At 32.8% G+C, this 143,710-nt stretch overlaps 16 protein-coding genes across 20 annotated transcripts in view; 7 read left to right on the top strand and 9 right to left on the bottom strand.

Moving 5' to 3' along the window:
* LOC122581700 (tropinone reductase-like 3) overlaps positions 1–2,679 on the top strand; it is a 5,838-nt gene extending 3,159 nt beyond the window's left edge. Inside the window, exons 3-6 of the mRNA XM_043753955.1 lie at positions 1–98; positions 530–655; positions 886–987; positions 2,371–2,679. The exon at positions 1–98 is cut by the window's left edge and continues 37 nt beyond it. Coding sequence (XP_043609890.1) covers positions 1–98; positions 530–655; positions 886–987; positions 2,371–2,520 — 476 coding nt within the window. The 3' untranslated portion in view covers positions 2,521–2,679. The remainder of the gene's footprint in view (positions 99–529; positions 656–885; positions 988–2,370) is intronic.
* Positions 2,680–6,946: 4,267 nt separating this feature from the next.
* On the top strand, positions 6,947–8,418 carry LOC122583198. Its single transcript, XM_043755622.1, has 6 exons — positions 6,947–7,017; positions 7,129–7,288; positions 7,615–7,695; positions 7,796–7,864; positions 8,041–8,187; positions 8,236–8,418. The coding sequence occupies exons 2-6, from the start codon at positions 7,151–7,153 to the stop codon at positions 8,416–8,418; spliced, it is 618 nt and encodes a 205-aa protein (XP_043611557.1). The 5' UTR covers positions 6,947–7,017; positions 7,129–7,150.
* Positions 8,419–9,374: 956 nt separating this feature from the next.
* LOC122582845 lies at positions 9,375–21,457 on the bottom strand. The gene is made up of 7 exons (XM_043755279.1): positions 21,293–21,457; positions 20,657–21,169; positions 20,089–20,238; positions 19,701–19,814; positions 17,958–18,005; positions 10,265–10,701; positions 9,375–10,168 (listed from the first exon to the last, which is right to left on the bottom strand). Exons 1-7 carry the CDS (start codon positions 21,372–21,374, stop codon positions 9,527–9,529), a joined length of 1,986 nt encoding a protein of 661 aa, XP_043611214.1. The 5' UTR covers positions 21,375–21,457; the 3' UTR covers positions 9,375–9,526.
* Positions 21,458–29,787: 8,330 nt separating this feature from the next.
* Positions 29,788–31,442, bottom strand: LOC122582849 (cytochrome P450 71AV8-like). The gene is made up of 2 exons (XM_043755284.1): positions 30,543–31,442; positions 29,788–30,445 (listed from the first exon to the last, which is right to left on the bottom strand). The coding sequence occupies exons 1-2, from the start codon at positions 31,440–31,442 to the stop codon at positions 29,825–29,827; spliced, it is 1,521 nt and encodes a 506-aa protein (XP_043611219.1). The 3' UTR covers positions 29,788–29,824.
* A 1,580-nt stretch (positions 31,443–33,022) lies between these two features.
* LOC122581324 (premnaspirodiene oxygenase-like) lies at positions 33,023–34,785 on the bottom strand. Its single transcript, XM_043753538.1, has 2 exons — positions 33,875–34,785; positions 33,023–33,732 (listed from the first exon to the last, which is right to left on the bottom strand). The coding sequence occupies exons 1-2, from the start codon at positions 34,760–34,762 to the stop codon at positions 33,112–33,114; spliced, it is 1,509 nt and encodes a 502-aa protein (XP_043609473.1). The 5' UTR covers positions 34,763–34,785; the 3' UTR covers positions 33,023–33,111.
* A 10,317-nt stretch (positions 34,786–45,102) lies between these two features.
* LOC122582575 (probable carboxylesterase SOBER1-like) lies at positions 45,103–57,349 on the bottom strand. The gene is made up of 7 exons (XM_043754987.1): positions 57,039–57,349; positions 55,214–55,266; positions 52,109–52,232; positions 51,895–52,019; positions 51,008–51,115; positions 50,779–50,870; positions 45,103–45,257 (listed from the first exon to the last, which is right to left on the bottom strand). Exons 1-6 carry the CDS (start codon positions 57,325–57,327, stop codon positions 50,781–50,783), a joined length of 789 nt encoding a protein of 262 aa, XP_043610922.1. The 5' UTR covers positions 57,328–57,349; the 3' UTR covers positions 45,103–45,257; positions 50,779–50,780.
* Positions 45,521–47,335, bottom strand: LOC122582574 (germacrene A hydroxylase-like). The gene is made up of 2 exons (XM_043754986.1): positions 46,340–47,335; positions 45,521–46,198 (listed from the first exon to the last, which is right to left on the bottom strand). The coding sequence occupies exons 1-2, from the start codon at positions 47,249–47,251 to the stop codon at positions 45,575–45,577; spliced, it is 1,536 nt and encodes a 511-aa protein (XP_043610921.1). The 5' UTR covers positions 47,252–47,335; the 3' UTR covers positions 45,521–45,574.
* A 13,889-nt stretch (positions 57,350–71,238) lies between the features above and the next one.
* Positions 71,239–75,093, top strand: LOC122581752 (phosphoribosylformylglycinamidine cyclo-ligase, chloroplastic-like). The gene is made up of 9 exons (XM_043754024.1): positions 71,239–71,326; positions 71,891–72,262; positions 72,450–72,544; positions 72,617–72,718; positions 72,811–72,870; positions 73,220–73,392; positions 73,835–73,937; positions 74,170–74,328; positions 74,728–75,093. The coding sequence occupies exons 2-9, from the start codon at positions 71,959–71,961 to the stop codon at positions 74,887–74,889; spliced, it is 1,158 nt and encodes a 385-aa protein (XP_043609959.1). The 5' UTR covers positions 71,239–71,326; positions 71,891–71,958; the 3' UTR covers positions 74,890–75,093.
* Positions 75,094–75,776: 683 nt separating this feature from the next.
* On the bottom strand, positions 75,777–81,073 carry LOC122582066 (thymidine kinase a-like). Of its 2 annotated transcripts, XM_043754416.1 has the most exons (5): positions 80,674–81,073; positions 78,592–79,209; positions 76,944–77,033; positions 76,680–76,801; positions 75,777–76,217 (listed from the first exon to the last, which is right to left on the bottom strand). In XM_043754416.1, exons 1-5 carry the CDS (start codon positions 80,977–80,979, stop codon positions 75,965–75,967), a joined length of 1,389 nt encoding a protein of 462 aa, XP_043610351.1. In that variant the 5' UTR covers positions 80,980–81,073; the 3' UTR covers positions 75,777–75,964. The 2 variants fall into 2 exon arrangements, with proteins under 2 accessions (XP_043610351.1, XP_043610350.1); XM_043754415.1 differs by lacking the exon at positions 78,592–79,209 and having other exon boundaries at positions 76,944–77,088; positions 80,678–81,060.
* A 1,898-nt stretch (positions 81,074–82,971) lies between these two features.
* Positions 82,972–83,689, top strand: LOC122583806 (protein DMP4-like). Its single transcript, XM_043756181.1, has one exon. The coding sequence runs from the start codon at positions 82,985–82,987 to the stop codon at positions 83,624–83,626; it is 642 nt and encodes a 213-aa protein (XP_043612116.1). The 5' UTR covers positions 82,972–82,984; the 3' UTR covers positions 83,627–83,689.
* A 14,936-nt stretch (positions 83,690–98,625) lies between these two features.
* On the top strand, positions 98,626–103,607 carry LOC122581725 (heterogeneous nuclear ribonucleoprotein 1-like). 2 transcript variants are annotated; one of them, XM_043753991.1, is made up of 5 exons: positions 98,626–98,702; positions 99,110–99,217; positions 99,422–99,645; positions 100,381–101,569; positions 103,123–103,607. In XM_043753991.1, the coding sequence occupies exons 3-5, from the start codon at positions 99,424–99,426 to the stop codon at positions 103,134–103,136; spliced, it is 1,425 nt and encodes a 474-aa protein (XP_043609926.1). In that variant the 5' UTR covers positions 98,626–98,702; positions 99,110–99,217; positions 99,422–99,423; the 3' UTR covers positions 103,137–103,607. The 2 variants fall into 2 exon arrangements, with proteins under 2 accessions (XP_043609926.1, XP_043609925.1); XM_043753990.1 differs by lacking the exon at positions 98,626–98,702 and adding an exon at positions 98,847–99,001.
* Positions 103,608–107,301: 3,694 nt separating this feature from the next.
* On the bottom strand, positions 107,302–111,328 carry LOC122582462 (ras-related protein RABA5a). 2 transcript variants are annotated; one of them, XM_043754852.1, is made up of 4 exons: positions 111,107–111,328; positions 109,677–109,769; positions 108,707–109,147; positions 107,302–107,893 (listed from the first exon to the last, which is right to left on the bottom strand). In XM_043754852.1, exons 3-4 carry the CDS (start codon positions 109,044–109,046, stop codon positions 107,547–107,549), a joined length of 687 nt encoding a protein of 228 aa, XP_043610787.1. In that variant the 5' UTR covers positions 109,047–109,147; positions 109,677–109,769; positions 111,107–111,328; the 3' UTR covers positions 107,302–107,546. The 2 variants fall into 2 exon arrangements, with proteins under 2 accessions (XP_043610787.1, XP_043610788.1); XM_043754853.1 differs by lacking the exon at positions 111,107–111,328 and adding an exon at positions 110,931–110,993.
* Positions 111,329–112,695: 1,367 nt separating this feature from the next.
* On the bottom strand, positions 112,696–114,340 carry LOC122582924 (salutaridinol 7-O-acetyltransferase-like). Of its 2 annotated transcripts, XM_043755355.1 has the most exons (3): positions 113,880–114,340; positions 113,574–113,769; positions 112,696–113,366 (listed from the first exon to the last, which is right to left on the bottom strand). In XM_043755355.1, exons 1-3 carry the CDS (start codon positions 114,321–114,323, stop codon positions 112,876–112,878), a joined length of 1,131 nt encoding a protein of 376 aa, XP_043611290.1. In that variant the 5' UTR covers positions 114,324–114,340; the 3' UTR covers positions 112,696–112,875. The 2 variants fall into 2 exon arrangements, with proteins under 2 accessions (XP_043611290.1, XP_043611289.1); XM_043755354.1 differs by having other exon boundaries at positions 112,696–113,769.
* Positions 114,341–114,739: 399 nt separating this feature from the next.
* On the bottom strand, positions 114,740–124,708 carry LOC122582407 (DNA mismatch repair protein MSH4). The gene is made up of 26 exons (XM_043754797.1): positions 124,578–124,708; positions 124,126–124,210; positions 123,533–123,736; positions 123,421–123,456; positions 123,216–123,328; positions 122,540–122,585; positions 122,291–122,337; positions 122,054–122,161; positions 121,721–121,796; positions 121,250–121,322; positions 121,021–121,166; positions 120,843–120,928; positions 120,590–120,729; positions 120,371–120,510; positions 120,236–120,286; positions 119,078–119,141; positions 118,449–118,592; positions 118,280–118,347; positions 118,101–118,159; positions 117,755–117,911; positions 116,734–116,786; positions 116,556–116,654; positions 116,285–116,399; positions 116,080–116,202; positions 115,509–115,662; positions 114,740–114,942 (listed from the first exon to the last, which is right to left on the bottom strand). The coding sequence occupies exons 2-26, from the start codon at positions 124,192–124,194 to the stop codon at positions 114,935–114,937; spliced, it is 2,379 nt and encodes a 792-aa protein (XP_043610732.1). The 5' UTR covers positions 124,195–124,210; positions 124,578–124,708; the 3' UTR covers positions 114,740–114,934.
* Positions 124,709–133,534: 8,826 nt separating this feature from the next.
* On the top strand, positions 133,535–137,556 carry LOC122583050 (inositol transporter 4-like). The gene is made up of 7 exons (XM_043755491.1): positions 133,535–133,577; positions 134,163–134,311; positions 134,392–134,462; positions 135,004–135,339; positions 135,416–135,523; positions 136,255–136,866; positions 136,973–137,556. The coding sequence occupies exons 2-7, from the start codon at positions 134,179–134,181 to the stop codon at positions 137,444–137,446; spliced, it is 1,734 nt and encodes a 577-aa protein (XP_043611426.1). The 5' UTR covers positions 133,535–133,577; positions 134,163–134,178; the 3' UTR covers positions 137,447–137,556.
* A 3,709-nt stretch (positions 137,557–141,265) lies between these two features.
* On the top strand, positions 141,266–143,347 carry LOC122582976 (cytochrome b561 and DOMON domain-containing protein At4g17280-like). Its single transcript, XM_043755410.1, has 3 exons — positions 141,266–141,886; positions 142,067–142,321; positions 142,846–143,347. The coding sequence occupies exons 1-3, from the start codon at positions 141,266–141,268 to the stop codon at positions 143,143–143,145; spliced, it is 1,176 nt and encodes a 391-aa protein (XP_043611345.1). The 3' UTR covers positions 143,146–143,347.
* Positions 143,348–143,710: the final 363 nt, after the last annotated feature.

Below are 143,710 nucleotides of genomic sequence, written 5' to 3'. Positions count from 1 at the left end.
CTGCTAATCCCTCAGTTGATGCCATTCTCGAAACTAAGGAATCAGCCCTTGACAAGCTTTGGGAAATTAATGTTAAAACCTCTATACTGCTTCTTCAGGTAAATTATGTACATAGAAATGTTTGTCTAGGAAGTAGGGTCAAAAAGGGAATCTCTATTCTTTTACTATGAACAACCAGTGCACATACTCTTTGGCTTTCTATATCTCATCCATAGGTACCTTTTCAATTCTGAATTTGGAAAACAACATTTTTGATCTTATAAGTCAAACATTTTGGATATCTGTAATGTTTGTAAAATATCATACATTAAGTTGATAAGATAACAAGAATACTCTTGTGGAGAACTAAACATTTGGCGGTTTTGTAGAAATTAAGAGTGCTTTACCATTTTTACCTTTTGATGGCTAATGCTGGAAATTTGAGCAACAACTGTTGACCATCTCTTTTCACAACCTTAGGAAAGCATCTAATCAGTAAATATACTTTATAGTCTCAGCAGTCTTTCTTTTCTTCTCGTTTTTTGAACAGGATGCATCCCCTCACTTGTCGAAAGGTTCATCCATTGTTTTCATTTCCTCCATCAGTGCTTTCCAGCCGCCATCTGGCTTGGCTATGTACGGTGTCACAAAAACGGCTCTTCTTGGTCTTACAAAGGTAATAGTATTTATCCACTTAGTACTCTTCTGTAAAATCTTTTTTACTATCTGCCATTATTTAATGGGTACAACTAATATAGTAGTTACAGAATAAAATTAGCGGTACAAGTAACGAAATGCGCATAGTGCAACCAGACAATGCATATCTTAAAAAATCATGTAGGTGACTCAGATCAAACGTATTTCTATCACTAGTTGTTGCTAATTTGTTTTCTATTTTGTATGCAGGCTCTTGCAAATGAGTTGGCCCCACATACTCGTGTCAACTGTGTTGCTCCAGGGTTCGTACCTACACACTTTGCTGAATTCATTACCACCAATGCAGCCATGGTAAGTATCCTTATTTCGAATCTATAATGAGACATTAACTTTTTAAACCTCATATATCGCTTGTTGGCTACACACAATCCTCTGGCTTTACCAACAAGGAGTTAGCCTAGTGGTAAGGAAAACACTTAATGACCTTAAGGTCCCAGGTTCGATCCCCGCTTGGAACAAAAAGTAATTCCTTTAAGGTACCCGTTACCAATGAAGCCTAGACTCACATGTGAAGTTTAAATACGCGGGTTTGATCCTTTGGGTTGCCCAGATCATGTGGGGATTAGGATGGACTGATGGAGGTATTGTACCGGCATCATATGGCTCATACAGGGTGAGTCGATGGGTGTCCAATTGTGGTACCGGGGCTAGGGTTCCCTCCATTACCCTTTATTTTTCAATCCTCTGGCTTTGTAAAAAATATGAAAGAAAAACATGTGTGCTTTGCGCAAGTAAAGAATGTTGGATGTTAAAATGTCAAGTATGATGGCATTTTTTATGCACGTTTGATCATCTAGCAGATGTGCGAAGTATGTTTTAGTAATGACAAATTAGAATAATATCATCTGCTAAAAGCGCTAGCACGAGTAGTTTGCACTGATCAAAACATGGACATATGTTATTCTAAATAGGGTAAACGGGTAAATGAATGAGTTTTTTCAGTTGAGGTTACCCGAGAAGAGCGAGTCTGTTGACTCGGATGTATGCGCACCCTGGTAAGAAGAAGGGGGTGGGGGGTTCTTTTCACTTAAATGCACAGTGCCTAACTGGGGTATCCTTGTGGCCATTTTCGAAGTTACCCAGTCTGTTGACACCACGTTTCCTGACTTCAAGGTTACCCGGGTGGTGGTTATGTTATTCTAAGTAGGGTTCTTTCTATTTTAAATAACAACATAGACAGCTTACATTTTTATGTCTTAGTTGACCGTTGCATTTTTAAAAATTGTCCCCTTTTAACCATTTTGCACTATATGGGAAATGCTGTCGAGTTTTGTTATTATGTCGCTATTTACCTTGTAACCCCGGATACTGATATGAAGATTATCTCAACCTTAGCTGCATGGTGTTTTGAACAATCCAAACGAAAGTCAAACATCAGTCAATAGCAAACTCAAATTGTGTCACATCACCCAGGTGAGCTTAATAATGTCACGTCCTACCCAGTTCGACAACCCTTTCTGGTTATCTGGTTACAAAATGGTTAAAGGGGACAAACTTTTAAAGTACGTAGTTAACTAAGACAAAACTAAGTTGCATCATAGTAGAAAAATTGAAAACTAGGCTCTTAGTTTAGATTTTAAAAATCCATATTAGTAATGAGTTCAAAGAAGGATTATGCTTTGCAGAGAAATTGCAACTCTTTATTCATTGATATCTGACATATTTGATGAACAGAAAAAGGCCATTGAAGATCAGACACCACTAAAGAGGCTTGGAACGACAGAAGACATGGCTGCAGCCACTGCTTTCTTGGCTTCTGATGACGCGTCATATATAACAGGCGAGACTATCGTAGTTGCTGGAGGAGCGCCATCTAGGCTATAAATTCCTTAATCTTCCTGGTGTGCAGTTTACAATTCGAGAATCCTATGATTATAATCTTTATGAATATTGGCGACTTCAAAGTTTGGAAAATAAGCTTACGTGTAGTCAATGGGATGTTAATCTATATACTGATTTTATATTAATAATTCATTTCTGCTACCCAGAATTCGATGCATCCAATATATGCCAAGCCTCTTTGGTGGAGCTCATGTTTTTGTTGAAGTCTAGAGTTCAATCCTTGTCATTAACGACACTCAAAGAGAGACCCCATTGTTTAAATTAACAAACTACAGGAACCAATCTTGTAGTTAAATCTAACAATAAAAATTTATAAAAATTAGAGACCACATGTTGAAAAAATATACTTTTGGGATATGAAAGATGACCAATATACCCTTCACATATTCATGACGTTTATCCATTAATTTTTTAAATACATTCATTAACACATTTACATTAATTATTTATACCACTACTATCGTTAAGTATTGTGCGGTTACTACGCTAGTCAATATTTAAAGAAGTAATTATACAGTAGATAGATCTATAAGGACTGTAGTTGTGGTTTAGAACATACAAACAAGAGGGGTCTATTTATGTAATATAGTACATAATATATGTGTGTGGCGGGAAGCAAAATCGGAAACATACTATTCCAATTTCATTTTGTCTTCTAGTGAAATAAGACCCCAAAACTTATGACCTTGCAATTGAGATTTACGACTTCGCAATTTCAATTTTGCCTCTTTTTTAGCCTCTCAATTTCATTTTGTCTTTTAGTGAAATACTACCCCAGTTACTAGCATCTTATCCTTTAGTAAATTACTACCTCAAATCTCAATTAAGACCATAAATTGCAAAATAAGACCTCTACTTCAATTTAAGACCCTGAATTCAATTTAAGACCTCAACTTTCAATTGAGACCTCGGATTTCGATTAGTACCTCGATTTAGTCAACTTTGGTCAACTTAGTCAAACTCGTAAGTTGGTTAACTTTGGTCAAACTTGTAAAATGCTGTCAAAGTCAAACTAGTACGCTTTTGGACAACTTAGTCAGCACTTGGCGACACGTTATGAGCACGTTTACCTATATTGAATGAGTACTTAATTGTGATAACTTGTAACAGATTGATTGCGTACCGGTTACTAGTTTTCTGATATCTTGTGTAGCTTGATCTTGTTGCTAACAGTCAGGTGAGTTTTGTATCCTCTCTTTTTATATGTTATGGGGTGGAAGGATACTCGTGCCTTTGTGTCTATCATCATTTTATGGCTATTTGACTGTATGTATGATGTGCACTGTGATACTTGATACTTGATACTTGTGGTGGAGTTGGAGATGCTTGATGCTTGATACTTGATATTTATGGTGGAGTTGGAGGCACCAGATACTTGATACTTAATACTTGCACCCTAGGCCTGGTATACCGTAAGTGCTGGTGGCATAGAGATACTTGATTCTTTGCTATCATAAGTAAGTTGATAGCCATATTGCTGTGTGGATCTTGATGATATTTCGACCTGGAACCATAACTTGATACTTGTTTACAAAACCTACGAACTCAAGTGTATGTTGAAGTCTTTTTTCCTCGAGTTGAAATCAACTAGACGTCTGATTATGTTTCAAGACAAAGTTTTCTTTGCTTGTTAATGAATAAACTCATATGTGAATTCCATTTTGCACAGTTGGAGATATTTTTCATAGTCAAATATCCAAGTTATAGCGAATATTCTATAATCTGCACAAGTAACTCACGTGGAAATAATAATAAAAAGTATATTATAACGTTAGTAACAAATTAAGTTAGATACAAGAATATTGTCAATGTCATGATCTTAACCCATAAGGATGTTGATATTTCAAGATATTGATACATAAAACTTCACCCATAACAGAGGTCGGCAAGCAAAGTGTGGAATTGAACGAGCAAAGTTGTCTGATTTTCAGAAACAAGAGTTTGAGACGAAACGACAAAATCAATTTAATCCATACTAGTATATCTATAAACCCTAAAGGGTATTGGAATTAAGAAATTAAGCACTTTTTTTATTCCTAAAATACCCCTATAACCCCTTATCGTGCGCACGTTGCTCCACTCTAGCTTCTCCTTCCCACAACCTAAACATTCAACAAACCAACCCCAACCCTTTCTTCCCCAAACCGTCTCCAATCACCACCGCCTACAATCACCACCAACCACCGCCCTTTAACATCTGGTAAGTATAATTTTTTATAATAGATTCAATTAGTTTAGATTTAATTAAAACACCCTCATTTTTATGATTATTGGATTTTTTTTTATTTTTATTGATCAAAATCCGACCAAGGTGATTCTTTTTATGATATTCGAATTCTTTTCTAATAGCAGAAATAGATACCGGAAAAAGAGAGGGTGCCTGGAGAAGGGTACTACCGCGCCACCACCATCCGTAGTTGCCGACGACCACTTGAATAATGAGGTAATTATTTTTTCCATTTTCTAATCTTGGTTTTTTTTATATATATCTATGTGACTATGTTGACCATTTGGTTATTTTTTTATATATTTTATTTTGTATATTTATGTTGTGTTTGCTTGTGATGAGGTACACTTTGGTTTGTGACGGAAACTTTGTCAAACACGGGATGGAATATGAACTGGTTGAGATAGTTGAAGCATGAACATACTATGTTGTCATGATTAAATTCAGGGTTTATGTATATATGTTTTTGAATGCTTAACATGATATGAGTTCGGTTTTGGAAGTGATGGATTGCTATTAGTTGATCAAAGGTGGAAACTATAACTTATTATGTAATCTAATTATGTAAGTATTCAGGTTGTAGATTTTTATATGTTTGGCTCTTTTAGAATTACTATCGATAGAATATGCAATTGTTCATTTGTAGTGAATACTAATGATTTCAACATGGATTTACTCTATTTTTTTTTCAAATGACATATAGAATTGAAAAGTTCACTATCTTACCACAGTTGCTTAAACAGTTGCCAAAGAAGTTTCATAACAGAAGATTAAGCAATGGATGATTATAATTGGATCCCGAACGAGTTCTAAGATGTTTTTATGACAACAATTTTAGGTACTTATAACTTAGCCGTTCCTTACTATTTGGGTTCTGTATTTTTATTTAGAATTTGAAGAGTGAATGTTTTCATAAATATTTACTGAAATGCAGAATGGATACAGTTGACCACGTTATATGCATCGCCCTTTTTTACAGCTTACATCAAATACTACTTAGGTCGTTTATGAGTTAAAATAGTATTCATTCTGGAAGATGGTGGCGACTCGAGATTTTGTTAGATGTTATAGGTTGTGTGATGTTGTATATGGGAAGCAAATTTTATGAACTCTTAGATGGTTAGACGTCGTCTGCAAGGCCTGGAAACATATATCAGTTACCTCGGCTTAATACATAGTGAGTGGATGTTGCCAAAAATGTAATATGTCAAGGCATTTATTTGTTTGACTTAAAGAATTATGTGTATATCATGTTTCAATATAGTTATTGATTTTACTGATACCTTGATGAATGAGTTAACAGCAATATAATACAACATGACACAAGCTTTCAGCCTTATGTATTGTGAAAGTTTTGTTAGCTTAGTGTTCAACAATCATAGTGTTTGAGGAAGAAAGAAAATATCAAAAGAGAAGCTACATAGATATTGGTTTGGGCTCTCTATGGACTAAACTTTCAAAAAGGAATCCTGTATACGTTTCTTAACCATATGTCATGGTATAATATAGTTATATATAACTGCTTTTTTTATGACATTGTGTCTTTTGTTATGTTTGTTATCCAAAGTAATTGATTACAAGTAGCCACCATATCCACCGCCGCCACTACCATCCGACGTCGCCACCACCACACTAGCCGTCATTACAACCATCGTCGCTGCATAGCGTGGGCACACACTCGAAATAAAGCTGACTAATCGTAATACACACCCGAACTTTCCACCACCTGCTTCCATCGCCACCCTAAGACCACTGCCTGCACCACCGCCTTGCATCTCCACCGTCGCCCTCCATCTCTACTGCCAAATTATCACCATCAGCACCGTTCATCATCGTAACAACGCGCGGGCACTTGGCTAGTAATAATTAAAAAAACCCATAAAAGTTAGAGACCACAGGTTGAAAACTTATATTTAAATACATTCACCAACAGCTTTACATTAATTATTATATCTAAGAAGATTTATAAGTATAAGGGGGAAAGTTGTGGTTTAGAACATACAAGAGGGGCTATATATGTAATATACATAACCCATGTTTATTACTTTGATACGAGTATATAATTAAATTGAATTAGGGTTTACGGGTTATGAGATATTGAAATTTAAGTCGGATTTATTTGTATTATATAATTTGATTCATATGTTTTTCAGCCAACTTTATATGTATTCTGTCCTTATGTTACAGGTGACAAGCCACCGCAAGGTGCTGTTTTGACACACAAGGAATTTATCATTCGCATCTGCAGTGCTGTACGTGTAACCATGCTTCTTTCTTCCTTTTATGTTTAGCTGACATACATACATTCGTATTCTGCTCATGATATTATCTCTTTTCTTTTTTGTTCTTGTTGGAAATGATAGTATCTTGTTCTCGACTCTGCAAATGATTACGAAAAGTTTAAAAGCTTTCACCGCGACTCTGGGGGGGCAATCATCGGGATATGTTCTGATCCACAAGACAGGAGGTTCTGTTGATCAGGTCGATGCTGCCGAAAAGCTCATTAGAGCTTTTATCCGAGAGGTATTAGATAGCTGTTTGACTTATGTTGCGATGCAAAACCTTTTCTATTTCTTTAAACAATTCTTTAAGGGTGTTTCGAATATTGCTTTCAAAACAACAAATCATTTCCCGACCTGCCTTTTCACAACTGTCTTTTCTCTCTACGGGAACGCAGACAATGACTCTCTGTCTCTCGCTGTTTTGTTACACACCTTCTGATTATTTGAGTTCTGCAGACGCGTTAGTAAGATAGTCTCCCTAGAACGCGGTCCCAAACACCCTCAATGTATAATGGTAGACTTGATTGATTCCACTTTTAATTTATTTTTTGTTTGTTCTTTGTGCAGAGATATGCTGACAACCCATGCCCACCACTTTTGATGGAACCAGGATTATATCGGACTAGTATACCCTTGTCTGAAGAGAAGGTAGTGGAAAAACCCATATTAGAACAGAAACACCTCACAATGTTGTTTTTTCTTTCTTCTGTCTAATGTCTTTTTTTTTTTTTTTGCTGTCTATATCTAGATCTTTGGTTTGATGCGCAGCTATGACAATCAGGTCATAATGGAAGCACAAACTGGTACTTGGCTGGAGGTTTGTTGCTACTACTCATCTCATAATTTTTAATGTGGCGCTGCAAAATGAGCAACTTGAACCAATTACTCTCTATTCTAAGTGTTGCCCATTTGGGTCAACCATATATAGGCCAACTCATCACAAGTATAGCTCAACTCGTTTCTAATGTATCTAACATCGTGTCACTTATCCAGATAGAATTAGACGATGTGACGTCAAACCCGACTGGCATAGTCATATATGGGAGTTATGAATCTCAGGTCCACAAAGCGGTTGATCTAATTACCAAAATTATCTCCGCGGTAAGTTTTAGCTTTGTCACAAGTCCAGTAAATTTTTCTGCATAACAAACATTTGTTAGTTGATACTATTTTCTGTTTGAGCTTCAGTTTGAGCTTCAGTATGAACCTATCCCTAAAGAAGCCATATGGTTTCTTTGTCAAGAATACCCTGCTTCTAGAAAGCATGACCGTGGAGAAGCTGAAGAACGACCGCCTTCAAAGAAGCAGGGGACAATGAATCTGGGAGTCGGAAATGAAACCATGGACATGGAATGTGGTATGGTAACCTAATCAAATTATTTAAATTACATTTTTACCTTGTGAAGCCAGTTTCTTCTGAGACCTTCACGATGCCTTACCACTAAGCAACCTTGGAGATGGGTTAAGTTAAATAACTGTTAGGACGAATATCCTATTGTTGAGCGTATTCAATTTTTGGTTGGTTAATATACAAGTTTTATTATGTACTACTGATTACGATCTAAACTGTTAAGTGTTAACAATAGAAATCGGCCAACAAGACATTGTCGATGTTACATCAAAACATAATGCCAGAACAAGCTATAGTAGTGTTAAACTAGGAACAAAATAAAGCTTCTCCCTTATTAAACCCGTGAGATGGAGAGAGTCCAGATGCGAAGTTCCATGTTCCCTGTGAAATCTAAACACTTTAGTTCATCAAAACTTTTCAGTTACTTGTGAAGTTCCTCATGTTTTAATTGAGCAACCAATCGTCTACATAACTTGAATAGCTTATGATCTATTAGACTGTTACTCCAAGTCTGCAATCCATCTTTTTATCAGCAAATATTTAAAGACGACTTCTCTTAAAACAAACAATCTCCTATATGAACTATAAACCCTGCATCCACCTATCTGGTTGGTTCTGATCATTGAAGTTACAATATCACTTTTTCTTTGGAGCTTATGAAGTGTTCAAAAATATGATTGGCATTACCCAAATCTCATTAATCTCCAAATTTTTAGGTGACAGAGAAGTTGCAGATGATCATAATAAATGTAGGTTGTTTGGGCTAATACAAGATGTAGGCTATTTACATATTACTAATATTTATTTGTTATAAAATTCTTATTTAATTAATAATTTTACAATTTTAAAAATTAAGTAAAATAAAAAATAACTTTAAGCTTCATATTTTCACATATCCTTCAAGGTTGAAAATTATTACTTTGATACATTTAATAAGAAAGTTCAAATATGGAAGCATACACTGATGTTTACATGAATACTTTACAGACAATTAACCCTAACATTATTTTTCAATGTTCAGTATGTAAGGATTAGAAGATGTATGTAGGTACAACTACTCCATGATATATGTAACACGCATTGCCTTATTACGATAGTATAATGTAACACACGCTGCTGGCAGAAACTTTAGCGATCAATGTCCAATTTACGCAAGATTCCATGACCATATGTTGAGAGAATGAGATCAGAAAGCAATGGGAGTTGTAATGTAACGAATGAAGCAATTGGTAGACATGCCAGTGCAGCTACAGGAATCACGACCCAAGCCTTTCCATGTCCAAACATTATATAAAATGTAGCACTGAAGGCTACCATCATTGAGGTTACCGACAAGAACAACATGATGAGGCCAAGTATTAATCTCTTAGGTAACTTGTAGAGAAAATCTTCCTCTCGATAACGTGCTGTGAGAATGGATAGGAACAGCAACAATGAAGTGGTTGATGTGAAAAAAGAGATGGCATTCGAGACAGCAAATATGATGAAACTTGGTCTCAAAGTATAAATTGGTTTCCCTGTGTCACCATCAGTTCCACCTGGTACAGTAATGGCAGCCGCGAAAACAATTGTAATAATTAATGCTGCTGTGATTGTGTATGAATTCGCTGTAGTTTTCATCCACTCTTCACCTTCTTTTCTCAAATCCTCGTGTTCTCTTCTAAATATCATAATTGGTGTCTCCTTATCATTCTTATGATTTTTTTCACTCTTATCCTTCTTATCGTCCTTTTTTTCCCTTAGCACAAGTGGGACAAAGTTCTCAACGGCCTGTAAAATCAAACAATATCATCATAATTATTTAATAAGATTAGGAAACTTAATATTACCATGAAGAGCAAAAAATTAAGGATTTAACGTACGTACCCGAAACCATTGTAACTCCCTCTGCATTTGTAGAGCGGCACCAGAAATAATACTGAGTTTATGTATGGGTGGCAATTTTGCAGCCAAGTGTAATAGATTGGAGTCCTGCTTATCCGTCGTACATCTACTTTCATATACATTATGAGACACCCCATTAACTAAAAAGTTGAAAACTTTTGCACTACGATGCAATATTGCAAGTTGAGAAAGGTTATAATCGTCGCTTGTTACAGTAAATGCTCGAGGAAAATAAGCGGTGATTTCTTCTATTGCTTCATGAGTATCGTTTTTCACTGCTAAAATCGCTGCGGATAGGTAGTGTCCTTGAATCTCGCTTAAAGTGTTTAATTTACTAACTTCTTCGCACACACACTTTAGTAACATTAAAGCTGTTTTATGGTTCACCTTCTCTTCCTGGAGTCGCTTGATGTGCGTCACTGAGGGAACATATATTGTTTAGAATGATATAACCTTGTATTTTTAAATGGGTAACCATGTGCACCGCAGATTTTTTACATAAAATAGTATCTCCCGCTCCCTGGATTTTACAAGATGCACTATGGGTCGTAACCCAAACCCGAGCCCATGGTTAAGGCAACAATTAGAAACTAATTAGAGTTAATTAATTAGTATCCTATTTGTATTAGGTTAGGTAATTATAATAGAGTTGTATTATAATTCCAGACTTGGTATCCCATTAGGAGTCGAATAAGATATTCTGTAAATATTGGCAGAGTATATGGTCAATACACACAAAAAAATTGTAAGGTTTTTGAGTTATTTTTTCTTTCAATTAATAAAGAGTGGAGAGCATATTCCATTCTATACTTTAATTGGTATCTAGAGGAAAGTTTCGATCAAACATCAACAACAAAAGTTTCGATCAACAGCAACCGCTTGTTCGAACCTAACAAGAATAGAAGTCTTCGATTGCCGCAGTTCCAAAACGACAACACTTTTAATTCGCAACCTTATAAATAGTGTTGTTGTTTTCTTATTGGTTCAACTACAATTAAAAGAAAAGTCACGAGCTAGAGGCAGCAGAGTGTTACCTAGCATTAAACAAAACAAAAGTAATTTTTTTTCTTTTGCTTTAGTTTGTTCGCACGAGAGTGCGAGACAACTAAGAAACACAAGAACATTTGTTTTGTTTTTTTTTGTCTTATTCAAATATAAGCAAAACAAAAGTGTCGACTTTTGTTCAAATCTCAGCAACGATGGGTGATAGCCAGACGATTTCAAAAGATCATAGTCCATTCCTTCAGTGCCCGATGTTGAACTCGGTAAATTACAATACGTGGGCTGTTAAGATTAAAGCAATATTCCGAGTACGTGGAATATTAGAAGCAATTGAACGAGCGTACACACCAACTCCTCTTGGAGCTAAGAAAGATCACATGGCCTTTGCTTTATTACTTCAAGCGATTCCAGAAGAACTTGTTCTTCAAGTCTCTCAATTAAAGACGGCAAAAGATATTTGGGATGCTCTAAAGACGAGGTATGTCAGTGAAGAACAAGTTAGGGAAGTAAGGGTTGAAACTCTACAAGCCGAGTTTGAGGCTACGAAGATGAAAGATGGAGAATCAATAGACGATTTCTAAGGAAGACTAAGCCAGTTGGTTTCAAAGTTAGCCTACACCAGGTCAAGTCATAGAAGACAAGAAACAGGTTCGGAAGATGCTTCGATCAGTGCTACCAAAACTTATCTCCCTAGTTGCTACTATCGAGCAATTTGTGGATTTAAAGAAGATGACTTTTCCATGATGCCGTTGGAAGAGTCAAAGCTTTTGAGGAACAGATAAAAGGAGTTGACGCAGCTTTTGAAAACCAAGACCAGGTGTTATTTGGGAAACATGAGCCTTCATCAAAATATTCAAACTATGATAAGAGCAAGGGACGTGATGGTAATGGATCACACGGGAAAGGACAGGGTAAGGAGAAGAGAGGTACCCAAGCAAGCGGGTCAAGAAACTTTTCTCGAAACCGTTCCAACAACCTTGAGAATAGAAAAAGCAAGGAACACCCGGATGTTCAATGTTTTCGGTGTGATAAATATGGTCACTTTGCATTTGTTTGCCCAGAACGAAAGAAAACAAGTCAAGCAAATCTTGTTGATGCAACCGAAGAAGGACCTAACACGTTACTCATGGCTCGGATAGAGGAGGGTCAGATCTGTCTCAATGAAGAACGCGTAATGCCCAAGAAATATCAAGACGATACAAAAAAAGGGTAATTAGATGGAAATTCCTTATCCTATGTACCATTTGGTACCCACTAATCCCCCAGCCAGGCTAGTGTCCAGGTGATTTTCAACCACTTAATAATCCCCTGATTATCTCAAGTTTGTCATTGGCAAGACTCGAACCCAAGACCACCCCTGGAAAGTGGCGGCTAGTGGCCACTAGGTTATTACCCAATGGTTATCAAGACGATACAAAGGAGCAAGGTTTTTGGTATATGGATAACGGGACGAGTAATCACATGTCTGGAGATTATTCCTACTTAAGTGAAACGCAATGCCGATGGATCTTTAAATAAGTATAAAGCACAGTTGGTAGCAAAAGGATATGTATAACAATATGGGACAGATTATGATGAAGTCTTTGTACCAGTTAGCCGTATTGAAACCGTTCAGTTACTCATAGCAATAACAGCTTCCGAAGGATGGGAAGTACATCACTTGGATGTTAAATCTGCGTTTTTGCATGGAGACTTGAAGGGGCAAGTGTATGTTTCTCAACCAGATGGGTTCGAGAAAAGGGGCAAGAACAAAAGGTCTATAAACTCAATAAGGCGTTATACGGGTTAAAACAAGCTCCTAGAGCTTGGATCGCTACGTTAGATGAAACTTTAAAGCAATTAAAGTTTACTCGATGTTTTCATGATCAAGTTGTGTATACAAGAACTACTTCAACTACTCGTCTTATCATTGGAGTATATGTCGACGATCTCATTGTCAACGGTACAAAGAAAGAGGAAAGTGCTGAATTTAAAAGACAAATGTCAAATAAATTCGAGATGAGTGATTTGGGTAAGCTGACATATTACTTAGGAATTGAAGTATGTCAAGATTACACGGGTATAATGATCAAGCAAGGAAGTTCTGCAAGTAAGATTTTGAAAGAAGTCGACATGGATACATGCAATCCATCCATTGTCCTATGGAGTCGGGACTTAAACTCACCTAAGATGAAGATGGTGAAGACGTTGATGCAACAAGTTTCAGACGACAAGTTGGTTGTCTAAGGTATTTGTTACACACAAGACCAGACTTGTGTTTCTATGTTGGGTTGGTTAGTCGCAGACACCTAAGAAATCGCATGAAGCAGCAATTAAGCAATTTCTTAAATATATATATATATATATATATGTGGTACTAAGAACTATGGTATTAAATATACCAAGGGTGGAACCAAGGATCTAATTAATCGGGTTTAGTAATAGCAGTCACATTGTAGATGAAAACGATGGACGAAGCACAACAGGTCACGTGTTCTATTATGGAAATTGCCCCGTTACTTGGTGTTCTCAAACACGGCAAACGGTAGCTCTTTCATCATGTGAAGCCGAGTATATGGCAACTACTTCAGCAGGTTGTCAAGCATTATGGCTTAGTGAATTGTTAAATGAAATAACGGGATGTTCTCAACAAGTGACTTTGAAAGTAGATAATTCATTAGCGATTGCACTCATGAAGAATCCGGTGTTTCATCGAAGGAGCAAGCATATTAAAACCATGTATCACTTTATTAGAGAATGTGTTGAAAGAGGTAAAGTAAAAGTCGACCATGTTAGTGGTAACAAACAACGAGCAGATATTCTGACAAATGCTCTCGCGAGAATCAAGTTCAAGGAAATGTGTGAGTTACTCAGAGTAGACTAACCCCCTCATTGGAGTCGGAAATTAGCGGGTGATTGTTGGATAATTACCGACCCAAGCATATGGGTCGTAACCCAAACCCGAGCCCATGGTTAAGGCAACAATTAGAAACTAATTAAAATTAATTAATTAGTATCATATCTGTATTAGGTTAGGTAATTATAATAGAGTTGTGTTATTATTCCAACATAGACTTGGTATCCTAGTAGGAGTCAAATAGGATACTCTATAAATATTGGCTGAGCATATGGTCAATACACACACGTAAATTGTAAGGTTTTTGAGTTATTTTTTCCTTCCATTAATAAAAAAATGGAGAGCATATATATTCCATAATCATATTTGTGTTCTATACTTTATGCACACCATAAATCCTCCCTATATAGGAGCAAACAACCCCCATGATGGGTATAGTTGGAGTAATTATATAGTTAATAATCTGATATGTTTAGGTAAACTGCCCGCTATCGAATATATGTAGAGTTATCTACCAATAAACTAAAACAAGATTAAGATGTTATTTAAATGACATGTGGCGTAATCTTTGATCGACACGTGTTATTTTTAAAATTTTTAATTTTTATTAAATTAGTTTTTTAATTGCATATAGATACAATTTCTTTATTAGACTTAGAATTAAACTCTAACTCTTGGTTTATTAATACAAAAGACATTATAATTTTATTTGATTGATCATATTCTTATTAATAATTGTCTCTTTTTCTTTCTTTAATTCCTATTACTTATATTACTTAATAATAAGTTATTAAAATGAAGACTTCAAAAATTTGAGTTTACGATCCGAAATCACAAGGCTATTTGTCGTCATCGACTGTGCTTACCTGTTCCGATTTTGATGTGATTCTAAAAATGTAAGGTAAATATAATACTCTAACTAAACATATATTATATTTATCATTACTGTTTATTATAATTTCGCTTCGATCATCGATTTACTTTAATTATAATTTTTTTCATACTAATGAATCATGTATAAGACATATTCCAATTTCTTTATGATACAATCTAATAGCTACCGTACATCGTACGGGTATTAAGACTAGTTACTATATATAAGTTGTTGAGTCTTGGATTCGCTGACCAGACTTGGTCGTTGACGTAGGTCGTCAGCGAGTCCACTGACTCTCTTCAGCGGGTGGTTTGCTTCCCAATTTGTTGGTCAAGGCGGGAAAATTTCAAACTAGAAGAAGACAAGAAGTCACATGGTGGTTATTCCAACTGTATTTTACCTTGTATGGCAAAGGTACAGTTGGGACCAAAACAAAGGTTTTGAAGATGATTTTGCTAGAGAAATGGAAATTGATAGGTCAAGGGAGACTCTTCCAATCTTCTATAAGCACTTCCTTGGAAATGTCGTCATTACTCCAATGACTGAGGCTCAAAAGCAATATCTTTCCAGCATCCAGCATAAGAGACCCTCTTCTTCTTCCTCTCTTTTTGCTAGTCAAATATCCATCCAATCCCCATCAGGTCACATGCATGAAATGATAGATATACTGGCCTTGACTGCTGAGGGAAAGACTCAAGAAGAAGCTATCAAGGAGCTGGACAGAATCAAAGAAAATCAAGAAAATGAAAGGAAAAATCTTGAGTACATCAAGCAGCTGTCTCTCCTTGAAAAGGATCAGCTAGATGGAGAACAAAGAATGATTTTAACCACTGGTGGTGCTTAAGCTCTCTATAGACAAAAGCATGCTGAAGTAGAGGAGCAGCTCAGCGAAAAGAGAGCCAAGTTCGAAGATGAAAAGGCTAAGTGGTTGAAGTATATAGAGGATAGGAAGAGGCCTCAAAGAATAATTTTTGCTGAGGCCTTCAAAGCTGAAATGGGTCTCAAGACCAACCTGAAGATCTTAGTGGAGGGTGCTGACAAGCCAGTCAAATATGAAGGAGTTAAACCAACCACTCTTGGTGCCTTAAAATGGTTTGAAGTCTATATGCTGATGAAAGATAAGAAGGCAGCTAGTTATGACCATCTTCAAAAGGTGCTGAAGGAATATTTTGAGAAGGCCAGGGTGTACGAGACAAAGTTCAAGGTTAACTTGCCAATGCTGAGGCAAGTATTTGGTACTTCTGCAGCTATCACCTCATCAGCAGGCAAGAGGATTCAATGAAAAAGGAAAGAGACGTATCAACCCTTGTCTTCTGACCTTCCTTCTATTTTTGGTGATGCTGCTTTAAATCTCTGATTTTCTCCCAGAAGTTACTTTGAAGAAGGAAGAGTATTAGAGTCACCTGCTGGCATCTTCTTCTTAAACTTTCAAAATAATCAGCTCTTCTTCATACTGGCAGAGATTGAAAAGGCTTCAACTGGGTTTCTCATCAGCATCAGAAAGAGATTCTCCAAATTAACAAGTGTCAGATGGTTCATCAGCAAGATTGATAAAGAGCTGATGAAGCCTCGTAGAAGAGATGATCCAGTGCTGAGGATTGCCAAGCGAGGGGACGCTTGGGAGATTGAAGCTGCTAATATGTAGATGTCTTACTTTGTAATAGTATCAGCTTGTAATGTTCTTTGATGATATAAAAGACATCTTTCTAGCATACTTCATTCTTTTCTAAGTCTAGTCTACTCAACAAGTCTTCTCAGCGAATAGGGGAGATTGTTGAGTCTTGGATTCGCTGACCAGACTTGGTCGCTGACGTAGGTCGTCAGCGAGTCCACTGACTCTCTTCAGCGGGTGGTTTGCTTCCCAATTTGTTGGTCAAGACGGGAAGATTTCAAACTAGAAGAAGACAAGAAGTCACATGGTGGTTCTTCCAACTGTATTTTACCTTGTATGAAAAAGGTACAGTTGGGACCAAAACGAGGGTTTTCTCTTTCATACCCGATTTGGTAAAGAAGATAAAGGCTCCTGCATGCAAGTACTTAGAGCCAATGGGACGTCGACAACCACCATTCTATCACAATTATTGTAAGGCTGTATTGCCCTAATTCCTCCCTTATATAAAGCAACACAGCCGCACCATTTACATCGTGTTTGTCACCATAAAAAGTGTGTGTCACTTTACTTGTAATTGGTCAGGTTTTTAGTGTGTCTAGACTTAGCAATTACTTTATTCATTTGTATTCTTGTAAGTCAAGTTGTAATATCAACCATGTATTCATCGTTTAATCAATGATACATATGATTAGACTTGCCTAGATTCCTTGTATTTGAACTTGTTATTGTTCTTGTTATTTACTTTCTGTTCTTTACTATCAGCCTAGTTAATTTTAATATAAGTTGTATATTCGTGGACTCTTATAAGTTGATGTGGAAAATATTCAAATAACCATTTATATATGATGTCAAGTTACGTGAATGATATGGGTCAATGTAAACCCATACTATTACAAGAATATATCTAATGTAACACTTTAAAATTCAACACTTTTAAGAAAGTATTTTTATCTAAAAAAATATTCTTATGCTTTTAGGTATAAAGATACAGATATATATATACTATGCTTAAATGTTTAATTAACATGCTAATATGTTTATATGTTTTTTGACATATAACTAGATTTGCGTAAAAGTATAGGGTTTAGTATATGTAAATCTAACTAATCATAACGAATGTCTATAGTAGTGTGAAAAAGTCAAAGTTGTTATCGCATAGATGTGAAAAAATATTCTTACCCATTGCAGGGTTCAATTTGGTGGTTATCGTATAAATGAGACAAAACCATGGGTATTAGATGTAGCCTAAGCTTCGCAATACTCTAAATTTTGTGTACCTTTAAAAACCTCTGCGTGTTTTCAATGACTGGTCAGCAGTTAATGTTCAGAAACCTAAAGAAAGTTTACTTACCACGTAGTAGTACAACGTCCCAAACAGTAACATAAATCTTGTGGATGACTACAAAAGAAATGAGATTTGTTTGTATTAAAATCGGAAATGAAGATTATAACATACTTAATTAATTAAATAATTTACATTGCATAAACAAATTACATGCGATGAGAATCTATGGTATCGTACAAAAGGCAATGACTAGCACCATGCCCGCATTGTGGTTGATAGGTTTTTCAAACTTTTTTTGGCAAAGGCACTTGGCAGGGGATGATGACATCTATGCCGACCACCATTTTGACTTGTGGTCAGTTATGGTGGTGCGATGAGAAAAGGCAACTAAGATCTCGTTCTCTTTTTTAGTCATTAAATACTAAATGTATTAAGTGACTGAATTAATGTATAAATAATGTATCTACACATTAAGTAAAAAATAGGTAATTGACGGTTATTATTGTTAAACTTTAATTGAATGCATTAAGTTCTTAATTATTAATTTATTAGGTATAAAAAGAACTGAGTCTGATTATATTATCCAAAAATAGTTCATTTTGGAATTTAAGTCTTGAGTTAATTGTACTTTTGATCCATGAGATTTGTCCTAAATTATAGTTTTCATCCTAGCATGTTGAAATTAGAGCTGACATAACGAGTCCTTAAGACACCACACGATAAGGGCACAAACACGACACGAAAACACGAACACAACACGATAACCCAACCGGTTACACGATAAGATACCTGAACCTCTTAACCAAACAAGGCAGTCATCAACCTTCTGGTCCTCAAAAAATCGACTAAATCATATCAAATTCAACCACAAACTCAACAAATCCAACTTGGATAATGAATCAATCTATCAAATTCAACCAAAAAAAACTAAATCCGAGAAATGTTGTGAAAACAATAGCTCTTCATTGAAAAAGAGAGAGAGAGGGGAAGTGAAAGACTAAAGAGGAAAAAAAAGAGAATGGAGATTCCCTCAATTTTAAAAACAATTTGAGGGCATAAGTTAGAAGAATCGTGGTTTGTATTATAACAAAGGGTCAAGATTTAAATATAATAATTTAATTTTGGCCCTTAATCTTAATCCAAGAGTTAAGATTTTCTTAATTTGACTTAAGTTAAAAAAGTAACTTGAAGGAATCCTCGTCTTTTAATTGTTGGTTTGGCTCAATTTAAGTAGTCAACATTTTTTTCATTCAAAGTTTCAAACACAAAATAATAAATAATAATAATAACATGGAAAATGGTAGTTAAATATAAATTTTAATGTTTTAAATTAGTTTGTACGGTTAAGGCTCTTATTAACAAAACCCCAATAATAAAAACCTTATTGTTAAGACACAAAACCTGTTAAATCAAACAAGAAATCTCGTAAGAACGTGTCGTGTCGTGTTAACAATCTTGTTAGTAATTGTCAGCTCTAGTCGAAATTACGTTTTAATCCCAGCCTTTGCAACTTCATCAAAGTTTTTGCTATTATATATGCCTTTCAGTAACTATTATAAAAGAAATGTACCTGCACAACAATGCGCAGTGGTGGATGAGGACTATGGCTGGTAACCAAAAATTTTAAATTGTTCTGTATATAAAACTTGTAGACAGTGTCCAAAATGCTTTGCAAGAGTGTATATATATTCAGTTAGCAATGATTTGAATCGTGGTAGTGTACCAATTGGACAGGGAGAATGTGTATGGTGACGATATGATGACCCGCTAGCTATGTTAAATATATAACAGAGTAGATTTGATACACACCAGAGTAAAGGCTGTTCCTTATGCATTTCGCTGCAAACTTGTCATCATATGCCTCTTGATTTTCAACATCTTGTTTCTTTTTTGTGTAACCTAAGTTTCTCTTGAGCGGCACATCTGCATTACCATCATAGGGATAAGATAGTTCATCTAAAGTCTTATAATAATAATGATAAAAATAAAGGGAAATAGCAAACCTAAAGGCATTTGATTATTTTTTGGTGAAAAAACATAATGAAATTAATTTGTAAGAATAGAACTTTGAGAAGAAAAGAGACAGTGTACGCAAACCAAGAAACCGTGTGTAGATTTTAAAATCATGATTCCGGTAACCAACTAAATTTGACTACGAGGTAATCAAATGGATTTAAAAGACAATGAAGAAACATACAACGGTACACAAATCGCTGGTAGAAGTTGTAATCCCTTGCACTATAATACACATCCCATTTTCGGGCAATAGCTTCTAATGGGGCAAGTGATCTATCATCTTCTATTCTTGCTATGTGTGGGTAGTCCTTTGCCAGCTCATATGCAACATCTGCAAATTAAATAGGACTAATTACCAGATGAAAAATACATGTAAAAAAGATGTCAATTTTACCCGAACCCTTGGTTCTAGTAGTACGTGCAGTGTGTTTGCTTCTGTTAGTGAATTAACAAATTATATGTCACGTGAATCAACTGATTCAAGGTCACAAGTTTACCAAGTTTAATTACAAGTTGGGGTACTATTTTAAACTATTTATAGTTTAGGGTAGTAGAAGACGACCCGGTTAACTGAATTGATGATACTAACATAGTATCCATATGTGTGACTAGGCATAATCCATTTGAGTTGGATCACATATGGAGCGGATCATGATGATCCAATCCATATACATCCATTGGCGGGTCTTAGTGATCACCCTTGAGTTTTAGTCCAAGTTGATTTAATTTATCTCAACTTCAAAACGTACCTATATACCCTGAAGTAATCGTATTTGTAAGAAGCTTAGCTCCGGTTTTGCCCTGGAAGGGACTCAAATATCCATCTTTTGTGGAGAGCAAAATGTTTGTTTTGGAGGCATCAAGCAGATATAAATAGGTGTTCCGTTGAGCATTGAATAGAGCTCTATGAATAGGCAAGAATCCCTTGTTGTCAGGAATGAATAACAAATCCGGCTTTCTGTCCACCAACATTTTTGCAGCCTCCACATTGCCAACTATCGCAGCACGGTGCAATGGGTTTAAACGTGTTGGTCTAGTCAACAGAGTTGGAAGTGACTCTGAGCCCATTACATTCAGGAGGTTCTTCACAAAATCATTACTTTTACGCGTCCCAACTTGAAACGCGATGGCAACGTGGAGTGCGCTTCTTCCAGGAGCAAGTTCAGCAGTCAACGCATCTTTGTCTTTGCTGATAATTCTTTGGGCTTCGTCCCAGTCGCTCTTCATTATAGCTCTGTGTAATGGGAGGTACTCTGCATAATCTATATATATATAGCCAGGAAACAAAAGATATCATCAGCGCGCAGTTTTGCCATTAGTTCATTCATTATCTATATAAACAAATTAGAGAAGAAAGTGTCCGGCCAGCGCGCATATATGCATACCTCTTTTATTGGGCATTTTTGTGGAACCCCCAGCAGATCCATCGGAATTAGAACTCGTAGCTAAAGTGCTGGTGGACGCCATTATAAACAGAAGTTAATTAGCAATATAATGTTTATATATATCTAGACTTTTCTTATTTCCATATTGTTTATATATAAGTCTAAATAGCTTGTGTGAATGAATCGAGGAGACCGATGAGGATGGGAAATGAATTATTATGATGATAGATTGTAATTTTATATTAATTGGATATAGCTACTAGGTTTTTGCCCGTGTGTTGCACGAGGTAACATATATGTAATGATTATATCAACAAAAACTCAATATAAAAAAGCAACTTTAATCGAAAAAAACATATTTTTCTAACAATTCAAGTAAAGTATCAACAAAGCAAAAAATAATTTATTACAAACTAAAAAGTTATAAATATCATTGTGCATTTTCCACTCCTCCCCACTTTCATTCCCTCCCCCAAAGAATCTTTTAACATTTTCTCCTCATCTTCCCCACTTAAAAAATTTAGAAGCCAAAAGTGTTACATTACAAATTGCATTTTTATCATGTGTATATAAAAAGATATATCATATTTAATTAAATCCTTAATGTTAATGGAGTATGAATTATAAATAGAAAGACAAAACATATTTTTATTATCTTAAGTATATTCTAAATATATAATACTAATAATTATTATTTTAACTCACACCAGAGACGTCGCCGCCAGCCAAAAATGAAAAATCAATATGGCAATGGGGTTTGTTCGCGATTGAATTCTGATTCGATTGCAATGGGTTTCAAGTCTTAATTCGAAAAGTGAAAGAGTAATCATGTTTTTTCACTTTTTCGTCGAGTTTCAAGTTTTCCGGAGAACCTTGAATCGGTTTTATTTTGGCAAGGGTTTGTGAGGATTTTGTTCCTGATCATTTTGGTGACAATCTCGAGTTCCAATTCGAAGAAACGGAGGAGTAATCGTAGATCTAAGCTTTTCCGGCGAGTTTTTGAATTTTCCGGCGAGCCTTGAATCGACTTTTTTTTTGCAAGGGTTTGTTTGGATTTTGTTCATGAGCATTTTGGTGACAATTTCGAGTTCCAATTCGAAGAAACGGAGGAGCAATCGTAGATCTACGTTTTTCCGGCAAGATTCCTAACTTTTCAGGCGGCGGTGGTGGAGGTATGTAACGGCTGTGGCGGCGGTGGCTGGAGGTGGTTGTACACGGCGGTTGTCGGATTTGATTGCCGCCGGGGGTTGTTGAAGGTTGTAGATGGCGGCGGTGGTTGGTGGTGGTTAGAGGTGGCAGTAGGTGGTGGTCATTGAGGTAAATGTGCAATTATTTATAAAAGAGAAGGGCATTTTAAGTAGATCAATTCATCTTTTCTTAAAAACAACAAAAAGGTGGTCTTGTTATTATAGATATAGATAGAGATAGATTATAGATATAGATATACATCTCCCTAAACTATTTTATGTATTACTCATTTACTCATACTATGTAAATAGAAATAAATTAATGTTTTAAGATATAGGCTTTTTATAATTATATCCATCTACACAGCCACATTAATGCGTACATCATGAAAAGGGTTAGCAAATGATGAACAATTTAAAGAATGTCAAGTTATTATAGTAATTATTATTTCAACAATGTGAAGAATATAACTTTCAACTTTCAATACTTACTATTATCAAATGTAATCGTTTGCATAAACTCTTACATTGAGAAACTTATCACATGTTTTGTTGTATTGATAGGCCATCAATTAGATTCTACCCAATCAATTGTTTCTATCCAATTTCATGGAGTGACATATAATAAATCGATTTAACTGATAAACTTGTACAAAATAAAACATAAATATAAGTTGGGAGGTTTGATATAATTTGTAAACGAAAACAATCGCCAATTTAGGGGAAGTTTAAGGGATGCACAAACACAATGCTTCATTAATTAGGGGATATGAAAATATTTAAAAAACCCAATATAGATGAATTGGTTTTTCTTATTCGTATGCAAAGTAAGGGACTCGGGATCGACTCCTACTTCATGCCTTTTTAATATTTTAGTAATAGAGATGATATAAATATAACTTTGATTAGGTGGCTGCTTACGTGGCAGCATTTAAAAACGCCACGAAAAAAATGACGTGGCGAGCAAAGAGCTATGCCACATCATCGCTTGGAGATAGAAAATTATATATATATATATATAGATAGTTATTTGGTCAACGTCTGTGTGTATGAACACAAAGCTATTTATTTCTAACAACCAAATTTGTTTTTTCTACTATCATTATTACTATTATAAAAGATCAAGTATATGAAAATATAATAAATTATACGTAAAATGTTATTCTATGCATGAATTTACAAAACATTTATTATTGTATGTAAGGACTTGAAAAAAAAAATTAAAGAATTCACAAGTGATCGGATATTTAATAAGCCGGATGTTTGATCACCAAGCCAACATCCTCTCCCTTAAAATCTTAAAGAAAATCCAGGTGGCCACTAAAATTTTATCTTCTATTAAAATCCATCAATATTTTCCAAGTTACAATTTAAATCCATCAATATTTACCAAGTAAAATCCATTAATACTTTCAATAGTTTTAAAATAAGCCAAAATAAATGAAATAGCTATTTAAAAAGAAATTAAAAAAAAAATACATTTTTCATAGATCGAATTCATAGTCAATAAGCCATTAATATGTCATCTGTTAATAGTTAATAAAACCAATCAATATCACATGGTCAACCACATGAGTTGTAGTTATTGTCATTTTAAAAAAATGATTGAATAGAAAATGATCAAGCATCTTAGTAGATTAAATAAACAATTTTTTAATAGATAAAATAAAAATAAGTTGGCCACCTGTAATGTTTAAAAATTATTTATTAAAGTTTTTCTTATGTATATTCAGTTTAAGAACTATTTTCTTTTTATTATTATGTATGTACATTGTATTAGATAAAGGTATTCGATCCTCATCTCAGGTCATGGGTTCGATCCTCATTCCATGCAAAGGTTGGAGAGCTTTTTCTACCATTTAGGTAGAAACTGGAAGCAGCCTCTCTGCTTAGGTAGAGGTAAGGTCTGCCTACGTCTTAACCTCCCCCATACACCGTCGAGGTATTAGGGCTCAAAACCCGCGGAAGGCGGCACTGAGCAGTTACTTATTGTATTAGATAAAGGTATTCTTAAATTCGTAGAAGGATTGAGATCTATAAAGTTATAGACTATTTTATTAGTAAAATTGAAAATTTTAGCTATTGGATAAAAATCATTGATTAAAATTAAAAAGCTTTCTTTTAATCGTGATCTTTGAATATAATATAAAGGTTCGAATCGTTCTAACTTTATTAGTAGAATTGTAATTTTCATACAATTATTTTTATGATATATAATTGTGATAGCGTACTATAGACTTTATATTTGTTTTTTAGTTCTTTATTAAAAAGGTCGGTTTGGCATGTGCTTTAGTTTTCAAAACATTGATTTAATATAAACATCCTATGATAAAAATCTTATACAAAAATCCTTATAACCAAATTTTATTCGTTATATGATAAAAATCTTATACAAAAATATAATTTAATAAAAACGTATTATATTAAAAAAGATAATTTTATTGTAAAAACATTAAAAATTAATTTTAAAGATAAAAAATGATGTAAAATATAAAAATATTAATTTTCATAATTATATCATTAAAAACATTAATTATTAATGTTTACAAACTTAAATAAGGAAATAATAATAATTTAAATTTATTAAAATATAATTAACTCAAAAAAAGTTAAATAAGGTATATGACATCATCATTTGATCTAATAGTTATAAATAAAAGTTGAACTTCATTTAAGGGTCTATACTTATCAAATTATGAATTAAGTTTTCTCTTTTATATATATTTAGAGATGTTATACGATTATTTATTATACAAGACATGTCTGACATGATAAATAATTCATTTATAAATTTCTTAGACATATATTAACGAAGATGATACTGTATAATATGTAGGGTTTCAACTACATATGTGAATTTTATAACATCACACAAATAAAATACTTTTTATAAAAAATTACTATAATGGTATCAGCGCGATACGGCGGTGCTGACGATGTAATGGCTGCGGCAGTGGTGTAGGTGGTGGTATGTGCGTCGATGGCGGTGGTGACGATGGTGGTGGCACCGGCGAGTAATGTTGGTTATTGATGCAATGTGGTTTTGATTAACAGTTGAAACTTAAAATTTAACAAAAATAAATTTTGCTTTAGAATATAACTAGATTATTACCCGCGTAATACGCAAAAACATATATAATTAATGACATGTTAAATTTATATAATATCATAAGTTGACAAATAAGTAACAAGGTAAGAATTAAACCACTAAAAATATGAAGTTACATTAGTGGTTGTTTAGATTCCGGATAACAGTGACCAGACAGTTGAAAAATTGATACATCATCTATTAGAGGTCTCGCTAAGTAAGGTTTTCGTTTCTTTGGATGTCTTTCATTCATCCAGATATGGCTGTATTGTCATTGTACTTGTGCTTTAACGTCTTACTCGAATAATTTAGTTATACACTAAAATTACTAAGCAATTTAATTATCGATCTATATATTGCATGTTATGTTAATCTAACTTAAAATTATGCATAATATCATTGCAATTTTTATACAATTACTTTTCTGATATATAATTGTGATAACTTACTACTCCATATTTTTTTTTAGTTCTTTCTTAAGAAAGACAGTTTGACATCCGGTCCGGTTTTAAAATATTTATTTAATAAAAACGATATATGATAAAAATCTTATATAAAGAAATCCTTATAACAAATTTTATTCGTTATATGATAAAATAACTATACAAAAATATAATTTGATAAAAAGGTGTTACATTAAAAAAAGAAAAACTTTTATTGTAAAAAGAATAAAAACTAATTTTAAAAATAAAAAATGATATAAAATATAAAAATATAAGTTTCCATAATTATATCATTAAAAACATAAATTAATAATGTTTACAAACTTAAATAAGGAAATAATAATAATTTAAGTTTGTTAAAATAAATTTAAATCAAAAAAGTTAAATAAGGTATATGACATCATCATTTGATCTAATGGCTCTAATTAAAAGTTGAATTTCATGTAAGGGTCCATACTTCTCTAATTATGAATTAAGGTTTCTCTTTTATATATATTTAGAGATATAAATAGTTATCTGAAGTTGTATATAGTTGACTGAAGATTTGGTGCATTTTCTTCTTTATTTAGAACGACAAGTGTTAGATGTTAACAATTCGAACCTAGCAGTGACATTCAAGGTGGACAGTATGTTGGAAATTAGACCCTGTGCATTCTGTATAACCTGATAACACGTAGCTCAGACGCTCAAGAGATAAATGGCCGAAAGCACGGGAAATCAAGATTCGATCCCCGATCTCCAAGCCAACATCCCCGTCTGCAGTTTCCCCAAAAAAGGCCTATGCTCGTCACTTGATCTATGACCAAATGGTTGATTTGGTGCAGATTGAATATTGGAAATGGTCTTGTGTTTTCCTCTTAGGAACATCAAGTCGTAACACACCTTCGATCTCCTTCAACGTTGATCCGTTTGTCATTCCACTTCGGAGTGTGATTGTTTTTGTTGCATCAACATTCTTGAATGACGACTTTTTCCGTGTTAAAAATATAAACAATGTTTTTGTTTAATTAATGGTGAGATATTATAAATAGGATGTTGGTATAGGGACAAATATATGTCTATTTGGACCAAAACAAAAAATAAAGGCGACTTTCTTAGCAACCAGCATATAAACAAAACCATAGCAACACATTTATTCTAGGGTAGATTACACTTTTGGTGCATGAACTTAGCACGATTTTCACTTTTAGTCATTAAACTTCAAGAGTTGCAAATTATACACTAAACTTGTCACTTTTTTCACTTTTGGTCACTGCGTCAACTTTGTTACCTTTCTTTCGTTAACTTGCCCAAATTCATTAGTTTGTTTTTCACTTTTCGTCCTTTCCATTTATTCCATTATTAAAAGTGATAATCGGCCTAACTTCAGGTCTTAGGTATTGTTTTGCTCGATTAGTGAAAATACATATTCATTTGCGAGGGGTTTTGAAACAGTTTTTTTTATGTTTACGATTTACTACTTTATTGATTATAAAATAGTTTGATTAGATGAAATAATTAATATTCTTTTTGAACGATGATGAAATAATTGTTAGTTGAAAGTTTTATTTATAAAGTTAGATTTTTTTTAGTACCTCTGTTTGAACTTTTTAGTCTGTTTATTTCTACATTAATCGTAAATATTTTTGTTTGTGTTATATAAGTTTATATAGTTTTCCTTAATTCATTTTATTAAAATATTGCTAAAACATAATAAAAATAAGATATTGTAACGGTTATCCGGAGTAACGTGTTCTAGATTTTTTTTTCCCTGAATAATCGATAACGCCTTATGATTTAACCGTAAATATTTATATAAATTTGTAATAAATCATATAAATGGATTGAGTTTCGAATGTACGTACATATATCGATTATCACTTTTAATAATGGAATAAATGAAAAGCACACAAACTGGAAAAGAAAACTAACGAATCTGGACAAGTTAACGGAGGAAAGGTAACAAAGTTGACACGGTGACCAAAAGTAAAAAAAAAAAAAAAAAAAAAAAAAAAAAAAAAAAAAAGTGTCAAGTTTAGTGTATAAATTGCAACTTTTGAAGTTTAATGACTAAAAGTGAAAAACATGTCAATATCAGGTATCAAAAGTGTAATTTACCCTTTATTCTAACAAGCACACGTTATTTCAAGAGGGTATATGACCGTTTGAAGCATCATGTCAATTGGGAATAAACCACTAGTGATAGACATGTATAAATAGGTCTTTAGGAGCCAAGACAAGTATAAATCGAGACGTAAAATCGTTGATGAAAACTTGGTCGTTGAGGTTACATTATCTAAAGAAGCTCAAGATAAGTATGTTGCGGTTACAACTATTATGTCGAACACTTTTGAAAATAAAAACTTCCCCTAACAATTTTGTTAAAAAGCTAAAATTTACACCTCCAAAAACTATAACTTGCCGCAAATTTTGCTAAAAATATTTTATATTCGGTCCTCTTAAACCAAGTTAACTAAAATAACAATAGCTTATTTAGGTATTAGGTGTTCATCCATCATCTAATTTTGAGAGAAATAGATGAGAAAATTACATTTTTGGTCTCACAAGTTAACAGGATTTTCAGTTAAAAACCGTCGACCACCACTATGAACCCCCTTGTTTACAAACTCCTCAATCATTACCTCCAGTGTCACACTATCGCCGTCGCCGACCGCAATTGCACCGCCACCAACCACTGCCGCCACCGGTGGTTATTCCGATTGTTGTTTACCATACAATCTGTGATGTTTGAGTGTTGCGAATCCATATTATTGAAGGATTTGTAATGGATTGAAAGTTGATTAGTTATTATTATTATCGGGGGGGGGGGGGGGGGGGGGGGGGGGGGGGAAGGAAAAAGAAAACAGATTGGAGAGTTTTGGGGAGATAGTGATTGATGATGAGTGGGTTTGTTGTGAAAGAGTTTATTGACTTTGGTTTTTGTGACGTATGAAAAACGAAATATCTTTTTTTTTTAATTCAAAAAAATCCAGCTATACATGCCACATAAGCAGTCAACGGGTCAAACAGAAAGTGGTGACCGGCTAACTTCTTACCCGGTAACTTTTGTTTACCATGAGACTCTTGTAAAGTTTCCTGAATACAATAAAGCCGACCTAAAGTTGGTGCACATAATAACTTTTGGTGGTTAGTTTACTGCATTCCGACGCACTTAATTAGCCTATTATTATTTTATCATGATATCACTATCCATTTCTTTTCTTACACAACCAACGACGGTTGATGTCACTTCACGCTACTTATATTCTTCTAAATTATCATTTTGAGTTAGCTAGCTTTAAAGGTTGTGGCCTATCATACTAGTATGATTCTCGTAAGGTAAAATTAAGTTTCGGTTACAAAACCTGTTACAGATAAATTCATTCATTCTAGTCAAACTCTTCAACAGTGTTCTTCTTCGCTTGAACGTTTCTGTTTCAACAGGCTCAAACTTTGTAAGCGTATAATTAGACGATGGATTAGGTAAGATCCAACCCAATTCTTTAGATGGATTATTGTTTTTTTAGTTATGAGGTACTCGAGAGGTGTAACATCTATTGTCTTAGGTACCGCTTAGGGAGGAGAGAGCAACCAATACACTTGTGAGGTGGATTAATAGAGGATTTTTTAAGAGTCCTGGTTTTCAGACGTACGTATACTTTAGGAATAGGAGTAGGATACAATGTCGTTCAAAAAAAAATACACTTCAATTGTAATTATAAAAAAAAAAATCTTCTTTTCCTAATGGATCTTACATTATACTGTAAATCATTCGTACAAACTGAACAAAAAGAGACATAAGAAATTGAATACGTTATTTACAAACATGAACGCATCAATAATTTGTATTAAGGTAAGGAATTGGAACTAAAACCAAGTCATTTTTTCTTTTGAGAGTGACCCCAAAAGACTCAACCATATTATGACTTCCAAATGCTGCTTCATTTGGGAGTTCCCAATTGAAGTGGTAGAGTAGCATCGCAAGAGGAAGCTCCACATTAGCCAATCCCAACGACATGCCCGGACACATTCTTCTTCCAGCACCAAATGGAAGATATTCAAAATCCATTTCCATCTTGTTAACTGAACTATCACAAAATCTCTCAGGCATAAAACTATCCGGATCAACCCAGTAATCTGGATCACGTCCTATTTTCCATCCATTGATTATAACTTTTGATTTGATAGGGATCTGGTATCCGCCTATCTCACACTTTTCTCTACACTCTCTAGGTAACATTAATGGAAGAGGCGGGTGCAACCTTAAGGTTTCCTTAATCACTAGTTTTAAGTAGCCTAGTTCTTGTACATCTGACTCTTGAACCTTTGTTTTCCCCTTCAATGCCTCACGGAGTTCCGATTGTGCTTTCTTCATAACCCTCGGATTCTTGATTAGTTCTGACATCGCCCATTCGATTGTTACTGAGGAAGTATCTGTGCCCGCTCCAAACATATCCTGTATCACATTTTAATAAGGAAATGAAAAAATGAAGTACTAAAAGTTTTTATATAACAGTATAGAAACTATAAAATTTATTAAAAAAAGTACTCACCAATATGACTGCTTTGATGTTGTCATCTGTTATAGGAAACTCAAGGCCACCATCATATTTAAGCCTCAATAGAACATCAAGGAGATCTTCGTTCTCATGATTGATCAATCCACCACCACCACGACGTTCTTGATGGTCGGCAATGATGCTATTCAAAATCTTATCCATCTTCTTGTGTATTTTCATGAGCTTGTTTCTCAAGCCACTAATTCGATGCACTACTTTAAATGAAGGAAATAGATCAGCCACATCAAAACCACTAGCTAAATTTATAGACTCTTTCAAGAGCGCAAGAAAGGTCTTTTGATCCTTGCCAGCGCTGCCAACCACAACCCGGGATATGATCGTGTTCATCATCATGAAAATATTCTCACTGAGGTTAATGGTCTTCAATCTTTGCAAGGCCACAGATTCAACAAGGTTGTGTGACTCTTCCTCGCGAATAGTTTGAAAGGATCGAACTTTCTTTGCACTAAGAAGCTCCAATACACATATCTTACGCATTTGTCTCCAATAGTTTCCATAAGGAGAAAAGGCGATGCTTGTGTAGTTGTATCCAACTATCTCAACACAAAGAAGCTTGGGTCTATCTGCAAAAGAGAGATCATGGGTTTTCATGATTTCCTTGGCAGCAAGTGGAGATGAAATTACGACAGCAGATATTTCACCAAGTTGTAGCCGAAAAACTGGTCCCAGTTTTTCGGCTAAGTTTTTAAGAGCTCGGTGTGGCTGTTCTCCTAAAAGGTGGTGCATGTTGCCAATTATAGGAAGCTTCCATGGTTGTGGAAGAAGATTTTTGTTTTTATCAACCGAACCGAAGGTTATGATCCGAGCAAAGATGAAGAAGAAGGAAATGGTAGCAATAAAGATGGGGAGAGACATGAGAAATTGGAACTCCATTTTTATTACAAGTTGAGCATTTCTTATGACTTAATTATATATTGACCTTTCTCACTTTTGTTCTTGGTTACATGTCCAGATCAACGTTAATATTAGATTAAATTTGTTTATTAACTTCTTTTTTAAACATTGGTCTCAAAGCCGGCCTATCCCCTATTCTTATTCCAAACACTATATGATAGTATTTATAATCCTTTTTTATCTTTGCTTGTTTGTTTTCTGTTTATGATTTCTAAAGTATATACTAGTAGGGTACCTGCGGGGTACCAAATAGTCTCCTACAAATTACAATTTCTCGTAATTCAGAAACTGCAGCATATCTTTAAGCATTCCCCCATGGCTCCCGACAGGTTATAGCACCCTGTCCAACAAAAATGTGATGGTTTTATGTAGTTTGCTTGTTCCTTTTGGTGTGGATTTCACCCTTTTTATAGCAACATTATTTTAACTGATTAAGAAATTTAACTTCTAAATTTATAAATATCGGTTCTCAGCTCGTTGAACTCTCAAACAATAAAATATAGTTTTATGTTTCATCAATGAAAATCTTGCAAAAAAGATTGTGTCATTTCTTATTGTTACATTTTTACAGTCATAGAGTGTCCAAAAAGGTCAATATCTGCACAAGTGGGCTTATTGTATGGTTAAGAAGCTTTTGGCGATATCTTTTCCACCATCTTTGACCCGGCCCATTTATATAATGGTACCGTTATGCCCTGTTCAGGATTAACAATATTACAATAATATAATTAGCTCAAGATTGTGGCTATTTCAAAATGACTGTATGCTCACATTAAAAGTGATATTTCGGAAAAAACTGATGTATTTCTATGTATGATTTCTTAAAAAGAATCTAAATTAAATTAAAAGTGCTGACCTGTGATGACTACGTCTTTGAGATTTTTCACCATGAATCGAACTCCCATGATGCTCTCTACCATACCTGTTGAGACGAAGCAAAAATTTAGAGCCACGACACAAAAATTATGATCATGGACTCATTGTAGCATGAGAGAAGCTAAGTGTCACCTTTTACGATCAGTCATTCATTTCTTGGCTCTGAATTGAATAAGAACTTAGAATATCCTCAATGACCTAAACGGCACAAAGATATCACAAAATCAACCAAAGCCACATTTTCTGCAATGCTCTTTTTATGGCTCTACAGAGTGGCGGTGTTGGTGAGTAGTGGCGTGGTGAGGGGTGATAGTTGTGCTGACTTCCCCATTTCTCATATCTGTGAATGTGTGGGAGGTAACAGGGGAGTGACGGTGTTGTGTTGGTGAAGAGTGTGAAGGGTTTTTGCCTAGTCGAAAATGAGAAGCATTTGTATAGAAAGAGGGTAGAACAGCGATATTAGATATGTTATAAGGTATCAAATTTTCAAGTTCTGCTATTAAGAGAATGATTTACGAGATGCTTTGCCAGGAGGATCATTCATGGTGAGAGCCGATCTACTTTTCCAATGGAATTTGGTATGCAACCCCTTCTAATCGGCGTTTAGAAGATTCCATCTCTAACGCCTACATCTAATGGCTTAAGCCTCTGTTCATAATGATATATGATCTCTTGTAATATAATTGAATGATAATAAGAAAATTCTATATTTATTCATAAGCCTGAACAGACCAAAAAAAAAAGGAATACATGATATACAAACATGAACGCATCAATAATTTGTATTATAAGGAATTGGAACTAAAACCAAGTCATTTTTCCGTTTAAGAGTGACCCCTAAAGATTCGCTCATATCAATACATTCAGCTGCTGCTTCATTCGGGAGTTCCCAGTCGAAGTGGTAGAGTAACATCGCAAGAGGAAGCTCCACATTAGCCAATCCCAACGACATGCCCGGGCACATCCTTCTTCCCGCGCCAAATGGAAGATATTCAAAATTCGTTTCCATCTTGTTAATTGAACTCTCAGCACTAAATCTCTCTGGCACAAAACTCTCTGGATCCACCCAGTAATCTGGATCACGTCCTATTTTCCATCCATTAATAATCACTTTTGATTTGATTGGAATCGTGTATCCGCCTATCTCACACGTTTCCCTACATTGTCTAGGTAACAAGAATGGAACGGGTGGGTGCAACCTTAAGGTTTCCTTAATCACTAGTTTTAGGTAACCTAGTTCTTGAATATCCGACTCGTGAACCTTTATTTTTCCCTTGAGTGCCTCACGGAGTTCGGATTGTGCTTTCTTCATAACCCTCGGATTCTTGATCAGTTCTGACATCGCCCATTCGATTGTCACTGAAGATGTATCCGTTCCTGCGCCAAACATATCCTGTGTCACATTTTAATAAAGCAAGGAATGAGTCATGATTTGTTGCAATAATATGATTGACAGTTTGTTAATATAAAAAAGGATGAATGAGGTAAAAGTTTTATATAACAGTATGTGGTTAATTAAAAGAAGAAGTACTCACCAATATGACTGCTTTGATGTTGTCATGAGTTATTGGAAACTCAAGACCGCCATCGTATCTAAGCCTCAATAGAACATCAAGGAGATCTTCGTTCTCATGATTGATCAATCCACCAACACGAAGACGTTCTTGATGGTCGGAGATGATGCTATCAAAAATCTTATCTATCTTCTTGTGTATATTCATGAGCTTGTTTCTCATGCCACTAACTCGATGTACTACTTTAAATGATGGAAATAGATCAGCCACATCAAAGCCACTAGCCAAAATCATACCCTCTTTGATGACCGCAAGAAGGGTCTTCTGATCCTTGCAAGTACTCCCAACCGCAACCCTGGATATGATTGTGTTCATCATCACTACTATAATCTCACTAAGGTTGATGGTCTTTGATCTCTGCAAGGCCACAGATTCAACAAGGCTGCATGACTCTTCTTCACGAATGGATTGAAAGGATCGAACTTTCTTCGCACTTAGAAGCTCCAATACGCATATCTTACGCATTTGTCTCCAATAGTTTCCATATGGGGAAAAGGAGATGTTTGTGTAGTTGTATAAAACTATCTCAGCACAGAGAAGCTTGGGTCTATCGGCGAAAGAGAGATCATGGGTTTTCATGATTTCCTTGGCAACAAGCGGAGATGAGATTACAACAGCAGATATTTCACCGAGTTGTAGCCGAAAAACTGGTCCTAGTTTATCAGCTAAGTTTTTAAGAGCTCGGTGTGGCGGTTCTCCTAAAAGATGGTGCATGTTGCCAATTATAGGAAGCTTCCATGGCTGTGGGGGAAGGTTTTTACTTCTTTCAAGCGAACTGAAAGTTCTGATCCGAGTAAAGATGAAGATATTAATGATAGTGATGATGAAGAAGAAAAAGGCAGCAATCATAATGGGGAGAGAAATGAGAAACTGGAACTCCATTCTTATTACAAGTTGAGCATTTCTTGGCACTTTATATACTAACGAGAGCAAGTACCCGCGCGTTGCGGCGGTTAGATGGTAGGGTGATAGGTCATAGAGTGTGATAGGTCATAAAAGATGATAGGTCATAGAGTGTGATAGCCAAATGACTTAGTCGTACGGGCTCCGCCCTTATATTTAAAAATTCGTCGAAAGTATATCGAATGACATCTCTAATGAAAGAGCATGAAATTTTAAGAACACCCATATAATTTTTATGATTTATCGATGTACGGTTTTTGAGATTTGGGGGAATAAATGACTTATGCAGGAGAGGGAAAAAAAATGATTGGTTAAGATTTGATGAGAGAAAAAGAGTAATATAGTTATTTTAAGTAAATATATAATATATAGGGGGACATTTTGGGATAATAAATATTGAAACTTAAAATGTTAGACATGGACCTTTTGCTTTATAATATAGTATAGATCTTTATATATACTATAAGGCAACTGACCTAACATCAATTGACCAATCACAGCTTTCGATTTCTCAAAATTAATTAAATCAACACATGTCTAAATTAATTTACACTTTTTGATTTTCCATCATCAATTTACACTTTCAACCCAATTTAAAATAATTAATACTTTATTGTATAATGTTTATGTAATAACAAAATATAGTTAAAAGTTATGGACGTTACATATTTATATCAATATTTTATTTTATATTAATAAATGTAATCAATTTAATTGTAATAGTTGTTATTAGTAATTGTAATCGGACTATAATTAGGATAATCATTGTTGTTGAAATTAATTAAATCAACACATGTCTAAATTAGTTGACACTTTTTGATTTTCCATCACTAATTTACTCTTTTTAGCCCAATTTAAAAATAATTAATACTTTATTGCATAACTTCTATCTAATAATATAGCTAAAAGTTAAGGACATTACATATTTATGTCAAAATTTATTTTAATTGTAATATTGTTGTTATTAGTAATTGTAATCATACTATAATTAGGATAATCATTGTTGTTGAAATTAATTAAATCAACACATGTCTAAATTAATTTACACTTTTTGATTTTTCATCACCAAATTACACTTTTTAACCCAATTTAAAAATAATGAATACGTTATTGCATAATTTCTATCTAATAACAAAATATAACTAAAAGTTAGGGACGTTACATATTTATATCAAAATTTATTTTATATTATTAACTGTAATCAATTATGGCAAGATCTTGATCCGACAAATGTCCTTTTTGAAAACATAATATAGCTTTAAATAAATTAAATTAAATTAATTTTATATTTGTACTCTATCCGTTCTTTTAATGATTGTATTATTTATTATTTATTTAGTTTCCCAATCCATTATATATTCTAAAACTTAAATAAATATATATACTCATTCGGTTCATCAAGAACAGAAAGCGAAAAACTCTATTCTTAAGTTTTACAAAAAAACTAAAAAAAAAAAAATCCTATTAATTTTGTTGGTTTGGTGATGTTGTTGGACAACGACAACAGCTCAGGTAGAACTTTGCTTCTTCTTTTATATACTTAAGATTTTGCAATTTATGGTGTTTTATTGGATAATATATTTGTTTTAGCCTACACATGTTTATCAATTCACAAAAGTATATTTTCTAACACAATGTATCAGTTGTTATCATCACAACTAGCAGTGTAATTCGATTCTAATGAAAAACTTCAATCGTGTGATATTCAATCTTACACATACACATTATACACATAAGGTATTTTAGTATGTGATTGATCATTTTTATGATTATTATATAAATTTTCTTTTTATCGTGTCGATATAACTAATAATAAATAAAACCATTACTCGCGATCATTATATTTATGATTACTATTGTTATAAGTTAACTTCGATCATCAGTTTATTTTAACCATAATTTATTTCATACTCGCAAATCATGTATGTTATATATTTGAATCTCTTTATAATACAATATATATAGATACCGTATATCGTACGGGTGACTTGTTTAATCACAAATTTACATTTTTTAACAAATAATAATTCTAATATAATAATTAAAAAATCTTTATCTTTATATATATAAAAAAGATAATTGATCTAACCACTTACTAACCAATCATAACTCTTTATTCAATTAAATTAAACATTGATGATGTAATTTTTATATATTATAATATTTTAAATTTAAACTCTTGTTCTAAATAATTGAATATCTTTGAGAAAAGAAAAGAAACCAAAGCTCATATAAACTCTTCGTCTTTTGGTAAAACTCTTGGCCGAATGTATAATAAGAAAGAAAAAAACCAAAATTGATAGGTTTTTAGATCTCTTTGTCGACAAAACAAAGAAACCAAAATAATAATTTTACTATCTACCAATATACAAAGAGACCGTTACCCAAATAATTTATCAACCAATCAAGTCTCAATATTTATGAACTGATTTTTGCTTTCAGTTTTGGCTTTAGTACACCTTTTAGTTTTTCATCACTAATTTACAAATTTTAATCAATAATTTGAACATAATAAGTTAATATATATCCAATAGAATAAAATAATAGATAATATATATTGTAATAATACATTCTATCTTATAAATTTTAATCTTATTTTAACAGTAAGGCTATTGTCATGAACTAATATAACTTTTGTATACCTATAGATTTTTTATATGCTACCGTATATTTATAGAGGTCTAAAATTTAGTAATATACTAATAGTAACAATAGTGATAAAAAAAAAAAAACAAACTAATAATAGAAATAAAATTCGATAAGCAATTCGTACGCCACAAACTAGCACATCAAGACTGGACCACATATCCAATATAGTCGCATGTTCCTTCCAATAGTCATATTCCAATTTCAACCCCTCCGGCATTCAAACCCATTAAACATCAATCCATGTCCAACTCATGTCATTGATGACGGTGTTTCCGTATGAGATAATTGTAACTCATGCTTCAACCCACATCTATTGTCATTGCGCTTAAGCGGTGTTTATAAATATCTATAAGTATAATGACATCATGTTTCCTAAATAAAAGATTAAAAAAACTCAGTATTAAGAATTTAAGATAGATATGACAGAATTAAGGAAGATTTTCCCGCACTTTAATAAACATGGGATGCTTCCTAACAAAAAACGTTACAAGAATTTATTGCTTGCAATTTCAAACAATCCAACCCATACATTTTAAATGTTATTGAATATATATAATATATTTTTTCAGACATATATACCGATATACGACAACCAGCCTTTAAGGATGTAACATTAAAAAAAGTTATATTTTTTTCATACAAACTAAACTCTCTAAGGTTATCATTAACAAAAATCTTTAAAGAAAAACATATTGTAAAACTAGGTGGTTAAGTCCCGCAACGCAAAGCCTTAATTATCGTTTTTATGTGTTTTCTTTCTCAAGGATACTACCACAACCACGATATCATAATAATGTTACTCCAAAAAAGCATAGAGAAATATAATGCTAATTAACCAAAAAAGCCCAGGATATATGTAAAACGAAAATGTAAAAAACCAAAAAATTACCAAAACTTAAAAAAAAAAAAAAACTAAGAATTACAAAGTATATGTTGAAAAAGATGTTACAAAATATTTTAAAAAACATAAATATTACTGTAAAATACAAAATATACAAAAAAAAAAAAAAAAAAAAAAAAAAAAAAACTAAATTATAGCAAAAGATTAATGAAAAGAAAAAAAATTAACAAATATCTGGCATTATCTATAAAGTATACAAATAAACCGATCAAATTACAAAAAAAAAAAATTGTTAAAAAGATATTATATTATAAAAATATAAAAAAGAAAATATGGTACAACCGTACAATACCAAAAAAAAAACAAGAAAAGTTTTTAGAAACTTAGTAAAAAATAAAGTTGCTAAAAAAAGAAAAACAAAAAAAAACAAAACAAAAGATTAAAAATAAATTTAAAAAAAAAAATTAAGGGAGGAAATGCATTTCTTTAAAACTTGAAAAAAAAAAAAAAAAAAAAAGCTAACAATACAATTACAAAAGAACAAGGGTGAAAAATGTAAAAATTTAAATCTGGAAAAAAAACCCAAAAAAAAAATAGTGAGAAGGGGTCATTTTTGAACTCCTTAGTCCAGACCTCCTAATATCAAAGTGAAACTCATTACAAATATATATTAAAAATAAAGTATCGAAAAGCGTATAAGAATAGTATAATTTTTATTTTTTTTAACCACATAAGTTTCAATTTTTACATTTTTAACATTAAATTATAATACTTTTTAGTAAACTTTTTATTTTATTTATTTTCACCACACAACTTTCAATCTTTACACTTTTAGCACTAAACTATAATTTTTTTAATAATAGTATACTTTTTATTCTTTTTACTTTCATCACAGAAGTTTCAATCTTTACACTTTTAGCACTAAACTATAATACTTTTATTAAACTTTTTAGCGTGTAAAGAATAATATATTTTTTATTTTTTTAATTTTCACCACATAAGTTCCAATCTTTACAATTTTAGCACTAAACTATAATACTTTTTAGTAAACTTTTTGTTCTATTTATTTTAACCACAAAACTTTCAATCTTTACACTTTTAGCACTAAACTATAATACTTTTAATAAACTTTTTAGCGTGTAAAGAATAATATATTTTTTATTTTTTTAATTTTCACCACATAAGTTCCAATCTTTACAATTTTAGCACTAACTATAATACTTTTTAGTAAACTTTTTGTTCTATTTATTTTAACCACAAAAATTTCAATCTTTACACTTTTAGCACTAAACTATAATATTTTTTAGTAATAGTATACTTTTTATTCTTTTTACTTTCACCACATAAGTTTCAATCTTTACACTTTTAGCACTAAACTATAATACTTTTTAGCGTGTAAAGAATAGTATATTTTTTATTTCTTTTATTTTCACCACATAAGTTTCAATCTTTACATTTTTAACACTAAACTATAATTTTTAGTAAACTTTTTGTTTTATTTACTTTCACCACAAAACTTTCAGTCTTTACACTTTTAACACTAAACTATAATATTTTTTAGTAATAGTATACGTTTTATTCTTTTTATCTTCACCACAAAAGTTTCAATCTTTAAACTTTTAGCACTAAACTAAAATACTTTTTAGTAAACTTTTTATTCTTTTTATTTTCAACACAAAACTTTCAATCTTTACACTTTTAGCACTAAACTATAATATTTTTTAGTAAACTTTGTATTCTTTTTAATTTCACTATAATATTTTAATTCTGTACACTTTTAGCACTAAACTTTCATAGTTTTTAATTTTCTTTTATTTTAAGGTACGAGAAAGCGTGTATAGAATAGTATACTTTTTGTTTTATTTTTTATTTTCACCACAATAGTTTCACTTTTTACACTTTTAAAACAAAACTTTTATAATTCTTAGTAAACTTTTTAATCTTTTTATTTTTACCATAATATCTTAACTCCTTACACTTTTAACACTAAGTTTTCTACTTTTTGATAATCTTTTATTTTAACTACAACATTTTAACCTCTTACACTTTAGCAACAAACCTTTTAACACATATATTAAAAAGAAATGTATGGGAAAACTTGGTAAAGAATAATAAACTTTCTATTCATTTTATTTCACCACAACATTTTAAGCCCTTATACTTTTAGCACCAAATTTTTATACTTTTTGATTTTCTTTTATTTTCACCACAACATTTAAGTCTTTTACACTTTTAGCACTAAACTTTTTTGTGAACAACTTTCACTTTTACCCAAAACTTTTACAGTTCATTTTTTAACTGACAAATGTCAGTTTTTAATAATTTGAATAATACCTGTTTTCTTCAAAAAGTTTATGGCACGTTATCTCTTGAATAATATTTTATATTAAATCGTTAACAAATGTAATGTCTCCCGGGGCAACGCCCAAGTGACATATCTCATTACAAACTAAAAATATATGATAAAATTATATATATATATATATATATATATATATATATATATATATATATATATATATGGGAAAAAAGAAGTACTATCCACATGGTATTCCTTGAATAGTATATAATATTGTACATGACAAACATTTTGTAAAATGATCATTTTAAGCATTTGTAAAATGTATATATAGTAAATGACTTAATGTAAATACATATGAAACAGAGTTACTTTTTATAGAGTAAATTACATTTTTCGTCCTTGAAGTTGGCACGTTTTTCACTTTTCGTTCTTTAAGTGAAAAAATTATAATTTTGACCTTAAAGTTGGCAGATTTTTTCAATCATCGTTCCTCGCCAAACGTTGTTAAATTTCAGCAGTTAAGTCGGGCACGTGCAACACACGTAAGGGACTGAAACTGCAAAAACTGACAAGTTCAGGGACGAAAACTGAAATTTACTTTACTGTTGTCATCATCTTCATCTTACTTTCGTCGGAAAATTCGCAGAAAAACTTAAAATGCCGATATCTTACTTGTTTTCTTCGAATTAGACCACGAAACCATCACCAAACTTCTCAAAATTAATTTTTGCACGAATCCTAACCAAAAGATTTCAGATTCAACACTTGCTGGAAAACTCAAAATACCCATAACATGGATTTTGAGCAATATTTCTGTACGATTTAGCTTGTTCCAAGAATTCAGTATTTTTGTTTTCGCAAATAAGTCCATGTTGGATTAGGTGTACGTGCCCCTCACTAAGACACCAATGATGTGCCTCATTTATTATTCCATAAGCTCTGCACCAAAAAGAAAAGTACAAAATGGGGAGAGACCTTCACGTGGGTTCGGTTTTTGTCAATGAGGCAAAAACATAAGATCGAAAAATTAGAAATATATATAAGGAGGAAGCAAAGAGGGACAAAAGGACCAGGAGGCCTGAAATGTAACACCCGTCGTTTAAAAATAAGGATTTTCAAAAACTTTTGCCTAACGGCGTCAAAGAAAGCGGAATTAAACTTTAAAAGTCCAAACCAGCAAAATCTGTTTGGTTTATTCATTAAATGGTGTTGCTAGCCATATCATCAAAATAAGTCTAAATGGAAATCCATCGGTTGCCCAACATTAAACAACCGTGATCAATACAAGTCATTATTATCTAAACAATAAGCAAATGTCTAAAGCGAGCAGCCACTATGGGTAAACTATAGCCAGCTTCAAGATCATCTACCCATGCCTCATATCTTCTCACATCTACCTGCTCACTATTGTTGGACCTGAGGCACAACACATTTTAAAAGAGCAAGTGTTAGCTAACGAATTAGCTAAGTAAGATAACACATAATTTATAAAACGTTTGTCCATTTAAAACATTATATATAAGTCATATTAAGTCGTTAAGGCACATATCATCGAACATATCATAGCATCAACATCATTCATATTAGGATGGGTCATCCTAATGTGCCTAGTCATCTTTTGCATCATCACATATCACATCTGAACATCTTTATAATTGTGACATAAGTCACGCATCTCGTATAACATATACATCATTATAAGTGAGACATAAGTCACACCCGACTAGATGAACAACCTTACGGTTGTACATCAATGTCGTTAAAGAATGGCAAGCCAATTCCAGGATTAATCCGTATGTTCAAGGACAATGGGGCTGGTAAGACCTCCCGTATTACTCTTCACGTTGTACCTCGTTGCAAGGAGCCACCCGAGCAACCACATCAACGTACTTAACCGGGCTAGGGAAATTACGGGTTAAGCTTAACACTTTCACATCAAATTTACGAGCTCGATTTCACAACACATATAGTTTAGGCGTTTACACAACCTAAACAATCATCACATATACATCTTTTACGTTTGGGCCCTTAAACGTGCACATGTCATGGCAACTTAATAAGTCTAGTGAACTAGATGAACAAGCCATGTAATCATGCACATTTCACATATCATCATCATACATCACATTTCATAGCATTTCATTTCATATCATCACATCTCATATCATTGCATAACATTTCATAGCATATCATTACATATCATATCATTGCATAACATATTTAATCACATATTGTATTTCATAACACCTCAAGCATTGCATAGCAGTTCATGGCCTCTCATCTAAGAACATATTATCTCATATCATTGGGTTAGCATTTCAGCCATCAATATACATTTACATAGCCCATATCACCTCCCATATAATCCCGAGTACCCATAAGCAAACAAGATATCATTAGGGGAAGTTATTATATGAAAACTATGTTTTTGTTGAACCCTCAGCGTGTCAAAGTAGTGTATCTTACCTCGTAGAAGCGTACAACAAATGATAACGTAAGTTGCCGAGCTTTGCAAGTATTCTCGACTACCTATAATCAACATAGGACCGATTTATGAGTATAACGAGACTAAACTGACCTACAGTCTAAATACGTGTCACATACCTTGTAATTACCATCACTCCAGATAATAGTCCCTTTTTGACTATTACCCCTGGTAAGTTGTCTCTTTTTGTCTACTTCGAGACTATTATCCCAGGTAGTTAGTCTCTTTTTGTCTATTCTCAACTTTTGTCTATTTCTAGACTATTACCCCCGGTAGTTAGTCTCTTTTTGTCTATTCTCAACTTTTGTCTATTTCTAGACTATTACCCCAGGTAGTTAGTCTCTTTCTGTCATTTTTCCCAAAAACGGGTTTTAAACCAAAAAGAAGACTCTTTTAAGGCCTAATGATGCAACGAAATCATTGATTAACTCCTACTTGATTTACATCACAATAACAAACGTTTTAGGTTACCGAATCGACAAAACGGACGATTTTCAATAAATTAACACACCCTATGGTCCAGATCTGATATGACACCCATAATGACTCCATTATATCATAAAAATATCAGTAACAACAAGATTATACCTTCCGGAATCTCCAACACACCAATAGATTAACGGTTACCGGGTAACCCGAAATCAACGATTCTAGCAACGAAAAGCATATAATCGATCAAGACCAGGTATGAACAAATTGAATAGATGGAAATGATCAAAAATCAGTAATGATTGCAATCTATTCCTTGAAGATGATTAGAAGATCGAAATATAAGCCCTAGATCTCTCCGAATCGACCCAAAATCGATGGAATTGAACAAGGAATTTATTGTGGCACAAGAGGGCGGTTAGGGTTCAAAGAGAAGGTGATAATATCAGTAGTTAGAGGCTAATGACCATCTCCTACACCCTAATCCCGTTTTTTAGTTTAACCTTATGTCAAAACTAGTCCCTAAGCTTCTAAACGACTCATATTTAGCTCAAAACACCTATAGGGAATAGTTACAACTTGTTAAACACTTCAAGCACCTCTAAAGGCACATAAATACACTTTAAACACATTAGTACATCAATCACTAAGGCATTAAAGCCTTAGACATATAGCACATTAAACACTTCTAAGCATTAAATCTCCCAGAGACTTAACGGACACACAGTGTTGAGTTAACGACTCAAGTTAACCGTTAATTAAAAAGTTTGGGATGTTACATGAAAAGCCCCTGCAACTCAAATATTTCAGATCAAAAATTATAATCATCGTCACTTGATTCTTAGTTTATGTAATAGAAGTTCAAAGCAATTTACAGTTTGTTATTTGGTTGATTATAGCTCTTGTTCTATATTTTGTATAGAAACTTTAAATCTGTTGTTCGTGAAATCCTTACGTCGAAATCAGATTCTGAAAGTTGTTACAAGTTTACTATTGATTCATCTAGTATTGTGTTAAGTTTCATAGCGATTCGTTACCTTTCATTTTTGGCGATTTAGTTAGATGTTAGTTTCATCGTAAGGTTTTCGATATAGCTTAATGGTCAATTGTTAAGGTTATTAAGTTGTTACAATAGTTAGGTTAGTATATTAAGGTACAAAGAATTCGGGTGTGACAACCGATTCATTGGATCTCGTTTCGGTTATAAGATTCGTGCGGAAATTAATTTTGTAAAGTTTGGTTGTGGTTTCGTGGTCTAATTCGAAAAAACGAGTGAGATATCGTCATTTTAAGTTTCCCGGCAAATTTTCCGACGAAAGTCAGCCGGAGAAGATGAAGATATTGACAACAGAAAAGTAAATTTCAGTTTTCGTCCCTGAACTTATCATTTTTTGCATGTGTCCGACTTAACGGCTGAAACTTAACGACGTTTGGCGAGAGACGATGATTGAAAAAATCTGCCAACTTTAAGGTCAAAATTGTAATTTTTTCACTTAAGGGAGGAAAAGGGAGGAAAAGTAAAAAACGTGGACGAAAAATGTAATTTACTCCTTTTATAAAAGATAAAACTGCAATCACGATTTCAAGTTTTCAACACTAGTATTATTGACTGGTGTAACATATTACACAATTTAATATGGTCATTGGCTACAGACATATATAAAGAACTTCCAATACTCAAACAACCCATATCAACCAATCTGCTTAAATCCCATTGAACCAGAAATAGTCAAACCTTCACGAGGAACTTTGTAGACGGGATTTAATCCATGATTCCAGGTGTTGGAGCTCCTGATTGTTTAGCGAATGGCCAAGACCAGGATAAGCCTGCGATTATATAGTTTAAATAAATTATTTAAACGATTATAGACGACCTTAGAAATTTAAAGAACAATCAACAAAGTTTGTTGAACTGTGCGCCTAGAAAGACATTGACATTGACATTGCCATTGCCATATTTTTATGATAATAAGAGAATTCTGATTTTCATAATCAATCTTACACAAAAAGAGACTTGAAATCTTGAATACATGATTCACAAACGCGAGCGCATCAATGATCATTAGTATTATAAGGAATTGGAACTAAAACCAAGTCATTTTTCCTTTTAAGAGTGACCCCTAAAGACTCGCTCATATCAATACATTCAGCTGCTGCTTCATTCGGGAGTTCCCAGTTGAAGTGGTAGAGTAACATCGCAAGAGGAAGCTCCACATTAGCCAATCCCAACGACATGCCCGGGCACATCCTTCTTCCCGCGCCAAATGGAAGATATTCAAAATTTGTTTCCATCTTGTTAATGGAACTCTCATCACTAAATCTCTCTGGCACGAAACACTCTGCATCCACCCAGTAATCCGGATCACGTCCTATTTTCCATCCATTAATTATGACTTTTGATTTGATTGGAATCGTGTATCCGCCTATCTCACACGTTTCCCTACATTCTCTAGGTAACAAGAATGGAACGGGTGGATGCAACCTTAAGGTTTCCTTAATCACTAGCTTAAGGTATCCTAGTTCTTGTATGTCAGACTCGTGTACCTTTGTTTTTCCCTTGAGTGCCTCACGGAGTTCGGATTGTGCTTTCTTCATAACCCTCGGATTCTTAATTAGTTCTGACATCGCCCATTGGATTGTCACTGAAGATGTATCCGTGCCTGCACTAAACATATCCTGAGTCACATTTGTATAAAGAAAGGAAAGAGTCATGATTTGGTGCAATAATTATAATATAATTGACAGTGTGTAGATATAGAAAGAATGAATGAGGTAAAGTTTTATATAACAGTATGTGGTTAATCAAAATGTACTCACCAATATGACTGCTTTGATGTTGTCATGAGTTATTGGAAACTCAAGACCACCATCATCTTTAAGCCTCAATAGAACATCAAGGAGATCTTCGTTCTCATGATTGGTCAATCCACCACCACGACGACGAAGTTCTTGATGGTCGGAGATGATGCTATTCAAAATCTTATCCATCTTCTTGTGTATATTCATGAGCTTGTTTCTCATGCCACTAACTCGATGTACTACTTTAATAGATGGAAATAGATCAGCCACATCAAAACCACTAGCTAAATTTGAAGACTCTTCAAGGAGCGGAAGAAGGGTCTCCTGATCCTTGCAGGTGCTCCCAACAGCAACCCTGGATATGATCGTGTTCATCATCACTAATATACTCTCACTAAGGTTAATTGTGTTTAATCTTTGCAAGGCCACAGATTCAACAAGGCTGCATGACTCTTCTTCACGAATAGATTGAAAGGATCGAACTTTCTTCGCACTTAGAAGCTCCAATACGCATATCTTACGCATTTGTCTCCAATAGTTTCCATATGGTGAAAAGGCGATGTTTGTATAGTTGTATGCAACTATCTCGGCACAGAGAAGCTTGGGTCTATCTGCGAAAGAGAGATCATGGGTTTTCATGATTTCCTTGGCAACAAGTGGAGATGAGATCACAACAGCAGATATTTCACCAAGTTGTAGCCGAAAAACTGGTCCCAGTTTTTCGGCTAAGTTTTTAAGAGCTCGGTGTGGTGGTTCTCCTAAAAGATGGTGCATGTTGCCAATTATAGGAAGCTTCCATGGTTGTGGGGGAAGGTTTTTGTTTTGTCTATCAAGTGAACCAAAGGTTTTGATAATGAAGATAATGATACTGATGATGAACAAAAGGACAGCAATAAAAATTGGGAGAGAATTGAGAAACTGGAACTCCATTGTTGTTACAAATTGAGCATTTCTTGTCACTTTATATATAGGCCTTTCTCGATGTCATATCTACTTTTTTTCAACCTACATCCTTTCATTTGTTGGCATTACCGACTCATACTATATATCAACACACACTTAATTTTTTAATTAAATTTTGAGTTAAAACAATTCGTAAGCCACAAACAAGCACATCAAGACTGGACCACATATCCGATATCATCACAATACATGTTGCTTCCAACGGTCATATGCCAATTACCAGTGTTGCAAATATCGGCCTTCTCGGCCGATATATCGGTGATATATCGGATGTCGGCCCTTTACTGATACGAAAAATGAGTTATTGGGTCCAGTTATCGTTTTGGTCAAATTTTGGTCAATCTCGGAACTTATCGGCCAATATCGGCCATTTCGGTCAACAAAAAAAGTTGACTTTTTTATTTAAAAAAAAAAAAAGGTTAAAATAAGATTTTAGGGTTTCTGACTTCTATTCTCATTCATGCTTTCAGCCTCTCACACACCAAACCCCCCCCCCCCTCGCTATTCCCCACCCCCGGCCTACAGGTGGCTGTGATCTCCGGCGGATCCACCGCTGGCCAATCCACCTCTGGCAACAACTATTTATACTCCAGTAAGTTTGTTACTTTCTTTTCTTTTTTTTTTTATAGTTAATTATTAATTTATTATTTATTATTTGAGTTCATCTTCAATAATTCTTTATTTCGAGTTGTAATTAGTTAAGTGATTTTTTTATCCTATACTTTCTTTATTTTATTAATTTTTTTACTTCATATTCCAGTTGCAATATGCCAATAAGTTATTTGTAGTGTCTTACTTTTCAATTTGCATTACACATTGTATATATTGTTAATATATATAAAAATTTTAGAAAAATTCCTTTACAGTTTAGAATACCCGATATATCCCCAATATATCCTACTTATCACTTATCGAGAGTCGACCGATAATAAACCGATAACCGATATCTACAACCTTGCCAATTACCCCCCGGCTCTCAAATCCATGAAACATCAACCCATAACCAACTCATATTGATGGCAATGGTGTTCCCGCGTGGTGATGGGTTGGGTGTAACCCATGTTTCAACCCACATCCATTGGCATAGCCCGACTATAGCAATCCAATGGATACACATCATAACTTTTATCCCATCCTTTCAACCAATTTAATTATGTGACATTAATTTTATTTTTTCAACTCACTTCTTTTGACTTTGTTGGGATTACTAACCCAAACTAAATATCAACGGACTATACACTTTTTACATTTATTTAATTTTTAAGCTATAAACATAAAGTAATAATGATAAGAAATATACTCGTACTTAACAATAAAAAATAAATTTTCATTAACAATTCGTAAGCCACAAACCCATGGAAAACCCATGTCAGTGTTTTCATACGAGTTGAATATAACCTATACTTCAACACACATTTATTGTCATCGCCCTTTAGGGGTGTTCATACATATCCATAAGTGTAATGACATCATGTTTTCTATGTGTGAAATATAAGATAAGATATATATGACAGAAACAGGGGAGGCTTGCCCGCACTTCATTAAATATGAAAATGCTTCCTGAAAGATAATGTTACAATAATTTATTGCTTTCAATTATATATATAACAATCCGAAAGTGGATTCTACCGTGTCGGCTCAGTTAGTCGGTAATCGGCTTAGTTACAAAGTAACCGGCTTGGTTAGCTAAAAAGAGCCAATGAATGTTTTACACGTCAGCCTGCTAAATAACACCTTCCCAATCGTGCGTGTTTACGCATTCCCACATCCCACTCTCATCCTCCCTTATTTTATTCTTTTTCTTCCGCTTCCAATTTAATATATTTGTTGTGTCTTTTCTTCTAATTTTTGAATGTCGTCATATTTACAAATCTCTATCTGCATTTCTTTACAAGCTATTATATGACAGGTACCACTTCTTAAGACTATAGACGTGGATATACACATACATATACATATACACATATATATGAACCACATCCACCAAAACCTGCATAACCACCGACAGAAAACAACTCGGAAAACAACCACCGGAAATAACCACCTAAATGCGTGCGGATGCGATCATCAGCGTCACTTTTGCACCATCAACTACCCATAAACTCAATTACTTCCGTCTCCTCAAACTTTTAGTGGCAGCCGTTGCCAAGAAACTGGCGTCAAAAACTTTATTTCACCATAAAAAAAAATATATTATTCATACTGTCTTTTGTTGTCTTGCCTTATGAAAACCACTGTTATAATGCTTGCATCACACGCAGGTGAAAATCTTGACAAATGGTTATACAAAAAGTTAAATTATAACCTTTTTCCTTCGTCAGAAAAGATGACGGACAAATGGTCCCGGCGACATGCAATCAAGAATATATAAGAAAATTACTTCATGTATTGACAGGTATAGAGAGAATGAGAGATTGGAGACTAAAATTTTACAAAGAGATGAACCCAAAAAGAACTAAAGATGATAAAAAAATGAAGCAAGAGTCAACAAGAGCTAGATAAAGGAAGCTTTTGAAAAAGAAAATTGAGCACACAGTTTAAGAGGTGGTGGGAGTGGTTTTGTATTTACTTTTAAAATACAGTTACATTATCATGACACATTTGACAATCCAACTGAAATTCGATGCAAACATACGCCACGTATGGGATGTCCTGCCACATTTCCACTTACCAAACACAATTAAATTTATATTTATTGCAAATTTAAATATGTATATAGTCAAAAATCTAACAAAAATACTCGTCACTTCGAATTATTATTTTTCTTATGAATAAGTTAAATCCAAACTACCAATTAATTATCACATAGAAATCTAACAAAAATAACTCTCATCAATTCAAAGCTAAATTGCAGAGAAGCGCGATGGCGTTTTTCTAGTTTCCAACAATCCAACCCATATGTATATTTTCTTCAAATATATATATACTACGACCAGCTTAGGGCTAAAATATAATGACAAAACGGTATAGTTTTTTTATGACAGCTAAACTCCATAAGGCTTTAATTAGCAAAAACCCTTAAAGAATAACTTATTGTAAAATGTTGTATGTAAGTTAGAAGTAAATGTAATGTTGACAAATGTCAAACAGAGTTGCTTTTTAAGAGATAGAAAAATGCAATCACGATTTCAAGTTTTCAACATCTAATTATTATTGAGTGGTGAAACATATTACACAAATGGGAAATGCTAAATACAGCCCTAAGGGTTGTATTTAACGTGCATAAAAAACTTGTACCTTTCATATTAAAAGTCCGCCCCCTGATTTTCATGGTAAATGTACAAACAATTTATGCACCTTAAACACAGCCCTTAAGGCTGTATTTAGCAAACCCCCACACAAATTATTATGGTCCTCAGCTACAGACATATATGGAACTTACAAGACAAACAACCCATATCAACCAATCTGCTTAAATCCCATTGAAGAAGAAAGTCGCAATTGACTGTGTTCAGCATTCCTGGATATATGTAAAGAGCCAGAAATAGTCAAACCTTCACGAGGAACTTTGTAGACGGGATTTAATCCATGATTCCAGGTGTTGGAGCTCCTGATTGTTTAGCGAATGGCCAAGACCAGGATAAGCCTGCGATTATATAGTTTATAGAAAATATTTGAATTATTATAGACGACCTTATATGTCCTTCAATGGTTGTGGAGTATGAAGTCGTATATATGCTGAAAGATATATTTCCAACTTTCGTGGGTCAAATTGAGTAGTACCTTGAATTCACAGTCTGTGCCGATGTGCTTAAGGAATGGTGGACCTGCTTGTCCAGCTTCAAATAGTACTGTTCCATCAGCCATTCCATGAGACCACAATATCGGGGTCTGCACATAAAATCAAATGCTCATTAAAAGCACAGACTAATCAGGCTTTCCAGGTAATGAGAAGCAACTATCATGTACAGCAAGTAAATGCAACTATTATAGATTGCTATCTATCAAAATTGCAAAATATTTATTTGAGTAGATTCAAAGTTCCATATACTAATGGTCACTATTATTAAAGCCAGAATATAGATATCCCAGTCCACGGGATTTTCATATTCTATCATAACTAAAGGAAACATTTGAAATTTAATGAACAAATCAGCAAAGTTTGTTGAACTGTGCGCCTAGAAAGACATTGCCATATTCATGGAGCAAAAAAGATTTTTCTTAATGTTTGCGTGTGAATCTTACATAGAGGTGGCAAGATGGGAGGGTAGAGTAACGGGTAAAAAAATGTTATCCTTAGTATGGGTCGAAACAGGCCAAAACAATTCAAATCGAATGGCATTTTTTTTCTTTTCGACTCTTTTGTAATTAATGAATGTAATAATAATGATAAAAATAAAAAATAAAAATTAAAAAAATTATAAAAAAAACAAAAACAACACTATTAGAACAATAAAAGAGTACAGGGCATTGCATTATAACATAGACAATGAGTAAATTCCAACACTTTTGACTCATTTTACTTGCTTCCCTCTAAACAAACTTCTTGATTTTATGCGATAGAGATAAGGAAACCCCAAATCCACCCGTTCATTCAAGTGCACCAAATTGCCAACTCTACGCAGTAGACAATTTTACATTTCAAGATCATTAGTTCTAATTCAACATACCCTTTTCGCTTCCGATGTGATCCGTTCTGCAATAGAAGTAGAATTAAAAGGTACCCATCCACTGAAGATTGCCGCCCCACCAAGAGTTTTTGGATATAAAAGAACACTAGATAAGGTCAAGGCACCTGCAACATTAATAATGACATTATTGTTGTCAGCACAAACAGATACATACATGCCAGTGCGTGTCTGTGAAAGGGGAAAAGAACGAGACCTCCTTGACTGAATCCACAAATGAACACATTCTTAGGGTTAACTCCAGCAGCCAGCTCCTTGTCGATCATTGAATGCACATTCTCAACTGCTTTAAGCAACGAAGGTTCATCCACAGGAGCATTCTGTGCGTTTCAGCACAGTAAATGATACATCAGAAGATACAGATTTACTTCTTTCATCCAAGAAAAAAGTGACATTTCCATTTTAAAAAGTTAAGGTTACAATTACACATTTGCCTATCCATGAAAATAAACTGATATGATCATGTTTTAAAATTAAAAACATGTAGTAACACGTAAAATGTTAAACTAAATTCACATAGTTACACATATATCTTGACTCGTCTGAATACTTTTCAAACTCAATGCTCACTTGACCCCTCAAATATTGGGAAGTTGCTACTAGAATATAGTATTATTTCAAAGAGTTTTGAATTGTGAAGAAACTGTAAGGTTCGTTTCAGAACTAGAATGTTTTTCCCCGATTTTGTAACTCAGCTTAAAATTCGTCATTCCAAAAGAAGAATGAAGTGACCATGACTGTATATGTATGTATTTATGATACGCATTTACGGATCTGCTGATGTGATTGTGAAGTATGCTATGATTGTTGTTTGGATTTCAATTTTATAAATTGTGCGATGTTGCACACCCAAATAGTCTTACAAAAATCGAATCCTTGTATACACCAAAATAGTCTTACAAAAAGGAAGATTGGGGATGGTTGTTTATATATCATTAACGATGCGGAGAGTTAGAAGTCAATCTCATATAGTTATGCTATGGAGATGACCTTTAGGTGATCATCTATAGGAATGAGATGACTGCAAAGATTAATAAGAATGTTAGATCTGTTGCCGTTTAAAGAATGAAAACTGCCTGTGGGATGCGTGGGGGTACTTTCGCTAACCATAAAACATGGGAAGGGCAAAGGCAAGAGCAGGATTAAGGATGGGAAATATAAAACATTATTTCACGCTGGCAGATTACGACTCATATCATCTATCTCGTCATCAGTGTTTTTGCTGCCCGAGGAAAGAAACTGAAAACGTGACTCATTTAGTGTCATGAAGAGTTAACTAAAGGCAGATCTAAAGTCGCGTAAAAAAAAAGTAGGTAAACGGTAAACCTTGGGATCAAGGGGAATTAGAATTAAAGTCTAAACACAGATAAAATGAGCATTGTTAGCTAAACATTTATGATCTATGGAGCATGTAATTAATAGGATAGGTGATGAGAGCAATGTACCTATGTGGCATGATTTGTGGGGTCCATAGCCCCTTAGCAACAAATTATTAACACGCAGGCTGCATTTAAGACAAGATTAAGCAATAGTCACACAGTAGTCGAGATGGTGAACTACGGGACCTGGTCGTGGCCTAATAACTGGAAAAACAGATTTGCAGAAATTATGACCATTCATGTACCATGATTAAATACAGATTTGCATGACAAATTTCTATGGGTAACTAAAAAAGGACATGAGGATCCTTTTTAAGTAAATGAAAAAGCAAGGTTGTAGATATCGGTTATCGGTTTATTATCGGTCGACCCCCGATAAGTGATAAGTAGGATATATCGGGTACCCTAAATTGTAAAGGAACTTTTCTAAAATTTATATATATACTAACAATATATACAATGTGTAATGCAAATTGAAAAGTAAGACACTACAAAAATAACTTATTGGCTTATTGCAACTGGAATATGAAGTAATAAAAAGTAATTACAAGTTTACAAATAGAAATTATAACTAAAAGGAAAATAAAGAAAGTATAGGATAAAGAAATTACTTAACTAATTACAACTCGAAATAAAGAATTGTTGAAGATGAACTCAAATAATAAATACTCCGTAATTAAGTGATAATTAACTACAAAAAAAAAAAAAGTAACAAACTTACTGGAGCATAAATAGCTGTTGCCAGAGGTGGATTGGCTAGCGGTGGATCCGCCGGCGACTGGAATCGCCGGAAATCACAGCCACAGATAGGCCGGGGGTGGGGAATAGCGAGGTGGGGGTTTGGTGTGTGGGAGGCTGAAAGCAGTGAATGAGAATGGAAGTCAGAAACCCTAAAATCTTATTTTAACCCTTTTTTGTTTCTAATAAAAAAGTCAACTTTTTTTGTTGACCGAAAAGGACCGAAATGGCCGATATTGGCTGATAAGTTCCGAGATTGACCGAAATTTGACCAAAACGATAACTGGACCCGATAACTCATTTTTCGTATCAGTGAAGGGCCAACATCCGATATATCGGCCGAGATGGCCGATATTTGCAACACTGTGAAAAAGGGGAGACCATAAGGGAAGATAGAGTAAAAGTACCTTGGAGTCAGCTTATAGAGGTTTATCCTTCGTTATGTTCTTTGAGTTACAAAGTTGAAAATACTAACCAAATTCAGATGGAATGCAGTACTTCATTTGAATGTAGGTAGAAATTGAAGTCATGTCAACCAACAAGTTAAAGAGTTATACCATGTCATATTGTAATGTCATTGGAATACAGAGCTTGTCATATGAGTTTGCATATATAATGAAACTCTAAGTTACCACATATAAACATAACTAATTTTATAAGGAAAAAAGTCTAAAGCTATAAATAATGCAATAGTAACTCCAAAACAACTTTAGTTATTAGTTGCATTGTATCAAACAAATTTAACCATCTTTTGACTCTCACAAGCAAGATAACAAAAGAGATAGGGGTTAGTGATTTTAGTAATGAAAACAAAAATAAAATGGGTCTATATGGGTCATGATCTGTATGTTTCTGTTAGCTGAATGGTGGACCATGTCACTATCAAATTAGATGCATTGTGGAAAGATCATGATCCACTTAGTCAATTTATTAATGATACCAAGGGGCCTAATTGAGTAGTTGGGGTTTCGACTAACAAATTCCAACAGATACAATGAGGCGATAAATGCCTAACACATCATACATCAAGTTCCTACAATGTCTTCACACAATGGTGTGGCAGTCATCTGAGAATGACATGCTACAAAGTCTTCACACATGGTGTGGAAGTCATCTGAGATACATGCTAGAGAGACTCCATAGAAACCAAGATAACAATATCAACTTAGAAAAATGTAGCTTACAGCTGATATAGGTATTTCATGAATGTCAAACCATGAAGGCATCACGGCACCATCTGAAAAGATAAGAGTTAAAATATCATTATATAATGTATCAAGTTTCAAGTAAAGATATAATCATTTCCACACAGACTGCACACATTGCCACATTGGTATCATATGTTCACTCAACTCCTAAAAATCTACCAAAAAACAGAGTTGTGGGAGTCAAATTATAGATTATAAACAAATAATTAAATAAACCAACATATTCGCAGTAGTGTTATAAAGATGGCCCGATGGTTTTAGACATCAAATGTTTGCACCACCCAACTATTGATAAGTTTCTGATTTGTGGGATATAACAACTTTCTAAGTCAAAACTAGCCTCAAGGTATCAAAAAAAAAAAGATAACCACATAATATACGAGTAGTTTATAAAGATGAAGCCCAATACAAAGTTTCTGAAAGCTGAATAAGACCACAAAAACTTTCTCCCCTAGTCAATAAATGATCACAACATCTTCTAGTTCCTTATCAATACAAATAATTTACTTAACCCATTCATAATAAGTCGAGAGCAATTTAAGGTGTGTTTTTTTGGTGATGGTGGTGTCCAACCTTCGGCCAACTAATCCATGCAGCCTGATTGAAGGTGCTTTGTTATGTCTACAACTTTGCTTTAACAACTTCTTTGGTCGAATTAATCAACAAGAACTGGTTGTCAAATAGCAAATATAAAGCATAATGTCATGCATTTCATTTGTGAATTCATCCCTAATATAAGTGAATAAAGACCTCATAAACTTATCATAAGTCTCTAATGATGGTAGTCAGAGCAACTATATAACCAACAATACAAAGCTTAATCACTCTTCTTGACACCACCATGACATAGGCATATAGCATTACTAGATGAGCGATATAATCATGAAAAGTCTCCTGCTTGTTAGTTTTTTGTCGACATTAAACTACATCACTATTCATAGGGTAAATTCCATTACATAGCAACATATTTGCAACTTTTTTCCCAAGGTAGGCTAAGGCAATGTACTATGTTAAATACTAGTATAGATGAAGTACTTAATGTGTATGTATTCATACGCAGATGCTCAAAAAAATTTACCAGGTTAAATTTTGTTCAATTTATGTTGCAATTTGACATGGCATATACATATTACTTATAATAGAATAGATTTCAAAATTTCACTACCTAAAAAAACAAAACTTACAACCATATCGGTATAGATTTGAAAGTTTACCACATATAATGGAACAAACTTAAAAGCTCCTAGCTAGCTCCATTAATCAGGTTTATGATCCAGTAACTGGCTTCCATATTACTTGTATTAGACCGGATTTTGAAAGTTTACGACCTATTTCATAGAGTATTTATGGGCTACATTGCCAGCTTGGAACAAAAATTGTAAGCAGGTCGATAATTTAATAGACTTTCCTCTTATTTATATGCTTTAACAGCAAATAAATATAGACCTTGTGACGCATTAATAACCTCGGATGATCTTAGTAAACAGGCAGTGACAAATGTCATTATTCTTATGCCGACCACCAGGCCGTGAGGCTTTCCCAGACGTTCCCGTCTCTTAGAAAGAGCCACTAAAGCCTTACCCGACATTATGGTAATGTGCTCTCCTCTCAATTACTGATATAAACCCTAAGTTAAAGTAAAATTGGGGATTTCTCTTTCTATAAGAGGTCAAAAATACATACCAAATATCCAAAACCCTAAACCTTAATACCCCTTACACACACAAACAAGTACCATAACTTAGAATATATATATATATATAACAAAAAAAAAAAAATTGGTGGGGTGGGGAGGGCTTACAATTACAAGAAACAGGTTGAGAAGGGGCAGAAGGGAAAGACCAAGAAGTGTTTTTGAATTGAGGGGAAGTGAAAAGGGATTTGATTGGTTCATTTGCTGGGCCTGAATCACCCAACCCATGTAGCCATAATATGAAGCTCCTCGTACTCCTATTGGCAGCCATTTTTATTATTCTTGATGATGATGATTTTGAACTTGAGTTGAGAGACAAGATTGTGAAAATGGTGATGGATAATGTCAGGGTTAGGAGACCAATTGGTTTTACTAATATGTTGGGACAAGGTTTCATTTCTCATAGTTTGGTAGGTCTTTTCTATATGTCATGGTTTTTCTAATAAAGTTTGGGACATTATATTATATACGTAATAAAAACCTATTTAAATATAACAGTACTTCATTTATGAAATGTACAAGTTTTTAAAGTATATATTAATTTTAACTAAATTTCAATTTACCCTTTAAATTTAAATTAAATTTTGTTTTAACCCTTAAAAATTTTTATTTTTTCTTTACTTCACATCAAAGTTTTCGCTTTCATTTTTGTGACACTCAACTATTAAATTCTCATGTTTTCATCAAACAATTTTTACACAGTTACGGTTTTAGTTTTAAACATTTAGTCTTTGATTATTTTCATTTGTCTTTTTATACATATAACGTTTTCATTATACAATAATTTTTATCGTCGTTACGTCTAACGTTGATGTTACATTTAAAACATTAATATAGTTATTGTTCATGTTTTTATACATCTTAATATTCTCTACATTAAATTTATTGTATTACTACATGTTTAGTTGTTTTTTTAATGAAAATTTTCATTTTTTAACTTGTACTCCACATCAAAAATTTTGTTTTCATTTTTATTGACACTAAAAATGAAAACAAAAATTTTGATTAAAAATTTTTTCACAAAATTTGTTTTCATCATACAATTTGTACACAATTATGGTACACAAAAGGAATATAGTTTTCATCATACAATTTGTACACAATTATGGTTTTACTTGTAAAGATTTACTTTTTGATTATTTTCTTCTGTATTTATAAATATATATAACTTTTTTAATATATAATAATTTTTATTATGCTTACGTCTTACACTCATGAATCATTTAAAGCATTAATATAGTTATTATTTGTGTTCGTATATGACTTATTATTCTTACGATATTTTTAATGTTATTGCTAGATAGTTAGTTGTAATTTTTTAAAGTTTGGGTTCGAATATTTGACATAAATTTGCCAAAACTTTATTTTATACCCTCCGCTTCCGCAGGGCCCTCACTTTCTCACTCAACTCACTCAGACGCTCGCCAAAAATGTGCCCCGCGACAACTCGCGAGGTCAACAACTAGTTTTATTCTAATAACTTAGTGATTTTAGACCATGAAATCATGTTTTTATCTGTGTTTTGAATGAAATAACTATTTACCTCTTCAACTATTATATACCTATATTAATATTCATTTGGAATAAACTACAATATCCATAAGACGCGGCAATGTTGGTAATGGGGGCTGTGGTGGCGGCGGTGACAGGTAATAATTGCGGCAACTTTTAGATGATGGTGACGGCTGTGTAGGCTATTGATTTAAAGATTATTGATTTAAAAATGATAGTTTAGGTATTTATGGAGCTGAAATAGATTATGTAAATTATTTTATTTAGGGTATATTTGGTAGAACAAATATGTTTGGTGGTAGGTGTATTCAATGGTAATGGGTGTTTTAGGTAGATTAAAATAGATAATTTGAGAAAGGAGGAAAGAGGTTGATGTTTTATATTGGAGTATAACTAATGTTAATCTCCTACATGCAATTTTAATCTTAGATAAGAAAATATGACAAACATAAACACAAAAATGGATTGGAAGAGTGGCAAGTTGGTCACTTTTGAACTAGAAGGTCATTGGTTCAAAACTCATGCATAGCATAAAAGAAAAGTTGAATAAGTACATAGCTTTCAAATGCATGACCTTATGGGTGAAAGGTAACCGCTTTCAATTCATTTCGATACCTTTATGTTTTGATATATACATTATGTGAAGATTAAAAATGCATGGAAAGACAAATTTAGCAATATTTACTCAAATGAATATTTATATCGGTATATAATATAATATTTTGGGGATGATTAGATTATTTTTATAAAAAAGAACTAGCATTTTTAGTAAAAAGAAAAAATCGATACATTACATGGATATTTCAAATAGTTTCATTTTTTAAGTTGTCTTTCCAACAATATTATTACAATGGATAATACCATGTTATAATGTCATTTCTTCCCAAATTGATCCTCATGTGTAATACCCGTGAGTTTTGACCTCGTTGACTTTCTTTGACTTTTATTGGCTATGATAGTTAATTGTAATATTGGCACTTTGTGAAAGTATATGATTAATAAAAGCCGAGTCAATTTCATATTCCTAGCATATTTGGTAATTTTTTACATTTACGGGTTTAGTTTAGATACCTGTAAGCAATGTTTTAAAAACAGATATTTTAATCATACCGGTGTGGAAAAAAATTCCGGTATTACCGGTATTATTGGAATTACCGGAAATACCGGCCGGTACGACTATTTTATTTTATTTAATTATTATTCTACAATATTTGTTACAATTTAACGAAAATAGCCATAAAATAATTATAATTCACTCAAAAATAATATCAAATAGGTATTTCATAACAAAATATAAGGTTTAAAGTTCACAAATAACAAAAACTAAAATTAAAGTATAATACCGGAAAATACCGGGAATACCGAAAATACAGGCCGGTATGAAATAGTAAAAATATCGGAAAAATATCGGGATTAAAATACCGGAGTACCTTAAAATAGCAGTAATACCGGTCGGTATATCGATATTTAAAACATTGCCTGTAACTAGCTAGTAACTTGGACACTGTGCCTTGTGTGTGCCTAACCCCCATCTCCCACCTCTCATTTGTCACACACATCTTATCTCTTTATCTCACTCTTTCTCTCTTTTCTCTCTCAAATCTAAGTATAACCTCCCCCTTTATCATTTTTCTTTATAAATTTCAAATCTAAAGCTAGTGTAATAATCAAAGTCGTTATATAATTATTTCCCAATACTAATCATCTCAAGAACTTTAAAATTTCCAAATCTTATCAAGTGTTCATCCATTCTTTTTGCTCAAAACCGGATTTGATACTTTAAGGAAGATTTAATAGTGACATTACTTTCAAAAGTTTATATTTATGTTGTAGAACGTGTTACAAAGCTAGATATCGAGTTCCTATGGTCAAATTTCTAGATCGATTCGGTTTTAAATGAGTTCTTGAGTTCAAAATAGGATTTGGTGATTTAGGAAGTGGGTTATGAAAAAGAACTGATTTTTGTGCTTGGTTATACTAGAAACACATTGTGTTAAAGTTTCCTAGGTTGTTCGATTTGTGTCAAAAATCCGTTTTTGTGTTGTGCAGGTGGAGAAACACATTACGAGTTCTCGTTTGTCAATAAATGGGCGGATAGAGTTTGGTGGTACAATGAAACAAAATATCACTTCTTTTGTTTGCTACTAGACTTTCCCCAAACTTACTTTTTTCAAATCACTTCTTCTTTATGATACATCTTTCTAATCCGGCGATTCCACATCAGTAACTATGGAAATTACTACTCTGCTACTTCCTTCTTAGATCACAACATTTTTTTGGTCCAGTAGGTTAGTTTTTGTGTGATTTCGGATTGGGTTCATCCCTACAATAAACCAAACACATAGTCCATATAAAAATATCACACACATAGAAGTACGTCCATCCGCTCACCGAGCAAATTTATATGTCTATGTTTGCAAGTATCTTCATTCACGCTGATAAGAGATGTTTGTCTTATATTTGGGTTTGCTTTTGGACCCGATAAAAGGTGTCGCTAGTTCAGATCTATCGACCATGCTTTCCCCGTTTAAAAATAAGTATATCTATTTCTGTGCTAAATATATTTATTCACATTTTTATTTAACTTTCTGAGTTGTTAGAACCAATATGACCTTCAATTTGAGCTTTAATGGAGATTTGTATGTTTCAGATCTCGTAAAGAAGATAACTCATGTGTTACCTTTTTTTCGTTTACCTCCCCTCTTGATTGTTATACGTTTTTTTACCTTCCTTCACCTTATAGTTTACCATTTATGTCGTTATTCAAATATGTTATTTGTTATTCCACAGACCCTACAAGGGTTAAGTATCCTGGAGTAATGGTGGAGTATGGAACACATATTGCCGAGTGGAAAGTGTGTCAGTTAACTCGTGATACTACTAAAGAGTTGCGGTGAGTTATTTATAATCATTGTTAGTTAATCTTTATATTCAGAGTAAAGGTTTTATGGTTCCTAGACCCAATTCCTCTATTCAAAAGCTGAAAATTAAAAGATAACTGAAAACGTAAAAGGTACATTATTAAATGGTCTAGATATGCTTGCAATTGTTTTTATATAGTTTAGAACTTTAGGTGTACAGTCCATATAATGATTTCTTTTAGTTTGTTGTTGTATGTTTTCTGTCTTTATGATTTTTTGTTAGTTGTCAAATTCTGTTAGCTTTGATTTCAAATCAAATGGCAAGGAGGAGTAAGTTACAGTTTATGAATACTTCCAAAGGAAGAACAAACCTTTTGATTTTCCATTCTTACCTACAATAGATGCAATCCCAGGGAGAGGGAATAAAGTTCGAGAAAAACACCACCAAGATAGTCCTACCTACCTCACGTTGGAGGTTTGTATGATTTTCACTTCAAATAAATCATTACTAACATAAACGCACATAAAACTATAAACTAAGGAAATACTATCATAATTTTATGTGCGTTTATTAATATGGTGATTGTACTGATTTCTCTAGCATCTTACTAGCATTATTAATAATAATCCACCTATTGTTTTTCAAAAAATCTATACATACATATACATATATCTATAGCAGTAATCAACGACATCAATCCATAGAGCATTCATAATAACAAAAATTAACACAAACATAAAACCACAAATTAACTACTGGTCAAATAAGAAATATTAACCTAAAGTAAAATCATAAATTCCAACTAAATTAATTTAAACCCTAATCAGTTCTTAATCCTCCAGCATTGATTTCTTGCTTAGAACTTTAGAATATATATATAAGATAAAATAAGATATTTTATATTTAGCAATACAAATTCCCATTTAGATATAAAACATAAATTATTTATACATTTTTCTTAAAAAAAACAAAAGAAAATGATTGACTGTTTCGATATAGGCTCTCCAACTAAGACATTAAAATGGTGCAAAATTTTGATCAAACGCTAAAATTCATTAACTTATTCCATAAATTAACATAAAAATTGAAACAACTCGTGTATTGACACGGGTCCAAATATTGAATAACATCCAAATTAGATAACATGACAAACTATTCAACTTACCGTAAAGACCTCTTGGTCTAGATGCTGGTGCAGGAACAAAAACAAGGAGGAACTCGATTTTTTCCCCTCCACATTGAAGCCTTGAAAGAGAAGATTTAAAAGTATTGATATCCAAATCCCACTTCATGCACAGCTCTTGTTTAAATTCCTTTGTAAGGAACCAACAAGTTAGTATAATTGGTTTAAATCGATACAATCGTAATATAGCAGCATATATACAGCAAACAAACAGGCACCATAGTTAATACAAAACAATAAACCCAGCCAACCCCTGCCACCTCTTGATCGGTATCAAAATTAATCCATAACACGTTATCATAAAGTGACAACAAAAAAAAAACATAAGAGAGGGGATACACACCATCCCCATATCCTGGCAACGATCAATAACTCTGTGATAAAAGCTCTGCGTATGAGATTGTTTACAACGACAATTTGCTAGGTCGAAATTTACAAGCGCCCACTTACTATCACAAGTTGCCACCTTGTTCATAACCTGGGTAAGAAAAGGTGACTAAGATGTATCACTCTAGCACAATAAGAGATGAAATTACAAAATGATGGAAAACTTAACCTTACCTCCTTAGATGATTTCCATGATCCCATTTATGGTTTAACTTGAGAATTTTTATAAATAAGTTGAAACATACAATAGTATTGATGTAAAACCAAATACCCTATTTATATTTAAAAAGATATTACTATAGAGAACCTACTTCAGGGGCAGGCAAGAACCGTGCCTCAACTTGTACTAGTTCTTTTGCAACTTTCAGGCCATAATCGACAGGAACATCATATTCGCTCCCATGTACGTTCAAAAAGATGATGAAAACAATTAAAAGTGAGTATTCAAATGCAAGTTATACATCTAAAGATATGCAAGTTTATACCTTCTTAATCATTTTTTCAGTATGTTGTTTGGAGTGTTAGGTTTCTTTATCTTGTTAATTACAGAATCCTTCAGCAGCTATATCACAAAATCTTCAGACATTATAGTATCAACATTTCGTTAGAGAGAAGCACATATGTAAATGTATTGAAATAATAAATGCTTATAAAATCTTTTGAAAAAATAAAATGCCTAGGCACTTGTATATAGTTTTACGCAGCATTGACGTTCAATTGTTTACTTCATTGTAAAATATAAAAGAGTTAAAAGTTAGAGTTAATTTCAAAAAGATTTTATATTTTACAATTGTTTACTTCATTGTAAAATTAACTCTAACTTTTAACTCTTTTATATTTTACAATGAAGTAAACAATTGAACGCCAATGTTGCGTAAAACTATATACAAGTGCCTAAGCATTTTATTATTTCAAAAGATTTTATAAGCATTTATTATTTCAATACATTTACATATGTGCTTCTCTCTAACGAAATGTTGATACTATAATGTCCGAAGATTTTGTGATATAGCTGCTGAAGGATTCTGTAATTAACAAGATAAAGAAACCTAACACTCCAAACAACATACTGAAAAAATGATTAAGAAGGTATAAACTTGCATATCTTTAGATGTATAATTTGCATTTGAATACTCACTTTTAATTGTTTTCATCATCTTTTTGAACGTACATGGGAGCGAATATGATGTTCCTGTCGATTATGGCCTGAAAGTTGCAAAAGAACTAGTACAAGTTGAGGCACGGTTCTTGCCTGCCCCTGAAGTAGGTTCTCTATAGTAATATATTTTTAAATATAAATAGGGTATTTGGTTTTACATCAATACTATTGTATGTTTCAGCTTATTTATGAAAATTCTCAAGTTAAACCAGAAATTGGATCATGGAAATCATCTAATGAGGTAAGGTTAAGTTTTCCATCATTTTGTAATTTCATCTCTCATTGTGCTAGAGTGATACATCTTAGTCACCTTTTCTTACCCAGGTTATGAACAAGGTGGCAACTTGTGACAGTGAGTGGGCGCTTGTAAATTTCGACCTAGCAAATTGTCGCTGTAAACAATCTCATACGCAGAGCTTTTATCACAGAGTTATTGATCGTTGTTAGGATATGGGGATGGTATGTATCCCCTCTCTTATGCTTTTTTTTGTTGTCACTCTATGATAACGTGTTATGGATTAATTTTGATATCGATCAAGAGGTGGCAGGGGTTGGCTGGGTTTGTTGTTTTGTATTAATTATGTAGCCTGTTTGTTTGCTGTATATATGCTGCTATATTACGATTGTATCTATTTAAACCAATTATACTAACTTGTCGGTTCCTTACAAAGGAATTTAAACAAGAGTCGTGCATGAAGTGGGATTTGGATATCAATACTTTTAAATCTTCTCTTTCAAGGCTTCAACGTGGAGGGGAAAAAATCGAGTTCCTCCTTGTTTTTGTTCCTGCACCAGCATCTAGACCAAGAGGTCTTTACGGTAAGTTGAATAGTTTGTCATGTTATCTAATTTGGATGTTATTCAATATTTGGACCCGTGTCAATACACGAGTTGTTTCAATTTTTATGTCAATTTATGGAATAAGTTAATGAATTTTAGCGTTGGATCAAAATTTTGCACCATTTTAATGTCTTAGTTGGAGAGCCTATATCGAAACAGTCAATTAGTTTTTTATTTGAAGAAAAATGTATAAATGATATATATTTTATATCTAAATAGGAATTTGTATTGCTAAATATAAAATATCTTATCTTATCTTATATATACTAGATGGGTGTCTGCGCGTTGCAGCGGTACCATTTAAAAAACGATAGTTAAGTGTGGTGATGATGGATACGGAAGGCAATGGCCGGGGTGTCGGTGATGATGGACGATGTCACACTGGAAAGTGATAGTACGAAAGAAGATGAGACAAAGAAGTGGTGTGAAGTGAACGTTTGTTACTTATTTTAGGGTTAGGGGTAATTTTGGGATATTGTAAAAAGTGTTTATAGTCTTAAATCTTATTCTCTTTATAAGGGTTTATAGATATATCTTAAAGTTATAAGCAAGAAATCAATGCTGGAGGATTAAGAATTGATTAGGGTTTAAATTAATTTAGTTGGAATTTATGATTTTACTTTAGGTTAATCTTCCTTATTCGACCAACAGTTAATTTGTGGTTTTATGTTTGTGTTAATTTTTGTTATTATGAATGCTTTACGGATTGATGTCGTTGATTAATGCTATAGATATTTATAATATAACTAAAAGAGGGGGTTGGGGGTACATTTGGCACCCTTAATCCCCCTCCTTCAGCCTAATCCTCCATCCTTCTTAATCTTCTAATTTTTTAATATTAATCTAAATTAATTTACACTTTTTGGTTTTTTATCACTAATTTACACTTTAATCCAATCTAAAACAATTAATTTACACTTTTTGGTTTCTTATCACTACTTTGCACTTTTTAACCCAATTTAAAAATAATTAACTTACACTTTTTGATTTTCCATCACCGAATTACATTTTAACCCAATTTAAAAATAATGAATTATACTTTTTGGTTTTCCATCACCAATTTACACTTAAAAATAATTAATTTACACTTTTTGGTTTTTCATCACCAATTTACAATTTCACCCAATTTAAAAATAATTAATTTACACTTTTCGGTTTTATTGGTAATCTATAATATAACTCATACGACAACAAAAAAAGAAGCTACGATCAACTACAAAAGGGTTTTTCTTTTTATATACTTTGCACATAATTAATCATTATTATTATATTTTAATATTGAATTTTTATGTTATTATTATTATTATTTCTTTTAATTTAGTTTGTTGACCATTATAGATTTGTTATAGCTTTTTCTTTAACAACAAAATATATGACCACATAAGTTCATCTTGAAGATCTTAAGCCAACACATATTAACCATCATTTACGACTCTGTGTTGTGCATGTATGGACTGTTTCGGAGTGGAACATCCCGAAGAAAATCAAAACGTTCGAGATGGTCTTGTTGATGAATTGGTATGTATTTCTCAAATTATATAGTTTACACTTTTAGAAAATATAAGAAACTATAAACTTTTTATTTAACTAAATTTGAAAAAAAAAGAGGTAAACTGGAATCAATATTTATATGGAGTTAATTTTCATAAGTTTCTTCTTTAGCTGTCGTATTGATTAAGATGTGATATATGACTTAACTAATCTAAATAGTATATATTAAATTTTGTATTTGTAACCTATATTAACTCTTAGGATTTACGATTATATCTTTTTATAACCTTTTAGATATAAAGTCTAAATTTGTTATGAGTAGGGTTTTGATTACTTTAATATATTGACTTTAATTATTTTGATATTGTTTTGAAAGTAGCTCATTAATGGTGTATATTTAAGATTTACGACGTAGAAGAGTTGGCCACCAGCTGCCACTTTCTAGGATCAACGTAGGTTCGAATCTTGCCAGAGGCAGAATTGAACGTAAGTGGTTGACTAACTTTGACACTATCCCTGCTGAGGGTTATGTGGGTACCAATTCGCTACATGGGATCAAACCCTATCAATTTACCGTTTTTAAGCTTTTAGATAAAAAAAAAAAAAGTCGAATTTTGCTATGAGTAAGATTATGATTACTCTAATATATCAATTATGATTATTTTGAATATGTTTTGAAACTAGCTCATTAATGGTGTAATTTTTTAGCCGTTGTTATCCTATCAGGGGAAAATGCTACATATTGGGGAAAATGCTACATATTGAGATGGTGTTGAATGTTTTAGTATGATTATTTAGCATGGTGGAACAATTCATCATTTTAGTTGTTTATGACAGATATACTTCGGATCTTTATGAAAAACATGACATCAATTTTAAATAATACATTTAGATAAAACTCTTTAAACCAAGTTATGTTTAGGATTTAACACAACAAGAGATGACTTTGCAAAGTTTTTGACTCGACTCTTTTTTTTTAATCAAGAATTTGTTTCCATATATTTCTTGCATTAGCCGATAAAATCATCTGATTCACGTTTGGAATGTCCTTGGTTGAGTTCCTTTTTTATCCTAAATAATTTTCTTGTATCTGTATGCAAAGATGTTTATTCGCTTCTTATGGTTAATTTGTGGGTTTATTTTTTAAAATTGGATTAAATATATAGAACACACTAAAAGAACTTCCAGTTTTTCCATTTTTTTTGCTATTTGCAGGACACTATCATACATGGCTCGGTTAATGGTGAATGGGCGAAAAATTTAGGAGTATTTTGACCGATGGAGAGGCTATTCAGCTAGCAAATTTTCAAGTTGATTTTGATATATGTATTTAATATATTTGAATTCTAATTTTTTAGTTTTGATTAATATTTTGAGACTACCCGTCTGTTGGACGGACCTGAACACTAATATGTATATGTATGTATAGATTTTTTGAACAGCAATAGATGGATTATTATTAATAATGCTAGCAAGATGCTAGAGAAATTAGTACAATCACCAAATTAATAACATCTTACACAATACAATCAAAATTAAGTTATAGAGTAATTTTTATGTAAGGTGGTGAACTAACAGCAACAGCCGACTTTTCATCTTCAACTATTCACCAAAAGTAAGTTATAATTTTTCTCTTTTACGGAGTATCTGTTTTTTTGTTTTTTTTTTTTAATTTTTAATTTCAGTTGCCCCCAACATACAATAATAACTCAACAACAATTTAAAACTTTCTATATATCTTTTTTCTATACAGTATTTATGCCTCTCAAATATGGGTGTTCAACAACAGTAAGTATTATTGTATTAAGAATCAGCCCGTGTAGAAAACATTTGTTCCATAATCCGATTTTTCAACTAAATATCTGATGCATACCCGTTTTTATGAGTATGCAGAGGAATGTAAGGACCACAAAATGGGACATGGAGGATCTTATTTTCAGATTTAATGAAGAAGTCGCTTAGAAAAGTTTATCTTACAACTAAGGTATTTGTACCTTTCTTTTTGTGGCTTTTATACGATTTAAGATTCATCTTTTCACACATATTGTTTCATTTACCATTAACAATGTTATGGGTTCGGTTGTTCTTATATTAAGTAAATGACAGCCACCAAATTTCTTTGACAACATATAAATGTCTACTGCAAAACAATATTAATTAATGGGGTAACAATATGGGCAACGTGCATGTGTGTATATATAGTAATCTGTATGAATATGACATTCATTCTAAACAATGCTAAAATGTGTAGTGAACCTTTAGAGTAAAAAGGAAAGTAGGTATTTAGAGGGAATGTACATAATTACAAGCAAGTACATAGTTAATTACATGATAAACCCTTCAACAAAACATACTAAATACAAAGGACAATACTAATACTAATTTACAAAACACGCACTACAAAATATAAAGCTAACATTCATCTCTAGTGCAGACATCTTTTTCTCCCTAATTTGTAAAGAAACCAAAACATCCCCAATTCATCACCCTTTTTGCACTATGTGAAGAGACATAGTAACTAAAATGCAATGAGATATGGACAAACTTGAACGTAAATTACTAGAAATGGAGCTCAAATGGCAGCTTCAACAGGTTCATATTTGTCTTTCTTTTTTGCCTTATTTTATTTTGACAAAAAAAAAACACCTACACACCTACGAGAACAAGTTCCAAAGAGTTATGGAAGAATTGTAGGCAATCATTGTAGTTGGTTAAACGAGCTATGAATAAGCTCAACAACATGAGCACAAATTTTTAGTATGCTTTTGTCGTATTTGGGGAAAAAAGTATAATGGTTTATGTCTTTTTGTGCAATTTCAGCTTACCACTAGGGTGTCAGTTTGTAAGTTTTTTTTTTTGTCTGTGAGCCAGGTTATAATAATAATTGCCGTAAAAAAACAGAGTTAAAAAATATTTATAGTCATACATAAATTTATACTAGTTTTTTTACCCAGGCTTTGCCTCGAAAACATAACATTGCTTATTTAAATGTTCGTCAAAAAATGTATTGTGGTGTATCAACGTAACATACAGTAATCATTTACATGATCAATTTTATGAATAGTTGATGGAAATAAAAAAAAATACGAATGTTAATTATGTAGCAACTAAAAAAAGTGAAAACACATTAAAATTATACTATTATATGTAAAATACAAAAATAAATGGAAAGTATCATATAGATTAATGTAGAAAATAGTAAAAACAAATGAATGCGAATATCATATTAATTTTGTACAATAAATTATATAAACCAAAACAACTTAAATTACAACAACTTTAGGTAAAAATATTAGGCAAAAATGTTTTTTTGTTAAACTGAGAGACCGATAAACAATACTAATTTCACACAAAAACTACAGTCAAACGCCTGTTAAAAAAATGGATCTGATTTGCAGCAGCTTTTGTAATTCTCGTAAGACACTAAAATAATGTCTAACGACCATTAGCACTCGTTGGAGAAAAATACCTAATTCTCTGTTAGAAAAAGGACTTGATTTGCTGTTGTTATTGTTACTTCCGTTAAACACCCAAACAAAACGTAATGGCCGTTAGCTCTTGTTGGAGTTTCCTAATGACTTTTTAACAGTAAGGACTATTGTCGCAACATATTTAATGACAAGGACTAATATTGTTTAGAAAGCATGTGCTAGGGGGTTAAATGCTAAAAAAGTCGAAAGTTACATGTATGCATACTTGTATGTTATGCTTAGGAAGTTGTAAAAAAGTAGTTGGTTTTTAGTATATAGGTATAGTATGCAATTATATGGCGCGAGTATATAATATACAGTTTTTGTACAAGAAGATAGTAAATATACTATGAATTTTGATAGATTTAATATACTGTACAAATAATACAACAAATGATACAAGTACATAATGTATAAATTTGGTAGGTTTTTTAAACATGTGATATTAATATTATTTTTTTTAAAATGAATTTCGCTTGAAACTTCGTGTCGCAATTCGACAGTGAGAGGTTTAGCATACGTTGTCATAACTGGATTCGTGCTAGAGAGCTCCCTCGAAGTAGAAATGTCTATTTAAAATACCCAATGGAGGAAAACCCCCTACTAATCCGCCTGAAGGCATGACGATTAATAGGGGTAAACTCTGCCTTCTTAGACTTAAATCTGGGTTTACCCAAGCCAAGCCCTCATAGAAGGACTACCTATATCTCAAAGTTGATGGAATAAAGATTCGAACCTGAGACCTATAGGTCACTAAGAGAACTCCAAACCACTCCACCAACTCATCATTAATGTACATGTGATATTAATATCGTTTCACTTTTGTATAGGGATATCATTCAAGAATTATTTAGTACGTTTCAGGTAAAAATAAAACAGGTATTAAAATAAAAAAAATAAAATAATAAGTTTCTTTTCACTGAGAATCCTTGTGCATCATGAAAATCATCGTGCATCAATAAATATATACACGTGTTTCGTGAATTGTTGTGCATCAACTTTCACATGATCTAAAAGTCAAGATTTTATTTTACTTTAATACTTGTTTTATAATAACTAACCCCGAGTTAAGTATAGCCCGAATTCTTATTATATACCTAGGTTTTAGGTAAAATAAAACAAGTATTAAAGTAAAGCAAATAAAACAATAAGTTTCTCTTTATTAAAAATTACCGTGCATCATGAAATTTATCGTGCATCAATTATTTCGTGAATCTTCGTACATCAATTTAACTATGATATAAGGGTCAAAAGTTTGTTCTATTTATTTTATTTTAGTACTTGTTTTACAATATACAACACTTATTATTACCTAACAATAAAAGAGCCCAGTAGGAGTATAGTCCAACTATTCGGCCCATATCTCATTTCCTCACTGATTTGTATGAGTGATGAGTCACTACTCAACACATCAACAGGGTTTCTCCCATTTTCAACTCCAGTCACATAGTTCCCTCCCTGACTTCTTCTGCCACCACCAGATAAATTGCTGGTAATATTATATATTTCCATCATATATCTCGCTCTGTATATATATCTATATATATATAATATCTCGACCCACACACACACAAATTGTATATATATATATATATGCGATGTGCTATGAGTACCAAAATGGTACATGGACCAGAGGGTCCCACCCCTTTACCCTTTTTTATATAAAAATCTGTGACAAAATTTGAATTTCCAGGGGGCAATTGCCCCTCTCCCCCTTAGTTCCGCCTCTGGTGTCACGTCAACGACACGTTTGACCCCCTACGCGTTTTGTGTTTCACAGTTTGATGATATATATATATATATATATATATATATATATATATATATATATATATATATATATATATATCAAAATACATGGCCCCATGACTTTTATGATTATAAAAATGAAATGTGAGGTTCTATCACATACAAATATTTTAATATTTGTTTGAATTTTAAAAAATACTACCCTATAATTTTTTATGATTATAAAAACCAAACGTCGTACTCACTTTTCCCATATAAATATATATATATATATATATATAGTTATTAATTAATTTATGTCTTGCAGGCAGATATACACTTGTGGGTGTTGTAGCTAATAAGAATTTCATTTTAACTAAAAATAAGGAAAGCATAATGAGCACTGGTACGTTTGGAGCAAGTCTAGAGATATCAGTTAAGCCTCTGTCTTGTCGTCAGAAATCGGATACTTGTTTCTTCAATGCTGCAAGTAGATGCAAGTTTGCTACAACAAATACATTGTTGTCATTCGTTTCATGGAAAGCAAGAAATAACGGGATATGTTGTTTGGCCACCGGTGTACAAGACGGCCTTACATATAAAGATGCTGGTGTTGACATAGACGCTGGGTCAGAGCTTGTACGGAGGATTGCGAAGATGGCACCTGGGATTGGCGGCTTTGGTGGGCTGTTTCCACTTGGTATACTTTATCACTCGTTTTTGTTTGTGATGTTATAAATTATATTGTTTATTAGCTATGACTAACATTAGTTCCGTGTTATTGTATTTGCTTAGTATGGTTGCGTTTAGGACTGAAAATATGATTATTAATCTATGACGGACTATGACTTAGTTACCAACACTTTTAAATTGTTTCGTGTGAGCAGGGGATTCGTATCTTGTAGCTGGTACAGATGGTGTTGGAACTAAACTTAAGCTGGCATTTGAGACCGGGATTCATGATACCATCGGTATTGATCTGGTATGGTAGAATATACATCTATTTTGACGTTATAATGTATGTATGATGGTTGCTAATACAATACATTATTAGGTTGCAATGAGTGTCAATGACATTATCACTTCAGGAGCAAAGCCTCTATTTTTTCTTGATTACTATGCTACAAGCCACCTTGACGTTGATCTTGCTGAAAAGGTATATACACTTGTTATTGCCTAAACCTGTTATTGTTGGGTTTGGCCATCATGCTTATCAGAGGATTCAGAGCTAATAATATGATTTTTCAGGTTATTAAAGGAATTGTTGATGGTTGCCAACAATCTGATTGTGCTCTTCTGGGTGGAGAGGTAACTTTGATCACTAATCCGGTTCCTATATAGTTCTAATCTAAGGGAGCGAGTCACTCTCCAGTTTGATATGTTGCCTTGAATTTGGTTGGGTATGCCAACATTTTCTTTTAATGGCTGCTATCCTTGTATAATTAGACGTGGCAAAAATGGGCCGGGGATCAAAACATGTTTTGTTTGGCAATTGAAGTTAAGTAGTAGCTATCGTAAAGAAAAATAAAACATGTTTTGTTTGGCAATTGAAGTTAAGTAGTAGCTATCAAAACTTGGCTTTATTTCTTTTCATAGATAGGTTCATCTTATCACAATGCGTTCTGCTTACCATTAGTCTGATGTTTATGGCTTGCAGACTGCAGAGATGCCAGATTTTTATGCCAATGGTGAATATGATATCAGTGGTTTTGCGGTTGGCATCGTAAAGAAAGAATCAGTTATTAACGGAAAGAACATCTCGGTGGGAGATGTGCTCATTGGCCTGCCATCCAGCGGAGTTCACTCAAATGGTTTTTCTCTTGTTCGAAGGTTTAAGACTCTTTTAAGAAATCTTACATTCTTTGAATGATCTAAACAGTACTTCATTGGTAGCTAGTGAGAAAATGGGTGTTTTGGGTTACTGTCAAATATGCAAGGCTATACCTGGTACTATCATTCGAAGATTTGAAAAGCCTTAGTTGATCTCTTAGTACAGGCCGGATATGTTTCGAGCCACAGACACCTTTTGTTCTCTTTTTTCGATTAGAAGGTTTCATGGATTTAAATGCTATCTGCACAACTTTCATCCTGATTGACCTACTCAACCTAGTTGACATGTCTGCCTTTCTGCTATAAGCTATTGACCCATTTTAGATCAAGCATAACCCAAATAAAATTGTCCATTTTGTATAATTGGGTTGAACGTGCCATTTCTGTTGGTAGCCAGTTTATATCTTTCTTCTCTTACATCTTTGTTGATCTGTTGATATAGGGTGCTGGCTAGAAGTGGACTCTCATTAAAGGATAAACTCCCTGGTGAATCTATTACGTTAGGCGAAGCTTTGATGGCTCCAACTGTAATATATGTTAAACAGGTCAGCCATCCTTATTATTCCTTCTTTTGCTAGTGTATTTTTACTGTGGAGTTTTATATAGATCTCTTGTTGCGTGGCGCCCCAAATATTAAGACAATGGTTATAAAAGCCCTTAGATTAATCCTTAAAAAATTACACACCTTGAAAATACACGCGTCCCTCTCTTTTCCTACCCTTAAGGTGTCGCGGTACAAGACTAGTATTATCTCATTATGCTATCATGCTAATGTAGGTGCTGGATATAATCAGCAAGGGAGGCATAAAAGGAATTGCCCACATCACAGGTGGCGGTTTTACAGATAATATCCCGCGTGTTTTTCCTGAAGGACATGGTGCTCTCATTTACAATAACTCTTGGCCAGTCACTCCTGTTTTCAAATGGATTCAAAAGGTTTAGTTATTATTTTTAAGTTTAGAATTTTTTTAATAAATAATTAACATGTCAAATATGATTATAGATGTTATATTCTCTATGGTAATCTAGTTTGTCAAGTAAATCATATTTGAAAGATAACTAGTTGACTATAAATTATCTATATGACTAGTTTGACCCATTTGAGATGAAACATAACTCCAAGCAACTCATTTGTAACATATGGGTAAAAAATGTCATGCCATCATAGAAGTACAACCGGAATGTTTACCTAGTGGCAATTTTTTATTTTTTATTTTGGTTGCCAACAAGTAGCTGTTTCGGTGAAAATATGTATGTTACATTTCTGGTTGGTTACCAGTCGCAACATATGATGGTTTTACTCATTATTTGATGCTTTATGTCTCTTATTTCCAGGCTGGAAGCATTCAAGACGCTGAAATGAAGAGAACTTTTAATATGGGAATTGGGATGGTTCTGGTTGCTAGTAAAGAGGCTGCAGACAGGATACTTAATGGAGGGGAGACAGCATACCGTATTGGTGAAGTGGTAAGTGGTGAGGGTGTAAGTTATCAATGATAGGCAATTAACGAGTGGCTTGTCATGATCCTTTCAGGGGTGAGATCTATTAACATAAGTCTGCGGCGTTTGTATTGCTTTTTTAGCACTGTACTTCCTATTTCCTAATTCCGGAGACGGAAATAATGTTTAATGGAAAATTTTGTGACTTGCATAAAACTAGGTTGTGTATTCAAGCTTTTTATTATGTCTTTTGTCTTTCAATTTTGTTTCCAAAGACTTTGATGGTTATTTTGAATTTTTTTATTCAAATTCAGACTTCTCCGCCTTTGTGGACAATCAAACCAAGAGATGGTTCTTCAACTGAATTGATGGATGTCAATGCTGAATGAACATTTTTTGTGGAAAGCTCGATGGGCATATATGGATATGTATTTGTAAACCATTATAAATGAACCAAGTTTTATAAAGTTGGATTTCCATCAAATCTTGGATGAGTTCCAATTTGATTGAAGTTCCAAATCCAACTGTACATATGGAACATGGTTTTTTAACACCATCCAACAAGAACAAGAATCGTTTGGTTCAAAATACACAAATTTATATATTACTCATCAACCTAAACAAAACTGGAAACCAACATATACAATGTTGCATTATTTGGCACAAAGCTTTCATCAGTATCAAAGTATTATAAATAAGTGGTCACATCAGAATTTGTACCTTTAAGCTGCAAGTCTTTAAACAATTTATGGCTTCAAGCTAAATACATAAGTGATGTAATTTTTCATGGGCACGTCATTTATTTCCTCCCACATGGATTAGTTATAATTATAAATATGTGATGATACTATGCTTAGCTAAAAGACTACAGTTTAAGATGTCTGGATAGAAGTGGAGAAGATATATTAACTTACACACTATGGCATGCCTCTAACAAGAATGTCTAGAAAATCAGGCTACATTTCTAACAATGTGGCATGCTTCAAATGAAACACCACATAAACATCATTCCTAATATGAACTCCATTAGTTACACAACAATGTAAGACATCCTACAAAGTGTGAGTAAATAGCTTCTAGTGTACAAATGCAAATTAACAGTTTTGATGTTTAAAGAGTGGGATCCAAAGATTTATAACCCTGAGCCACACCGAATCTTCTGTGTCTCAAGAACAGTTCTTGCAGCCTCTTTGACCACTTGACCACTTGCATAGTGTGTTCTACAAACTGGCATGTACACGTCTGCACCAGCAACCAGTTCTCTCTCTGTTTCCTCTGTCTTTCTCAAGGTAAAGGAAGCAGGCTTACCACACAGCTCACATCTTGCCTTCAACTTAGTTATAGACTCTGCAATTGGTATAATATCAAGCACTCCAAAACTCCTCCTGCAACAATTATTTATAGCTCAATCTGTAAGATCACAATTGAATAGCGGCAAGAAAGAGGTGTAGATTGCTTTTTGTAGAGTAGCAAACATCCAGAAGTAGAAATTCCAACCCATTGGATTGTCAGTATATCCCAAAAAGATTAAATAGGCTGAACATGTTGAAAGTCTGCCAAAAGGTTATTTGGAATCTACATCGTTTTAGTCAGATATTCAGATAATAAGATTATAACTGTGTAACGGACTAACAATATATGTTTATGTAACCTTAAGTTCTTTTTACGAAAATCAGAATAACAGACAAAAAAGTGTGACGGCCAACTGAACCTTTACCCGTACCAAAACCTTACCCGTTTTGACCCAATATAAATATGTATAATCTGGTTTCCATCTCCAATTTCTTTTAACAAATAAACAAGACACGTAAAGTGCAAACGTAGAGTCTAAACATTGTAAATCTTACCTTAGATAGTCGCCATCCAAGCCAGCAACAATAACAGTTTTACCATCATGGTCAGCAGCTTTAATGCAAAAATCATGCAGGTCGTCAAAAAACTGGGCCTCATCGATTCCAATTACCTCTAGCTATGATCATGCCACATCAATATGAAAAAGGAAAAAAAATCACTAAACAAAACACCAACCAAGAAACTAAAAATAAGAGTTCCCCTTGGTATATGCCATTTACTACCAGATGTTACTCTGAGATGTTTCACACTGAAGTTACCTTGTGATAAGCTTCGAGACCAATTCTTTCTTTGAATGATGATAAAGCTTCAAGTGGCCAACATGGTAGCTTTTCCCCGTCATGTGTCACAATGGAATCCAATCCATATCTTGTATCCTTGCTGGACTTTATGACAGCTACATTTCTGCAAGATGATACATTTTGAAAAGATGTATAACTTCCCACGAAATGGAATATACACATATAAATCTAAGAGATAATATATATACCAAGCAAGTTAATTTTTAAGCAAGTGTGAATGTAGCATAATCACCAGAAAAATCACTAATTATCTTAATAGAGTTCTAACTAGAACAAGCAAAGATGTAGTTTTACATTTACCTAAAGTATATGAAAACCAAGTAAATTAACAAGATAAATATATGACACTTTAATTAGAGTTACTTAGAAGTGACTGCAAGTAAAGATATATACACAGTATCATCCCATGGACCTGAGATTTCAATAAAAAATCTAGATGTGGGCTACGATAACTAGAGGTGGCAAGTTTGATACGTTTGTATGAATACACCAATTCATGTTAAACTTTCTATCCAACTGTCATATGGTTTAACTAAACTATTAGAATAAAAGGAAGCAAGTCAATTAGATCAAGTCATCCGAAAGTAACCCAAAGTGTACCTCTCAAGCATACAAGAACAGAGACAACAGCCAATCCCACTAACATGTAGATGGGGAGGTATGATGTAGACAGCCATACCCCCCATGACTCAAGGATAGAGAGACTACTAAACAAAACCTACTAAATAAATTTATTTCAAGCAAACTTTATTTATTAATGAAATATATGACTCAGTGACCATATTTGATGACGGAAACTATTTATACAAAAACAATTGGGGAAATATACTATAAGGGTCCCCTCATCCAACCTGTTTCGATCTGAACATGTTACACAACCAGCCCATTTAGCCTGTATAACTAACCTTTTATTTGGAAATCAAGTCTCTTTGGAATAACACCCACAATTTCACTTCAACGTCAACTCTGGCATCACTTATTAGTGTTGTACCAATTATGATGCATAGCCCTCACACCTTAACTAACACTGGTTCACTCACAACAATGAAAATTAAAGATTGATCTCATTTTATTGTATTGAAGTAACTTCTTATATGCTACCAGCTGTGATATCTGGATAATGGCCAGCGTCTTTCAAAATGCAATTCAGATCTTTGATCAAATCATAAATTTGTTGAGTTTGTATATGCATATTATGTCCCTTAAAGAAAACATGGACCTTCTTTTGCACTTCAATCATACTATAACCTGGTTCCTTTTTCATCCCCAATTTCTTTAATCCAGTTCTAATCTCAGCAACGTTATTCCACTGACCAAAAGTGGCATAAGCATTAGATAAAACAACATATTTATCAACATTATCAATTTCCAAGTCAAAATAACGTTTAGCAGCAATTTTTGCCATATCTATGTTTCCATAAACCTTACAAGCCTGAAGAAGAGCACCCCATATAGCTGGGCGGTCTTTACATGGTGCATTCATTACAAACTCATAAGCTTCATCTAACCTTCCCGCACGTCCTAAAATGTCCACCATTGCTGCATAATGTTTTTCTCCTGGATGCATGCCATAATCAGTTTTCATTGAACGGAAATAATCCCAACCCTCTTCAACCAAACCTCCATGGCTACAAGCAAAAAGAACTGCAAGAAATGTGACACTGTTGGGCTTAAATCCTTCATTAATCATCCTATGGAAAGCATCCAAGACCTCTTTGACTTTTCCATTTTGCCCATAACCCAATATCAAAGAGGTCCAAGTAATAACATTTTTATCCAAAGCCTTATCAAATACTAAATTCCCATCACATGGACAGCTACACTTGAAATACATATCAATAAGAGCACTGTTAACTACAACATTGCCATTTATATGGTTCTTTATTAGAACACCATGGGCTCGCTTACCCTGCTCTAACATTGCTAGGGTGGCACAGGCCCTAAAAACCGAGGCAAAGGTGAACTGATCTGGCGTTAAGCCATTTTGTCTCAATTTATAATATAGATTTAATCCCGCTTCTTCAAGACCTTTTTGCACATACCCAGCAATCATGGCATTCCATGAAATCACGTTTGGTGTGACTAAATTCTTGAATATCATATTAGCTGTAACAAGATCTCCTGATTTTGCATATAATATTAACAACTTGATCTTCAGATACTCGTTGGGAACAAAACCAGCTATAATCATTTGTGAATGAATTCTTTTACCACATTGATAATCCTTTTTAAATATACAATCTTGCAAAAGAAGAGAATAAGTCTCCGACTCCACCTGCTGCCCTGTACGGCATAATAACCAAACTGCTTCTACAAGTCTTCCTGAGAAACACAGGTTCTTGAATGTTTGATCCATGTTGAAGAAGCCATTTGCATGCCTATCTTGAAATCTGGGAATACTTTATTACCAGTGATTGTTGTATTCAACTATTGGAACAGAAATCTACATATAAACTTAAAGAACTTATAGAGGACATAAATGGCTTTACATATAAGAACATAGTCAATCATGTTATGGAGCACAGCTGTAACACCTAAACCCAAGTCCTTGCGAACAATAAAAATATGCAGGTGCACTTTATTTTATCTTAAACGTAACTTTGATCTAATATTGTCTCTTTCATCATTTCCTTTGCAGTAGGTTTATGCTCCAACTTAATTTTTAAACTCCTTGAGAATCACCAGAAGCTGCATGTAAATGGTGACCAGAAACCAATTTCTAAGGACCTAAAGCTCCTCCATTGGGTTCAAAACATGGTAAGCATCTTTAAAATAGTCAGTTCGGTTTGAAGGCCAGGACAGAATACACAGGTATTTATAGCCACCCTCGAACGAACCAAAGTAGTGTCATACTGTCATGCCATTTTACCCCAGATTTTAGAGAATGTACCCGTATTCAAACTGGAAAGAAGCCTAAGAAATTTCCCAAGATGGTCGCAGAATATCTGGCCACTATAATGTGACAAAACAATCATCTTTATGAACCTAAATGAATTATTGGCTATTCACCATCCGTATATGAAAACATAGTCAATCAAACTACCTCACCGGGAAATTTAATTTTATATTAAGTATTAACATTAGTCAATATATCCAATGAACATGTTAGTGTTTCATTAATTGGGGGAATGGTCAAGAATACGTATTCAATAGTCTTTATGTTGGCTTACAGACTTTATGTATAGTCCTATCGAAACCCAATCAAAGGCTACAAACTAACTTTTGTGACAAACTGATTGTGTTGACCACATAGCCCTACGACTTTTTCCATGATCATTTAAAACCAACGTTTCTCATCCAGTTCATGAAAGTGATACTACTAACGAACAAAGCAACACCCGTTTGATTACAATATATTTCCATAAGTAACATCTATATGTATCAACGGTCACGGGTGCGTAAATCATCTCAAATCCGTGCAACACTAAAATGGTTTACACCATTCCCATTCAAGACAATCTTATAGCGTAAACCCTAAACTTTAGCGTAACGATATTCATTACACCAACTATCTTGTCAATTATATATTACATATTTCAACATAATTATAAGTTTAAGATCAATTTCGAAACTTTTATACTCGTTAAAACAATCTCTTTAAAATGACTACAATATTGAATACACAGTGTGTGTGTGTGTGTGATTGTATACGTATGAAAAATACTTGTAATAAGTTAACAAAAGTAACAAACCTGCCATTAGAGCTTTCGGATTGAATGCGGCGGAGCAAAGTGGTAGTTTTTCCAGCAAACATAGGGCCCACAATTACATGAACCTCGCCTCCGGTTTGTCCGGTTTCATCGGTGTTATTCGGCGAAGAACGACAAACAGATGATGATGATTTAAAAGAATGTAGTCCTCTGAGAAAATTAGGGTTTTTAAAAGGTATAGAATTGGGAATTAAAGATAATGGTTTATATGTATTTGTAATAAGATTTGGGATTATTATTGATGCAGCTGTTTTTGTTGTTGGAAATATTAATGATTTCATCATACTTTTTTTATTTTTATTTATTTATATTTAAATTTAAATGAATTCATATGATGATGGGAGTGATGTAAAAAGAGGGTTTAGGGTTTTAGGGATTTTTTTTGGCTCCAGAAATGGAGATATATCTGATAAATAAAATAATAATTTCTTTCTTTCTTTCTTTCTTGTTCCCCAACAAACTGTTTACACTCGGGCTTGATTAATAATATCATAAGCCCATTGAAGCTGGGCCTCAGGCTAAGCAAAATGTAAAAACCGAGTCTGAGTTCGAGTCTAATTCATAGTAGAGTTAAAGTGTTGAATTATATCTCGGATGGATTTAAAAAACATATAGATAAAACAGATTTATTATCGATTTTCCATTTACTGGTCTGATACTTGCATTTAAATTTTTTATTCACGTCACAAGCCTTCAAAGGGCTAAACTATTTGGTCGGGTCAGGTCGGGTTGGGTCAGACCGGACTAGATACGACACTAGTTTTAAGTCTCATTTGTTTATAACTTATTGGACTTAATCAAAAAGTACTTAACATATGAAGCCAATCAAAATTGTTTGTTTTGACTTAATAAAAAAAATTAACATACAAACATTATTTAAGCATTTATTTACTTTATCAATTTGGTTACTTAAAGGTTAAAAACAAATAAACACTTAGGGCGCGTTTAGTTGGAGAAAATGTTTTTAAGTTTTCCATTTCTAGTTTTTTAGAAAATGAAAAGGTTTTTCATTTTTAAAAAACCCTTGAAAATTTTGAAAACGCGTTCAAAATAAAAGATGGAGTTTTCATTTTTTCATTTTAGATACTAGAAAACATGGTCAAATTCACTTGTTTTCTAATTTTAGGTTTATAAGAGGTTTAGAAAATAGAAAAGTGAAAACAAAAACTAAAAAAAACAGTTTTCTAATTTTAGTGCAAAAGTTGGAAAAGAGAATTTTAATTTTTTAGGAAAACTTTTTTAAAAAATTACAATTTGAACGCGTTTCCTGTTTTCCATGTTTTTTTGAAAAATGAAAATAAAAAACAAGAGAGTTTTCTTGAACTAAACGCACCCTTGATTATCTTATTAGCCTTGTATTATGTTTTCAATGCTTAAAATATGTAGTCCCCATTGTAAAGTACCTGTATTTCAAAGCATGACCAAGGATTTATCATAAAAGCAGTAGAGGGATGGGAGGGTAGTTTGTTACAACCAACCAATATAGTAAAAGCCATTCAGGTTCTAAAGAGCAACAATTTCCAAATTTAGAAATCAAAATCTATCATCAGTTGTACCTTGTTCATCAAAACCTGTCCAAGTTCAGTTTCAACAACGTACGAAATCATGGCAAAATGAAACAACGTACCAAATTGGTCTTGTTGCGTTGCGCTGATCAACACATTAAAAACATAAATGTAATGTACAAATAGGCAAATAGTTAAAATATTAAATAACAGACTATACAAATAAACGATGATCTAAAACTAACATTTTTCATATTCTATTAATCGACTTATTTGAGCTATATAAATTTACTAAGTAGCTGCGTATAAACAAATCAATTGAGCATTTTTTTGGTAAATCATATCAAACTTTTCTTCTTTTAACGAAAATTCTCTAATAGCAAGCGTCCCCGGTTATCCAAAAGGTGAAAGTCCACCTAAACCAGAATAGTCTGTACGTTGTTGCATTAATCGGAACCATTACATCTATGTTAAGAAACGCCCTTGGGCCTCGATGCGGTTAAAAATCGTACATTACAATAGATTTGCCAAGTTATGTCTAAAATGGATTATACCGTAATTGAACTTTTATGAAACTTTATAACAAACTAGCTTTAAAGCAAACCTCCCATATGCTTTAATTCTTGTATTCGATTACTTGCAAGGTATTGTTAGATAAGAACAATCTTTAACTACTATCCCTTTTGTCCTACTCAATACTCTTACAAATATTATTACTCAATCTATAAATACAACAATCCTACAAAAATAAACATCATACCATCTAAAAAACCATTCAACAATTATGGAGATCAATATCGAAAATGAAATTGTACCTCAAAACATCAAAAATGAACAAAATACTCCTCTTCTTGAAAAAACACTTCTTCCCGAACCCATTGAGAAAACATTGATCCAAAAAGCCATAAGCCAAACGTTCCAAAGCACAGCTCACTTAGCCAATCTTTTACCCACTGGCTCGGTTCTTGCTTTTCAAATACTTTCGCCGATTTTCACAGACCAGGGCCAATGTGACCCTGTCGGCCGGGCCTTGACTGCTTCACTTGTAGCTCTTTGTGGTCTGTCTTGTTTCCTATTGAGTTTCACCGATAGCTTCACGGACCAAGAAGGTAATGTATGCTATGGAATTGCAACAACCCGTGGGTTGTGGGTCATTGACGGGACTAGAAATTTGCCAACGGAACTTCAAGCTAAATACAAGTTGAGATTTATTGATTTTATGCATGCCTTCATGTCGGTTATGGTTTTTGCCGCAGTGACTTTATTTGATCAAGATGTCGTGAACTGCTTTTATCCGTCGCCATCTGATGAAACGCAAGAGCTTCTAACGACACTTCCTGTTGGATTTGGAGTCGTTTTTAGTATGCTTTTTGTTGCTTTCCCTACACAACGCCATGGAATTGGGTTTCCCGTTAGCACCAATTGATTGTAATTTGTATAACACGACGACAATAATAATACTAACAACTTATAATTGTTATTTGTGATATAATGTAAATCCATACTCCTTTATAAGTAGAGGCGGTACCAGGAAAAAATATCAGAGGGGTCAAAATTAAAAAGTTCACGAAAAAAAAATCTAAAAAAGGCAAAATATTAAAAATCTATAAGAAAATTTTAAAAATTCATGAAAAATTTAAAAATACATGACAAAATTGAAATTTGGAGCCCCTTGGCCCCCCATGTAGTACCGCCCCTGTTTATAAGAGGGAGTCCCCCTTCACTTCTAAAAAAACAAAGATTTTCCTATTTTACTCAATTTTTTTTATTTATTAAATTAAACATTTATATCTACATATATCATTAATGATATTATTTACAACATAAATCATTTAACTTTAAAATAATTAAACTATCCTTTTTACAATATTATAGAAGGATTCAAATAACAATTTTAAGTAACTTCATAAAATAAAGACACTTACATGTTCATTTCCATCTATGTGTACCTATGAGTGTCTTTATTTTAGATGAATGTAATGTAAGACGTAAAACGGTTCCTGGATGGATGCTACAATGCTTAATCTAGCTAGACCACATGACTAAAGATGATCATAGTTGTCAAGTCCTTGTTTTTTACTATATTTGAGAATTTAATTTTTTGATTCATGACTCAAGTCGTATGAATCACGATATTATATTTTTATAATAATATACAAGTATTTATTGTACAAGTATGATATTAATTTACATATTAGGCTTAAAAGAAAAGAATAATATTAAAATAAAAACAAATTTAAAAGTATTATATATGTTTAAAAAGTAAAAGGTAAAAAAAGTTATTAGTTTTTTTTAATTGCGACTCAAAAGGTGACTTGTATCGATTCCAACGAGTCAGCTCGGGCCGTATTAGATATTGTCCGCTTTGCCACTTAGGCTCACGGTTTTCAAAACACATCTAATAGGGTAGGTAACTAGCCCCTTTATAAGCAAGCCTTTGTTCACCTCTTCAACCGATGTGGGATATATTCCTAACAGTAAAGTTGGGTCATCAAGTCATCTCGTTTTCAATTTATTTTGACTAGACTCGTATGTTGACAACAATAAAGATGATGGTTTTTGTCTTCACAAAAGGAGATGTACGTAGGACCAAAAAGATCCAATTTCACAATGGTTTTGTTGTTCCACAGAGACAGGTTCTACTCCCTCTACTAACCACAATCGGATTTTGATACATGATAATATGATATGGACATAACGAATCAACAAGGTGCAAATTTTGGTGTTGTGTTTCCATCGACGCTTCCGGCTATGCAATATATAACTATCTAAGGTAAATCGTGCAACAGACTATAGCTCTTCGTGGCTTGACTTTGTTGGTCAATTAACAAAAATCGAGTTAGATTAGGAAAATATTTGGAGATATAGCATGAATCATGAGCAACGATTCATCGGCAACTATTACTCATGAACGACTACTCTGTTAGCAAATTAATTATTGGATACAACATTTTTGTTGATTTCCATAAGGCTTTTTTGACCCTTGTTATTTTGATCCGAAATGCCATTCATTTATAGGTTGTATACTTTATTCCTTCAAAATGCATATCATTTAATTGTCTTCCACTTGCGCACTAGGGCAGTGATTGACATCCTTTACAAACGCTTTGGGCATGGTTAATATGGGTTCGAAGTCTTGCAAAGGCTTCTCAAGTCCTTCAATGATGGTTACCCAGGCTTAAGGTTGAGGGACAAGGTTTACTCCAATTAAATGTCATGCATTCGAGCGGTTTAGTTGGATGTTTTTTCTCTTTTTGTGGTTCTTTGAAAATTCGAATGACATTCTGCCGAAAAACATAGGTGCCGATAAGTAGGACGAACAGACTCTGACCATTCAAATGTTAAAATAAAAAATAAAAAATCTTTTAATTACACTAAATTGCTCATATAGATATTATATTAAGTTAATTTTACACACGAACGGTAATGAAGGACGAAAAAAATATTGCATGAGTAAATTGCTCACTTTCAAATAGTTACCAAAACCTACACACAAGGGAGCTTTCGTCTAGACACATCATAGTGTGGGTGTATCATGCCATTTTGACCAAAATTTGTATATATATGATAATTTTACATCTATAACTAATCTTAAGGGCTCTCTAAAAGCAATTTAGTCATGTAAGTTTTTAAACATTTTCTTGTATTATTATAATTATATACTCATATATATATATGCTTAGATTAGATGTAATGAAAGACAATAGGTTTGCATGTGATATATCATAATAGAGGAATGGGAATTTGAAAAAACAAAGAGGCTAAACTTTAGTCAAGGTGGCCGACCACGAATTATACCAAACCTCCCCACATTAAACTAAGATCAAAGACTTATTCATATATTCTCTATATTTATGTTTTACTGCCATTATCATTATCATGTATTAATGTATGTATTATTATAGTTATCAACCAATTTAATTAATTAAGTTTTATGTATTTAGCAAAGAACCTTTATTTCCAGCTTTCTTTAGAACAATATCTTAATTGAATTTGTCATAAGACATGAACTCAAAATGTCAAAGTGATCGACGTTTTATGTCCGGTGCTTATAAACTAAAAATGAAATAAAAGTGATCAAACGTAAAATTAAGTGGGTGTTAATTTATAGGGTTTTGTGATAAAATATTTACCATAAAGTATAACTGGTACCAATATTTGAACCAAGATAATGTCAAAAATTGATACATACATTAATGTTATTATTTTAGCACCACTTACGTAGTTATGTATATACGAAATCAAACTATCTGCTCTGCTGCTTACAAAATTTTAAATAAAAAACATAAAATTAATCCATCGCACAATAATCACGTAAATTTATATATTCGATTACAACTACAAAAGCATGGCAGGCAGCTATTAAGTGATGACATACTTACATACTATGTATTAGTACTTCTCATTATAATTCAATGGTTGAGTATCAGTTTTACATGTTACCGTCCAGAGGTGGCTCAACAGTATTATGGGACTAGGCGATCGCTTTAGGCCTCCAAATTTCTAAGGCCTCGAAATCTTGTATATTAGACTTAGTGTTTGAATTTTGGATTAAGTATCATTATATAATTTGCATTGCAGTAACGCCTTTTTGATTTTTGCATCAACATCCATTACTTGTAGTTCAATAATAAAAGACGAGCTATTTCTTTTTTTACTATAGTTTATATGGTAATGAATTAGGCCCCCAAAATTAATCTCGTTTGAGGCCTCCAAAAACCTTAAGTCGCCACTATCACCGCCTATTTCTTGAAAAAGAAGGCATTCTCGAAAATCCATCACAAAGACTATAAAAAGTCGTAATCTTCTTCTTCTATTACCAAAACGGCAAAACCTACTTGTGAAACAATTCAATTATCAGTTAAACTCATAAGATCACTATATTGCACTTCTGCCAAAGCAGAATCACATTTTCAATGAATTTCCCAAATAAAATTATCCAATGAAACATGTTTGAGTCCTGCAAAAGGGCAAGGTTTTATTCTAATTAAATATTGTTTCTTTGGCGGTTTAATTGGGGGTTTCTCCTCCTATTAGGTATCGAGGGTGAGGGGGGTCTCTAACGTGGACCCGGTTGAGACAACGTAAATTGAATCCCTTGTTGTGAGCAAATGATTCACACCTTTAAAAAAAAAATTTAAAACTTACATATGTATTAAATAAAAGAAAACTAATTATAAAAAAAAATGAGAAATTGTGTTGAACAAAAACTAGTAACATATTAACTTGGATTTTCTCCTCGATGTTAAATTTGACAAATGAGCGTAAGAAACACTGTCGGTTTTCTACAATTTTCTTAGCAAAATAATCATTTGGGGTGCAAGGTTGAATGTTTAATTAGGCAATCGAGTTTCAAAATATGGTTTCTGATGAGCTCGTGAAGTTGTTTTGATAGCTGGTTAATTAGTTCGGTGATGATAAATAATATTGAATTGTTAAAAAAAAAATAATAATATGATATTCGCTTTGAGAAAGACTTAACGCAATAGTTTTCTTTAATAGAATATTTACGTTGGTTTAGAAATTCCACTTTTATTATTATTCCTGTTAAATTATAACTTATTATGTATTTATGCTTAATAGTATTGCCACAAAAATATATTACATATCTAAATTGTAATAAAGTATTCTTATTAATTCCCATATTAAAATGTACAAAATTTAAGTTCAACGAAACTAATATAGTAGCTCCTAGTGGCACCATGGCTTCCACATATTTGATAACGGGATTAGGTCATATTTATATGGTACTTAATTGGAGAGCATGTGCCCAAAACAAGTAATTAGGGAAACCACCATGGGTGTCCTTGTGTGTGAGAAGTACAGGGGACATGTTCCTAATGCATATGGATTTCACAATAATGCACCTTTAACATACTAATAATTATTTATCATATGTTTCAAAATTTAATTTATCTAAGCATTTTTTTTCTCACAATTTTGCTTATGACTTGTTAATGTTTATTTTAATTTAAAAATTCATGTTTATAGTTTTTATGATTGAAAGATAAAAGTTATTGTATCTACCACATGTGAAAATTTACGGCCAAGACATGTACCACAACATATATCTCGTATTATACACGTTATATATACCAACCCCGTTTGACGTCATAAGTAATATTATCAAAATTAATTGAATGAGCAATAAGATGTAATTAGAGTTGGTGATAATAACAAAGTTGCATTGCAACTTTCCAACTAAGCAAGGAAAACAAGTAATATACACCCTTGCAATCCCTTCTGTCTTTCACACATCTATGCTCAATTTCCAACTTATATTTCTCTAATTTAATATTCTCTTCTTTGGGTTCAATTATTTAGTTTAATTTAACTATCCTAATTATAACATAACTGCGTATTTGTAGCCTATGGGGATTGGGGCTATGGGTAATCTTAGATATTCGTGTAATCTTAGATATTCGATCAACATGTTTAGGTTGTAATAAGAATACGATAGTTTGAACAATAGTGCATATCTCTTATACATAATACTCGTTCGATGGGTCACTAGACGATTGGTTACCATATATTTGACATAAAATCAACTATAATTTGTTTTATAGGAGTATAAAACTAGAATGGTACCTGCGCGATGCGGCAGTGTAATGGCAGCGGCGGCGGTGGAGGTGGCGGCAGCAGTGGCGGTGACAGGAAATGGTAGCGCGCGACAAGCAATTATTGGTGGTGGTGTTGCCGATGGCAAGTATAGTTTAAGTTATTTACGTAATGTGGTTTTGGCGAATTGTTGAAACTTAATTATTGAAAGTTGAAGCTTAAAATTTAACAAATACTCTATTTGCTTTATAATATAGTATAAAAGTATAAATATATAGATATAGATGAAAGTTGAAACTTAAATTTCAACAAATACTATATTTGCTTTATAATATAGTATAAATATAGATAGATATATAGATGATATAAAGTATAAAAACTTGAACACTATTATGGTACAGTTTTTGGTTTACAGGATACATTTGTTTAGTATAATATTTATTGAATTATTTGAGAAATTTTGGTAAAGTAAAATAAGTAAACATTCAATATCATCTTTTAAGTTTTAAGTTTCACTCTGAGAAACTTAAACAACAATATATTAGCACAAAAAAAATTAAGAAACAGTGATATTAACCGAATTGATAATACTCAGTTTGATAGATTAATATACATAAATAAATAAATATTAATCTATCAACTTAAGCCATAAATAAATATTAATCTATCAACTTAAGCCATGATATTATTTTTGTTATCAAAAGTGGAAGGTGAGTATTCCTAAATTGAGATATAAAACAATCACAATAGATAAGCAATGCGAATTGTGTGATAATGACTTGTATATGTCATATCTATTACATGTATATCATTTTATAATATTTTTAATTTAGAACGAAATGCATTTTTGGTCCCTGTGTTATTACACCATTTTCAATATTGGTCCAAATATTTGCAAAGTGGCGATTCTGGTGCCACAAATGGTAAAGTTTCGCAATTTTGGTCCAATTTTAACTTTCCGTCCATATGCCTCTTTTATTCGACCCACGTGCGTGTCACGTGCGGGGTAGATTCGTCCATTTAATGCTTTTGGACCAGATTTGCAAAAAATAACAAAAACCCCAAGAAGCCTGCAACCATGCAATCAAGAAGCCTGCCAAGTGATGGCACTAGTTTATTTGCTTTTGTTTTAGATGAATGTTGGTTTGTATGAAACCAAGACTTGTTTCTTATTTCGTGTCAAGGCTTGTTTCTTATTTCCTCTTTTGAATGCTTAAGTATGTATGCAAGACTTGTTTCTTAAAATAAGTATGTGTGCTATATATGTATGGCACAGTTTTGGTAAGTTCTTGTTAGACATTTAGGATATTGGTTAGCAGTTAACATTATTTTGCTGAACTACTATCTATCGTTTTTACATACCAATGTTGATACAATTTAGTGAATTCTAATAACCAACTGCACAATATATTTGTATAATAAAAGTACGATTTTTATATAAATACCAAATAAAGGATACAACACCAATATCTTGTATTTAAAAAACATACAATCCTTTTTTACACTTACAACACCAAAAAACATACAATCCTTAAAAAAAAGATAACCCAAAGTACAAACCCACCTTATTAATAACAATTTCTTGTATCTTCTTGCTTGAATATCATTAACCTTTGACGATTCTTCAAATCTATTCATTAATCTCAACATTCCTGGGATGATCTCGATTGATCTACTACACATAGGTGGGTCATGCCAACTGATAAACCCATGTCTTGAACCCTAAAAAAAATCCCCAAAGTTTAGGTCAAATAACTGTAACATCCCGAACTTTTTAATTAACAGTTGAATTGAGTCGTTAAGTCAACACAACGTGTCCGTTAAGTCTCTAGGAGATTTAATGCTTATATGTGATTAATATGCTATATGTGGAAGGCTTCAATGCCTTAATGATGTATATGTTAATATGTTTAAGATGTCAAAGATGATTAAGATGTGTTAAATGTGTCGGTAGTTATTCCCGTTAAGTTGTTTAAGCCTTAGATGTGAAGAAGTAAAGTTGAGGGGCCTAAGTGCAAGACTAGAAAGTTGTTCCAGTAGGTTAAGGGGTCATTAGGGTTAATGAAAACACAATTTCAGTTCTCATTCTTCCCTCTCCAAGCCCTAGGCCGCCCCTCCCTTCCCTTGATCAATTCTTGCGTGTTATGATCGTTTCTTGGTGATTTGAAGAGGTTTTGATCCATAGTTTGCATCCTTCTTGTAATCTACAAGTATTTGAGGTATTATTACATTGATTTCATGTCCTTTCAATCCCTTGATTCGTTTCATAACTGATCTAGGTCCTTAGAGGGTTGATTGGAGTCAAAATCGTGAGTTTTAATCGATTCGGTAACCTAAAACGTTTGTTATTGTGATGCAAATCAAGTAGGAGTTAATCAATGATTTCATTGCATCATTATGGTCTTAAAATGATGAATTTTGAGGTTCAAAAGCCGTTCATAAGGTTTGGGGTCGTTTAGGGTGTGTTTGGTTAAGTTTTGGAGGTTAAACAATGAGGTTTGTGCAGAATCGGGACTAGTTGCGGCGCAACCCAAAAAACAGTGACTAAAGTTGCGACGCAATTTGCTCATTGCGACACAATAGCGACATAATTTTCAAATGGCCATAACTTTTGAACCGTAACTCCGTGGTTGACAAATAAACTATCCACGGAATCGTGAGAGAGTCTACTTTCTAATGGTAATGCTTTTAAAAGATGATGACGATGTCAAGTTTCGAGAAAGGTTAAATTAGTGAGTGAATGTCGAGTTCCATCGAGTTATGTAAGCCTTAAGTATTAAACAAACCTCCGATGCATCAAGCATTGTCATGAGTCATGTTTATAGGTAATTGGACTTGAGTCATGACCATAAGTAAGTGAGTACTTGTTAGCTCATTATGTTGTCTAATGATTATAGGTAGTCAGGAATACTTGCAAAGCTCGGTAACTTACGTTATCATTTGTTGTACGCTTCTACGAGGTAAGATACATGACTTTTCTCACGCTGGAGGCACAACAAAATGTGGTTTTCTATAAGTAACCTCTTAATCGGATTATCTTATATGTGTTGGGTTTTCCAGGTTATGCGGGAGGTTATGTGGGAATATATGCATGTTGAATTGATTTATGTTGATATGATGACGTTTAAAGTAGAAGTATATATGTGTGCATATGAAGTATGATGCTTATAATGACGTTGCTATGAAATGTTTAAGATATGTGTTGTTGATAATGTCGTTGATATGCCTTGATGTTGATATGTGATGGCTTATATGTGGGACTTAAGTATGATATGACTAGTTCACTAGATACACGTGGGAATTGTTATGAGTTGTGCACGTTAGTGGGATTAAATGCAAAAGTAGACATGGGACTAATTAGGTAACTATTGTGCCTAATGTTAAAGTAAAATGTGAGATGTGGAAAACCGTTCTAGCCTTAGTATTAGTGCGTAAAAAGTAAGAAAGATATAAATACGTGGGAAATGCTATAGCTAAATATGTGAGATTGATGTGGGCAGTGTTAAGCTTAACTCGTGCTAGTTTATGCCAAGCTAGTGCGTACGTGGTTGCTTGAGTGGCTCCTTGCAGCATAGTTATGTGGGACTAGTATTTTCGGGTGGAGTGACTAACCATCAATGTTAAAAGAATAACGGGATACTACGAAAATGGCATTGCCTTTCCTAAAAGTTAAGACGTGGGAAATCGTGCTAGTTGTAAAGCTAGTGCGTAATATGTAAGATGTAAGAATAAGTTGATTTAGATAATTACAAGAATATGTGAGAAAGATGTACATGTAATCTAAGACGTGGGATTGCAATATGACGTGAGATTAAGTAAGATATGTAAGACGTATGATTTAACGATGGATAGGCACAATTAGGAGTAAATACTCTACATGTGCTATACGTATATATGTGATATGTTTATGTGAGATATGTAAGACCTGACATGTTGATTAAGTTGTATATATATGTTGATATGATATGATGTGTTGGGATGTGGGAATAAGTAAAGATGGGATTACCTATGATTGTTGTGGATGATACGTAATGTGATTATATTTTGGGAAGTAAAATATGACGAAGTTTTATGAAAGTAAATGAAGAACGTTTTATAAATGTGTGTATCTTACTTAGCTAATTTATTAGCTAACACTTGCTTTTATGAAAATGTTGTGTCCTTCAGGATAAGCAGGTTTGAGTTAGGAGGGATTAGCTCGGTGAGATGGGTAGATGCAATAAAGAAGACTAGCATAGTTTGTTGAATGCTTAGACTTCCCCTTTTAGCCTTATGTCCTGGCTACTTTCATTTATGATTTATGAACATATAATCATGATGACATTTATGTTGGTGCCATAACTTGGATTTCATTTAATTTGTTTTGATGATGCACGTTAGTAACACCATTTTAAAAAGGTACCATCCGGTTACGGATGGAGCAGTTTTAAAGTGATCCTTTTCCGCTACTTTTTAAACGCCGTTTAGCAAAGTTTTTTGAAATACAGGTTTTTAAAATGAAGGGTGTTACAATAACAATAAATTATAAAAGAATGTAAAACGTTTTACCTTCCTATGACAACAATAAAATCTTCTTCCTCGCTTATTCTCAGTCCACGATGTGCTTAACAATGAAGGAAAGTGTTAGGTCCAGCTTTTGCTGAAAACTGGAGCGTCTCCAGTTGCATCTGGAGACCAGAAGAATTGTCCAGAAATATTTGAAGTCGAGTTGCAAGTGTACAGTTAATGCAACTGAAGACTTCCTCCAGTTGAGATCTAACCAAATAAAGAAATCATTCCAGTTGAAGTCAAAGACAGCAAGTGGAAGATAGAGAATGATCATGGCAGCGAAGCCCAGTGACATTCTACTCAGATCAAGACTGGATAACATCAGTATAAAGTACTTACAAAGCTTTACACTGATTACGAGGAAGACCTTTTTGCTTTATGTACCTTTATCCAGACAACATCAATTGTCTATGATTAAAGTACAAAAGTGCATAAAGCAGGTTGGATAAAGTGACTTTATGTCTTATTTTATCAAGCATTTAAAAGGAATTCAATACACTTCCTTAAATGCTCTCAACCATATTTGTAAGGCAAAGTTGGAATCCCAATACCAACTTTGCCTATAAATAGAGGTCTTTAAACAACCAAGAAACAACCTTTGCATAATCAGACTTTGCATATTCTTGGTGAACTTGTGCAATATTCTCTCAATCGCAAAAAGGAGCATTTCACAACTTTAAGTGTTTCGATTGTTAAAGAGAATTTCCAAGTATTAGATCAATTGTATTTCATATGTTGTTAAGATATTTACACTTTTGTATTATCCTGGTTCCGCAACAACCTTGTAATTTATTTAAACATAATAAATAAATTACACTTGATAAATTAGAACTTGGTCTCACCAATTTACTTTATTTTCATACCGCACTATCTTTACTTATTTAATATTGTCACCTTTATAAGTAATCCTCCAGTTAACCTGGTATACTAGTCACTGCAACTGGTCACGTCCAGATGAGTGAACGTATTGCAAAGACTTTCACTATCGACATAGAGGTGTCTTCAGTGGTACCATCTCTTGAGTTGGGACCTATAGAGAGCTACATCTACAAACCACCATTTGATCGATTGTAATTTTGTTGGTATTTGGGTTTTAATTTGGATAGTAAAATAATTAGGTTAAGAAATTTGGGGGGAAAAGGGTTTATAAAGGGGTGGGGTTTATGTTATTTTATGCAAATCTGGTCCAAAAGCATTAAATGGACGAATCTATCCCGCACGTGACACGCATGTGGGTTGAATAACGGAGGCATATGGACGGAAAGTTAAAAATGGACCAAAATTGCGAAACTTTACCATTTGTGGCACCAGAATCACCACTTTGCAAATGTTTGAACCAAGATTGCAAATGGTGTAATAACACAAAGACCAAAAATGTAAATGGGTATGAACTTTCAGATCCCATGTAAGGTCTTCTAACTCATAACACACATTACATAAAACTCATTTTAGGTGACTCACTATTATCACACATGAATCACATGATATAGTTTCTTCCATTGTCTTTGACAAGTTGAACCTGTGACTATTAGCATTCATCTATGAGCCCATGTGGTCACATGGTGACGACACCGGTATTTATGAACAACTGGTATACCCTTCAAATTATACTTCCTCTGTCCCACTAAAGTTGTCCACTTTTATAAATTCAAAGTCAAATTTTATGAACTTTGACCATAAATATTTTTATTTGTGTTATGTAATATTTGATGAATGTTATATGAATTTATTGTGTTGTATATGTGTGTTTCATTGGTATAACTTTCATCAACTATTATATAACACAAATAAAAAAAATTTTGGTCAAAGTTCATAAAGTTTGACTTTAAAATTTTAAAAGTTGACAAGTTTAGTGGTGCGGAAGGAGTATTTGAATTGTTTTTAAAATTCATATAATACTTATTTATTATTTTAACTAATTATAACCACTCAATTTTATACACTTCATAATTATTTAATCTCAACCATTTATCCTTAATATATGATTGGAATTTTCTCGAGGTATGTTGAGTTAGGGACGAAAAGTCCATCCGTAACATGGGGACTTTGTTGCGTTTTCAAGAACTTTTCCTCCGAGCATAGACTAATGTTGTAATGATATTTTTACGCATCAAATAAACTGTTCGGATATACATAAGGAGAGTTAATGGGTCGTGGATGAGTTTTCGAATTCAATTCAAGAGTTCACTTAAGCTTTTAATAACGTGTTAAACTACATTTACATTTAACGGAGTGTTAACCGATGTATGATGTATGAAACTAATATATTCACTCTTTAATTGGTTTTTGATAATATTTATATCTATACTTCTTTATAAAGTAAATTAGCTTTAAGTCATTAAGAACATGATAAGTATTAAAATGTCCCTTACCTTAATACATCTTTATATATCCACCTCTACAGTTGGACTAAACTACCCCGAATCTATCTCATTCTTAAAACAAAATTCTGCCGCAATGCGCGGGTATTATGCTCGTAATATTTTAAATTAATGAGGTCTAAATAGGTTCATTCCTTAATAATTTTAAAGTGAAACTGTTATTTATTTTCATAGAATTTGTTTTTGATAAAGATAAAAAAAAAATCAAAAAAAGGGTGTCTTGCCAATAAGATAAACGACCAGTTAAATCATTTGTCATTTTAATTAAGAAAACTTGTTCTTTTTAAATGACTGAGTACACGTTAAACCGACTTCAAACCGAATTCAAAAAAACTGAAGCTTATAATAAATTTCATACATTCATTAATAATTTAAATCAACTAACGAGGTTGGTGACCCATTTCTAAAGTCTTTTACCGTGAAGGTTTCATCTGGGTTCGAGACTAACTTCTTGCATTTGTAAGAGCGAATGAATAGGATTTTTCCTCCACTAAAAACTTCAAATTCACCACTGAGCATCACCATCCATTATCAGCCACACAACCATATTACCAATTTAGGTTAGTACATGCAAGTTATAAACTTACAATATCAAGAATGTAGTAATTTACAAGTTCATAGTAAACTAACAAAGAACAATCATTATAAGATTTTATCACTAGGTTTTTATATGATATATATATATATATATATATATATATATCACCCATTGTTAAAGTAATTCACTTTTAGGAACTTAATGTTGTACCAGAAATGGCTATTCTATTTAAATTCATTGAAAATCGTATTGACATACTGTATTTGCCTAGGCATCGTGACATATGTCCTCCATATATTGCTTCTAATTTCTATACACCATACGTGACGGCATAAATTCTTTATTAATAATCTTGAAGGACTATGGTCCAAAAATGTCAATATTGTGAAAATGTGGTGAATTGTGATGCAACACAATAGTTTTTATGTAAATGTAACTCAGAAAAACTCTTGCGATTATTATGATGTTATGTCATTTTTTGTTTGTAAACTAGTCGTGCGTATAAATTACTCTTAAGTTAGTGAATTTGAAAGTAAAAATTTATTTTATCAAGATTTGTTATTATTTAAATATTTAATAACATAATATTAAATGGGGATAGAAGTTCTGATAAGGATAACTAAGGTTACGAATCCGTTCATGACATGTAATTGTTGGGGATACAATTTTAAATGATTTGGTATTCCCCATTTTTTGGATAATAAGATTTTTTATTTTTTGGTCAATTTTTTTTTTTCACTTTAATAAAACTGTTTTCTATATATATTTTTATAAATTTATTGTTCTGTTAAGGTTGTGATGCAAAAATTGCATCGTTGACCGACCACAAATATATTCGGACTATGTTAATCTCAATATCTACTTCATTTCGCATTGCAAATCCAATACATCAAAAGTTGGTTTCGATTGCATGACAATAATAGATTATCGTAGAAACGAACACCAACTAAGTATGATATAATTATTATATATCTTGTTATCGAGTACAATGAATTTGAATGGCATCGGTAAAAATGAAATAACTCTTGTTTAGACACATTTCCAATGAAAATATACAAAGTCAAACAATCTCAAAAACATCTGTAAATCGTTGATATATAAAAATGTACGAGTAGTTGGTAAAATTAACCCGTCTACAAAACATAACATGCCAATTGCCAATGACAATATACCAATTCATACATACTAGCTTGAAACTTAAAAGTTAAAATGTCGACCAATTTATCAAGTAAAAAATAATTAATTATTTTTTTTTAACTAGAGGGGTATCAAACTAACAATAACACAATAAATAAGAAAATGAGCGATTAATTTCCGATCAATTAATGATGTTTTGATCAGTCAATATATTTTGCCGACGTGACATTTCATGTAGACGATAAGATAGTTGTTAGGTTTGGATATGAAAATTTTATATTTTGCCGAGTTATCATTTGTGTGGCTCATTTTCTTCGTAAAATTAGTGTTACACAAAATGTAAATTAGTAGGTTTATTTTTACAATTTGCCTTAAAATATTGTTAATTAGTAAAATTAATTCCGTATACAAGACATATTCCCAATGGTAGTTAATTTTTTTTTGAAAGGTGAATTTCGTTGAAAACTTCATGTCGCGATTCGACAGCGAGAGGTCTAGCATATGTTGTCTTAATCGGATCCGCGCTAGAGAGCTCCATCGAAGTAGAAATGCCTATTTCAAATACCCGATGGGGGAAAAACCCCCTACTAACCCGTCAGAAGACACGATGATTAATAAAGGTAAACCATGTCCCTTCAGACTTGAATCTGAATATATCCAAATCAAACCCTCATAAAAAAACTTAATTTCTATGTCATCCTCAAGACTTGAATATAAGACCCCAAGATTTAATTTCAACCATTCAGTTAACCCAATGGTAGTACATAAAGTCCTACACCACAAAATTTTCATAATGTGTAAAATTGGTTCATCTACATTGCTCACATTTACTTTCTAAAGCTTAGTTTCATTCAACCGATCATTAATTAAAAAATAATTATTTAAAACGGTAAACAATTTGTATCAACAGCATACAAATTAAAAAGAGGAAGACACAATATAAAAAATTTATAAAGTATAATACTAAATTACTAATAATAAAACTTAATATATAAAAGATTTTATTTAATTTAAATAAGGAAAATGATAATGATAGCCATAAGGGTTGTCATTAACAGCTTATTACATGCATAAAAAGTAGTACTTTATATATCAATAACCGTCCCTAAATTTTCACAAAACAAAATACAAATTTTAATGTATTAAGTTAACTATTATTGACTGCCCTAATGTTATCATTAACAAAACTCTTTAAATAAAGAAAAGAAAAACATTCCAATTTACAAAAGGTTGAAACTAGTGTGCGATTGAATTGAGAGTAATTTAAAACATCATAGCCACCCCCTCACTACCCCTTCTTTTATGGTCTCCAGTTTCTTACATGACAAACAACCAAGAGGGTAGCTAAAACACACCCCCTCCAATCTCTCTCTCTCTCTATATATATATAACAATCTATATCTATCTATCTCTATATATACACACACATAAACATTCATTAGATCTTTCTTTCTTTCTCTCTACTCATCCTCATTACACAAATTATACATACATACAATACTAATATAACTAATAAAAATCGCCATCAAAAAAATTAATAAAAAAAACTTAAAAATCTATCAACTTTAGAATTCCCCAAAACAGGGGTTGCTTTGCCCTCTAATCAGATCTTAAAGAAACTTTGATTTTTAATTAATTGGTAATTAAATTAATCATGGGTTGTTTTTATTTTTCATAAATTTACAGTCTTTGATACTAAAGTTTGTATCTTTATTTGTTTTATGTATATATATATATGTATGTATAGGTTGATTGTTGATCAAGTTTCGATCTGCTCAAGAAAGATCAGATGCTTTTTTATTGATTCCAAGATTACCCATTTCTTAGTTTACCAATAATCCATCATCTTTTTGAGGTAATCCTTATATATGTATATATATGTGTATTTGTATGTATGTATTGATATATTTACAGATTATGTGTTTGATGAAAGTTTTGATTGAATCTGAATTATATATGTATTGTGTATTGTTTTTGATGAGATCTATGTGTTTGGATTGTTTTGATGATTAGTTTGTTAGATGGAAAAAAAAAATAAAAATTTGGAATTTTGTGATAGGAATGGAAATGGAGCATGGGAAGTTGTTTATTGGAGGGATTTCATGGGATACTAATGAAGAAAGATTGAAAGAGTATTTTCAAACTTTTGGTGAAGTGATTGAAGCTGTAATTATGAAGGATCGAACCACGGGTCGTGCTCGTGGGTTTGGTTTCGTTGTTTTTTCTGACCCTGCTGTTGCTGAAAGAGTTGTTAAAGAAAAGCATATGATAGATGGTAGAACTGTAAGTTCTTTTTTTTTTGTTTGATCATGTTTTATGGCTTATTGAAACGAAATTACATGTTTTTTGGTTATTAGTTTAGTCTAAATGCAATGAAGTACTCGTGTTTGTTGGTCTAATATAGACATTGAATTGCTTTTGTGATCAATGATCGATCATAATGTGTTTCCGAGATATGGTCATGTAGCTCAAAATGTTGAAGATTTGGTCACTTTTGCATCCGATTTTCTTATTTACAAGTGAAATTATCAGTTTGAGTAAATGATTGTCATATGGTTGTGTAAAATCAAGTAATCAGAATTTGCCCAACACTCAACATCAACGAAATTGATATATGTGACAACATCAAGTGGCAGAAACACATCCAAACGCTCTCTCTGCTCAGACATGTTTTAATACAATGTGAAAGCTACACTTCTTCACAATGTTAACAATCTGACTCTTATCATCCTATATTGCATAATTACTAGAAACACGAGCTAATCCAGACATCATCACCTTTAAATCGTTTTACATCTGTATTGTTTAAAAATTTAATATAACACAAGTATTTTTAAAATGCTCATCCAGACACGTCTACTGCAGCTTTATATTTTATTCTAAAATCGATTCTTTGTTTTTTTTTTTTTTTAATTTAATGTCAGATATTAACTTTCACACTGCACATCCAAATATCCAAACAACCCTAAATGTCAGATAAATTAACTCACCTTTTGTTTATTGTATTTCAATTTTTAGGTTGAAGCAAAGAAGGCTGTTCCAAGGGATGATCAACAAATGCTCAACAGGAGCAGTGGAAGCATTCAGGGTTCTCCTGGGCCTGGACCTGGACCCATCCGAACAAAAAAGATCTTTGTCGGAGGGTTGGCATCCTCGGTCACTGAAAGTGATTTCAAGAACTATTTTGACCAATTTGGGATAATCACTGATGTGGTGGTTATGTATGATCACAACACCCAAAGGCCTAGAGGTTTTGGATTCATAACTTATGATTCAGAGGAATCTGTTGACAAAGCATTGCTTAGAACTTTCCATGAACTCAATGGTAAAATGGTGGAAGTCAAACGTGCAGTTCCAAAAGAATCATCTCCCAGTCCTAGTAGGAGTCAGATAAGTGGATTTAACCATGGTTTAAGTAGAGTTAATAGTTTCCTTAACTTCGGTTATGGAGCAAGAATGGATGGTAGATTTAGTCCGGTTTCTGTTGGCCGAACAGGTTATCCTCCATTTAGTCCATCTAGTTATAATTTGGGACTAAATTCTGATTCAGTGTTAGGTATGAACTATGGTGGAAATGGAAACGGAAACGGAAACTTCAGCTCCAATCTTGGATATGGGCGTATGATGAACTCTATGTACAGTGCAAGTCCAAATAGGTATGCTGATCAAATTGGGTACGGCATGATGGGAGGTAGTGGTGGTAATGGAGGTGGTTCTGTCTTAAATTCAACTAATCATAACATGTGGGGGAATGGGAATCAGAATTTTACTACAAATTCTCCAAATTTGAGCAACATTTTGGCTCCCGGAAATGGGTCTGGCGGAATTGGAACGATTTGGGGTAATTCCGGTACTGGTGGTACCGGTGTTGGTGGCAATGCTAGTCTTATTGGAGGTAATCTCAACTTTGGCAATGAAGAGAATGCTATTGGGTATAGGAGGAACAATGGTACTACTAGCAATGTGCCACCCTTTCCGTATGATGTGATTGATGATGGTGAGATTGGCAGTGGCAACTCATATGGCAATGGCGACACCGGAAGTGGTGGAGGTTTATTTTATGCGGATCCCACATGGCGTTCTTCATCTCCTGAGCTGGAAGTACCTGGTTTATTTGGCTATAGTCTTGGAAGTGGAGCTTCAGATGGCATACCAAAAAACTCGGTTGGCTATGTCGGTTATAGTGCTACAAATAGATCAAATAGAGGTACGTCTTTTTCTCCTTTCTGTGCATTAGATATTACAGGTTGTTCTTATATATTGATTACTATTAGCTTTAGTTGTGAAGTTTGGATCATAAAGAACATAAATTGTATTGGAAAGAATGATTATGCAATTGGTTCATGGTAGATGATTTGAAACCTTTGTTGGAGAAATACATACATGGGATAACATGTATACTACGATTTAAAGATTCTTTGAGATTATTTGTTACTACATATAGATGATGGCTCTGATTTTGGTCTGTTTTTTTTTTTTCTGTAATTTGTATGAGAGTATTATTGTAAATGATATGTTACTCCCATTCTCATTTCAAACAATGATATTATATATAAGACAAATGGAGTGTAATGTAGAACAAGTCTAGGTAGGTGATATTGGACATTGTACACAATTTCAGAAAAGAATGGATTTACTTCAAATAAAGCCTATGACTTTAAGAAAGTTATGCTTGTGAGTTGTGAATCTTAGTTTGTTGATACTAGAAGTAAAGATGAATATGTCGGATGTTTAGATGCGTGTCTAAGTGATTATGTATTATTGATTGTTTGTCATTTAATAGTCATGTCTGCTGAAGGAGGTAGTGTTTAGGAACTCATAAATAGCAAAGACCAAAAATGGACATTTTTGTATAGCTGTAATTGCATACAAGGATTAATGCACCGAATCCTACTTAGAGGCATCTACCTAAACTTTGACCAATGAAGGGAACTTACTTTTTAAGAAAACAGTTAGCAATTGGTGATACGGAACCAAAAAAGGCAGGGTAACATACTTGTAGAAAATGTGCATAAAAGGGTAATGTACTTATGTCAAACTCACTCTTTCTAAACTTGATACAGTAATAAGCATTTTGAGAAGTTAAGTACCCTTAGTTGAGCAAAATTTTAGTACATGTATCTGCAGTGTACATTGGCCTATGGTAATTTTGAGAAGTTATATACTCAGTATTGCTGCAGCATGTATGGTGTTACTTTATCCTTTATACAAGTTAATTACGAGTAAAAACTTACTATGAGAACTTCAGGTAACAATAGTCAGATAGGTAGTTACCATGAGTCACATCTAAATACCCCAAAAATGCATGAAAACAAGAATGCACATTTGTAATCAGATAGATACTTGGTTGTTCCATTACAACCCCACTATGAGCACAAGTAAGGTTTTTTTTTTTTTGGTTAATAGCACAAGTAAGTTGTGCCAGGTACATTGAATAATGCTATATATTTTTGTGCAGGACAATTATGATTACACAGATGAATAACATTTGTTGTGTTGGTCCAAAGCATCTTTTTGTCTAGATTTATGCACTATTTCATACTCTGTTTTGACATGCTCAGCCCATGTGACTCGATTATTTGAGCTAACAATTTTTATTTTTTTTTTATTTTAATATTTTACCTGTTTGCCTTGTTAGAGATAAAACATAACCTTGAAGCTACCCATTAACAAGTATATGGTTCATTAAAATTGCCAGCGTAAAGATTAAGGCATTCAGTCTTCTATGATCTCTTACTGTTCTTTGATCTCTGATTTCAGGAATTGCTGCGTAGGAAGATTGCTATCAGGAGATATGAAACCTTGTGAGAATGAACTTAAGATTGAAGAATTTGTGAATTCGTTTAATACACCCCGTGAATGAGGTACATCAGTTTTTAGAACACCGTACATTTGGTTAGAGCTACTAATGGAAGCAGCACCTGTTTTATAGAACACATTACACGATTTGGTTGAACATCATTGGAGTTTTTAAAAATAGGCTTTTGATATAAGGAAAAGAAGATAAAAAAAAAAGAACTGAAACCTTTTTTGCATTTATAATTTGATATTTGTTGTTTCGGGAACTTTGATCTGTCAAGCCCGGAAAAGTTTATAGTTTTTTGTAAGGTATGTGGTATCATCTTCCATACCCATGTTGGGGTTTTGTTGTTAATTAGATTGTGTATGAAATGCTTGGTGTGAAACACTTTTGTTGGATGCTAAATTGGGATCCCTTTTACAATGAAGTTACTCTATATTCAATATATATTTGTCTACTTCATTTCATAAGCTTAAAATTGTTTCTTGCTAGTTTTAAGTGTGAAATATTTCTTCTTTTTGTTCTCCTAAGAATATGGTGTTAATGTACATGTTCATTTCTATTTACTTGCATCTTATTAAGCCATATCATTTATTTGTTTGTACTGTTGTATATAGAGTAGGCATACGTCTTTTTAAGTCTTAACTATCTTCTTATTTATAAAATTATAAGTGTTTTGATATGGATAGTGATATTAGTATCACAACAATTGATTATTTATCAGATAAGTGTTTTATTGACTTGTATAATATGTTATAAAAGTTACTTTGTGGTAAATAAATCAATATTTAGAGTATGAATATCACTTCCCTTCAGATATTGATAGTCTTTAGTGTTTTGATATGGAAAGTGATATTGATATCACAACAATTGATTTATTTATCACATATATGCTCTACTGATTTGTATAGTATTTTATAAAGGTTGTATTGTGTGATACATAACTTAATATTTGTTATACGAATATCACTTTTCTCTTAATATTGACGGTCTAAGGGCTATTATGAATACAGTTTAGCAGTGGAAAAATGGCTTCTTCCCATCAGGAACATATTGATCGGAAGTCACTTTAAGGGGTTTTTTCTTTCCTTTTATTTATTTATTTGTCACACTTACAAACATAGATGGATCTATAAAAATCACTAGAGTTATTTTAATTTTCTTTCTATATTCACTCTCCTTGTTTTATTAAACTATCTATGTTTGTAAACATTGTAAGTTTAACATTTCTCTATCTGAAATGACAAACTTTAAGATACACTCATCTAACATTAAAATAAAACCATAACAGGATCTTAGATAATTAGAATATTTAGAACTAAACATTTGAGTTTCTTTATTTTAATTTTCATATATGTAATTTTTAATGAATTCGTAGATTGTAAAACTAATTGGGTGCATTAAAATTTGTATTTTGCTGTTAGAAAAACCAGAGAGCGATTTTTAATATATAATATACAAGTTTTTAAGCATGTAATATATTATTAGTGACAGCCTTAGCGTTGTCATTATTATATTCTATAAATCAAACCCAAGTTTCTATTAAAACTCGCTTACTTTTTAGTTCCATGATATCAAAAAGGGTCCATGTAGGCCCTTCATGTTTTGCGTCATTTACAAAAGTGTCATAAAACCTAAGAACATAAAAGATTGAAAGAATCGTTGGTTTATGTTGACCCTTATCCAAGTTTTATGAACACATGCCTTTCAATCGTTTTCCAACAATTTTGGTGGTCCATTTCTATTTATAGCTATTGCCAATATTTTATATCTTTTTCCAAAATATGAGGCGATCCTTATTCATCCATATTTAAAAAAAGACCTCACACATTCTTTTTTCTATTACTTTATTATTATGATGATGATGATGATGATTTTATTCGTAATATATCGATCGATAGTAACAAATATCTTGAAGCTATATACATTTATACAAAGGATAAGTATCTTGAAATGTAACAAACTTTGAACGAATGTCTATAGTAGGAAATAACTAAAGTTGTGTGTATTATATGTAAACAACTTGAAAATAATGTTTATTGTATGTAAGAAAATGTATTCAACCAATTAAAATCAGCCAAGTGGCACATCTATATGGTTGTCACGTATGTTTTCTTACATACAATAAACATTTTTTTAAGTTGTTTACATACAATACACAAAACTTTAATTATTTCCTACTATAGACATTTGTCCTAAGTTTGTTACATTCCATGATACTTATCCCTTTATACAAATATGGATAAGAATTGACTTCAATTCAAGCATGGGCAATGCGATAATAACAAGTGTATATGTATTATGTATTTATGTGGACGTCGATCATTACGAATAACGATTGTGATGTGATGGTAGCAATAGTAGATAAAAGTAACTCGATCTAGATATTATTTTTCTAACGATGAATGTTACTTATTATTAGTTAATTTTCACAACATAGTCTTATATGTAAGCTTTCGAATTAAGTTGCTAATGGTCATAACAAATGCTACCACAGCCCACAAGCTTCACTTATTTGTTTCTTGAAGATCACGTAAAAGATTTTCCAAAAAGTCACTCATCGTATTTGTTATGTTGTGACCCCAAAACACGTTCTCACGCGCGTTCAGTCCATGACCGATGTGTGATATGCCTAATGCTATGTAGATTTCGTCGACTCTAGATTACTTTTTCTATCACACCAGCTAAGTTTAGATATGATCACAACAATATATTAGATGACAAACATATATTTTCCTATTACATCAGTTTTGTAAAGTTTACTGTACTAACTATTAAAAAAAAGATAACTGGATGGAAACTCCCTGATGTACCAATTGATACTCACTAATCCCCTAGCCACGCTAGTGTTCAGGTAATTCTCAACCACTTAATAATCCCCTGATTATCTCAAATTTTGCCTTTGACAAAACTCAAATCCAAGACTTCCTCTAAAAAGTGACGGCTAGCCGCTAGTGGCCACTGAACTATTACCCAATGGTTAAATTTTACTAACTATTAGAATATTAGAAGGTACAGAACTTTTTACTTGTCACAAAAAAAGTTTATTTTCTTAGTAAGCGTCACTACAGTTATATAATATTTACATTTACAAAATGTGGTTAAGATTCAGAGTTCGTTACATGAAAGGGAAATAATAAGATGCATACAAAGCAAATATTTGATTTTTAATATATTATTCTAACTTGGATGGTGGAATGTTACAAGAGAGTATCCATGTTTTACATCGAAAAATCTTGGCAAATTAAAGTAGCATAAAATATGTGGAGGGTCCAGATCCAAGTATCCAACCCTTTGCTTTAAGCATTTTGGTCCAAATTGGCCCCATATCCGGCTCCTTTGTCTATAACTTGGTAAAAATTTTGTTTAATATACAAATTTAATCTTTACTTTTTTTTTTATAAAATAAACTATCTCGGCTTTTTCAAACTTTTTATCTTTGAAATACCCAGAATAATCTTTAATTTTTAACATATTCTCAACCCATACATACTACATCTACCAAAAATATTTTCCACCCCTATTGCTCAAACTACTCTATCCATTATTCACCAATTAAAAATATTTCCACCTAATATACCTAAAATACCTTTAATAAAATTACTTTACAACACATTCTTCAACCTTTAACTACACTATCTGTTTTTACATCAATTACATTTATATTAATAACTACACCGTTATCGCTACTGCCACCACCGTTGTCGCCACTCGCCGCGGCCACCACCAACCACCGCCGACCCATTGCGCGGATATCCCTCTATTTAACTAAAAGCACACGGCTTTTTATTGTAACTTAATTAGTATATGTGCCAATGAGTGACAGTTGTTGACGACCGGTTTTTTCGACCACTGACTTAGATTGTCTAACACGAGGCCATATAAAATAACTGTATTATCATTCGAAAATGTCATATTTAAAGATGAAATTGATTATTATCATTTAGTAACAGCTAATAAGGATATTATTGTAATTTTCCTAATCTTAAATTAAAAAAAATAATACCTTGTCTTTTTTCTTATATTTGTAGTATAGATATAGGAGTATTTCAAATATATATACATCAGCAAAACTTCAATGAAAATGATCAAATTGTATAATATGTATATTTTTTCTAGAATGGAAGAAGAGAGAGTGGTGAGAATGAAAGGGATCATGATCCCACTAGAGTGACAAAAGAGTTGCATCCTGTTGGATGATACATGTGCTATTAAGCATTTTAGCATAAGTTTAGCCAAATACCCCTAAGCTTTTCAAGCACTTTTTAACATGAAAAGAACTGAACACATAATAAAATGCTCTACCTTTCAAATCTTCATGTCATTTACATTTACTAATACATTTTCACCTACACCCAACAGCTACATGGTGATTCTTTTTAACCTAAGATGAACAACACCCTCCACCCTTATTAGGTTGCTCTTCTTTTTTCTCTTGTTGGTTAGCATCTTGTTTAGCATCCAAAATGACGGTCTTTTTGCTACTGATTGAAGGATCTTTCTTGAGTTCTTGAGATTGCATCACCTTCTTGCTCAGAATGCTGTAAATCTCCTTAACAATCGTTTGAAAAGCTGCATTTACATTTGAGGAATCGAGAGCTGAAGTTTCCATAAAGAACAAACTTTGTGATTCTGCTAATGACTTCCCATCCGTTGTTGAAACTTCTCTTGCGTCTTTAAGATCCCTTTTGTTTCCCACAAGTATTGTAATTACATTCATATCGCAATGAGCTGCTCAGCAAGTTAAAAACAAACAATCAGAATTTTATTGGGGAAATAGCCATAGGTAAGAGATTTGTATAACTTGATTTAAAACAACCTTTGACATTGTGGTCAAAAGGTTCGTTAGTCAACTACTAATTGACAAGACCTAGAAGAAATAAGAAATTGAGACTTAAAAGAAGGTATTTGTAAAATTTATTGTAGATCTCAAAATAGATTGTTCTGCACTTGAAAATGAGAGTATATAATATATGATACTATTGTGTTCCCAAAAATTAACAAAAAGAAAATTTTGACTTGTGAGGTTAAATAAATCAAGAGCAATATACCAAGTCTTTAAGACCTCTTATTGGAATATCAAAATTTAATATAATGATTCGTTTTCTCATATATAGCGGTAGCAAATCTGACTCATTTACTTATGCGGTTCATTTGGGTTATGTTTCGTCTCTAACAAGTCAGATGTAGATTAAAAGAAGTTAGCTAAAAAGGACTTGGATCAAAACCCGGACAAACACAAAATTTACTACATTGTTTTATAAAAAGAAAAAAGAAAAAGTAAAGTTTTATTAATATAATCCACTATGAATTTCTTGTTCACTTACAAAAATGAAAATTCTGGACGGCAAGTTGTTTGGGTCAAGCAGTAAGACCTAATCCATTTCAACCCATATCAAAAATGACTCATTTTGGCCCATAGGCAACCAGCTAGACCCGCCCATATTAGCACCTAGAGTCGATGTCGATTCTTAGCTATAACCTCAACTAGTTTAACCAAAAAATTCATGATGGACAAAAGAGGGAGGATATGGTGAGACTTACTGTGAAGTTCATTAAGCCATCTGCCAACACTATCAAACGTTTGTCGTCTGCTGATATCGTAAACCACAAGAGCCCCAACTGCTCCTCTATAATATGCAGATGTAACAGCTCTAAACCGTTCTTGACCAGCTGTATCCCATACTTGCGCCTTAACTTCTTTCCCGTTGACTTCCATTTTTTGAGTTTGAAATTCTACTCCTATGGTGGACTTAGAATTTGAGTAAAACTCATTTCTCGCAAATCTAGCAAGCAAGTTTGACTTCCCAACACCCGAGTCACCAAGTAAGACAATCTTAAATAGGTAATCATCACTTGAATCTTCTTCTGAATAAAATGCCATCTTCTAATATATTACACAAGGCTATATGCTACATCACCATATTCAGGAACTTGTAGCTTCTTATTAAGCGGTAGAGTTCCATAAGAAGTTTAAAACTTAACCTGAAAAAAATACCCAATTAATTATAAGATATGCTATATCGAATTGATTATAGTTTCTACTTCCAACGGTAAAACTTATTTTTATGATTTCAGGTTGAAACTTTTTCAACAATGCTAGCATGTTTCATCCATTAACAATACGTGAGCTAAGGAGAATAGTTATTTATACATAAACAGTTGTGTAACGCGTTAGCTGCATGAATATGTATGTAACTTGACATGTTGGTATTGTATGTATTGGACTGCAAAACCTAAATATTAATGTAACCAGGTGACATTATCTTTAATCATTTGATGTAACAAAATAACATTAAAAGGTAAAGAATTAAAAGCTGGATACATCAAAAGCTAAGTTGAACAGTCCAATATATAGCTACGTGTCAATTAAGAGACATTTCTATGATCTTAGCATAGTGTTCTTGTTTGAATGTATTATACATATGCGGAATACTATCTTTTCCTTATAAGACAAACCGGAAAACAAGTGATCAAACAACATATGCTAGCATTGTCATATAATGACACTCACTTATTTAGATTTGTTGGAGACAAGCACTTTCTTCAGTTGCTGAGTTCATCACCAATTCATCATCTTACTCACTGCACACTTCCAATCGCAAACCTGGAAGATACAAATGATAACATTTATGATACTAACACACCAATGCAAGATGCCCAGTCAAACACGATTGAATCATGTACATTAATCAAAGTCAGTTATTACCCATGACATAAAGACATAAAAAAGTCTTAATAGGTAAACTGATAAAGGAAATGTCAAACAATGAATCTATAAAAAAAACTCAATAGAATCAAACTACATTTAATAAGTTGAATTTAAATCTTATAATCATACACCGATTCTCCAAAAACCAACTATAACCATCAAACATAAAACATATATGACTCACACAGAAAAGGAAATGATTTACATTAACATCATCCAACACAACATTGTCTGAAGTAACTGATGTTTAGTAGCATTCAGATATAAGCATTCAATTTTTAAATCTTGGTCATCAAAACAAAAGGGTCAAGTACTTGAAATGTATCAAACAATAGCACAGATCTGTTGTGTATACTTTTTTTTTCTAAAAAAAAGTCAACAAATACGATTTTTATTAATACTACTACAACATATTACATACCGTCACATATTCATTCATAGAGTTGTGGTGAACGGCCACACTCACATTGGAAGAAATCTCAACCCAATCACACTCTAGAACTCAATACAACGATTATTGCTATTGTATGTATCTAACCAAGTAAAAAACTTTGAATGGGTTTATCATATGTATTAAACTTTCGATTATTACTATTGTATGTACCAGACAAATTTAAAACTTGTAAAATGACGGTGTGGTATTATACATGGCATCTTATATGGAAGCCACATAATCACATATACAAATAATAACAATACTTAAATTTTGGATACATACATTCTACTTATTTAAAGCTGGATAAACACAATAGATTTCGGGAGATAATTTGATATATTTCCTAGAAAAACCGGGTAAACGAATGAGGTTTTCCCTATTCAGGTTACCCGGGGAAGACGGGTACTCACTATTCAGATGTTCACGGCAAAACCCGGGTATATTGACTCAGATATATTTGCAACTGCCTAACTCCCCAAACAAAATCTCAGTTATAAGTAACAGCAAATTCAAAAAGTCCAAAACTTTTTGATCTAGCATACATCCAAAAACCAAGATCCAACAAAAAGTCAACCCATGTACTGAAAACACACATATATAATTGGTATTCCAGAATTTACCTTGTACACAGATCAAGATTTAGTACATCAGCAACAAAATGTACAGTTTCACCTACAATAAAACTACTTTTACCATTTAAATAAGCTCACAAATCAACCACATTTTACATCAAATTAAAAAAATTCAAACTAATTACAAACAAATAAAATTAAAGAAAAGATGTATAAGAGCATACCGATGTTGTGTTTCTTGTTTAGTAATGTAGATCAAATGAAAGGATCACAATACACACACACACACACATATATATATATATATATATTGAACAATAATGCTTAACAAATATGGAGATATGAAAAGAGAATATTAATTAGGGTTCGTGAGTGAGAGGAAGAGGGAAGAAGGGAGAGTGATTCAGGATTGAAACTAAACAAGACATTACTGCATAGCTGGGCCCTCTTCAGTTGGGCCTTTCAAGCAAACATATAAAGAATAATTGGAATTTAAAAATAGTATACGAATACCCGCGCAATGCGACGGTGTAGGCGTCAGCGTGTCGGTGGTGAATTGTAATGGCGATGGTGGCGAGTAAGATAGATAATTGATGTAAAATAAGTCTTGTGATTTAAGGAGTTAATGAAAGTAATTTAATAGATAAAAGATGTGTGTTATAAATGTTTTAAGAGATTAAAAGATTCCAAAAATAGAATACCTAGTTTGTATTATAAGGGAGTATAGATTAAAAATAAACTTTATATGTATATTTTTCCCAAATGTTCCGATACGATATCTAGAAAAACTTATCGCTTATCGTAGATGTTGACCATGCATCAAATTGGCTTAGGTGGTGTTTGTTAATGTTTTTATTGAAATATTCATGATTTAATTAAAAATACTTAATTCATTACGTTATCAAAAGTGTTTTTTTTATAACTTAATAAATAAAAAATGACTGTATTGACTTAATCCATACAAACATTATTTATACATTCAGTCACTTAATCAATTTAGTCACTTAAAAAACAACGTTTTTAATGTATAAGATAACTTTCGAACGGATAAAATATAGCTAAGGGGCAAAAAAAAATTCAAAAGCGAGGTCTTGGACCCCACCAAAAAGTTAACCAAAAATTCATTAACAAAATAATAAATAGAATTTCTATCCATTAAATAAGGAAATGATAAATCCTCTTAACTAAATAGCTTAATAATCCTGTTAATGCATTGAGAATGTGACATGTAGTATCCACTAATTTTCTTTCCTAATCTTGTCTTCTGATTTTTTCACATGTCATCATCCCATAGTTAAAAAGATTATTATGATATTTAATTAAAAGGATTAATATTTCCAAATTAGATATGCATTATGTATCATCAATGTGGGAATGATCCACTTGGTAGATGTTTTTGTTTTTATGAATAAGAGACCATGGTTAACTCCTAAACACGATTTTATTTTATTTTTTTTATCAAAATAGTTTAACAAGAAAAAAGAAATATTACATTATCTTCATTTACTCCCATAGTCCCATACACGTAATTCTGGTGCCTCTCCATAACTTTCTTGTCCATTTCACAACATTCATATTGTAGGGCATTTGAGTTTATCATTATCTGATCCAAGTTAGATACGTGTAGTTTGGCAGATGATCTGAATTTGGACTAACCATTTGCATTAATCTTACAAAAAAAAAAAAATGTAACACATCTAATAATTAAAAACCGTTTAGTTTCACCCAACCTCTTAAATCATGATATCCAAAGACTTGGAGGTTTTTATAATCATTATAAACAAGAATTACTCAAATGTTTATCTCTCAGTAGAATTACTAGATAGTTTTCCATGACATTCAAACTCCAATCAAACGTTAAAAGAAAAAAGAAAAGGATAAACGATATATCATAACACATATCCAATGGCAACGGATCTATACTTATTTTTTTTAAAGGCGTGAATTATTCGTAAATACCTAGTATCTGACTCATTAATACTTGGAAAGAAAATCAGAGAGGACAAGGGTTGAGAGTGGCATAAGAAAGAAGCTCAGTATCACACTGGAAAATCTCCATTTCATCTGATGTTAATGTGACTATGGCTTCAACACCAACATCACCTTGTGGCGTATCGATCAAAACCAAAAGTCTACTAGTCATTGATGGATTTATATAGTAAAACCACACCGGCTTTCCCCATCCGAAATCCAAGTCATATATACCCATGTTCAACACACTCGTAGTCACCATGACGTACTCTGTTTCGCTGATCGCATCCATTTGATGTTTAAAACTCTCTTTTATCATCTTCAATCCGTTTTCCCCTTTCATGGACTCGATTTTCTCCGAGTTTTCCTTTGCTATGGAGTCTCGCAACTCACCAATCAGGGTTGGCAAGTCTGGTTTGCTCGTAGGAAAGCATAATGCAACGGCTGGAGTAAACAGGTTTCCAATGGAGTTTTCTGGCAAAGGAGGTGATGACCTTTTCCGGATATTGACCACTGACAACATAACATAGGGTGATTGTTGGTTAAATGCTTTGACTTCAGATGATGCTTTTGCAGCAGCCTTCCAAATTAAGGCAGTCGTGGCCTCCATGCGAGTTGGGCCACGTGATGTGTTGTTTGCAACAGGTTGGGATTTCAGGATAGCCAAAACGGTAGAATCAAACACGAATCTTTTTGTACTAAACAGTTGTGATGACTTACGAGGCTTGTGACTTAATAAAAGATTTGGATCACTGGGAAAGACATCAGAAGCCACGAAACTTGGTGAAATTGTTTCAGGTTCACCTTTAACAGCTGCAGCCCATGCTTTCATGAAGATCATATATGTTTGGAAATCTATAATCTTGTGTGACAAGACCATGCTAAGACCAATTCCACCACAACCGAAAATGTTCACCTGATCGACACGTATTATATATAAATATGTTCAGTTCAACTTGTTTATTGATCATCACTTTAATTAATATATATATGAATATAAACTTAACAAGATAAAACTTAACGTACCTGAACGCCTATAGCGTAATTATTTCCCATCCAAGATTCATTGATGTGAGGCTTTTCAGGCAACAACTCTCTGATCTTATCATCATCCGGGTGACATAAAAATTCTTCAAGTGTCTGTTTGACTCGAGCCTCCACGTAAAAGACACCACCTTCGCTGTTACCCTCTATAACCACATTGTCCTTAAGTTTTCCAACGAACGGATAAAATCGAGATAGGATGGCAGGTAAAGTCTCCTTGAGTAGTTTCGATCTTTTGCTTACGACATCATCAGTAATGATCCCGCCCCTGCTGGTATTATTATTAGGAAGAAATAACACAAATGGGATATAGGCATCAACGGCAATTTGGTCCAAGCATGATAAAGTATAAGTTCTTGGAAGATCAGTTGAAGAGGTTGGTTTGATGGTTTCTTTAGCTACTATTTCAACATCGACCCTTTTCATATTGTTTTTATGATTCATTTGATTCATCCCAATAGACAGTCCTATATGTGTGTGTGTGTATATATAGTTGACAATTCCTGTTTCTGTTTGACTATACATCGATCTTAAATAGGCTGTTCTTCTTGAACATTCTATCACTAAATTATGCTTTCTTTTTTTGGTAACTTGCCAAACTTCTATTAATATTTGGAGCTTATACGTGGAAATTAATTAAAACATGATAAAATTCTTACGCAATCAATTCTACTCCTTTTAGGGAGTGTTTGGTAAGAGTGAATTAAAGAGAATGAAAATGTAATAGAGAATGAATATAGTGGGAAAGAGAATGAGTATTTGAAAAAGAATCGATTCCATCATTTGATACAAACAGAGAATGAATATATAAAAAATACAAAATTTTAAATAATAACCAAATTTAATACATATAACATCACTAAAACCAAAAAAAAAAAAAATTCATTCCCATCCATTCTCTACATTTTATACAGAATTGAGGGAATAGAATCGATTCCCACTTCTCGATTCTCTTTCCCATTCTCCATTACAACCAAACATAAGAAGTCTTTCTCATTTCCTTTCCACCCTTTCCATTTCATTGTACCAAAAACCTCTTATAGTTCTGAAAGAGACAAAGGGTTAAAGCAGGGTCGTTCTAACTAGCACATGCTTTCAAATTTCTATAAAACCGACCCATTTTGTCACTTTTAGTAAGTAACGACATGTTATATCAATACTGAGATACAAAAACCAAAGAATAATGTGCCAATTCTTTGTTCAAAGTCTAAACATTTTGAACGGTGTAGCCCTTCTTTATGAATTTTAAACATAATATTTTTTTCAAAAACACAAATTTGATATCGCAAAAAACCATGTCCATCGTTAGCATGCTCTAGCTGGGGCCATCATAGGTGCAGTAATTGACGGATGGATGAACGATATATGTTTCAACAAAGTGTATTGCGTGCATACTTTGGTCATAATAGCTGGTCAACTTTTGTTGGTTTGGGTAATGGAATAGTCTCCATGACATCACCATTATACACCTCTGAAGCTTCTTCAGCTTGAATCAGAGGTGCAGTTGTTAGCATCAATGGTTTACTTCTTACATTTGGACTGTTTCTATTGTACCTCATCAATATAGCATCTACCAAGGTACATTAACGACAACATTAATCTAAACATTACCATTGGCATAACACTCTTTCAAATGTTGAAGAGCTTGTCGGATGGAATCTTCATCTTGACTTGAATATTTCAAACATATAAGACGCTGAGCCACTCGATAAGCCATCTGAATCCCTTCATATTGCTCATAATTCACTTCTTTCCTCTTCACTTCCTATTTATAACAAAACAAAAATTATTTAGATACCCCAATATACCACTCAACAAAACCATAGCACTATCATTAATGTATACATAAAAATTTCACGACTCAAGAATATTCTATATAAGCCACTCATCATATCTTAAACTTGGGTGAAAAACTCAGTAACGGACTATACATACATGTTAATGGAGGTTGATTTAAAAGAAATGTATATAGTAACAAATTTCTAATAATCATCACAAAATACATCTACTATAGCTTTTTGGAACCAATCAACACTTTATATCATGTGATAGAATCCACGTAGATACAAACTTCCATTTGGCAGTAATGACATGACATGCACCAGAATAAACAAATTTAAGTTTGTGGACCACAAAATGAGTGTTGGTGTCTAAAGCACAAGATAAGACAAGAAAGACTCACCTTCTCTGTAATCCTCGAAGTGATATTTCTGGCAGTCTCGATAACTGAACTTGGCAAACCAGCTACTCCTGCTAATAGAAGGCCGTAATGTGGTACATGTCTCAGTCCATCTTTCAGCTCAAACTATTTGCGCCAAACATAAAATTAGAATAATGTATCTGTTATTCTGAATATGCATACACATGAAGTTTAGAAGAGCTGTTACCTTGAAATCCAACCGGTTGTTTTTTACTTCAACATTAAAGTGAAGAATCTTTACATTCGGATATACGGTGGCTAGTTCTGACAGGGTCTCCATGTGTGTGGCGAATATTGTATATCTGAAACCAGATGACGACCAGTGGTCAAGAATCATCAAACCAGATCATACTTAAACATTTATGTATGATCATAATTTGTAATAGTTATAAATCCTTGCATAGCCCTCCAGCTACAGCAAGCATAAGCTATCAACAGTTGTGTAGACAAGAAATTACACTTTGAGTGCTAATAGTCTTTCACAACAGCTCCATGCAATAGCAAAACCATCAGAGGAAGATGTTGCCCTGCCCAGCTCATCCATGACAATGAGACTCCTGTTCCGAAACAAAATAATACAGTATATTACATCAGCGAAGACGGGAATCGTCAACCATGACTGTAATGATGGCCTACCTTTCAGAGATATTTTGCAAGATAAAAGCCGTCTCTTTCATCTCTGTCATGAACTGCAAAATCAAAGATACTAAGAATAAGGACTTCTATGTTCTATGTAGGTTCCAGATGGAGTGTGCATATAAAGAAACATACTAATCAGATTCCCTCGCTTCATGTACGCTTGAAATAGACTAAACAGAGGAGTTTCTACTATTGTCATATAAGTTAAACCAGGAACACACGAAACAGTTTATTTGTACATGTTTCTGACTGTCTGTGGTACAAAGATATCAGTTTTATGTCTACTGATTTATACATTTTAAAGCGCAAGCCAAGCAAGAAACACTAGTTTCCTATACTCATCTAATCCAACCATGTGAACGATGATCAATATGATAAAAATAACCTTTACTGATCTTTATATGTTCTTGCTAATTGATTGTCATGAAATATGCCGAAAGCCTTATTATATATAACTGTCATCACAATCAAAGTTCTCTATACATGCATCTATAATTGTATTTGATTGGTCATCACACATAATAATACTAATTACTCCTACAGTACATATGAAGACGCATTCAAGCCTTATGACCATAGTCCATAGGCACCTTCATTGGTAAACTATAACCAGATCATTTACCATGACAATTTGGTAAACTAAACTCATCTTGCTTCCAGCAAAATCCCTTTTGTAATATAAATACATTTTAGAAAGAGAACCCCAAGTCATATAAAAGACGAACAATGTGATTTCTGGTGTTAAAAGTGAATTCCCCCCATCTTCAGATATAAGAACTAGTCAAGAATCAAGCTGTATGCTTCTTTGGGAAAGAAAAAAAAAAAACAAGAAAAAGGACGTGAATTTAATATGATGCACAAGGCTTCATAAGAATAGTTCATTAATCATTATAATAAAGATATTCCATATGCTAAAGGTCACTGACTTCAATATATACCAAGGATGGATGTACTACAGACCTTCTGTAATATTATTTGAACCTGTCAGGAAAAGGCAAGAAAGAAACTTGGTACATACCGTACTGGAATTTGATTCAAGATTATCGACTGTGCCCATCCTTGTAAACACACGATCAACCACCCTTATGGTTGCAAAGCGGGCAGGAATGTAGCAACCAATTTGAGCAAGGATGACAATAAGACAAATTTGTTGAAGGTATGTGCTTTTTCCACTCCTGAAGGAAGCAAATTTTTTCTTATACTAGAGCTATCAGCAGTAGGATGCTTTAAGAGAGACAAATTTATAGCAACTCCCAAGATTAAAAGTTGGCAAAAGAACAGCAAGGCATAATCATGAAGAAACTAATGGATAATAAACACTAAAAATGGAAACAAAGAAGTGAAAAAATAAATTTATTTCTTACATGTTGGGCCCCATGACAATCACCATGTTTGAAGCCTCTGAAAGAAAGATATTGTTGGGCTGCAAAAAGGATATCAAACCGGAATACATTACATGACTGGCTTTCCAGTGAAAGTACTTGTACAAATTATGGTATAGAGCACAGAAATCAATTCCTGAAAACAAAGAAATATGGCATACAACAAAATCATTGTGGACACTTTCTAGTATCGGATGTCTTCCAGCATCAATTGCCAGTGGTCCATTCTCTATCAGTAAACAGAATAAGTACAGCATGTATGTTATAATCACATTGGAGCTAAAAGAATAAAATAGAAGAAGTAATTTAGTGAATCATTAAACTACTTACCTGTGAAATGAGGCCTGGTGTATCGATCTACAGGCTTGGATGAAATCATGTGAGCAAATGAATTAACAATCATATCTAATAGGCATAGGATCTCAGCTAGCAAGGTAAGCACAGAGACATCCTCTCGAATTGCATCCATTAGTTCTGCATGATAATCAAAGGAAGATAACTTGTAAATTTGGAGAGTTTTTCCACAATAAAACCAGCAAATTGATAAGGGTACAACAGTATAATTTGATTGCACAAGCATCCAAATGTTGTTCAGCACACGATTATAAGATTGCTGTTCAAAATAGAACAAAAGCAAACAGAAAAAGCAAAATGAACAACTTGATTACTTGGTAACTGCAAAAACAAACGACCCAATGCAATAAAAAGATAGCGTACAACAAAAAGTGTTAGAGCAGCTTTTGAAGCCATGGTAGGCACTTAACAAAGTCTTACAACTAAAAACAACAGAAATACACTTTAAAAGAACGTCGATGATATGCTATGCTATGTACTTAACTTTAGATTACAGTCACAGACTGAACCCTAAGTGTTCCATGTACGAAAGAAATTGCTTCAACACATAACTATTACACTACCATCATAACTAACATAACAATATGAGGATTGTTTGCGCTGACCTTCCAAGCAAAGTTGTGTGCGCAAATAACATTCTTTGGCTGCAGACTTGTTTCTTGCATTTAACTGCAGATTTAATAAACACATAATAATTATCAAAATCATCTAGGGTGTCCCTTTGGGGAAATATGATTAAAAAGAAAAAACAACTCATCTACGGTAGCATCTTTATCAAGCTTATATATATACAAGATTGCAAAACGTAATTATTTGTAATATATATAGGAGAGAGATCAAATGAGAAGGTCGTTTAAGGAGAGAAGGGAGAGAAGGTTGATATTTAAATTTTTTTTCTTTATATTTCATTTTTAAAAAAATTTTTTATTGTTTTTTAGTGAAAACCCACTCCAAAAAAAAAAAAATTTAAAAAACTCCCTACACATTACACATGTGTAAGTTGTAATTTTTTTTTGACTTTTTTTTAGAATGTTTTTTTGATTTATTTTGGAATGGGTTTATGCTAAAAAAATATATATAAAAAATTAAAAATCAAAAAAACAAGCTGAAAAAAAAATAATCTTCTGAATAAAGTATAAGATTAATGCATTTAATATGAAATTTGAACAATGAATGCATACAATAGGAAATGGATGAAAGTTCAATGCATTTCCAAATGATTAGCCCATATATATAACATAAAATATTAAAGCACAATATTTACAGCTCGATCAGTACCACACTACCACCTAGTTACATATACATGGCTACAAACATAAGATTCCTCGTAGCTCACGGAGTAGCAATAGGGGTCTTTGTGCCTCAAAAATATAAAAGATTTAATCAGATATAACTTGGACATAGTCTGCCATCCAAGAAAGAGGAGTGCTACTCTTTCTATGCTCATCAGATGGGGATTTATGTTGGGTTTGTTGATACATTCAAAATCAGTTCCACTGGTACAAATAATAAGATTATATTCTAAGAGTCAAGTATAAAATCATAAATGGTCCAGGGGTTCTCTGTTTGGATAATAAAAAAACTAATTCTGGACCCAACTCCCAAGGAAGCTATACAAATCCTTAAGAAGAATATAACCGAACTAATGAGCCCAGACATATATCATTAAAAATTTTTACAAAAAAAAAACACTGATCATAAAACTATCTTTTTATCAACATATAAGTACAAACAATAATGCTTATAACGATGATAATACTTACAGAAGCAAGATCCAGAGTTGAGCAATGTATACTGTTCCCATGCTTCATAACCTAAATTTTCCTCAAAATCACAGATGAACGTCAGAAACGTTACTGGAGAACACTATAGAAAAGGACAGGCATCTCTTTTGATACCTGAATGAACTTGCTAGGAAGCTTTCCTTGTATATCCTTCTGAGGAATATTGAAGTAAAACCCATGCCTAATGTTAAATGGGATTTTCAAATTTGGTAGCTTGAAATCTTCGCGATACTTATTTGCAAGGTTATGTATAGCTGTACAAATTGAACAACTGGAGTTGATATACTACACCATAAGAGTTGAGACCATTGGTAAGGTAGACCCAGTTGGTACCTTCACTGGTATCACAGAATGATCTTCGTGCAATATCCAGAAATCCATCTATTCCGGCCTTGACAGCAAAACATTGCTGTGTCCGGGCAACAAAAGGAACTCGTGCATGAAGCACATCTTCGTCAATCACCTCGCCAATTCTGAGTTTAGGAAACAAAGTATGATGATAAAAAACATTGAAGGTATATGTCTAGTCAAAAATTAAAGTAACATGTGTCTAGTCGAAAGTGTCAACAAAAACCAAGAAGTTTACCTTTTCCTTATAGAAGCATATTTGTCATTCTCACATACAGATTTGTATATATTTGCAAGAAGAAAGCTGTTTGCATCTTTCAATACCTATCATCAATCAAGGATGATTTAAAACCATGAATAGCACAAAAGACTTGACATTTGAGCACACAGATACTCGTAAATGAACTTGTATGTACCTTAGAGAGAAATGGCAAGGCATCTAGAGCTGTTTTGAGAACAATAATACTTGATATTAGAACCTGGCTCTTTCTAGGATTATCTATGCCCAATACTACATTACTAACTTTCTTTGGCTTGAAGCAGAAGTGACAGAGGACCCTATCTGAATGAAAACATCAATAAATACATCATTTAAAGCTGTCAAGTCTATCGGCACATGTTTCGCTTTCTACAATGTGTACTAACCAGTTTCTTTTGGAAACTTCCGAAGAGCCTGTGACAGCCCAAAAAACAGCTGCTCATTGGTCATTAATTCATCCTAGAGTTGAGCAGATATCAAGAAGTAAATATATCTCTTTATGGACAATGTCAAGACAAACGGAGTTAATTGCTTGAAGAACTAATATGATAGTGCATAAAACTAAACAAAGCTAGGCACTACCCGTCAATTAACCAAATTAGCATACAACATGAACAGATAGGCATGTGTATGGAACTCTAAACCCAAGGCCTTGTGTACCCTTCTTCTAGATGCCAAACATATTAAATGTGTCACATAGCAATAAGGTTTAGATAATATCATGAGTACTATGATAATACTAAGTAACTTCCTGTAAGGAAAATAGAAGCACATCTTTCTGTTTAAATAAATTCACTGGGTTGTCAGGAAGTCCAATGAACATTTGACAGACATGGTTAACAATAAGACTAACTGACCAGGCAGTCAAGTCGAGCTTTGATAGTTTCTATATCTTTTAAAGGTTGCAACAGATTGGCACGAAGAAGTCTAGTCCTGCAAATTTACAAACCCCCAAAAATTATCAGATTTACTTACCACAGGTATAATCTGCCATATAAAAAAACAGATCATTAAGATATTTTTTTAGGTTAGATAATTCATCACTAGTTTTAAGATTCTACACGGCAAAAATGGCAAAAGAATTAGACATATCATTATGGACTCATTTGACAACCAAGAGAATCAACTAACAGATCTCACTCAGGTTAAAAGTAAAAATATTATGTGGAATCAGCTAATCAACAGCATACCCTCCAGTAGTTCTCGTTGTCTTGAGAGTCTGAAATAAACTTTTCTTTTTGTTGCTTGTGCCCAAAAGCGTAGAATGCAGTGGCTCAATAACTTCCAAGTTGTGGACACTATTAAAAAGATAAAATTATAACAATGGATATAATTAAAAAAAACATGTTGTAAATTTGGTATACTTCAATGATATTTTCAGAAATCTGAATATTTTAAGATGCTGAGAAAATCTATATAGCATTTACCTAGTTGCATCAATATTCATATGGTCAAATGATCCATTAAAAGTCACCTGAATGATGAACAAAGATGGAAGAAAAGAAGGTTCAGTAAAAGAGTAAAGATTACTAAAATCAGAAGATTTGGCATATTTGACCTGTAAAATTAGCTGAGAGAAATACTTAAATAATACTGGACAGCATATACAAATAACCTCTCATCAGAACTACTCTCTTTATCCTAAAGAACATGTTAGAAGAAATTAAATGACGTACCGATAATGAATGATTCGTTATGATAATTCCTTTCTCTGCTTCAATCCTGTGTTTGGCATGTCAATTAACAGTCTCATCAATGGTAGACAGCTAATCAAGAAAAAGATATAATACAAATTACTTTATCAATCACAAGTTATTCCGGAGGACTCGGTGGGAACCATTTCAAAAAGGCAAATACGTGGCACTTTCATGGTGATATGGTTGTTTTTTACTCTTTTGAGCTGACTCACCTCACCAACCAGGTCACCTTGACGCAGAGGGAAGATACTAGAGGATATTTATGAAGAAAATTCTAAAATCAGCTGGGCTCAACTAAGTTAGTTTAGTAAAACATATCACATGCCGCTATGACAACCATAGATGCTGGCATCGAAAGCTTGAATCCAAGGGAACCAAAACTAATATTTGAAATTCAGTTCATTTTGTATGCAGCAGTCACGTGTTGTTGGTTTGGATCTAGATCACATTCAAGTGTCCTGTAATTGAATCACTCCACTTTTGCCAAAAAGAAGGGATAGAGAAAGAAGAAGAAACAAATAATAAATCATGTGTATAGAGCATGAAGAGCACTTTGACATTATTTATTGATTACCACCATGAAAATTCAGAGCATATATGCAATTATGCATTCAGCAGTTATCATGTATACACGTGTAATTTAATATTATGGTACCACTTGATAGTTGCTGCAGCTGCTGCCAAGCAGAGATAATATTGCTTGTAATAAGTATCTAAACCAAGTGCCGAAGGTTCTTTGGCAGCTAAACTTTTTACCAGCACTGCTCCCTTCAAAAATGACATTGCATATTAAAAACTACACATATGACAATGTAAATATCATAACAATTAAGATACATGATACTCGTAAATAGCAATACCCTAGTGTCATCAAAGCAGCCACGAAGCATAGTGACCTGTAGATCAGAGCCAAATTAGAAAAAGAAGAAATACGGCACATCGATATCAAAGAATGTATGAGATAGATAGTACCTTTCGAATTGAAGAATAGAAATTATCAACGAGTTGAGAAACGCCAACCATGCCATCGGGGGCAAGCTTATTAGGAGGGACTATGATGACTATTGGATCATAGAAATGAAGAAGCGTCTTTGTGTTTTGATAAGAGCTGCTAGTTTCGATATATTCAGAAAGGTGAAGAGCAGCGGACCTCAAGTCAAAAGCCGCCACTCCAACCTGATTAATTGATTCATGTAAAATAAGGTGTCGGTTTCAACTATGTCACTAAAGGATGTCATCTACGCCAAATAAACGAGAAATAAGTAGCAATCAATAATCATCTATATCTATCTCAAAAATCAGATCGAAATCATTTCTCCCGTGGTCATGTACAATAACAAATAACAACCAAATATTGATCAGAGTAATTAACAAGTACAAATCAGGAAAACATCACGAAGACAGTGTTTTACGAATTGAGCAGTAAATAATCACGAATTTCCTAATCCTGCAGAATATCATATCATCCTATATCCTATATACATACACACACACACACACACACACACACACACACACACACACACACAAACACACACTATATGTAAGGAGAAGAAATAAGGTACCTCCTTAGCTCGATTCTCGATTAGTCCGATAACAAAGCTCGATCGATCTCCTCCGGTCTCTTCTTCCATGGAGTACGTCTCTTGTCTAACACACACACAGCGAGAGCATAACGTATCAGTTATAAGTTTTTCAATTCAAAATCTGTTTTCGCGCCAATTATAAAAAAAATATATCATTTGTAACTAACTAGCATTTTCACAAACAGTTGGCAGGCATAGTTGTAAACATTATACCAGTAAAATTGAAGTTTAATTCGATTTACTTTTTTTATATTTTACCAAAATAAAATAGAAAATAAAGTAAAATTAATGATAATAACGAGGAGTTTAGCTGATGAAGATTGAAAATTATGTTTAAAATTACTGTAAGTTAGCTATGATTAGCAAAATCCTAACAAAAATGATAATAATTGAAGCTTAATTTAGATAGAAGTGGAGGGAGAAAATGGAACCTCCGGTTAAACCGCTGAATGCAAAGTTGCAGTAGACATATGATGGAGCAGGAGTTAATTTATTTTTAAATGAAAAACAAATGATATATAGAGAGAGAATTTTCAATTCTCGTGCGTGATTTAGGATTGGCATTTCGTACCGTTCTTAATCAAAACGGTTGTTACTAAAATCGAAACATCTCAAATCCAAAACTGATACTCCATTGTACTTTTTTTTTTTAAGGAGCCGATTATTTGCTCTCAACAGAATCTGGCTTATGTTGTCTTAACTGGATCCGCGCGAGCTCCCTAATCCTTACTAGGAGGAGAAACTCAACTAAACTGCTCGAAAACATGATATTTAATTGGGGTAAAACTTGCCCCCTTTGCAGGACTCAAACATACTTCACTAGAGAACTTTTTGTGAAATTTCTTTTAAATGTCTTTATCATGTCTCGAACTTAACACCTCTAACATGTAAAGTTGGTACTGAACATGAACTATAATGGAAAGTATAAAATTGATATCGTACTAATTGATACTGTATCAACATTTTTAGAATGTTAGATTATTTTAAAATGTTTTGCTTAAAAAAATGAGGAAAAACAACAAGCAACCTTTTTTTTTAATGCATTTAAATAATGTAATTACAATTTAATATTGGTGATGATATAACATGAGAAAGTAAGTTTTAGTACGTTGTATTATAGGAAAAATGTATCAATTGACGGCCGATTGACCACAGATCAATTAATATTGAAACCATGTGATCCAAGTCCATAAAATAAAGACCGAAAGATTTTAGGTTTAAACTTTGTCATAAGTAAAGGGAGAAATATATCTTGTGCTCTGTATGTAAAGATGATATTTTACTGGACATAAATTTTATGTGTTGTTTGTTTTAAGTATCAAAATGGTACATGAGAGTTGATTACCAAAAGGTTCTCACTTATTAATTTTATTATTATTATTATTATTATAAAAAAAATGTGTTAATATAGTGGTTTAGCATGCTGGATGTATTGTTGAGGCGGATAAATTTGCTAATGTATTGTTGAAATAACCGATATGCTTATTATTGAAAGGTGAGGTCATCTAGGTGAAAAGAGGATAGTGAGGCCTATTTCTTTTGTTTTATATTGTTTGTTACGTCTTTTTTTTCATTGATTATTGTGTGATATAGCGAGGTTTTAAATTCGAAAGTAAATGATTAAGGGGAAAAAAGAAAGTGAAACTTACATAGGATGAAAATATGTAAATGAAAAAATAAACGATTTAAGAGTATTATTTTCATCATGGGTCTATATGACTATATATTGATACTAGTGTTCAGACCCATCCAATAGACGGGTAGTCTCAAAATATATTAGTCAAAGCTAAAAAATTGGAATTCAAATATATTAAATAGATATACCGAAATGAACTTGGAAATTTGTTAGCTGAATAGCCACTCCATCGGTCAAAATACTCTTAAAATTTTCTGTTCATTCACCATTGATCGAGCCATGTATGATATTGCCCTGCAAATAGCAAAAAAAAAAGAAAAAATGGAAAAAACTGGTAAGTTCTGTTAGTGTGTTTCTATGTATTTAATCCAATTTTAAAAAATAAACCCCAAACAAATTAACCATAAGAATCGAATAAACATCTTTGCATACAGATCCAGGAAAATTATTCAGGATAAAAAAGAAACCCAACCAAGGACATTCCAAAAGTCGATTAAATGATTTTATCGGCTAATGCAAGAAAGATAGGGAAACAAATTGTTGATAAAAAAAAAGGAGTCGAGCCAAAAACCTTGCAAAGCCATCTCTTTTGTGTTAAATTCTAAATATAACGTGGATCAAAGAGTTTTATCTAAATGTATTATTTAAAATTGATATCATGTTTTTAATAAGATCCGAAGTATATCTGTCATACACAAACTAAAATGATGAATTGTTCCACCATGCTAAATAATCATACTAAAACATTCAACACCATCTCAATATGTAGCATTTTCCCCTGATAGAATAACAGCGGCTAAAAAATTACACCATTAATGAGCTAGTTTCAAAACAGATTCAAAATAATCATAGTCGATATATTAAAATAATCATAATCTTACTCAAAGCAAAATTCAACTTTTTATCTAAAAGCTTATAGAAAGATATAATCGTAAATCTTAAGTATACACCATTAGTGAGTTACTTTAAAAACGATATCAAAATAATCAAAGTCAATATATTAAAGTAATCAGAAACTTACTCATAGCAAATTGACTTTATATCTAGAAGGTTATAAAAAGATATAATCGTAAATCCTAAAAGTTTATATATGTTACAAATACAAAATTTAATATATAATATTTAGATTAGTTAAGTCATATATCAGAACTTAATCAATACGAAAACTAAAGAAAAAACATACGAAAATTAAATCCATATAAATATTGATTTCAATTTACCTTTTTTTTAAACTTTAGTTAAATAAAAATTTACAGTTTCTTATATTCTAAAAGTGTAAACTATATAACTTGAAAAATACAAACCAATTTACCAACAAAGACAATCTCGAACATTATGATTTTCTTCAGGTTGTTCCACTCCGAAATAGTCCATACATGCACAACACGGAGTCATAAATAATGGTTAACATGTGTTGGCTTAAGATCTTCAAGATGAACTAATGTGGTCATATTTTTTGTTGTTGAAAAAAAAAAGTCATAACGAACCTCAAACTAAATTAAAAGAAATAATAATAACAATAATATAAGAATTTAATGTTAATAAATAATATTAATGGTTAATTATGTGCAAAGTATATAAAAAGAAAAAACCTTTTGTAATTGATCGTACCTTGTTTTTTTGTTGTCGTATGTGGGTTATATTATAGATTACCAATAAAACCGAAAAGTGTAAATTATTTATTTTTAAATTGGGTGAAATTGTAAATTGGCGATAAAAAACCAAAAAGTATAATTAATTATTTTTAAATTAGGTTAAAGTGTGAATTGGTGATGAAAAGTCAAAAAGTGTAAGTTAATTATTTAAATTGGATTAAAGTGTAAATTGGTGATGGGAAACCAAAAATTGTAAATTAATTGTTTTAGATTGGGGTTAAAGTGTAATTGGTGATGGAAAACAAAAAAGTGTAAATTAATTTAGATTAATATTAAAAAGTTAGAAGATCAATAAGGATAGAGGATTATGCTAAAAGAGGGAGATTAGAGGTGCCAAGTTTACTTCCAACCTCCTATTTTAATTATATTATATAAATATTGTTTGGGTCAACCTAGGCAATGGGCTAGATTTGTAATGGAAATTTGTGACCCCTATTGATTCACAAATAAGAAGTATTTTGCCCTAATGTTGACTTTGTTTTCCTCCTCATTCGTACGTGTTTCTGTTTGGTCATAGAGCCTAATTAGATTCAAAGTTAGAGTAAGTTATTTGCAATAATTAAATCTTAAATTTATACGACTTGGCATATATATCAAAGTCACATCTAAGGCTTTGTGTGCATGTTTCTTTCATTATAGAAGTTCGTTAATAGCCTTAAAATAAACAAAAACAACAAGGGTTATCTGTATACTCGTAATTATTTACATACGAGTCTAATTCTTTCAAGTTTCTAACAAGCCTCATTTAGATAAAAATCCAAGTACACCACCAATATCATATTTAAATGGTAGTATGCATTTCATAACGATATTCGTATATTGAATAGAGAATTCCAACACGTTTGAACGTATGACACAATGCATAAATTTCTAAACGACTACATGACACCTTTACCAGGTCACCGAACGTTTTACTTATTATATATCAATTAATTCGTACGTAATAAATAACTTCACTTTATCTGTAACCGACCATATTCATCACCATCATAATTGTGTCGTATTTTTGGAATGTATTTCTTATTGGTACAATAGTTCTTACCTAAGCAATACATCGTAATGATTTATCATTCATCAAACACGTGTTTGAATTGAAATCGAGATACTGGTACAAACCCTACTATTCTTATATCAATTAAATTCAGTTAATAATATTGACAAATAGTTAATTATTGTAAATCAAACACATGAGCAAATGTGTTCTCAAACGTGAATATCTAGAAACAAATTTTCAGTTTTTGTCTTTTTGAATGAAAGGAAAGTTGCCATTAAAGTATTCGTGAAATTTGGGTAGCTATAGATAAGATGTAGATACATATGTGAAAAGTTGTAATCCTCTACAGAAATGAAAACCATAACACGAGATAATACAAAATCATGCATGCACCCTCAACTTTCCTAAAGTAACCTTAACCCCTTCGATTTGTCATTTATTTTTCTCAATATAACTTTATGGAATTAAACAAAATTGACGTTTTATTATATCATGACAAACATGGAAACCACTTCCAATGTGGCTAAAATTCTCGACTTTGTACGAGAGGTTTGAGGATCGAATCTCATTATGTACAAATATTAAAGGTAACCAGGGAAATGATTGGTCAAACAACATAAATCTTAGAAAAAAAATACTTGCAGTTTTGATAACCTGAATAAGAAAAATTACATCCCTCATAGTTTAGAAAAAGACATCATCATGTTTATTCTAGGTTAATATACTTATAACTGTTAGTAGTTTATATATGCCGAATAGTTTTGTTCGATTATTCGAATATATAAACTAATATTTTTTTTATTCTAACATCTTTATATAACTAAGAAAGGATATAAAAGTTCCTATGTAGCACTATTATTTAGATGACAAATATGATATTTGCTTAGTTGTAATTTTCTTAATTATTTGGTATTTTTTCATGTTTATCATAAATAAATAAAAATTAAAATATTTAATATTTAATTTAGTTATGTTTCTAATAGAGATTGTTTCTTATATAAGTTGTTGGATAGGACGATAAAACTAAAATCAATAAGAAGATTATACATTTAAAAAATAATATAAGTATAAAATACAAATACAAAGATAGATGAATCCATGATTCAAAATCGACAGGAAAATTCTATTTATATAATTATGAAATATAAAGATCTATATTATAGATGTAAAATATAATACATATATATACATTAAGTAAAAATATATTCATTGATTATATATTTATGATGGCATAAATTAGACATTATTAAAAATACATAAATCAATTGATTAGTATTAAAATATATTTCATCTATAATGTAACTCTCCTTAATAAGTGAGTTTATATTTGAGTGTATTGTTATTACAATACTGTAGTCATATATGTTATAATTGGAAGATTGCATTATTTCTTTAAAAAAAAAATATGCCAACAATTATCACCATGCAACGCATAGGTTTAATCTAGTTATCATAATAAGTAGAGTTATTACTTAAATGGTACTTAATGTTTGCATGATATTACTAGTTTGATACTTTTTCTTTTGAAATTACGGGGATCATACCTAACATTTCCAAAACTCCACTCAGACCATACTGGAACCAAACGTCGTTTGATGACCGTTAAACCCCCCCCCCCCCCCCCCCCCACCACCACCACGTAACTTACATGTGAGGGGTAAAAATGTAATATCCCGTTTCTTAATTACTTAAAAGCTACTTAACGTTTGCACGATATTGCTGGTTTCATACCTAATGTTTAGTTATTAACTTTTTTTTTTTTTTTGAAAGGTGAATTTCGCTTGAAACTTTGTGTTGTGATAGGTCTAACATATGTTGTCTTTTTTTTTTCCTAACGACAATGTATGCTAGATCTCCTGCTATCAGATCGCGACACGAAGGTTAAAGCAATAATTTAAATACCGGTAAACACCGGTCGATATTTCTGGTATTCCTGGTATTTTCCTGTATTACTGTTGCGGTATTTCCGGTATTTTCAAAAAAGAAAATTGAAATTCTTTTAAAATTATTTTTATGATACTTTATTGCTATTTTTTGTTATTTGTGAACTTAAAACTTATATTTTGTTATGAAATACCTGTTTGGTATTACTTTTTAGTGGATTATAAGTGCATTTTGACTATTTTCATTAAAAGGTAACAATTTTTGGAAAATCTTTATAAAAAATTTTTAAAAAAATGAAAAATAGTCGTACACTCGTACCGGCCGGCATTTTTGTTAATACCGATAATACTGAAAATTTTTCCACACCGATATGACTAAAATACCGGTTTTTAAAACATTAGCTTAAAGCGAAATTCACCTTTCAAAATAAAAAAATAGAAAAAAATTTAATAATTAAACATTAGGTATGAAACCAGTAATACCGTGCAAACGTTATTTACCATTTAAGTAATTAAGAAATGCAATATTACATTTTTACCCCTCATGTGCAAGTCACGTGGGGGGGGGGGGGTTTAACGGCCATCAAACGGCGTATGGTTCCAGTATGTTCTGAGTTGAGTTTTAGACACGTTAGGTATGATCCGCATAATTTCGAAAGGAAAGGTATCAAACCAGCAATATCACGTAAATGTTAGATGTCATTTAAATATTTAACACTAATAAGTAACAATACTATAGTATAACGTGTAATGATAATCATAAGATCTCTAGTGTGAAACAGTTGGTCGGTCATGTAAAATGAAAATAGATTAAAAAAGGTACACATTAGAGCACATGAGGTACATATCAGTGCATGTGTATTCTCTATCATTAACATATTAGAGCATGTGTAATGTCTATATCGTAACAATAAGAACTATACGCTTTTGATTTTGTACAAGGGCGGACTCAGGCCGGATTGTTTGAAAATATCCGTGAACTGCATGATATTTCTGCGTGATGTAAATTTCGTACATATTTCTGAATTTTTATTAGTCACTCCGACCCTCTATTTCACTAGAGTGTTACCTTTTGAATATTCAAAGTCTTTTTTTATTAACTTTGATTTTAAATATATATATTTTTTGTTATATAATTGTGATTAAAATCATATCCAATGAAAATATATATCTAAAATTCAATCAATTCATATAACTTTTATAAATCCCACGTCCCATATTAACTGTCATAGTTTGACATTTTGAGTTTTTTTTTCCAACTTTGATCGTAGATATTTTTGTTTGTGCTACATAAAACTTGATATAACATATATGAATTGCTTGAGTTTTAAATGTAATTTTCATTGATAAAACTTTAATCAAATAATGGCGGAAACATGAGGTGTTATGAAAAGTACAGCACAACATGGAATTACATAGATACTACTAAATGAAATATAATATAATCGATATATTCCAAAAAACATGAGTTCAAAGTCATTACAATGCTAGGAAAGCTTATTACAAGTACATCCATAAACAAAAATAGTCCAAGGCATGTAGCCTTAAAGTCTGGTAAAAGAAAAGGAGCGCTAATCTCCGAAGTCCAGCCTAGCATGCAAGTCTTTATCCCTGATTTGCCTAAGTACCTGAAAAAGTATACTAAAATGTGTCAACACAAAAGTTGGTGAGTTCGTAGGTTTAGTTAAAAAGTATAGTATAGAAATAAGTCTTGTGTCGATTCTTTAAGTACAAAAACAAGTAGTTGTTCAATATATGGTGAGCAGAGTTACGCCATAAAATAAAGTACTCAAGTCTCAAAGTACGCACAGTCCAAGGTACTCAATGTACCCAAAGTACTCAAAGTTTGGTCTTACGATACCTGTCTTAGTACAAGTCTCCAAAGCACTCATTAAGTACGTCAAAAGCACAATCATCAAGCACATAATCACACACATACAATCAAGAACAAGCACATCATATGGCGTCAGCAACTTTATAAGTACCGGATCAATATTGAACATAAACAGAATCGAAAAAACTGTTTAAAAAGTACTAGTATACTTTTCACCCCAAAGCACCTAAAAAGAGGGGCTACGAAGCTCACCTGAAAGCAGCACAAGCACAACACCCTAGAATCAATCAATAAAAACACGAACAGTCAAGTACACCCGAAACACGATCACTATCTATCCAAAAGTCCTACATTGCCCACAAGTCACCAAGTAAGTACTTACTTAACATCACACGTCCAAGTCATACACTAGTGTCTTAGGAAATGCCATCATTTCTTGTATAATATCGTCTTATATATATATATATATATATATATATATATATATATAACTTCATTGTACTTGAAACATTTGAAAAATCATTGATTATTAAACTTAATTTTTCTTTGACTTTAATTTTCATTGAACTTAAATTTCATAAATTTTATTGACCTTAGATTCCATTGACCTTAAAAGCTTTGATCTTAATCTTATTGATGTTAGGGCTTTGAGATTAAATATCTTTGAGGTTAAATAAAAATGTTGGACTTAAAATTTTTCTTGACCTTAAATCCTTTGAACTTAAAGTCTTCTTTGAGTTTAAAATGCTTTGATGTTAAAAATTCCTTTGAACTTAATCTATTGGATGTTAAAAGTCATTGAACTTAAGATTTCTTTGAGGTTAACATAACTGGTCGACACAGGAAGAAGTCTCTTGAGTTTAAAACTCATTGAAGTTAAGACTCTTTGACGTTATATCCTTTTGAACTTTATTGTCTTTTGAGGTTAACAAGATCGACCAAACACACAAAAGGGTCGAAGCTAATTTCTCTTTGAACTTAAAATCTTATTGAGGTTAAATAATTCTGATTAACACAAAAATAACCAACAAGAAACCCTAGATCGACTGAATCAAAATCAGGAGGAATATGAACAAAATGTGAATCAGAAGAAAAAACTTGACCAGTCAAAAGTTTGAATTTTTAAAACAAGACATTTCTAATGAGACGGAATGAGTAATATATATCGGGTTCATAATATAAATATTATCGGAACTTGATGATATTAGGTAAATGTATGCATAATGTATATCATAAAGGGTTAGAAGTAAACATTAGTTAAAAGATCAAGGATGTAACTACAACTTATATATTGACATGTGTCCAAGTTTTGCTACAATAATATGCAGACCATCTTATAAATTCTGATGCATGACTCCATCAATAGACCATAAAATAATTGTTAGAGGTTTTTCTTCTTTTATCCAGAATAGATAGAATAGAATTCAAGGTATGTATTTCACTTTTCAAGTTATTTATTCATTTCAATTGATTCAAATGTACCTTGTTCAACTAAAGCTTTCCTTTTTAGATTTTTTTTTTATCTTGTCATGCATGCATACATTAATTATAGAAAAACCATAAATGATGTTAGTTTATTAATGAGTGTATAATATGAAGTAAGAGTGCTTTAGCATCTTTGAATTTTAACAGTTTTCTAGTGTTTTTGCAATGTGAATTGTCATGTGCAATTCTTTTTTCATCTTGATGTATTTACTACCTCTTTTTGTGCATTGATCAAGATTGGCAGGGATGGCCCTGGCCCCTGGGGAAGGGCAAACTTGGTAAGCCCAATTATTTAGGGGCACCAAATTTTTATTTTTGTTTGTAATGTTATTGGCCATTGATGAAAACAATTTGTTTATATATTTGAATTCGTTAGGGGTATCGGCCTCTTTTCCTTCTTGTCCAAGGCACTTGAATCATCAGGACCGGGCTCATTTGGTTCAAAATGTTAAATGTCATGTTGTGATATAATGAAGTTTTCTTTGTTGTTTCAATGCATGTTGTGCTATTAATTTGTTTTCATATATAGAAGTAAAACTCATAAAATGGAAGGAGGTGTGGTAAAGCCAAATCAAACCGAGTTTACAGAGTGCTTTAAGACTATTTGGCGTACACCATATATAATGTTGCTTGCGCTTAGTGCTGGAATTGGAGGTCTACTATTTGGTTATGATACTGGTAATTAGAAGAAAACTTGTTCTTGTTCATGTTTTGTTAAATCCTGTTAATTAAGTTTTTTTATATTGACGTCTTTACAGGGGTTATTTCCGGGGCCTCTCTATATATTCGAGACGATTTTCAGTATGTTGAGAGACACACTTGGTTGCAAGTAAGTTGAACTATAGACTCATTGTTTAATTTATGGTTTGGTTTGATATTTTGAGGTTATGAACTTATGATACTCCTTTTGTCTATGTATAAATGTACAACAAAAACCAAGACACACAATTTATGTAAAACAAAAACACTAATAAAAAATTTATGCAACAAATCATAAAATCTTTGCTTGTTTCACTTTTGGGCATCATGTTCTAATGCATTTATTCAAAGATCTAGACTATTGTTGAAATAATATAGTTATTGTGATCATGATAAACAAAGAAACTATATATATGTTTTTCTAAAATTGGACAAGAAGTGTTTGGGGTGTAACAAGACCGTTTCTAAGAATCAACCGGTTTCAATTATTAATCCAACCCACCCACCTTGCTACTTACAATGGTTAGTGACATGTTATATCCCATATTATGATCGTAAAACCCAAGGATCCTATGTCATTTATTTGTCAGAGTTCAATATTCCAAAGGTATCGTCATATTGATTATAAGTTAAAAGTTCATTTCTAATGGAAGTATCATGTTACATTGCAGGAAACTATCGTTAGCACAGCTGTGGCTGGAGCTATCGTTGGTGCGGCATTTGGTGGATGGATGAATGATAGATTTGGGAGAAAAAAGTCAATAATGTATGCAGACTTTCTGTTCTTGCTTGGGTCATTAATCATGGCTCTAGCTCCAAACCCGTGGGTCATAATAGTTGGAAGACTTTTTGTTGGTTTGGGTGTTGGAATAGTCTCCATGACATCACCGTTATATATCTCTGAAGCTTCTCCGGCTCGAATCAGAGGTGCACTTGTTAGCACTAATGGTTTACTGCTTACTCTCGGACAGTTCTTATCATACCTCATCAATTTAGCATTTGCTAAGGTATATGAAAACACAATCTCAAAGCCATAAACATTATTTATCGAATTTGTATTAGCTGATGCTAATTTTGTTGTAGACACCTGGAAATTGGCGGTGGATGCTTGGAGTTGCTGGAGTTCCACCCTTGGTGCAATTCATTTTGATGTGCTTTCTTCCCGAGTCTCCTAGATGGCTGTATCGCCAGGTAACGTAAGAGCACCTACATTCCTTGAACCCCAATGATAGCAAAACGGACTAGATGGGTACAATGGGTAATGTTTGAATGTTTGATACAGGTTGAAACAGAACGGGTCGTATTGACCCAAAACACTTTTTGTTGCATTTTATAGCTTCATTTTGTAGAATTTGTTTATCACAGATCAAAACAAGTTCAGGTCAAGACAATTAATAATAGTACTCCCTCCGTCCCATTTTAAATGTCCAAGTTTGACTTTTTGAGTCTTTGTCTTTCAACTTTGATCTTAAATATTTTTGTTTAAGTTATATAACACATGGTATAAAATATATGAATGACTTAGGTTTTCAACGTATTTTCCATTGATATAACTTTCTTTAAGTCTTATATAACACACAAAAAAAATATAATTATGCTCAAAGTTAAAAAAATATATATATTGTCAAAGTTGGATGGAAAAAAAAAACGAAGTCAAATTAGGACATTGAAAGTACTAATTTTTCTTAATTAACAATCTGCTTATGCATTACATATACTTTTAGGTGACTTCCATCCCATTGGATCTGATTTCCGTTGTAAATAACTTTTTACTGTACTCAATTGACCCGTTAAAAATACTGAACGTAACATAACCGAATCATCTCTTCCTAGTGGATATGATCAAATCTGACCTCTACTAAACGGCTTGGTTTCTAGCCAATTTTTATGTCTATGTGTTGAAATAATGTGCTTCTAATCAGGATAAGAAAAGGGAGGCTAGGGAGATCCTGGAAAAGATTTATCCATCTAACGAAGTAGATGAAGAAATGAAGGCCTTGCAATCATCTGTAAAAACCGAAAAAGAAATTGAAGAACCCATGGGAGATAGTGTTTTTTCAAAGGTGAAGAGTGCATGGAGTAACAAGGTTGTCAGAAGAGGCCTATATGCCGGCATCACTGTTCAAGTTGCACAACAATTCGTTGGAATAAACACTGTCATGTACTACAGTCCCACTATTGTGCAACTTGCAGGATTTTCCTCAAACAGAACAGCCTTAGCGTTATCGTTAGTTACTACTGGACTTAATACAGTTGGTACCTTTTTAAGTATGTTGTGTGTTGATAGGTTTGGAAGGAGACGGTTGATGATCGTTTCAATGCTTGGAATCATTACTTGCCTCGTTGCTTTATCTATAATGTTTTTTCAAGCTTCTGTTCATGCCCCTCAAGTTAGTCTAGTGGAGTCGGGTCATTTTGGGGTTAACATGACATGTTCAGATTTTAAAACATCCCCAGATCACGCATCTTGGAACTGCATGACTTGCCTTAGAGCTCCCTCTAACTGTGCTTTTTGCGCCAATAGAGATAATATAGTAAGTTCTTAACATTTGTATTATTATATGCGTAAAATAAGTTCTTATTCATTTCTATGCAATTAACCTTCTTATGTATGTGCTAAAAATCCGTTACATTAAACAGTATAATCCCGGGGCATGTTTGTCTGTGGACAAAGTCACACGAGGCACATGTAAAGCACAACATCGTACATGGTACACCTATGGTTGCCCAAGCAAGTTTGGGATTTTCACAGTTTTATTCCTTGGGTTATACATTTTATCTTACGCTCCCGGAATAGGAAGTGTGCCTTGGATCGTGAACTCTGAGATATACCCATTACGATACAGAGGCACAGGTGGTGGAATTGCAGCAGTTTCAAACTGGGTTTCAAATCTCATTATAAGTGAAACGTTCCTAACACTAACAGAAGTGTTAGGTTCTGCTGGAACGTTTCTTCTCTTTGCAGGGTTCTCGACTCTAGGACTTGTTGCAATATTTTTCCTTGTTCCGGAAACTAAAGGGTTGCAATTTGAGGAGGTTGAACAGATGCTAGAAAAAGGATATCGACCAACGTTTTGTTGCAGCAAAAATGACGATTCTAAATCTGATTTTTAGGTTTGGATTTTGGTTTAATTAAGGACCTTATGTTTAGTTCATAGGGTTTTATTACTATGTTTCATTAGTTTAAGTTACATTTCAATGAGGTTTAACAAAACATTGTTTGATCCTACGGCTTTCAACAACAAATGTATATATCTTTGTTTCTTGAAGTTCTGTTTTATTTTTTTCCTCTACGAAGTCATGACTTTTGGGGCAGATTCCTTTACGACAATAACTATTTTGGATGGTATATGAACTAAATTTTCAGGACGAACCATTTGAAGGAAAATTCATTCGGCTAGTTAAATTATTTATCGTTTAGTTTAAGGAGGTAACATGAAAATAACCTAGTATGATTAATCACAAATATAACGACTAGTGTAGTATTATTAATCGTACGAGATTATAAACCAGCATCAATAGAAATCTTAGAAAAAATTAAAATAAACTATAAATTTTGTATTGTATTGCATTTCATTTTTATATTATTATTATTACTGTTATTTTTTTTACATTAACAAAGTAGACAAGTCACATTTATAAGACCAATAAGCCAATTCCTTCGTACAAAAGATTGGTATGGGAGTTTTCCATGATGGTTTGTCTCGGGGTGACCCAAGTTCAAATGAGGAAGCATCGGATTTTGCCATCAATTCGTCGTCGTGTTTACGCACGGACGGATTGATGTGTTTTTCCAGAATCATGGAACTAACGGGTCTAGGTTCCGTCAGCTAGCAGTGGCCTTTAGCAATCGGGTTACCCGAACGGTGTCTGAGCTATAAATTGTTTAATTGGCCGTTAAAAAAAATAAATAATAAAGATCAATAATGTGATTGATTATTAAATTCTTGCAAACTTTCATGGTTTGTGATTAGCCGAAAAGTTAAACATGATTGTCTAAAAATCAACGACTTGTCTTCCTCTAAAACAGTTCGAAAGGTATGTTGTTATCATTTTAGTTGGCAACTCACAAGCAATATAAACTTAATCTTTAAATCATAGTAGAGAAAAATGCATTTTACCTTACCATCCACATATAGCTTGATTACAATACTTCAATAACTAGCTAGAGGTAACTTTCTAATAAATTGTAATTGTAAATGTAGGTCAAGTGTCATTTTCAATTTCTTCATTTTGCTCATCAATCCTATAGCATCTTAATATCAACCGTAGGGATATAAAATAGAGTGGTATTATTTGTATGATGTGGTAGTGGTTTTTATGAAAACATGGATGTATTTAATTTCATTGTTTGGCTCTTAGATCATCCCATCGAGGTAAAATTGGTCAGTTCGGTCACAATATTCATATTTGACTAAACTGTTCGTTCCACCAAACAAGAGTTGGATGCATACTTTATCATTTTTGGTAGCGACAATGCTCCACGTAATCATGTACAATTAACTAAAATTGCAATTCATTTTATGAGAATATGAGTTTGTATTTGTACGGACTACGGTGTAATTCTTTTACTTACTAAATGTATAATTTAATTTATTTATTTATCTGTATATCTATACATTTTTATAAAAATCATTACACCTTCATTTTTAGAAAATATTACAGTGTTACATAATAGTTACAAACGAAAGTACGACATTGAAAAAGACTTTAGAAATTACCAAATTTACCTTAATAAATTAATTTAAATTCTAATTCATTATCTTAATAATTTACACTCTAATCTCTTATCTTTTAAAATATTTTCACTTTTAAAGTTTTTAACTAAAAAAGTATTTTAATTAGTTTTAAATTGAGGAAATATTAATTATAAAAGATTATTTTTATTAAAAGATAGTCCGGTTGGGTTATTAATGGGAATGTAAAAGTAAGGTTTAATTTATTTTTTTGAACATTAAGGAAATTTTATTAATATGAGAAGTTAGCAAGAAGCTAGTTAAACATACATATAATAGAAGAAACTAAAGAAAGTGAAATTGTAGACAGAGGCCATTAACTAAAGAGAAAACAAAGACAGAGTGAACATGGAGAACGATTTGTTTAAATCTGAAATCTGTTCCAATCGTTCCAAGAGATGTGGTTTGAATTAGCTCGGTTAATTAGACAGAGGTAGCTTATTCCTTTCAGCTCTTTAATTGCATGTCTGAGTGATGGGGTCTTATTTGAGAAGATTTGATCATTTCTGCTCCTCCATAATATCCAGCAAAAGGTAAAGATGACAAGTTGGAAAAGCTTTTGTTTCTTTGGGGTTGTGAAAACATTCTTGTGGATCTCCATGAGTTCCTTCAAACTGTTGGGTTTTTGAACGGGAATATGGCACCATGACAGTATAAAGCTCCAAAGTGAATTTGTGAAAGGACAATGGATGAAGAGGTGGTATACTGTTTCAGCATGGAGATTGCAAAGCGAGCATAAAGGGGAGGAAACGTTGATATTTCTCTGCAGTAGTTGATCATTTGTAGGAAGTCGATTAAGTTCTATTCTCCAGCAAAGCACATTTACTTTGAGTGGAGCCAACCGGTTCCATGGGAAACTCCAGCATTTGGGTCCAATCTGTGAGTTTTGTAGTCTTGAACACATTGATTTCACAGTAAAGCAGTTGGAGGGGTCGTGTTTCCACTTCCATGAGTCATCCACATTTGACTCATGGGTTGGTTGGGTTGTTAACGGGGATGGTGTTATAGCATATTAATAATCCGATGTATCTGACGCAACTTTTTGGTGGCTTTAAATCTTCTCTACTCCTTTATTAAAGTTATATTACTCCATCCTTCGTTTGAGGATAATGATAAAGTCACCTAATTACACAATAGTTATGAAAATATGTAATTGTCCTTAATTAACACCCTTTATGAAAATACCCTTTCCATTCCAGTAAACTAGTCCACTTTTAAAATTTTAAAGGCAAACTTTACCAACTTTAACCATGAATATTTTTATTTGTGTTAAATATTAGTAGATGAAAGTCATACCAATGAAACACACATCTAAAATACAATCAGCTTATACAACATTCATCAAATATTATATAACACAAATAAAAATATTTATGGTCAAAGTTCGTAAAGTTTGACTTTGAAAATTTAAAAGTGGACAAGTTAGTGAGACGGAGAAATGGTTATTTTAAAGTTACCTAATTTGCCTTTAATGAACTAATTTACACCCTAAACTATCTTATAATTTACACTCTAAGCTTTTATTTCTAAAACTTTTTCTAATATCATCTTTGTATCAATCTACACTACTCAACACCGTCAACACCACCAAATAGTCTTTTTAGACACCACTAGACCGCCTTTGTACCACCGCCACCGTATTCACGGGTACCATGCTAGTGTCAGATTATTTTGAATACTTTTTATTATAAAAAAAGTTTACACCCTTTGCAAAAGTTAAACAACTAAACAATAATAAGCGTTTGAAAATATAGAAATGCTGAATATTTGTAAATGAGCAAAGGGAACAAATGCACAAGACATTATGAATTTATGATATGGGTGTTGGTAGACTCACAAATCATATGAACGTTATAATTTTTAATTTTTACAAATAATTTTTATGTTGTACTAATAAAAGAAAATCCTAACCAACCATCATGTGACAATATGTTTCATAGGTGTTAAAGTTTCATAATGATGTTGTGTTCTATTTTTCAAACTTAAGCAAAAACAACACTTCTTTTTGAGTGATATATCAATATATCAAAATCCCACCAAATAAACAAATGTCACATATATAGAACCTTCCTTACCAAACTAACCTAACACATTAGTACATTACCACACACATTTATTTTAACTACAATTACTTTTTTTTCACTACATATATCTTCATCATCATAGATCAAGATTTTGTAATTGTTATTGATCACGAATGGGGTATGGGTTAAGAGGAATAATTTTGTCACTAACTATAGTGACAACTTTGTTTTCACCATCATTTGCTAAAACATGTGCAACCTATGCATTTGCCAGCAACAAAGTATTTAGTGCTTGCAATGACCTCCCGGTTTTGAACTCTTTTCTCCATTACACATATAACCCATCATCCAAAACACTGAAAATCGCATACCGCCATACGAATGTTGGTCTGTCGCGATGGATCTCATGGGCCATTAATCCAACTTCTGAAGGCATGGTTGGGTCACAAGCAATTGTAGCTTTCCAACAAGATGATGGGAAGATGAAGGTGTACACATCATCTATTAGAAGCTATACAACGCGGTTGCAAGAAGGAGACTTGAGTTTTCCGGTTTCTGACCTGTCTGCAACATATACAAAAAATGAAATTATTATTTTTGCGACTCTGGGTCTACATAATCTGAGTACCAACCTGAATCAACTTTGGCAAGATGGTCAAGTTTCAAGAAATTCTCCTATGGCTCATGATACTTCTGGTAATAATACTAAGTCTATGGGTACGCTAAACGTTCTTGGCCATTCTCGGAGTGCATCAGGAATTGCAGGAAGCGGTTCTAAAACTAAGAAACGAAACGTAAGTTCTAAAGTTTCTCTTTTCTTCACATTCATACATATTTGAACTTTCTTAAATTTTTAACTTTAGCTTATGTATATGGTCAGCATATGTGATATGTAAATATGTACTACTATTTACACATGGGCAGATGGGCTGATCTATATGTAAACTTTTATCTTTATTTTTGACTTGATGTAGATCCATGGTGTACTAAATGCAATAAGTTGGGGCATTATGATGCCTCTAGGAGCTATAATGGCAAGATACATTCGGGTTTTTGGGTCAGCTGACCCTGCTTGGTTTTACCTCCATGTTACTTGTCAAACCTCTGCATACATCATTGGAGTCGCGGGCTGGGCCACTGGACTTCAACTAGGTAGCCAGTCTCCGGGTATCCAATTCACAACTCACAGAATCATCGGTGTCATCCTCTTTTTTGTGGCTACCCTCCAGGTATCTACGTACACTTCAATTCATTAGATTCATGAATCATTATAGTTTATGTAAACCTTAGCTGAGGTTGAAGTCATCATTGTTTTTTTGAACAGGATTAAATTTTTATAGAAAATTGTTACTAAGAAACTAGCTTATACAAGAGAATACATAGTCCGATCCAAAAACATGATCCTAAAACGTTATTTACAAACATGTCTAATTTATTCAATTGTTGACACACGTCACATACAATTTTCTAATTTGTCATCTTTTCACAATGACACATATTTATCTTCTTCTCATTTTTATACATCTTTTTTTTTGAACAACATAACTTAACCATTTCATCTAGAACATCATTTTTATAATTTGGATTTGTCGAAATTTTTTAAAGATATTTTTTTTAATTTCAGTTCGTTACACCACAAATTAGTACAATATACAATTGTATAGTAGTACCTATCATCAATATTTCTTATACTTGTCAATTTGTCATACCTTATTAGAAGAACAATAATTTATATGGGTTGTACAAAATGTAGGTAATTGCTTTGCTTGTAAGGCCAAAAAAGGATCACAAATACAGAATCTTTTGGAACATCTACCACCATTCACTCGGCTATGGGGTTATCGTTCTCGGAATCATTAACATATTCAAAGGTTTCGATATCTTGAACCCGGATATGAAATGGAAGAGATTTTACACCGGGATCATCGTAATCTTAGCAGCAGTAGCATTGGTGTTGGAAGTTTACACATGGTTTGTTGTTGTCAAGAGAAAACAAGCTGCTAAAACAGAGAAAATGAGTAATGGTAGAAATGGCCATCATGGATATATATAGTGGGGGTTACAAATGGTCGGGTTTGAGTGACATATATGCAGTTTATTAGCTATGATTTTGATACTATAATACGAGCAATAAGTTATTTTTACGGAGTATAATGTATGGGTGTATTATTTTTGGTGAATCCTTTGGCTTAGTTATATGGTATTGAAATAGTGGGAGTTGTTTCGAATTAAAGTACTGGCGTAGTTTATGTTTAGTATTGGTTGTATTATTTACTTGATTTGAATGATTTCATATAATTTGCATATTCTCATCTTCTTACATTTTTATGGTATTTTTTATAATAACAAAACTTGTTCTTATTCTAGGTACTATATATCAAATGATATAAATTAATCGGGATTGAAGTCGAAACCTTTTCTCCGAAAATTTCACCTTGGTAAACTTTTGCAGTGTTAACTGTTAAACATGAGGAATCTTTATGTTCATAAACTTTTTTTTTTTTTGCTAGTAATATGAAAAGAAGCTTTCTTTGAAGATTAATTTAAGACATAAATTCTACTAAATAAGTACTCGTAGACCGGTTCAATAATAAGTTTCTTCTAAATAACCAATAGCT

Source organism: Erigeron canadensis, chromosome 9 (assembly GCF_010389155.1).
Source record: "Erigeron canadensis isolate Cc75 chromosome 9, C_canadensis_v1, whole genome shotgun sequence".
NCBI classification, from domain to species: domain Eukaryota; kingdom Viridiplantae; phylum Streptophyta; class Magnoliopsida; order Asterales; family Asteraceae; genus Erigeron; species Erigeron canadensis.
The sequence above is the reverse complement of the archived record's forward strand: the minus strand, read 5'-3'. Positions and strand labels throughout refer to the sequence as shown.

What these genes read in the sequence shown, in the direction of transcription:
- LOC122582066 (XM_043754416.1), bottom strand. Translation starts at nt 80,979, where the DNA reads ATGATGAAATCATTAATATTTCCAACAACAAAAACAGCTGCATCAATA. An exon ending in AAAGCTCTAATGGCAGGTTT is followed by an intron (nt 79,210 to 80,673) that starts GTTACTTTTGTT and finishes ATATTTAAAAAG; the next exon opens with GATTATCAATGTGGTAAAAG. An exon ending in GTCTCGAAGCTTATCACAAG is followed by an intron (nt 76,802 to 76,943) that starts GTAACTTCAGTG and finishes GCATGATCATAG; the next exon opens with CTAGAGGTAATTGGAATCGA.
- LOC122582845 (XM_043755279.1), bottom strand. Translation starts at nt 21,374, where the DNA reads ATGGCGTCCACCAGCACTTTAGCTACGAGTTCTAATTCCGATGGATCT. An exon ending in AAAAATGCCCAATAAAAGAG is followed by an intron (nt 21,170 to 21,292) that starts GTATGCATATAT and finishes ATATATATATAG; the next exon opens with ATTATGCAGAGTACCTCCCA. An exon ending in GGGAGTTACAATGGTTTCGG is followed by an intron (nt 10,169 to 10,264) that starts GTACGTACGTTA and finishes TTGATTTTACAG; the next exon opens with GCCGTTGAGAACTTTGTCCC.
- LOC122583806 (XM_043756181.1), top strand. Translation starts at nt 82,985, where the DNA reads ATGGAGATCAATATCGAAAATGAAATTGTACCTCAAAACATCAAAAAT.
- LOC122581324 (XM_043753538.1), bottom strand. Translation starts at nt 34,762, where the DNA reads ATGATTGCTGCCTTTTTCTTCTTCATCATCACTATCATTAATATCTTC. An exon ending in ACATCAAAGCAGTCATATTG is followed by an intron (nt 33,733 to 33,874) that starts GTGAGTACTTCT and finishes AATGTGACACAG; the next exon opens with GATATGTTTGGCGCAGGAAC.
- LOC122582924 (XM_043755354.1), bottom strand. Translation starts at nt 114,323, where the DNA reads ATGAAAAGGGTCGATGTTGAAATAGTAGCTAAAGAAACCATCAAACCA. An exon ending in ATTACGCTATAGGCGTTCAG is followed by an intron (nt 113,770 to 113,879) that starts GTACGTTAAGTT and finishes CGTGTCGATCAG; the next exon opens with GTGAACATTTTCGGTTGTGG.
- LOC122582574 (XM_043754986.1), bottom strand. Translation starts at nt 47,251, where the DNA reads ATGGAGTTCCAGTTTCTCAATTCTCTCCCAATTTTTATTGCTGTCCTT. An exon ending in ACATCAAAGCAGTCATATTG is followed by an intron (nt 46,199 to 46,339) that starts GTGAGTACATTT and finishes AATGTGACTCAG; the next exon opens with GATATGTTTAGTGCAGGCAC.
- LOC122582849 (XM_043755284.1), bottom strand. Translation starts at nt 31,442, where the DNA reads ATGGAGTTCCAATTTCTCATGTCTCTCCCCATCTTTATTGCTACCATT. An exon ending in ACATCAAAGCAGTCATATTG is followed by an intron (nt 30,446 to 30,542) that starts GTGAGTACTTTT and finishes AATGTGATACAG; the next exon opens with GATATGTTTGGAGCGGGCAC.
- LOC122581725 (XM_043753991.1), top strand. Translation starts at nt 99,424, where the DNA reads ATGGAAATGGAGCATGGGAAGTTGTTTATTGGAGGGATTTCATGGGAT. An exon ending in ATATGATAGATGGTAGAACT is followed by an intron (nt 99,646 to 100,380) that starts GTAAGTTCTTTT and finishes TTCAATTTTTAG; the next exon opens with GTTGAAGCAAAGAAGGCTGT.
- LOC122583198 (XM_043755622.1), top strand. Translation starts at nt 7,151, where the DNA reads ATGATTACGAAAAGTTTAAAAGCTTTCACCGCGACTCTGGGGGGGCAA. An exon ending in TACCCTTGTCTGAAGAGAAG is followed by an intron (nt 7,696 to 7,795) that starts GTAGTGGAAAAA and finishes GTCTATATCTAG; the next exon opens with ATCTTTGGTTTGATGCGCAG. An exon ending in AAACTGGTACTTGGCTGGAG is followed by an intron (nt 7,865 to 8,040) that starts GTTTGTTGCTAC and finishes TCACTTATCCAG; the next exon opens with ATAGAATTAGACGATGTGAC.
- LOC122582575 (XM_043754987.1), bottom strand. Translation starts at nt 57,327, where the DNA reads ATGAAACCTTGTCCCAACATATTAGTAAAACCAATTGGTCTCCTAACC. An exon ending in TCAACCTGTTTCTTGTAATT is followed by an intron (nt 55,267 to 57,038) that starts GTAAGCCCTCCC and finishes TTATCTTTTCAG; the next exon opens with ATGGTGCCGTGATGCCTTCA. An exon ending in ATGAAATACCTATATCAGCT is followed by an intron (nt 52,233 to 55,213) that starts GTAAGCTACATT and finishes TGAAACGCACAG; the next exon opens with AATGCTCCTGTGGATGAACC.
- LOC122581752 (XM_043754024.1), top strand. Translation starts at nt 71,959, where the DNA reads ATGAGCACTGGTACGTTTGGAGCAAGTCTAGAGATATCAGTTAAGCCT. An exon ending in TGGTGGGCTGTTTCCACTTG is followed by an intron (nt 72,263 to 72,449) that starts GTATACTTTATC and finishes TCGTGTGAGCAG; the next exon opens with GGGATTCGTATCTTGTAGCT. An exon ending in TTTTCAAATGGATTCAAAAG is followed by an intron (nt 74,329 to 74,727) that starts GTTTAGTTATTA and finishes TCTTATTTCCAG; the next exon opens with GCTGGAAGCATTCAAGACGC.
- LOC122582462 (XM_043754852.1), bottom strand. Translation starts at nt 109,046, where the DNA reads ATGGCATTTTATTCAGAAGAAGATTCAAGTGATGATTACCTATTTAAG. An exon ending in ATGGCTTAATGAACTTCACA is followed by an intron (nt 107,894 to 108,706) that starts GTAAGTCTCACC and finishes CTTGCTGAGCAG; the next exon opens with CTCATTGCGATATGAATGTA.
- LOC122582976 (XM_043755410.1), top strand. Translation starts at nt 141,266, where the DNA reads ATGGGGTATGGGTTAAGAGGAATAATTTTGTCACTAACTATAGTGACA. An exon ending in CTAAAACTAAGAAACGAAAC is followed by an intron (nt 141,887 to 142,066) that starts GTAAGTTCTAAA and finishes GACTTGATGTAG; the next exon opens with ATCCATGGTGTACTAAATGC. An exon ending in TTTTTGTGGCTACCCTCCAG is followed by an intron (nt 142,322 to 142,845) that starts GTATCTACGTAC and finishes TACAAAATGTAG; the next exon opens with GTAATTGCTTTGCTTGTAAG.
- LOC122583050 (XM_043755491.1), top strand. Translation starts at nt 134,179, where the DNA reads ATGGAAGGAGGTGTGGTAAAGCCAAATCAAACCGAGTTTACAGAGTGC. An exon ending in AGAGACACACTTGGTTGCAA is followed by an intron (nt 134,463 to 135,003) that starts GTAAGTTGAACT and finishes GTTACATTGCAG; the next exon opens with GAAACTATCGTTAGCACAGC. An exon ending in GCGCCAATAGAGATAATATA is followed by an intron (nt 136,867 to 136,972) that starts GTAAGTTCTTAA and finishes TACATTAAACAG; the next exon opens with TATAATCCCGGGGCATGTTT.
- LOC122582407 (XM_043754797.1), bottom strand. Translation starts at nt 124,194, where the DNA reads ATGGAAGAAGAGACCGGAGGAGATCGATCGAGCTTTGTTATCGGACTA. An exon ending in AGACTATTAGCACTCAAAGT is followed by an intron (nt 116,400 to 116,555) that starts GTAATTTCTTGT and finishes ATCTGGTTTCAG; the next exon opens with ATATACAATATTCGCCACAC. An exon ending in CTTCGAGGATTACAGAGAAG is followed by an intron (nt 115,663 to 116,079) that starts GTGAGTCTTTCT and finishes TGTTATAAATAG; the next exon opens with GAAGTGAAGAGGAAAGAAGT.